The following is a 127,297-nucleotide window of genomic DNA, read 5'->3' as shown; positions in this document are numbered from 1 at the left end:
ATTCCTCTGTTGATGGACATTTTCATTGCTTCCAAGTGTTGGCTATGGTAAATATTGCTGGAGTGCAGGATTGCCAGCCTGTTTCTTTATTATTATTCTGATTTTTTGCGGTACGTGGGCCTCTCACTGCCGTGGCCCCTCCCGTTGCAGAGCACAGGCTCCGGACACACAGGCCCAGCAGCCATAGCTCATGGGACTAGCCGCTCCGCAGCATGTGGGTTCTTCCCGGACCGGGGCACGAACCCGTGTCCCCTGCATCGGCAGGCGGACTCTCAACCACTGCGCCACCAGTGAAGCCCAGCCTGTGACCTTTTGATTCACATCCTCTCAGGCGATAGGCCCAGAAGTGGGTATGCTTGATTGAATGGTAGCTCAATATTTACCTTTTCAAGGCACCTCCTTTGTGTTTTCATTACTGGCTCTTACCATGTTCCACGTTGAACCAAGGGTAGGCATTTCTCCACACCCCCTTCAGCATTTATTGTTTGCAGAATTTTTTCTGATTGCCATTCTGACTGGTGTGAGCTGATAGGTTTTTGTAATTTGGATTTGCATGTGTTTAATTATTCCTAGTGTTCAGCATTTTCCACACCGTTTTAAATTTCTGTTAAACAAACGGTGAGTACAATAGACCAGTTGAAATTGCCTTCTTGAAAGGTGGCCCTCTTTTGAATTTCTTGGTCTATTTTCGACCCCAGGGTTTTTTTTTTTTTGAGGGCAGGTGTCATGTACAGGCCCGCAATGAGTGTGAATATTTAGTGACCATTAGCACTGGGCTTAAAGCTGCTGTTGTGGGAAACGGCCACAAGGCGGCAGCATTTCTCCATTCCCAAATCTGGTTACTAGGGCAGCAGAGCCTTTCTGGAAGTCCTGTTCCTAGGTTGTAAATTACAATGGAATGTGCCAGGAAAAACCCCCATAAGTTTATGTCACTTTACTTCTTGTTTTAATTTTTTTATCGCGGTAATGATTAGAATATTGTTTGTCCTAGGTGTACACAATCTGGTTCATTTGTACATTACATACATATGTTCACGTACAGATCCACTTCCCATGTAAATTATTGCAGAGTGTTCCATAGACCTCCCTTGCTATATGTCCGGTCTTTTTGATATATGTATTTAATAGGTATCTGTACACGTATGGTAAGTGTACTCTTAATTTTTCCATTCCCCCCACCTTTCTTTTTAGATAAGCATAGTTTGTTTTCTAAGTCTGTGAGTGTCTTCCTCTGTGGAAATATGTTCATTTGTGTCAGTTCTTAGATAACGCCTCTAAGTGGTATCATAAGATATGTCTTTTGCTTTCCGACTTACCTCGTGTTCTGTGATTATCTCTAGGCTCATCTATGGTGCCTCAGAGAGAAGTGTTTCATTGTTTTCCATGGCTAATATTCCATTGTGTACATGGACTACTTCTTCTTTATCCATTCATTCGTTTATGGACATTTTGGTTGCTTCCGTGTCTTGGCTATTGTGAAAGTTCCTGCAGTGCAGCTGTTGAAGCCTGTGCCTTCTCGACTCTGGACTTCTCAGGTGAGAGGCTCATCGGTGGGCCTGCTGAATGGAATGGTGGCTCAAGTTTTACTTTTAAACGCAGCTCCTTTCTGTTCTCAGTATTGGCTGTTACCACTTTACATCTCACCAGCAGCTAGAGGGTACACAGTTCTCTAAATCCCCTTCAGCATTTATTGTTGGTAAACTTTTTGCTGATGGTAGTTGACATGGGTGAGTTGAAACCGTCTTGGAGGTTGGATTTTCATGAGTCTAATAATTCCTGATGTTGAGCTTTTATCCATTCTCCTCATTGTTGAAAAAGAGTGAGTAAAACTTTCCCCTCCATACTATCTCCTTGAAAATTTTGCCAGTTTTGAATTTTTTTTGGCCATTCCCTACCTCGGGACATTTTTTGACGGCAGGTGTCCTTTAGAGCCCTGAGTCCTTGTGAATGTTAAGTGACCATTAGCTGTGGGTTTAAAGCCGCCCTTGTGGGAAACGGCCACAAGGCGGCAGCATTTCTTCATTTCCAACTCTGGGATTTGGGGCAACAGAGCTTTCCTGGAAATCATGTTAGAACGCTGCAAATTAGAGTGGAATGTGCCAGCGCAAACCCCCAAGGGCTTACATCTCCTAAATTGTTGTTTGCTTTTGAAATTTGATTTTTATGAACGATCAGAGCAAATTTGATAAAAATGTAGATTCTCCTGGGTGTACAGTTTCTGGTTCATCCTATCAATGTATCTGTTTATTCCTCTTTGGATCCTTTCCCATGTATGTTATTATAGAGTGTTGAGTAGACCTCTCTTCGTATTCCATAGTTATTTTGTGATTATATATATATATATATATATATATATATATATATCATATGTATTAGTACATGTCTGTTAAACCCCATAACCTAATTCATACATTCCCTACACCTTTCCATTTGGTTCTACATAATTTGGTTTTCTGAATCTATGCGTGTCCTTCTCTTGGAAATTATTTCATGGGTATCAAGTTTTAGGTAACACGTATAAGTGATGTCATAGGATATCTGTCTTTCGGTTTCTTTCTTACTTCAAGTTGGGTGATTATCTCTAGATCCTTCTGTAGTGGTGGCAACGGCACTGTTCCATGCTTTTTCATGGCTAATATTCCGTTGTGTACACGGACGACTTCTTCTTGGTACATTTTTCTGTTGGTGGACATTTTGGTTTCTTCCAGGTCTTGGCTATGGTACATGTTGCTGAATTGAAGGCCTGGCAGGCTGTTTCTTTTTGATTCTGGTCTACTCAGGTGATAGGCCCATCAGTGGGCCTACCAGATCACATGGTAGCTCAATTTTTACCTTTAAACGCACCTCCGTTCTGTTCTCACTACTGGCTCTTACCAGGTTACATCCCACCAGCAGCTAAAGGGTATGCAGTTCTCTAAAACCCCTTCAGCACTTATTTTTTTGTAGAGTTTTCTTGCTGATGATCATTCTGACGGCTGTGAGGTGAACGTTTTGGTACACTGGATTTGCATGGCTTTATTAATTCCTGATGTTCAGCCTTTGTCCATTCCCGTTTTTTTAACAAAAGAAAGAAAGAAAGAAAGAAAAAGAAAGAATCATAAGACAAATGTGCATAAAATATGCCTCTTGAAACTGTCGTTTTGAAATGTGGACGTCTTTCGAATTTTTTGGTCGATATACGACCCCAGGATTTGTTTTCAGGGCAGGTGTCATTTACACGCCTGCAATTATTTTGAATATCAACTGACCATTAGCACTGGGTTAAAAGCTGCTGTTGTGTGAAACGGCCACAAGGTGGCAGCAGCTCTCCTTTACTAAATCTGGTTACTAGGGCAACAGAACGTCAATGGAAGTCGTGTTCTAGGTTGTAATTTAGAATGGAATTTGCCAGGAGAAAGCCCCTTAAGTTTATGTCCCACTACATCTTGTTCGTTGTTTTTTAATTGAATTTATATTTTTTATCACAGCAAGTTTGATTACAATGCTTTGCTTGTTCTAGGTGTGCAAGATGTGGTTCTTTTACACATATACCTATGTCTATTCTTCCTGGGATCCTTTTCCCATGTACGTTATGAGAGAATGTTGAGTAGTCTTTTCTTGGTATTCTGTAGGTTTTTGGTGATTATATATTTCACCTGTGTTTGTATATGTCTCTTAACCCCAATGACCGAATGTATCCAATCCTCACACCTTTCCATTGGTGAACCATAAGTTTGTTTAATGAATCTGTGATTGCCCTTCTCTGTGGAAACATCTTCACTGGTATCAATTTTTAGGTAACACCTATAAGTGATACCATACACTATGTGTCTTTCTCTTTCTGACTTACTACATGTTGCGTGATTACCTGTAGACTCATCTACAGTGCTGCAAATGACATTGTGTCCTTTTTTTCCTTGGCTAATATTCCGTCTGTACATGTACCAGTTCTTCTTTGTCCACACATGTGTTGATGGACTTTTTGGCTGCTTCCATGTCTTGGCTATTGCAGCAATGCACATTTGCCTGCCTGTGTCTTTCCAATTCTGTCTTCTTACGTTATAGGCCCAGGAGTGGGCCTGCTGGATCGTATGGTAGCCAAATGTTTACCTTATAACGGCACCTCCATTCGGTTCTCATTAGTGGCTCTTACCAGGTTACATCCCACTTCAAGTTGAGGGTACGCACTTCTCCACAACACCTTCAGCATTTATTGTTTGTAGTTTTTTTGCTGATGTTTATTCTGACTAGTGTGAGCTGATACCTCTTTGTGGTTGGATTTGCATGCATCTCATAATCCCTTGAAATTGAGCTTTCTGGCATGTCCTTTTTTCCTTCAAACGGTGAGTACAGCTTAGCTCTTCAAATTGTTTTCTTGAAGTATGTGTGACATTTTGAACTATTTTGGCCATTACTTCCCTCAAGACACTTTGAGGGCAGGTTTCATTTACAGCCCTCCAGTACTGGTGCATAGGAAGTGACCCTTAACGCAGGTTTTAAAGCTGCTGTTGCAGGTAACGGCCAGAGGGCGGCAGCATTTCTGCTTTTCCCAATCTGGTAACTAGGGAATCCGACCTTCCTGCCAGCGTTGGTCCTCGGTTATAAGTTAGAGGGGAATGTGCCCGGATAAACCCCCAAAACCCGACGTCTCCTTACTTATCTTTGTTTTTTTAAATGAATATATAGTTTTTTATTGGAGTCATATTCCGGTGTGTACATGGACCACCTCTTCTTTGTGAATTCCTCTGTTGATGGACATTTTCATTGCTTCCAAGTGTTGGCTATGGTAAATATTGCTGGAGTGCAGGATTGCCAGCCTGTTTCTTTATTATTATTCTGATTTTTTGCGGTACGTGGGCCTCTCACTGCCGTGGCCCCTCCCGTTGCAGAGCACAGGCTCCGGACACACAGGCCCAGCAGCCATAGCTCATGGGACTAGCCGCTCCGCAGCATGTGGGTTCTTCCCGGACCGGGGCACGAACCCGTGTCCCCTGCATCGGCAGGCGGACTCTCAACCACTGCGCCACCAGTGAAGCCCAGCCTGTGACCTTTTGATTCACATCCTCTCAGGCGATAGGCCCAGAAGTGGGTATGCTTGATTGAATGGTAGCTCAATATTTACCTTTTCAAGGCACCTCCTTTGTGTTTTCATTACTGGCTCTTACCATGTTCCACGTTGAACCAAGGGTAGGCATTTCTCCACACCCCCTTCAGCATTTATTGTTTGCAGAATTTTTTCTGATTGCCATTCTGACTGGTGTGAGCTGATAGGTTTTTGTAATTTGGATTTGCATGTGTTTAATTATTCCTAGTGTTCAGCATTTTCCACACCGTTTTAAATTTCTGTTAAACAAACGGTGAGTACAATAGACCAGTTGAAATTGCCTTCTTGAAAGGTGGCCCTCTTTTGAATTTCTTGGTCTATTTTCGACCCCAGGGTTTTTTGTTTTTTGAGGGCAGGTGTCATTTACAGGCCCGCAATGAGTGTGAATATTTAGTGACCATTAGCACTGGGCTTAAAGCTGCTGTTGTGGGAAACGGCCACAAGGCGGCAGCATTTCTCCATTCCCAAATCTGGTTACTAGGGCAGCAGAGCCTTTCTGGAAGTCCTGTTCCTAGGTTGTAAATTACAATGGAATGTGCCAGGAAAAACCCCCATAAGTTTATGTCACTTTACTTCTTGTTTTAATTTTTTTATCGCGGTAATGATTAGAATATTGTTTGTCCTAGGTGTACACAATCTGGTTCATTTGTACATTACATACATATGTTCACGTACAGATCCACTTCCCATGTAAATTATTGCAGAGTGTTCCATAGACCTCCCTTGCTATATGTCCGGTCTTTTTGATATATGTATTTAATAGGTATCTGTACACGTATGGTAAGTGTACTCTTAATTTTTCCATTCCCCCCACCTTTCTTTTTAGATAAGCATAGTTTGTTTTCTAAGTCTGTGAGTGTCTTCCTCTGTGGAAATATGTTCATTTGTGTCAGTTCTTAGATAACGCCTCTAAGTGGTATCATAAGATATGTCTTTTGCTTTCCGACTTACCTCGTGTTCTGTGATTATCTCTAGGCTCATCTATAGTGCCTCAGAGAGAAGTGTTTCATTGTTTTCCATGGCTAATATTCCATTGTGTACATGGACTACTTCTTCTTTATCCATTCATTCGTTTATGGACATTTTGGTTGCTTCCGTGTCTTGGCTATTGTGAAAGTTCCTGCAGTGCAGCTGTTGAAGCCTGTGCCTTCTCGACTCTGGACTTCTCAGGTGAGAGGCTCATCGGTGGGCCTGCTGAATGGAATGGTGGCTCAAGTTTTACTTTTAAACGCAGCTCCTTTCTGTTCTCAGTATTGGCTGTTACCACTTTACATCTCACCAGCAGCTAGAGGGTACACAGTTCTCTAAATCCCCTTCAGCATTTATTGTTGGTAAACTTTTTGCTGATGGTAGTTGACATGGGTGAGTTGAAACCGTCTTGGAGGTTGGATTTTCATGAGTCTAATAATTCCTGATGTTGAGCTTTTATCCATTCTCCTCATTGTTGAAAAAGAGTGAGTAAAACTTTCCCCTCCATACTATCTCCTTGAAAATTTTGCCAGTTTTGAATTTTTTTTGGCCATTCCCTACCTCGGGACATTTTTTGACGGCAGGTGTCCTTTAGAGCCCTGAGTCCTTGTGAATGTTAAGTGACCATTAGCTGTGGGTTTAAAGCCGCCCTTGTGGGAAACGGCCACAAGGCGGCAGCATTTCTTCATTTCCAACTCTGGGATTTGGGGCAACAGAGCTTTCCTGGAAATCATGTTAGAACGCTGCAAATTAGAGTGGAATGTGCCAGCGCAAACCCCCAAGGGCTTACATCTCCTAAATTGTTGTTTGCTTTTGAAATTTGATTTTTATGAACGATCAGAGCAAATTTGATAAAAATGTAGATTCTCCTGGGTGTACAGTTTCTGGTTCATCCTATCAATGTATCTGTTTATTCCTCTTTGGATCCTTTCCCATGTATGTTATTATAGAGTGTTGAGTAGACCTCTCTTCGTATTCCATAGTTATTTTGTGATTATATATATATATATATATATATATATATATATATATCATATGTATTAGTACATGTCTGTTAAACCCCATAACCTAATTCATACATTCCCTACACCTTTCCATTTGGTTCTACATAATTTGGTTTTCTGAATCTATGCGTGTCCTTCTCTTGGAAATTATTTCATGGGTATCAAGTTTTAGGTAACACGTATAAGTGATGTCATAGGATATCTGTCTTTCGGTTTCTTTCTTACTTCAAGTTGGGTGATTATCTCTAGATCCTTCTGTAGTGGTGGCAACGGCACTGTTCCATGCTTTTTCATGGCTAATATTCCGTTGTGTACACGGACGACTTCTTCTTGGTACATTTTTCTGTTGGTGGACATTTTGGTTTCTTCCAGGTCTTGGCTATGGTACATGTTGCTGAATTGAAGGCCTGGCAGGCTGTTTCTTTTTGATTCTGGTCTACTCAGGTGATAGGCCCATCAGTGGGCCTACCAGATCACATGGTAGCTCAATTTTTACCTTTAAACGCACCTCCGTTCTGTTCTCACTACTGGCTCTTACCAGGTTACATCCCACCAGCAGCTAAAGGGTATGCAGTTCTCTAAAACCCCTTCAGCACTTATTTTTTTGTAGAGTTTTCTTGCTGATGATCATTCTGACGGCTGTGAGGTGAACGTTTTGGTACACTGGATTTGCATGGCTTTATTAATTCCTGATGTTCAGCCTTTGTCCATTCCCGTTTTTTTAACAAAAGAAAGAAAGAAAGAAAGAAAAAGAAAGAATCATAAGACAAATGTGCATAAAATATGCCTCTTGAAACTGTCGTTTTGAAATGTGGACGTCTTTCGAATTTTTTGGTCGATATACGACCCCAGGATTTGTTTTCAGGGCAGGTGTCATTTACACGCCTGCAATTATTTTGAATATCAACTGACCATTAGCACTGGGTTAAAAGCTGCTGTTGTGTGAAACGGCCACAAGGTGGCAGCAGCTCTCCTTTACTAAATCTGGTTACTAGGGCAACAGAACGTCAATGGAAGTCGTGTTCTAGGTTGTAATTTAGAATGGAATTTGCCAGGAGAAAGCCCCTTAAGTTTATGTCCCACTACATCTTGTTCGTTGTTTTTTAATTGAATTTATATTTTTTATCACAGCAAGTTTGATTACAATGCTTTGCTTGTTCTAGGTGTGCAAGATGTGGTTCTTTTACACATATACCTATGTCTATTCTTCCTGGGATCCTTTTCCCATGTACGTTATGAGAGAATGTTGAGTAGTCTTTTCTTGGTATTCTGTAGGTTTTTGGTGATTATATATTTCACCTGTGTTTGTATATGTCTCTTAACCCCAATGACCGAATGTATCCAATCCTCACACCTTTCCATTGGTGAACCATAAGTTTGTTTAATGAATCTGTGATTGCCCTTCTCTGTGGAAACATCTTCACTGGTATCAATTTTTAGGTAACACCTATAAGTGATACCATACACTATGTGTCTTTCTCTTTCTGACTTACTACATGTTGCGTGATTACCTGTAGACTCATCTACAGTGCTGCAAATGACATTGTGTCCTTTTTTTCCTTGGCTAATATTCCGTCTGTACATGTACCAGTTCTTCTTTGTCCACACATGTGTTGATGGACTTTTTGGCTGCTTCCATGTCTTGGCTATTGCAGCAATGCACATTTGCCTGCCTGTGTCTTTCCAATTCTGTCTTCTTACGTTATAGGCCCAGGAGTGGGCCTGCTGGATCGTATGGTAGCCAAATGTTTACCTTATAACGGCACCTCCATTCGGTTCTCATTAGTGGCTCTTACCAGGTTACATCCCACTTCAAGTTGAGGGTACGCACTTCTCCACAACACCTTCAGCATTTATTGTTTGTAGTTTTTTTGCTGATGTTTATTCTGACTAGTGTGAGCTGATACCTCTTTGTGGTTGGATTTGCATGCATCTCATAATCCCTTGAAATTGAGCTTTCTGGCATGTCCTTTTTTCCTTCAAACGGTGAGTACAGCTTAGCTCTTCAAATTGTTTTCTTGAAGTATGTGTGACATTTTGAACTATTTTGGCCATTACTTCCCTCAAGACACTTTGAGGGCAGGTTTCATTTACAGCCCTCCAGTACTGGTGCATAGGAAGTGACCCTTAACGCAGGTTTTAAAGCTGCTGTTGCAGGTAACGGCCAGAGGGCGGCAGCATTTCTGCTTTTCCCAATCTGGTAACTAGGGAATCCGACCTTCCTGCCAGCGTTGGTCCTCGGTTATAAGTTAGAGGGGAATGTGCCCGGATAAACCCCCAAAACCCGACGTCTCCTTACTTATCTTTGTTTTTTTAAATGAATATATAGTTTTTTATTGGAGTCATATTCCGGTGTGTACATGGACCACCTCTTCTTTGTGAATTCCTCTGTTGATGGACATTTTCATTGCTTCCAAGTGTTGGCTATGGTAAATATTGCTGGAGTGCAGGATTGCCAGCCTGTTTCTTTATTATTATTCTGATTTTTTGCGGTACGTGGGCCTCTCACTGCCGTGGCCCCTCCCGTTGCAGAGCACAGGCTCCGGACACACAGGCCCAGCAGCCATAGCTCATGGGACTAGCCGCTCCGCAGCATGTGGGTTCTTCCCGGACCGGGGCACGAACCCGTGTCCCCTGCATCGGCAGGCGGACTCTCAACCACTGCGCCACCAGTGAAGCCCAGCCTGTGACCTTTTGATTCACATCCTCTCAGGTGATAGGCCCAGAAGTGGGTATGCTTGATTGAATGGTAGCTCAATATTTACCTTTTCAAGGCACCTCCTTTGTGTTTTCATTACTGGCTCTTACCATGTTCCACGTTGAACCAAGGGTAGGCATTTCTCCACACCCCCTTCAGCATTTATTGTTTGCAGAATTTTTTCTGATTGCCATTCTGACTGGTGTGAGCTGATAGGTTTTTGTAATTTGGATTTGCATGTGTTTAATTATTCCTAGTGTTCAGCATTTTCCACACCGTTTTAAATTTCTGTTAAACAAACGGTGAGTACAATAGACCAGTTGAAATTGCCTTCTTGAAAGGTGGCCCTCTTTTGAATTTCTTGGTCTATTTTCGACCCCAGGGTTTTTTGTTTTTTGAGGGCAGGTGTCATGTACAGGCCCGCAATGAGTGTGAATATTTAGTGACCATTAGCACTGGGCTTAAAGCTGCTGTTGTGGGAAACGGCCACAAGGCGGCAGCATTTCTCCATTCCCAAATCTGGTTACTAGGGCAGCAGAGCCTTTCTGGAAGTCCTGTTCCTAGGTTGTAAATTACAATGGAATGTGCCAGGAAAAACCCCCATAAGTTTATGTCACTTTACTTCTTGTTTTAATTTTTTTATCGCGGTAATGATTAGAATATTGTTTGTCCTAGGTGTACACAATCTGGTTCATTTGTACATTACATACATATGTTCACGTACAGATCCACTTCCCATGTAAATTATTGCAGAGTGTTCCATAGACCTCCCTTGCTATATGTCCGGTCTTTTTGATATATGTATTTAATAGGTATCTGTACACGTATGGTAAGTGTACTCTTAATTTTTCCATTCCCCCCACCTTTCTTTTTAGATAAGCATAGTTTGTTTTCTAAGTCTGTGAGTGTCTTCCTCTGTGGAAATATGTTCATTTGTGTCAGTTCTTAGATAACGCCTCTAAGTGGTATCATAAGATATGTCTTTTGCTTTCCGACTTACCTCGTGTTCTGTGATTATCTCTAGGCTCATCTATGGTGCCTCAGAGAGAAGTGTTTCATTGTTTTCCATGGCTAATATTCCATTGTGTACATGGACTACTTCTTCTTTATCCATTCATTCGTTTATGGACATTTTGGTTGCTTCCGTGTCTTGGCTATTGTGAAAGTTCCTGCAGTGCAGCTGTTGAAGCCTGTGCCTTCTCGACTCTGGACTTCTCAGGTGAGAGGCTCATCGGTGGGCCTGCTGAATGGAATGGTGGCTCAAGTTTTACTTTTAAACGCAGCTCCTTTCTGTTCTCAGTATTGGCTGTTACCACTTTACATCTCACCAGCAGCTAGAGGGTACACAGTTCTCTAAATCCCCTTCAGCATTTATTGTTGGTAAACTTTTTGCTGATGGTAGTTGACATGGGTGAGTTGAAACCGTCTTGGAGGTTGGATTTTCATGAGTCTAATAATTCCTGATGTTGAGCTTTTATCCATTCTCCTCATTGTTGAAAAAGAGTGAGTAAAACTTTCCCCTCCATACTATCTCCTTGAAAATTTTGCCAGTTTTGAATTTTTTTTGGCCATTCCCTACCTCGGGACATTTTTTGACGGCAGGTGTCCTTTAGAGCCCTGAGTCCTTGTGAATGTTAAGTGACCATTAGCTGTGGGTTTAAAGCCGCCCTTGTGGGAAACGGCCACAAGGCGGCAGCATTTCTTCATTTCCAACTCTGGGATTTGGGGCAACAGAGCTTTCCTGGAAATCATGTTAGAACGCTGCAAATTAGAGTGGAATGTGCCAGCGCAAACCCCCAAGGGCTTACATCTCCTAAATTGTTGTTTGCTTTTGAAATTTGATTTTTATGAACGATCAGAGCAAATTTGATAAAAATGTAGATTCTCCTGGGTGTACAGTTTCTGGTTCATCCTATCAATGTATCTGTTTATTCCTCTTTGGATCCTTTCCCATGTATGTTATTATAGAGTGTTGAGTAGACCTCTCTTCGTATTCCATAGTTATTTTGTGATTATATATATATATATATCATATGTATTAGTACATGTCTGTTAAACCCCATAACCTAATTCATACATTCCCTACACCTTTCCATTTGGTTCTACATAATTTGGTTTTCTGAATCTATGCGTGTCCTTCTCTTGGAAATTATTTCATGGGTATCAAGTTTTAGGTAACACGTATAAGTGATGTCATAGGATATCTGTCTTTCGGTTTCTTTCTTACTTCAAGTTGGGTGATTATCTCTAGATCCTTCTGTAGTGGTGGCAACGGCACTGTTCCATGCTTTTTCATGGCTAATATTCCGTTGTGTACACGGACGACTTCTTCTTGGTACATTTTTCTGTTGGTGGACATTTTGGTTTCTTCCAGGTCTTGGCTATGGTACATGTTGCTGAATTGAAGGCCTGGCAGGCTGTTTCTTTTTGATTCTGGTCTACTCAGGTGATAGGCCCATCAGTGGGCCTACCAGATCACATGGTAGCTCAATTTTTACCTTTAAACGCACCTCCGTTCTGTTCTCACTACTGGCTCTTACCAGGTTACATCCCACCAGCAGCTAAAGGGTATGCAGTTCTCTAAAACCCCTTCAGCACTTATTTTTTTGTAGAGTTTTCTTGCTGATGATCATTCTGACGGCTGTGAGGTGAACGTTTTGGTACACTGGATTTGCATGGCTTTATTAATTCCTGATGTTCAGCCTTTGTCCATTCCCGTTTTTTTAACAAAAGAAAGAAAGAAAGAAAGAAAAAGAAAGAATCATAAGACAAATGTGCATAAAATATGCCTCTTGAAACTGTCGTTTTGAAATGTGGACGTCTTTCGAATTTTTTGGTCGATATACGACCCCAGGATTTGTTTTCAGGGCAGGTGTCATTTACACGCCTGCAATTATTTTGAATATCAACTGACCATTAGCACTGGGTTAAAAGCTGCTGTTGTGTGAAACGGCCACAAGGTGGCAGCAGCTCTCCTTTACTAAATCTGGTTACTAGGGCAACAGAACGTCAATGGAAGTCGTGTTCTAGGTTGTAATTTAGAATGGAATTTGCCAGGAGAAAGCCCCTTAAGTTTATGTCCCACTACATCTTGTTCGTTGTTTTTTAATTGAATTTATATTTTTTATCACAGCAAGTTTGATTACAATGCTTTGCTTGTTCTAGGTGTGCAAGATGTGGTTCTTTTACACATATACCTATGTCTATTCTTCCTGGGATCCTTTTCCCATGTACGTTATGAGAGAATGTTGAGTAGTCTTTTCTTGGTATTCTGTAGGTTTTTGGTGATTATATATTTCACCTGTGTTTGTATATGTCTCTTAACCCCAATGACCGAATGTATCCAATCCTCACACCTTTCCATTGGTGAACCATAAGTTTGTTTAATGAATCTGTGATTGCCCTTCTCTGTGGAAACATCTTCACTGGTATCAATTTTTAGGTAACACCTATAAGTGATACCATACACTATGTGTCTTTCTCTTTCTGACTTACTACATGTTGCGTGATTACCTGTAGACTCATCTACAGTGCTGCAAATGACATTGTGTCCTTTTTTTCCTTGGCTAATATTCCGTCTGTACATGTACCAGTTCTTCTTTGTCCACACATGTGTTGATGGACTTTTTGGCTGCTTCCATGTCTTGGCTATTGCAGCAATGCACATTTGCCTGCCTGTGTCTTTCCAATTCTGTCTTCTTACGTTATAGGCCCAGGAGTGGGCCTGCTGGATCGTATGGTAGCCAAATGTTTACCTTATAACGGCACCTCCATTCGGTTCTCATTAGTGGCTCTTACCAGGTTACATCCCACTTCAAGTTGAGGGTACGCACTTCTCCACAACACCTTCAGCATTTATTGTTTGTAGTTTTTTTGCTGATGTTTATTCTGACTAGTGTGAGCTGATACCTCTTTGTGGTTGGATTTGCATGCATCTCATAATCCCTTGAAATTGAGCTTTCTGGCATGTCCTTTTTTCCTTCAAACGGTGAGTACAGCTTAGCTCTTCAAATTGTTTTCTTGAAGTATGTGTGACATTTTGAACTATTTTGGCCATTACTTCCCTCAAGACACTTTGAGGGCAGGTTTCATTTACAGCCCTCCAGTACTGGTGCATAGGAAGTGACCCTTAACGCAGGTTTTAAAGCTGCTGTTGCAGGTAACGGCCAGAGGGCGGCAGCATTTCTGCTTTTCCCAATCTGGTAACTAGGGAATCCGACCTTCCTGCCAGCGTTGGTCCTCGGTTATAAGTTAGAGGGGAATGTGCCCGGATAAACCCCCAAAACCCGACGTCTCCTTACTTATCTTTGTTTTTTTAAATGAATATATAGTTTTTTATTGGAGTCATATTCCGGTGTGTACATGGACCACCTCTTCTTTGTGAATTCCTCTGTTGATGGACATTTTCATTGCTTCCAAGTGTTGGCTATGGTAAATATTGCTGGAGTGCAGGATTGCCAGCCTGTTTCTTTATTATTATTCTGATTTTTTGCGGTACGTGGGCCTCTCACTGCCGTGGCCCCTCCCGTTGCAGAGCACAGGTTCCGGACACACAGGCCCAGCAGCCATAGCTCATGGGACTAGCCGCTCCGCAGCATGTGGGTTCTTCCCGGACCGGGGCACGAACCCGTGTCCCCTGCATCGGCAGGCGGACTCTCAACCACTGCGCCACCAGTGAAGCCCAGCCTGTGACCTTTTGATTCACATCCTCTCAGGCGATAGGCCCAGAAGTGGGTATGCTTGATTGAATGGTAGCTCAATATTTACCTTTTCAAGGCACCTCCTTTGTGTTTTCATTACTGGCTCTTACCATGTTCCACGTTGAACCAAGGGTAGGCATTTCTCCACACCCCCTTCAGCATTTATTGTTTGCAGAATTTTTTCTGATTGCCATTCTGACTGGTGTGAGCTGATAGGTTTTTGTAATTTGGATTTGCATGTGTTTAATTATTCCTAGTGTTCAGCATTTTCCACACCGTTTTAAATTTCTGTTAAACAAACGGTGAGTACAATAGACCAGTTGAAATTGCCTTCTTGAAAGGTGGCCCTCTTTTGAATTTCTTGGTCTATTTTCGACCCCAGGGTTTTTTGTTTTTTGAGGGCAGGTGTCATGTACAGGCCCGCAATGAGTGTGAATATTTAGTGACCATTAGCACTGGGCTTAAAGCTGCTGTTGTGGGAAACGGCCACAAGGCGGCAGCATTTCTCCATTCCCAAATCTGGTTACTAGGGCAGCAGAGCCTTTCTGGAAGTCCTGTTCCTAGGTTGTAAATTACAATGGAATGTGCCAGGAAAAACCCCCATAAGTTTATGTCACTTTACTTCTTGTTTTAATTTTTTTATCGCGGTAATGATTAGAATATTGTTTGTCCTAGGTGTACACAATCTGGTTCATTTGTACATTACATACATATGTTCACGTACAGATCCACTTCCCATGTAAATTATTGCAGAGTGTTCCATAGACCTCCCTTGCTATATGTCCGGTCTTTTTGATATATGTATTTAATAGGTATCTGTACACGTATGGTAAGTGTACTCTTAATTTTTCCATTCCCCCCACCTTTCTTTTTAGATAAGCATAGTTTGTTTTCTAAGTCTGTGAGTGTCTTCCTCTGTGGAAATATGTTCATTTGTGTCAGTTCTTAGATAACGCCTCTAAGTGGTATCATAAGATATGTCTTTTGCTTTCCGACTTACCTCGTGTTCTGTGATTATCTCTAGGCTCATCTATGGTGCCTCAGAGAGAAGTGTTTCATTGTTTTCCATGGCTAATATTCCATTGTGTACATGGACTACTTCTTCTTTATCCATTCATTCGTTTATGGACATTTTGGTTGCTTCCGTGTCTTGGCTATTGTGAAAGTTCCTGCAGTGCAGCTGTTGAAGCCTGTGCCTTCTCGACTCTGGACTTCTCAGGTGAGAGGCTCATCGGTGGGCCTGCTGAATGGAATGGTGGCTCAAGTTTTACTTTTAAACGCAGCTCCTTTCTGTTCTCAGTATTGGCTGTTACCACTTTACATCTCACCAGCAGCTAGAGGGTACACAGTTCTCTAAATCCCCTTCAGCATTTATTGTTGGTAAACTTTTTGCTGATGGTAGTTGACATGGGTGAGTTGAAACCGTCTTGGAGGTTGGATTTTCATGAGTCTAATAATTCCTGATGTTGAGCTTTTATCCATTCTCCTCATTGTTGAAAAAGAGTGAGTAAAACTTTCCCCTCCATACTATCTCCTTGAAAATTTTGCCAGTTTTGAATTTTTTTTGGCCATTCCCTACCTCGGGACATTTTTTGACGGCAGGTGTCCTTTAGAGCCCTGAGTCCTTGTGAATGTTAAGTGACCATTAGCTGTGGGTTTAAAGCCGCCCTTGTGGGAAACGGCCACAAGGCGGCAGCATTTCTTCATTTCCAACTCTGGGATTTGGGGCAACAGAGCTTTCCTGGAAATCATGTTAGAACGCTGCAAATTAGAGTGGAATGTGCCAGCGCAAACCCCCAAGGGCTTACATCTCCTAAATTGTTGTTTGCTTTTGAAATTTGATTTTTATGAACGATCAGAGCAAATTTGATAAAAATGTAGATTCTCCTGGGTGTACAGTTTCTGGTTCATCCTATCAATGTATCTGTTTATTCCTCTTTGGATCCTTTCCCATGTATGTTATTATAGAGTGTTGAGTAGACCTCTCTTCGTATTCCATAGTTATTTTGTGATTATATATATATATATATATATATATATATATCATATGTATTAGTACATGTCTGTTAAACCCCATAACCTAATTCATACATTCCCTACACCTTTCCATTTGGTTCTACATAATTTGGTTTTCTGAATCTATGCGTGTCCTTCTCTTGGAAATTATTTCATGGGTATCAAGTTTTAGGTAACACGTATAAGTGATGTCATAGGATATCTGTCTTTCGGTTTCTTTCTTACTTCAAGTTGGGTGATTATCTCTAGATCCTTCTGTAGTGGTGGCAACGGCACTGTTCCATGCTTTTTCATGGCTAATATTCCGTTGTGTACACGGACGACTTCTTCTTGGTACATTTTTCTGTTGGTGGACATTTTGGTTTCTTCCAGGTCTTGGCTATGGTACATGTTGCTGAATTGAAGGCCTGGCAGGCTGTTTCTTTTTGATTCTGGTCTACTCAGGTGATAGGCCCATCAGTGGGCCTACCAGATCACATGGTAGCTCAATTTTTACCTTTAAACGCACCTCCGTTCTGTTCTCACTACTGGCTCTTACCAGGTTACATCCCACCAGCAGCTAAAGGGTATGCAGTTCTCTAAAACCCCTTCAGCACTTATTTTTTTGTAGAGTTTTCTTGCTGATGATCATTCTGACGGCTGTGAGGTGAACGTTTTGGTACACTGGATTTGCATGGCTTTATTAATTCCTGATGTTCAGCCTTTGTCCATTCCCGTTTTTTTAACAAAAGAAAGAAAGAAAGAAAGAAAAAGAAAGAATCATAAGACAAATGTGCATAAAATATGCCTCTTGAAACTGTCGTTTTGAAATGTGGACGTCTTTCGAATTTTTTGGTCGATATACGACCCCAGGATTTGTTTTCAGGGCAGGTGTCATTTACACGCCTGCAATTATTTTGAATATCAACTGACCATTAGCACTGGGTTAAAAGCTGCTGTTGTGTGAAACGGCCACAAGGTGGCAGCAGCTCTCCTTTACTAAATCTGGTTACTAGGGCAACAGAACGTCAATGGAAGTCGTGTTCTAGGTTGTAATTTAGAATGGAATTTGCCAGGAGAAAGCCCCTTAAGTTTATGTCCCACTACATCTTGTTCGTTGTTTTTTAATTGAATTTATATTTTTTATCACAGCAAGTTTGATTACAATGCTTTGCTTGTTCTAGGTGTGCAAGATGTGGTTCTTTTACACATATACCTATGTCTATTCTTCCTGGGATCCTTTTCCCATGTACGTTATGAGAGAATGTTGAGTAGTCTTTTCTTGGTATTCTGTAGGTTTTTGGTGATTATATATTTCACCTGTGTTTGTATATGTCCCTTAACCCCAATGACCGAATGTATCCAATCCTCACACCTTTCCATTGGTGAACCATAAGTTTGTTTAATGAATCTGTGATTGCCCTTCTCTGTGGAAACATCTTCACTGGTATCAATTTTTAGGTAACACCTATAAGTGATACCATACACTATGTGTCTTTCTCTTTCTGACTTACTACATGTTGCGTGATTACCTGTAGACTCATCTACAGTGCTGCAAATGACATTGTGTCCTTTTTTTCCTTGGCTAATATTCCGTCTGTACATGTACCAGTTCTTCTTTGTCCACACATGTGTTGATGGACTTTTTGGCTGCTTCCATGTCTTGGCTATTGCAGCAATGCACATTTGCCTGCCTGTGTCTTTCCAATTCTGTCTTCTTACGTTATAGGCCCAGGAGTGGGCCTGCTGGATCGTATGGTAGCCAAATGTTTACCTTATAACGGCACCTCCATTCGGTTCTCATTAGTGGCTCTTACCAGGTTACATCCCACTTCAAGTTGAGGGTACGCACTTCTCCACAACACCTTCAGCATTTATTGTTTGTAGTTTTTTTGCTGATGTTTATTCTGACTAGTGTGAGCTGATACCTCTTTGTGGTTGGATTTGCATGCATCTCATAATCCCTTGAAATTGAGCTTTCTGGCATGTCCTTTTTTCCTTCAAACGGTGAGTACAGCTTAGCTCTTCAAATTGTTTTCTTGAAGTATGTGTGACATTTTGAACTATTTTGGCCATTACTTCCCTCAAGACACTTTGAGGGCAGGTTTCATTTACAGCCCTCCAGTACTGGTGCATAGGAAGTGACCCTTAACGCAGGTTTTAAAGCTGCTGTTGCAGGTAACGGCCAGAGGGCGGCAGCATTTCTGCTTTTCCCAATCTGGTAACTAGGGAATCCGACCTTCCTGCCAGCGTTGGTCCTCGGTTATAAGTTAGAGGGGAATGTGCCCGGATAAACCCCCAAAACCCGACGTCTCCTTACTTATCTTTGTTTTTTTAAATGAATATATAGTTTTTTATTGGAGTCATATTCCGGTGTGTACATGGACCACCTCTTCTTTGTGAATTCCTCTGTTGATGGACATTTTCATTGCTTCCAAGTGTTGGCTATGGTAAATATTGCTGGAGTGCAGGATTGCCAGCCTGTTTCTTTATTATTATTCTGATTTTTTGCGGTACGTGGGCCTCTCACTGCCGTGGCCCCTCCCGTTGCAGAGCACAGGCTCCGGACACACAGGCCCAGCAGCCATAGCTCATGGGACTAGCCGCTCCGCAGCATGTGGGTTCTTCCCGGACCGGGGCACGAACCCGTGTCCCCTGCATCGGCAGGCGGACTCTCAACCACTGCGCCACCAGTGAAGCCCAGCCTGTGACCTTTTGATTCACATCCTCTCAGGCGATAGGCCCAGAAGTGGGTATGCTTGATTGAATGGTAGCTCAATATTTACCTTTTCAAGGCACCTCCTTTGTGTTTTCATTACTGGCTCTTACCATGTTCCACGTTGAACCAAGGGTAGGCATTTCTCCACACCCCCTTCAGCATTTATTGTTTGCAGAATTTTTTCTGATTGCCATTCTGACTGGTGTGAGCTGATAGGTTTTTGTAATTTGGATTTGCATGTGTTTAATTATTCCTAGTGTTCAGCATTTTCCACACCGTTTTAAATTTCTGTTAAACAAACGGTGAGTACAATAGACCAGTTGAAATTGCCTTCTTGAAAGGTGGCCCTCTTTTGAATTTCTTGGTCTATTTTCGACCCCAGGGTTTTGTTTTTTTTTTTGAGGGCAGGTGTCATTTACAGGCCCGCAATGAGTGTGAATATTTAGTGACCATTAGCACTGGGCTTAAAGCTGCTGTTGTGGGAAACGGCCACAAGGCGGCAGCATTTCTCCATTCCCAAATCTGGTTACTAGGGCAGCAGAGCCTTTCTGGAAGTCCTGTTCCTAGGTTGTAAATTACAATGGAATGTGCCAGGAAAAACCCCCATAAGTTTATGTCACTTTACTTCTTGTTTTAATTTTTTTATCGCGGTAATGATTAGAATATTGTTTGTCCTAGGTGTACACAATCTGGTTCATTTGTACATTACATACATATGTTCACGTACAGATCCACTTCCCATGTAAATTATTGCAGAGTGTTCCATAGACCTCCCTTGCTATATGTCCGGTCTTTTTGATATATGTATTTAATAGGTATCTGTACACGTATGGTAAGTGTACTCTTAATTTTTCCATTCCCCCCACCTTTCTTTTTAGATAAGCATAGTTTGTTTTCTAAGTCTGTGAGTGTCTTCCTCTGTGGAAATATGTTCATTTGTGTCAGTTCTTAGATAACGCCTCTAAGTGGTATCATAAGATATGTCTTTTGCTTTCCGACTTACCTCGTGTTCTGTGATTATCTCTAGGCTCATCTATGGTGCCTCAGAGAGAAGTGTTTCATTGTTTTCCATGGCTAATATTCCATTGTGTACATGGACTACTTCTTCTTTATCCATTCATTCGTTTATGGACATTTTGGTTGCTTCCGTGTCTTGGCTATTGTGAAAGTTCCTGCAGTGCAGCTGTTGAAGCCTGTGCCTTCTCGACTCTGGACTTCTCAGGTGAGAGGCTCATCGGTGGGCCTGCTGAATGGAATGGTGGCTCAAGTTTTACTTTTAAACGCAGCTCCTTTCTGTTCTCAGTATTGGCTGTTACCACTTTACATCTCACCAGCAGCTAGAGGGTACACAGTTCTCTAAATCCCCTTCAGCATTTATTGTTGGTAAACTTTTTGCTGATGGTAGTTGACATGGGTGAGTTGAAACCGTCTTGGAGGTTGGATTTTCATGAGTCTAATAATTCCTGATGTTGAGCTTTTATCCATTCTCCTCATTGTTGAAAAAGAGTGAGTAAAACTTTCCCCTCCATACTATCTCCTTGAAAATTTTGCCAGTTTTGAATTTTTTTTGGCCATTCCCTACCTCGGGACATTTTTTGACGGCAGGTGTCCTTTAGAGCCCTGAGTCCTTGTGAATGTTAAGTGACCATTAGCTGTGGGTTTAAAGCCGCCCTTGTGGGAAACGGCCACAAGGCGGCAGCATTTCTTCATTTCCAACTCTGGGATTTGGGGCAACAGAGCTTTCCTGGAAATCATGTTAGAACGCTGCAAATTAGAGTGGAATGTGCCAGCGCAAACCCCCAAGGGCTTACATCTCCTAAATTGTTGTTTGCTTTTGAAATTTGATTTTTATGAACGATCAGAGCAAGTTTGATAAAAATGTAGATTCTCCTGGGTGTACAGTTTCTGGTTCATCCTATCAATGTATCTGTTTATTCCTCTTTGGATCCTTTCCCATGTATGTTATTATAGAGTGTTGAGTAGACCTCTCTTCGTATTCCATAGTTATTTTGTGATTATATATATATATATATATATATATATATATATCATATGTATTAGTACATGTCTGTTAAACCCCATAACCTAATTCATACATTCCCTACACCTTTCCATTTGGTTCTACATAATTTGGTTTTCTGAATCTATGCGTGTCCTTCTCTTGGAAATTATTTCATGGGTATCAAGTTTTAGGTAACACGTATAAGTGATGTCATAGGATATCTGTCTTTCGGTTTCTTTCTTACTTCAAGTTGGGTGATTATCTCTAGATCCTTCTGTAGTGGTGGCAACGGCACTGTTCCATGCTTTTTCATGGCTAATATTCCGTTGTGTACACGGACGACTTCTTCTTGGTACATTTTTCTGTTGGTGGACATTTTGGTTTCTTCCAGGTCTTGGCTATGGTACATGTTGCTGAATTGAAGGCCTGGCAGGCTGTTTCTTTTTGATTCTGGTCTACTCAGGTGATAGGCCCATCAGTGGGCCTACCAGATCACATGGTAGCTCAATTTTTACCTTTAAACGCACCTCCGTTCTGTTCTCACTACTGGCTCTTACCAGGTTACATCCCACCAGCAGCTAAAGGGTATGCAGTTCTCTAAAACCCCTTCAGCACTTATTTTTTTGTAGAGTTTTCTTGCTGATGATCATTCTGACGGCTGTGAGGTGAACGTTTTGGTACACTGGATTTGCATGGCTTTATTAATTCCTGATGTTCAGCCTTTGTCCATTCCCGTTTTTTTAACAAAAGAAAGAAAGAAAGAAAGAAAAAGAAAGAATCATAAGACAAATGTGCATAAAATATGCCTCTTGAAACTGTCGTTTTGAAATGTGGACGTCTTTCGAATTTTTTGGTCGATATACGACCCCAGGATTTGTTTTCAGGGCAGGTGTCATTTACACGCCTGCAATTATTTTGAATATCAACTGACCATTAGCACTGGGTTAAAAGCTGCTGTTGTGTGAAACGGCCACAAGGTGGCAGCAGCTCTCCTTTACTAAATCTGGTTACTAGGGCAACAGAACGTCAATGGAAGTCGTGTTCTAGGTTGTAATTTAGAATGGAATTTGCCAGGAGAAAGCCCCTTAAGTTTATGTCCCACTACATCTTGTTCGTTGTTTTTTAATTGAATTTATATTTTTTATCACAGCAAGTTTGATTACAATGCTTTGCTTGTTCTAGGTGTGCAAGATGTGGTTCTTTTACACATATACCTATGTCTATTCTTCCTGGGATCCTTTTCCCATGTACGTTATGAGAGAATGTTGAGTAGTCTTTTCTTGGTATTCTGTAGGTTTTTGGTGATTATATATTTCACCTGTGTTTGTATATGTCTCTTAACCCCAATGACCGAATGTATCCAATCCTCACACCTTTCCATTGGTGAACCATAAGTTTGTTTAATGAATCTGTGATTGCCCTTCTCTGTGGAAACATCTTCACTGGTATCAATTTTTAGGTAACACCTATAAGTGATACCATACACTATGTGTCTTTCTCTTTCTGACTTACTACATGTTGCGTGATTACCTGTAGACTCATCTACAGTGCTGCAAATGACATTGTGTCCTTTTTTTCCTTGGCTAATATTCCGTCTGTACATGTACCAGTTCTTCTTTGTCCACACATGTGTTGATGGACTTTTTGGCTGCTTCCATGTCTTGGCTATTGCAGCAATGCACATTTGCCTGCCTGTGTCTTTCCAATTCTGTCTTCTTACGTTATAGGCCCAGGAGTGGGCCTGCTGGATCGTATGGTAGCCAAATGTTTACCTTATAACGGCACCTCCATTCGGTTCTCATTAGTGGCTCTTACCAGGTTACATCCCACTTCAAGTTGAGGGTACGCACTTCTCCACAACACCTTCAGCATTTATTGTTTGTAGTTTTTTTGCTGATGTTTATTCTGACTAGTGTGAGCTGATACCTCTTTGTGGTTGGATTTGCATGCATCTCATAATCCCTTGAAATTGAGCTTTCTGGCATGTCCTTTTTTCCTTCAAACGGTGAGTACAGCTTAGCTCTTCAAATTGTTTTCTTGAAGTATGTGTGACATTTTGAACTATTTTGGCCATTACTTCCCTCAAGACACTTTGAGGGCAGGTTTCATTTACAGCCCTCCAGTACTGGTGCATAGGAAGTGACCCTTAACGCAGGTTTTAAAGCTGCTGTTGCAGGTAACGGCCAGAGGGCGGCAGCATTTCTGCTTTTCCCAATCTGGTAACTAGGGAATCCGACCTTCCTGCCAGCGTTGGTCCTCGGTTATAAGTTAGAGGGGAATGTGCCCGGATAAACCCCCAAAACCCGACGTCTCCTTACTTATCTTTGTTTTTTTAAATGAATATATAGTTTTTTATTGGAGTCATATTCCGGTGTGTACATGGACCACCTCTTCTTTGTGAATTCCTCTGTTGATGGACATTTTCATTGCTTCCAAGTGTTGGCTATGGTAAATATTGCTGGAGTGCAGGATTGCCAGCCTGTTTCTTTATTATTATTCTGATTTTTTGCGGTACGTGGGCCTCTCACTGCCGTGGCCCCTCCCGTTGCAGAGCACAGGCTCCGGACACACAGGCCCAGCAGCCATAGCTCATGGGACTAGCCGCTCCGCAGCATGTGGGTTCTTCCCGGACCGGGGCACGAACCCGTGTCCCCTGCATCGGCAGGCGGACTCTCAACCACTGCGCCACCAGTGAAGCCCAGCCTGTGACCTTTTGATTCACATCCTCTCAGGCGATAGGCCCAGAAGTGGGTATGCTTGATTGAATGGTAGCTCAATATTTACCTTTTCAAGGCACCTCCTTTGTGTTTTCATTACTGGCTCTTACCATGTTCCACGTTGAACCAAGGGTAGGCATTTCTCCACACCCCCTTCAGCATTTATTGTTTGCAGAATTTTTTCTGATTGCCATTCTGACTGGTGTGAGCTGATAGGTTTTTGTAATTTGGATTTGCATGTGTTTAATTATTCCTAGTGTTCAGCATTTTCCACACCGTTTTAAATTTCTGTTAAACAAACGGTGAGTACAATAGACCAGTTGAAATTGCCTTCTTGAAAGGTGGCCCTCTTTTGAATTTCTTGGTCTATTTTCGACCCCAGGGTTTTGTTTTTTTTTTTGAGGGCAGGTGTCATTTACAGGCCCGCAATGAGTGTGAATATTTAGTGACCATTAGCACTGGGCTTAAAGCTGCTGTTGTGGGAAACGGCCACAAGGCGGCAGCATTTCTCCATTCCCAAATCTGGTTACTAGGGCAGCAGAGCCTTTCTGGAAGTCCTGTTCCTAGGTTGTAAATTACAATGGAATGTGCCAGGAAAAACCCCCATAAGTTTATGTCACTTTACTTCTTGTTTTAATTTTTTTATCGCGGTAATGATTAGAATATTGTTTGTCCTAGGTGTACACAATCTGGTTCATTTGTACATTACATACATATGTTCACGTACAGATCCACTTCCCATGTAAATTATTGCAGAGTGTTCCATAGACCTCCCTTGCTATATGTCCGGTCTTTTTGATATATGTATTTAATAGGTATCTGTACACGTATGGTAAGTGTACTCTTAATTTTTCCATTCCCCCCACCTTTCTTTTTAGATAAGCATAGTTTGTTTTCTAAGTCTGTGAGTGTCTTCCTCTGTGGAAATATGTTCATTTGTGTCAGTTCTTAGATAACGCCTCTAAGTGGTATCATAAGATATGTCTTTTGCTTTCCGACTTACCTCGTGTTCTGTGATTATCTCTAGGCTCATCTATGGTGCCTCAGAGAGAAGTGTTTCATTGTTTTCCATGGCTAATATTCCATTGTGTACATGGACTACTTCTTCTTTATCCATTCATTCGTTTATGGACATTTTGGTTGCTTCCGTGTCTTGGCTATTGTGAAAGTTCCTGCAGTGCAGCTGTTGAAGCCTGTGCCTTCTCGACTCTGGACTTCTCAGGTGAGAGGCTCATCGGTGGGCCTGCTGAATGGAATGGTGGCTCAAGTTTTACTTTTAAACGCAGCTCCTTTCTGTTCTCAGTATTGGCTGTTACCACTTTACATCTCACCAGCAGCTAGAGGGTACACAGTTCTCTAAATCCCCTTCAGCATTTATTGTTGGTAAACTTTTTGCTGATGGTAGTTGACATGGGTGAGTTGAAACCGTCTTGGAGGTTGGATTTTCATGAGTCTAATAATTCCTGATGTTGAGCTTTTATCCATTCTCCTCATTGTTGAAAAAGAGTGAGTAAAACTTTCCCCTCCATACTATCTCCTTGAAAATTTTGCCAGTTTTGAATTTTTTTTGGCCATTCCCTACCTCGGGACATTTTTTGACGGCAGGTGTCCTTTAGAGCCCTGAGTCCTTGTGAATGTTAAGTGACCATTAGCTGTGGGTTTAAAGCCGCCCTTGTGGGAAACGGCCACAAGGCGGCAGCATTTCTTCATTTCCAACTCTGGGATTTGGGGCAACAGAGCTTTCCTGGAAATCATGTTAGAACGCTGCAAATTAGAGTGGAATGTGCCAGCGCAAACCCCCAAGGGCTTACATCTCCTAAATTGTTGTTTGCTTTTGAAATTTGATTTTTATGAACGATCAGAGCAAATTTGATAAAAATGTAGATTCTCCTGGGTGTACAGTTTCTGGTTCATCCTATCAATGTATCTGTTTATTCCTCTTTGGATCCTTTCCCATGTATGTTATTATAGAGTGTTGAGTAGACCTCTCTTCGTATTCCATAGTTATTTTGTGATTATATATATATATATATATATATATATATCATATGTATTAGTACATGTCTGTTAAACCCCATAACCTAATTCATACATTCCCTACACCTTTCCATTTGGTTCTACATAATTTGGTTTTCTGAATCTATGCGTGTCCTTCTCTTGGAAATTATTTCATGGGTATCAAGTTTTAGGTAACACGTATAAGTGATGTCATAGGATATCTGTCTTTCGGTTTCTTTCTTACTTCAAGTTGGGTGATTATCTCTAGATCCTTCTGTAGTGGTGGCAACGGCACTGTTCCATGCTTTTTCATGGCTAATATTCCGTTGTGTACACGGACGACTTCTTCTTGGTACATTTTTCTGTTGGTGGACATTTTGGTTTCTTCCAGGTCTTGGCTATGGTACATGTTGCTGAATTGAAGGCCTGGCAGGCTGTTTCTTTTTGATTCTGGTCTACTCAGGTGATAGGCCCATCAGTGGGCCTACCAGATCACATGGTAGCTCAATTTTTACCTTTAAACGCACCTCCGTTCTGTTCTCACTACTGGCTCTTACCAGGTTACATCCCACCAGCAGCTAAAGGGTATGCAGTTCTCTAAAACCCCTTCAGCACTTATTTTTTTGTAGAGTTTTCTTGCTGATGATCATTCTGACGGCTGTGAGGTGAACGTTTTGGTACACTGGATTTGCATGGCTTTATTAATTCCTGATGTTCAGCCTTTGTCCATTCCCGTTTTTTTAACAAAAGAAAGAAAGAAAGAAAGAAAAAGAAAGAATCATAAGACAAATGTGCATAAAATATGCCTCTTGAAACTGTCGTTTTGAAATGTGGACGTCTTTCGAATTTTTTGGTCGATATACGACCCCAGGATTTGTTTTCAGGGCAGGTGTCATTTACACGCCTGCAATTATTTTGAATATCAACTGACCATTAGCACTGGGTTAAAAGCTGCTGTTGTGTGAAACGGCCACAAGGTGGCAGCAGCTCTCCTTTACTAAATCTGGTTACTAGGGCAACAGAACGTCAATGGAAGTCGTGTTCTAGGTTGTAATTTAGAATGGAATTTGCCAGGAGAAAGCCCCTTAAGTTTATGTCCCACTACATCTTGTTCGTTGTTTTTTAATTGAATTTATATTTTTTATCACAGCAAGTTTGATTACAATGCTTTGCTTGTTCTAGGTGTGCAAGATGTGGTTCTTTTACACATATACCTATGTCTATTCTTCCTGGGATCCTTTTCCCATGTACGTTATGAGAGAATGTTGAGTAGTCTTTTCTTGGTATTCTGTAGGTTTTTGGTGATTATATATTTCACCTGTGTTTGTATATGTCTCTTAACCCCAATGACCGAATGTATCCAATCCTCACACCTTTCCATTGGTGAACCATAAGTTTGTTTAATGAATCTGTGATTGCCCTTCTCTGTGGAAACATCTTCACTGGTATCAATTTTTAGGTAACACCTATAAGTGATACCATACACTATGTGTCTTTCTCTTTCTGACTTACTACATGTTGCGTGATTACCTGTAGACTCATCTACAGTGCTGCAAATGACATTGTGTCCTTTTTTTCCTTGGCTAATATTCCGTCTGTACATGTACCAGTTCTTCTTTGTCCACACATGTGTTGATGGACTTTTTGGCTGCTTCCATGTCTTGGCTATTGCAGCAATGCACATTTGCCTGCCTGTGTCTTTCCAATTCTGTCTTCTTACGTTATAGGCCCAGGAGTGGGCCTGCTGGATCGTATGGTAGCCAAATGTTTACCTTATAACGGCACCTCCATTCGGTTCTCATTAGTGGCTCTTACCAGGTTACATCCCACTTCAAGTTGAGGGTACGCACTTCTCCACAACACCTTCAGCATTTATTGTTTGTAGTTTTTTTGCTGATGTTTATTCTGACTAGTGTGAGCTGATACCTCTTTGTGGTTGGATTTGCATGCATCTCATAATCCCTTGAAATTGAGCTTTCTGGCATGTCCTTTTTTCCTTCAAACGGTGAGTACAGCTTAGCTCTTCAAATTGTTTTCTTGAAGTATGTGTGACATTTTGAACTATTTTGGCCATTACTTCCCTCAAGACACTTTGAGGGCAGGTTTCATTTACAGCCCTCCAGTACTGGTGCATAGGAAGTGACCCTTAACGCAGGTTTTAAAGCTGCTGTTGCAGGTAACGGCCAGAGGGCGGCAGCATTTCTGCTTTTCCCAATCTGGTAACTAGGGAATCCGACCTTCCTGCCAGCGTTGGTCCTCGGTTATAAGTTAGAGGGGAATGTGCCCGGATAAACCCCCAAAACCCGACGTCTCCTTACTTATCTTTGTTTTTTTAAATGAATATATAGTTTTTTATTGGAGTCATATTCCGGTGTGTACATGGACCACCTCTTCTTTGTGAATTCCTCTGTTGATGGACATTTTCATTGCTTCCAAGTGTTGGCTATGGTAAATATTGCTGGAGTGCAGGATTGCCAGCCTGTTTCTTTATTATTATTCTGATTTTTTGCGGTACGTGGGCCTCTCACTGCCGTGGCCCCTCCCGTTGCAGAGCACAGGCTCCGGACACACAGGCCCAGCAGCCATAGCTCATGGGACTAGCCGCTCCGCAGCATGTGGGTTCTTCCCGGACCGGGGCACGAACCCGTGTCCCCTGCATCGGCAGGCGGACTCTCAACCACTGCGCCACCAGTGAAGCCCAGCCTGTGACCTTTTGATTCACATCCTCTCAGGCGATAGGCCCAGAAGTGGGTATGCTTGATTGAATGGTAGCTCAATATTTACCTTTTCAAGGCACCTCCTTTGTGTTTTCATTACTGGCTCTTACCATGTTCCACGTTGAACCAAGGGTAGGCATTTCTCCACACCCCCTTCAGCATTTATTGTTTGCAGAATTTTTTCTGATTGCCATTCTGACTGGTGTGAGCTGATAGGTTTTTGTAATTTGGATTTGCATGTGTTTAATTATTCCTAGTGTTCAGCATTTTCCACACCGTTTTAAATTTCTGTTAAACAAACGGTGAGTACAATAGACCAGTTGAAATTGCCTTCTTGAAAGGTGGCCCTCTTTTGAATTTCTTGGTCTATTTTCGACCCCAGGGTTTTTTGTTTTTTGAGGGCAGGTGTCATTTACAGGCCCGCAATGAGTGTGAATATTTAGTGACCATTAGCACTGGGCTTAAAGCTGCTGTTGTGGGAAACGGCCACAAGGCGGCAGCATTTCTCCATTCCCAAATCTGGTTACTAGGGCAGCAGAGCCTTTCTGGAAGTCCTGTTCCTAGGTTGTAAATTACAATGGAATGTGCCAGGAAAAACCCCCATAAGTTTATGTCACTTTACTTCTTGTTTTAATTTTTTTATCGCGGTAATGATTAGAATATTGTTTGTCCTAGGTGTACACAATCTGGTTCATTTGTACATTACATACATATGTTCACGTACAGATCCACTTCCCATGTAAATTATTGCAGAGTGTTCCATAGACCTCCCTTGCTATATGTCCGGTCTTTTTGATATATGTATTTAATAGGTATCTGTACACGTATGGTAAGTGTACTCTTAATTTTTCCATTCCCCCCACCTTTCTTTTTAGATAAGCATAGTTTGTTTTCTAAGTCTGTGAGTGTCTTCCTCTGTGGAAATATGTTCATTTGTGTCAGTTCTTAGATAACGCCTCTAAGTGGTATCATAAGATATGTCTTTTGCTTTCCGACTTACCTCGTGTTCTGTGATTATCTCTAGGCTCATCTATGGTGCCTCAGAGAGAAGTGTTTCATTGTTTTCCATGGCTAATATTCCATTGTGTACATGGACTACTTCTTCTTTATCCATTCATTCGTTTATGGACATTTTGGTTGCTTCCGTGTCTTGGCTATTGTGAAAGTTCCTGCAGTGCAGCTGTTGAAGCCTGTGCCTTCTCGACTCTGGACTTCTCAGGTGAGAGGCTCATCGGTGGGCCTGCTGAATGGAATGGTGGCTCAAGTTTTACTTTTAAACGCAGCTCCTTTCTGTTCTCAGTATTGGCTGTTACCACTTTACATCTCACCAGCAGCTAGAGGGTACACAGTTCTCTAAATCCCCTTCAGCATTTATTGTTGGTAAACTTTTTGCTGATGGTAGTTGACATGGGTGAGTTGAAACCGTCTTGGAGGTTGGATTTTCATGAGTCTAATAATTCCTGATGTTGAGCTTTTATCCATTCTCCTCATTGTTGAAAAAGAGTGAGTAAAACTTTCCCCTCCATACTATCTCCTTGAAAATTTTGCCAGTTTTGAATTTTTTTTGGCCATTCCCTACCTCGGGACATTTTTTGACGGCAGGTGTCCTTTAGAGCCCTGAGTCCTTGTGAATGTTAAGTGACCATTAGCTGTGGGTTTAAAGCCGCCCTTGTGGGAAACGGCCACAAGGCGGCAGCATTTCTTCATTTCCAACTCTGGGATTTGGGGCAACAGAGCTTTCCTGGACATCATGTTAGAACGCTGCAAATTAGAGTGGAATGTGCCAGCGCAAACCCCCAAGGGCTTACATCTCCTGAATTGTTGTTTGCTTTTGAAATTTGATTTTTATGAACGATCAGAGCAAATTTGATAAAAATGTAGATTCTCCTGGGTGTACAGTTTCTGGTTCATCCTATCAATGTATCTGTTTATTCCTCTTTGGATCCTTTCCCATGTATGTTATTATAGAGTGTTGAGTAGACCTCTCTTCGTATTCCATAGTTATTTTGTGATTATATATATATATATATCATATGTATTAGTACATGTCTGTTAAACCCCATAACCTAATTCATACATTCCCTACACCTTTCCATTTGGTTCTACATAATTTGGTTCTCTGAATCTATGCGTGTCCTTCTCTTGGAAATTATTTCATGGGTATCAAGTTTTAGGTAACACGTATAAGTGATGTCATAGGATATCTGTCTTTCGGTTTCTTTCTTACTTCAAGTTGGGTGATTATCTCTAGATCCTTCTGTAGTGGTGGCAACGGCACTGTTCCATGCTTTTTCATGGCTAATATTCCGTTGTGTACATGGACGACTTCTTCTTGGTACATTTTTCTGCTGGTGGACATTTTGGTTTCTTCCAGGTCTTGGCTATGGTACATGTTGCTGAATTGAAGGCCTGGCAGGCTGTTTCTTTTTGATTCTGGTCTACTCAGGTGATAGGCCCATCAGTGGGCCTACCAGATCACATGGTAGCTCAATTTTTACCTTTAAACGCACCTCCGTTCTGTTCTCACTACTGGCTCTTACCAGGTTACATCCCACCAGCAGCTAAAGGGTATGCAGTTCTCTAAAACCCCTTCAGCACTTATTTTTTTGTAGAGTTTTCTTGCTGATGATCATTCTGACGGCTGTGAGGTGAACGTTTTGGTACACTGGATTTGCATGGCTTTATTAATTCCTGATGTTCAGCCTTTGTCCATTCCCGTTTTTTTAACAAAAGAAAGAAAGAAAGAAAGAAAAAGAAAGAATCATAAGACAAATGTGCATAAAATATGCCTCTTGAAACTGTCGTTTTGAAATGTGGACGTCTTTCGAATTTTTTGGTCGATATACGACCCCAGGATTTGTTTTCAGGGCAGGTGTCATTTACACGCCTGCAATTATTTTGAATATCAACTGACCATTAGCACTGGGTTAAAAGCTGCTGTTGTGTGAAACGGCCACAAGGTGGCAGCAGCTCTCCTTTACTAAATCTGGTTACTAGGGCAACAGAACGTCAATGGAAGTCGTGTTCTAGGTTGTAATTTAGAATGGAATTTGCCAGGAGAAAGCCCCTTAAGTTTATGTCCCACTACATCTTGTTCGTTGTTTTTTAATTGAATTTATATTTTTTATCACAGCAAGTTTGATTACAATGCTTTGCTTGTTCTAGGTGTGCAAGATGTGGTTCTTTTACACATATACCTATGTCTATTCTTCCTGGGATCCTTTTCCCATGTACGTTATGAGAGAATGTTGAGTAGTCTTTTCTTGGTATTCTGTAGGTTTTTGGTGATTATATATTTCACCTGTGTTTGTATATGTCTCTTAACCCCAATGACCGAATGTATCCAATCCTCACACCTTTCCATTGGTGAACCATAAGTTTGTTTAATGAATCTGTGATTGCCCTTCTCTGTGGAAACATCTTCACTGGTATCAATTTTTAGGTAACACCTATAAGTGATACCATACACTATGTGTCTTTCTCTTTCTGACTTACTACATGTTGCGTGATTACCTGTAGACTCATCTACAGTGCTGCAAATGACATTGTGTCCTTTTTTTCCTTGGCTAATATTCCGTCTGTACATGTACCAGTTCTTCTTTGTCCACACATGTGTTGATGGACTTTTTGGCTGCTTCCATGTCTTGGCTATTGCAGCAATGCACATTTGCCTGCCTGTGTCTTTCCAATTCTGTCTTCTTACGTTATAGGCCCAGGAGTGGGCCTGCTGGATCGTATGGTAGCCAAATGTTTACCTTATAACGGCACCTCCATTCGGTTCTCATTAGTGGCTCTTACCAGGTTACATCCCACTTCAAGTTGAGGGTACGCACTTCTCCACAACACCTTCAGCATTTATTGTTTGTAGTTTTTTTGCTGATGTTTATTCTGACTAGTGTGAGCTGATACCTCTTTGTGGTTGGATTTGCATGCATCTCATAATCCCTTGAAATTGAGCTTTCTGGCATGTCCTTTTTTCCTTCAAACGGTGAGTACAGCTTAGCTCTTCAAATTGTTTTCTTGAAGTATGTGTGACATTTTGAACTATTTTGGCCATTACTTCCCTCAAGACACTTTGAGGGCAGGTTTCATTTACAGCCCTCCAGTACTGGTGCATAGGAAGTGACCCTTAACGCAGGTTTTAAAGCTGCTGTTGCAGGTAACGGCCAGAGGGCGGCAGCATTTCTGCTTTTCCCAATCTGGTAACTAGGGAATCCGACCTTCCTGCCAGCGTTGGTCCTCGGTTATAAGTTAGAGGGGAATGTGCCCGGATAAACCCCCAAAACCCGACGTCTCCTTACTTATCTTTGTTTTTTTAAATGAATATATAGTTTTTTATTGGAGTCATATTCCGGTGTGTACATGGACCACCTCTTCTTTGTGAATTCCTCTGTTGATGGACATTTTCATTGCTTCCAAGTGTTGGCTATGGTAAATATTGCTGGAGTGCAGGATTGCCAGCCTGTTTCTTTATTATTATTCTGATTTTTTGCGGTACGTGGGCCTCTCACTGCCGTGGCCCCTCCCGTTGCAGAGCACAGGCTCCGGACACACAGGCCCAGCAGCCATAGCTCATGGGACTAGCCGCTCCGCAGCATGTGGGTTCTTCCCGGACCGGGGCACGAACCCGTGTCCCCTGCATCGGCAGGCGGACTCTCAACCACTGCGCCACCAGTGAAGCCCAGCCTGTGACCTTTTGATTCACATCCTCTCAGGCGATAGGCCCAGAAGTGGGTATGCTTGATTGAATGGTAGCTCAATATTTACCTTTTCAAGGCACCTCCTTTGTGTTTTCATTACTGGCTCTTACCATGTTCCACGTTGAACCAAGGGTAGGCATTTCTCCACACCCCCTTCAGCATTTATTGTTTGCAGAATTTTTTCTGATTGCCATTCTGACTGGTGTGAGCTGATAGGTTTTTGTAATTTGGATTTGCATGTGTTTAATTATTCCTAGTGTTCAGCATTTTCCACACCGTTTTAAATTTCTGTTAAACAAACGGTGAGTACAATAGACCAGTTGAAATTGCCTTCTTGAAAGGTGGCCCTCTTTTGAATTTCTTGGTCTATTTTCGACCCCAGGGTTTTTTGTTTTTTGAGGGCAGGTGTCATGTACAGGCCCGCAATGAGTGTGAATATTTAGTGACCATTAGCACTGGGCTTAAAGCTGCTGTTGTGGGAAACGGCCACAAGGCGGCAGCATTTCTCCATTCCCAAATCTGGTTACTAGGGCAGCAGAGCCTTTCTGGAAGTCCTGTTCCTAGGTTGTAAATTACAATGGAATGTGCCAGGAAAAACCCCCATAAGTTTATGTCACTTTACTTCTTGTTTTAATTTTTTTATCGCGGTAATGATTAGAATATTGTTTGTCCTAGGTGTACACAATCTGGTTCATTTGTACATTACATACATATGTTCACGTACAGATCCACTTCCCATGTAAATTATTGCAGAGTGTTCCATAGACCTCCCTTGCTATATGTCCGGTCTTTTTGATATATGTATTTAATAGGTATCTGTACACGTATGGTAAGTGTACTCTTAATTTTTCCATTCCCCCCACCTTTCTTTTTAGATAAGCATAGTTTGTTTTCTAAGTCTGTGAGTGTCTTCCTCTGTGGAAATATGTTCATTTGTGTCAGTTCTTAGATAACGCCTCTAAGTGGTATCATAAGATATGTCTTTTGCTTTCCGACTTACCTCGTGTTCTGTGATTATCTCTAGGCTCATCTATGGTGCCTCAGAGAGAAGTGTTTCATTGTTTTCCATGGCTAATATTCCATTGTGTACATGGACTACTTCTTCTTTATCCATTCATTCGTTTATGGACATTTTGGTTGCTTCCGTGTCTTGGCTATTGTGAAAGTTCCTGCAGTGCAGCTGTTGAAGCCTGTGCCTTCTCGACTCTGGACTTCTCAGGTGAGAGGCTCATCGGTGGGCCTGCTGAATGGAATGGTGGCTCAAGTTTTACTTTTAAACGCAGCTCCTTTCTGTTCTCAGTATTGGCTGTTACCACTTTACATCTCACCAGCAGCTAGAGGGTACACAGTTCTCTAAATCCCCTTCAGCATTTATTGTTGGTAAACTTTTTGCTGATGGTAGTTGACATGGGTGAGTTGAAACCGTCTTGGAGGTTGGATTTTCATGAGTCTAATAATTCCTGATGTTGAGCTTTTATCCATTCTCCTCATTGTTGAAAAAGAGTGAGTAAAACTTTCCCCTCCATACTATCTCCTTGAAAATTTTGCCAGTTTTGAATTTTTTTTGGCCATTCCCTACCTCGGGACATTTTTTGACGGCAGGTGTCCTTTAGAGCCCTGAGTCCTTGTGAATGTTAAGTGACCATTAGCTGTGGGTTTAAAGCCGCCCTTGTGGGAAACGGCCACAAGGCGGCAGCATTTCTTCATTTCCAACTCTGGGATTTGGGGCAACAGAGCTTTCCTGGAAATCATGTTAGAACGCTGCAAATTAGAGTGGAATGTGCCAGCGCAAACCCCCAAGGGCTTACATCTCCTAAATTGTTGTTTGCTTTTGAAATTTGATTTTTATGAACGATCAGAGCAAATTTGATAAAAATGTAGATTCTCCTGGGTGTACAGTTTCTGGTTCATCCTATCAATGTATCTGTTTATTCCTCTTTGGATCCTTTCCCATGTATGTTATTATAGAGTGTTGAGTAGACCTCTCTTCGTATTCCATAGTTATTTTGTGATTATATATATATATATATATATATATATATATCATATGTATTAGTACATGTCTGTTAAACCCCATAACCTAATTCATACATTCCCTACACCTTTCCATTTGGTTCTACATAATTTGGTTTTCTGAATCTATGCGTGTCCTTCTCTTGGAAATTATTTCATGGGTATCAAGTTTTAGGTAACACGTATAAGTGATGTCATAGGATATCTGTCTTTCGGTTTCTTTCTTACTTCAAGTTGGGTGATTATCTCTAGATCCTTCTGTAGTGGTGGCAACGGCACTGTTCCATGCTTTTTCATGGCTAATATTCCGTTGTGTACACGGACGACTTCTTCTTGGTACATTTTTCTGTTGGTGGACATTTTGGTTTCTTCCAGGTCTTGGCTATGGTACATGTTGCTGAATTGAAGGCCTGGCAGGCTGTTTCTTTTTGATTCTGGTCTACTCAGGTGATAGGCCCATCAGTGGGCCTACCAGATCACATGGTAGCTCAATTTTTACCTTTAAACGCACCTCCGTTCTGTTCTCACTACTGGCTCTTACCAGGTTACATCCCACCAGCAGCTAAAGGGTATGCAGTTCTCTAAAACCCCTTCAGCACTTATTTTTTTGTAGAGTTTTCTTGCTGATGATCATTCTGACGGCTGTGAGGTGAACGTTTTGGTACACTGGATTTGCATGGCTTTATTAATTCCTGATGTTCAGCCTTTGTCCATTCCCGTTTTTTTAACAAAAGAAAGAAAGAAAGAAAGAAAAAGAAAGAATCATAAGACAAATGTGCATAAAATATGCCTCTTGAAACTGTCGTTTTGAAATGTGGACGTCTTTCGAATTTTTTGGTCGATATACGACCCCAGGATTTGTTTTCAGGGCAGGTGTCATTTACACGCCTGCAATTATTTTGAATATCAACTGACCATTAGCACTGGGTTAAAAGCTGCTGTTGTGTGAAACGGCCACAAGGTGGCAGCAGCTCTCCTTTACTAAATCTGGTTACTAGGGCAACAGAACGTCAATGGAAGTCGTGTTCTAGGTTGTAATTTAGAATGGAATTTGCCAGGAGAAAGCCCCTTAAGTTTATGTCCCACTACATCTTGTTCGTTGTTTTTTAATTGAATTTATATTTTTTATCACAGCAAGTTTGATTACAATGCTTTGCTTGTTCTAGGTGTGCAAGATGTGGTTCTTTTACACATATACCTATGTCTATTCTTCCTGGGATCCTTTTCCCATGTACGTTATGAGAGAATGTTGAGTAGTCTTTTCTTGGTATTCTGTAGGTTTTTGGTGATTATATATTTCACCTGTGTTTGTATATGTCCCTTAACCCCAATGACCGAATGTATCCAATCCTCACACCTTTCCATTGGTGAACCATAAGTTTGTTTAATGAATCTGTGATTGCCCTTCTCTGTGGAAACATCTTCACTGGTATCAATTTTTAGGTAACACCTATAAGTGATACCATACACTATGTGTCTTTCTCTTTCTGACTTACTACATGTTGCGTGATTACCTGTAGACTCATCTACAGTGCTGCAAATGACATTGTGTCCTTTTTTTCCTTGGCTAATATTCCGTCTGTACATGTACCAGTTCTTCTTTGTCCACACATGTGTTGATGGACTTTTTGGCTGCTTCCATGTCTTGGCTATTGCAGCAATGCACATTTGCCTGCCTGTGTCTTTCCAATTCTGTCTTCTTACGTTATAGGCCCAGGAGTGGGCCTGCTGGATCGTATGGTAGCCAAATGTTTACCTTATAACGGCACCTCCATTCGGTTCTCATTAGTGGCTCTTACCAGGTTACATCCCACTTCAAGTTGAGGGTACGCACTTCTCCACAACACCTTCAGCATTTATTGTTTGTAGTTTTTTTGCTGATGTTTATTCTGACTAGTGTGAGCTGATACCTCTTTGTGGTTGGATTTGCATGCATCTCATAATCCCTTGAAATTGAGCTTTCTGGCATGTCCTTTTTTCCTTCAAACGGTGAGTACAGCTTAGCTCTTCAAATTGTTTTCTTGAAGTATGTGTGACATTTTGAACTATTTTGGCCATTACTTCCCTCAAGACACTTTGAGGGCAGGTTTCATTTACAGCCCTCCAGTACTGGTGCATAGGAAGTGACCCTTAACGCAGGTTTTAAAGCTGCTGTTGCAGGTAACGGCCAGAGGGCGGCAGCATTTCTGCTTTTCCCAATCTGGTAACTAGGGAATCCGACCTTCCTGCCAGCGTTGGTCCTCGGTTATAAGTTAGAGGGGAATGTGCCCGGATAAACCCCCAAAACCCGACGTCTCCTTACTTATCTTTGTTTTTTTAAATGAATATATAGTTTTTTATTGGAGTCATATTCCGGTGTGTACATGGACCACCTCTTCTTTGTGAATTCCTCTGTTGATGGACATTTTCATTGCTTCCAAGTGTTGGCTATGGTAAATATTGCTGGAGTGCAGGATTGCCAGCCTGTTTCTTTATTATTATTCTGATTTTTTGCGGTACGTGGGCCTCTCACTGCCGTGGCCCCTCCCGTTGCAGAGCACAGGCTCCGGACACACAGGCCCAGCAGCCATAGCTCATGGGACTAGCCGCTCCGCAGCATGTGGGTTCTTCCCGGACCGGGGCACGAACCCGTGTCCCCTGCATCGGCAGGCGGACTCTCAACCACTGCGCCACCAGTGAAGCCCAGCCTGTGACCTTTTGATTCACATCCTCTCAGGCGATAGGCCCAGAAGTGGGTATGCTTGATTGAATGGTAGCTCAATATTTACCTTTTCAAGGCACCTCCTTTGTGTTTTCATTACTGGCTCTTACCATGTTCCACGTTGAACCAAGGGTAGGCATTTCTCCACACCCCCTTCAGCATTTATTGTTTGCAGAATTTTTTCTGATTGCCATTCTGACTGGTGTGAGCTGATAGGTTTTTGTAATTTGGATTTGCATGTGTTTAATTATTCCTAGTGTTCAGCATTTTCCACACCGTTTTAAATTTCTGTTAAACAAACGGTGAGTACAATAGACCAGTTGAAATTGCCTTCTTGAAAGGTGGCCCTCTTTTGAATTTCTTGGTCTATTTTCGACCCCAGGGTTTTGTTTTTTTTTTTGAGGGCAGGTGTCATTTACAGGCCCGCAATGAGTGTGAATATTTAGTGACCATTAGCACTGGGCTTAAAGCTGCTGTTGTGGGAAACGGCCACAAGGCGGCAGCATTTCTCCATTCCCAAATCTGGTTACTAGGGCAGCAGAGCCTTTCTGGAAGTCCTGTTCCTAGGTTGTAAATTACAATGGAATGTGCCAGGAAAAACCCCCATAAGTTTATGTCACTTTACTTCTTGTTTTAATTTTTTTATCGCGGTAATGATTAGAATATTGTTTGTCCTAGGTGTACACAATCTGGTTCATTTGTACATTACATACATATGTTCACGTACAGATCCACTTCCCATGTAAATTATTGCAGAGTGTTCCATAGACCTCCCTTGCTATATGTCCGGTCTTTTTGATATATGTATTTAATAGGTATCTGTACACGTATGGTAAGTGTACTCTTAATTTTTCCATTCCCCCCACCTTTCTTTTTAGATAAGCATAGTTTGTTTTCTAAGTCTGTGAGTGTCTTCCTCTGTGGAAATATGTTCATTTGTGTCAGTTCTTAGATAACGCCTCTAAGTGGTATCATAAGATATGTCTTTTGCTTTCCGACTTACCTCGTGTTCTGTGATTATCTCTAGGCTCATCTATGGTGCCTCAGAGAGAAGTGTTTCATTGTTTTCCATGGCTAATATTCCATTGTGTACATGGACTACTTCTTCTTTATCCATTCATTCGTTTATGGACATTTTGGTTGCTTCCGTGTCTTGGCTATTGTGAAAGTTCCTGCAGTGCAGCTGTTGAAGCCTGTGCCTTCTCGACTCTGGACTTCTCAGGTGAGAGGCTCATCGGTGGGCCTGCTGAATGGAATGGTGGCTCAAGTTTTACTTTTAAACGCAGCTCCTTTCTGTTCTCAGTATTGGCTGTTACCACTTTACATCTCACCAGCAGCTAGAGGGTACACAGTTCTCTAAATCCCCTTCAGCATTTATTGTTGGTAAACTTTTTGCTGATGGTAGTTGACATGGGTGAGTTGAAACCGTCTTGGAGGTTGGATTTTCATGAGTCTAATAATTCCTGATGTTGAGCTTTTATCCATTCTCCTCATTGTTGAAAAAGAGTGAGTAAAACTTTCCCCTCCATACTATCTCCTTGAAAATTTTGCCAGTTTTGAATTTTTTTTGGCCATTCCCTACCTCGGGACATTTTTTGACGGCAGGTGTCCTTTAGAGCCCTGAGTCCTTGTGAATGTTAAGTGACCATTAGCTGTGGGTTTAAAGCCGCCCTTGTGGGAAACGGCCACAAGGCGGCAGCATTTCTTCATTTCCAACTCTGGGATTTGGGGCAACAGAGCTTTCCTGGAAATCATGTTAGAACGCTGCAAATTAGAGTGGAATGTGCCAGCGCAAACCCCCAAGGGCTTACATCTCCTAAATTGTTGTTTGCTTTTGAAATTTGATTTTTATGAACGATCAGAGCAAATTTGATAAAAATGTAGATTCTCCTGGGTGTACAGTTTCTGGTTCATCCTATCAATGTATCTGTTTATTCCTCTTTGGATCCTTTCCCATGTATGTTATTATAGAGTGTTGAGTAGACCTCTCTTCGTATTCCATAGTTATTTTGTGATTATATATATATATATATATATATATATATATCATATGTATTAGTACATGTCTGTTAAACCCCATAACCTAATTCATACATTCCCTACACCTTTCCATTTGGTTCTACATAATTTGGTTTTCTGAATCTATGCGTGTCCTTCTCTTGGAAATTATTTCATGGGTATCAAGTTTTAGGTAACACGTATAAGTGATGTCATAGGATATCTGTCTTTCGGTTTCTTTCTTACTTCAAGTTGGGTGATTATCTCTAGATCCTTCTGTAGTGGTGGCAACGGCACTGTTCCATGCTTTTTCATGGCTAATATTCCGTTGTGTACACGGACGACTTCTTCTTGGTACATTTTTCTGTTGGTGGACATTTTGGTTTCTTCCAGGTCTTGGCTATGGTACATGTTGCTGAATTGAAGGCCTGGCAGGCTGTTTCTTTTTGATTCTGGTCTACTCAGGTGATAGGCCCATCAGTGGGCCTACCAGATCACATGGTAGCTCAATTTTTACCTTTAAACGCACCTCCGTTCTGTTCTCACTACTGGCTCTTACCAGGTTACATCCCACCAGCAGCTAAAGGGTATGCAGTTCTCTAAAACCCCTTCAGCACTTATTTTTTTGTAGAGTTTTCTTGCTGATGATCATTCTGACGGCTGTGAGGTGAACGTTTTGGTACACTGGATTTGCATGGCTTTATTAATTCCTGATGTTCAGCCTTTGTCCATTCCCGTTTTTTTAACAAAAGAAAGAAAGAAAGAAAGAAAAAGAAAGAATCATAAGACAAATGTGCATAAAATATGCCTCTTGAAACTGTCGTTTTGAAATGTGGACGTCTTTCGAATTTTTTGGTCGATATACGACCCCAGGATTTGTTTTCAGGGCAGGTGTCATTTACACGCCTGCAATTATTTTGAATATCAACTGACCATTAGCACTGGGTTAAAAGCTGCTGTTGTGTGAAACGGCCACAAGGTGGCAGCAGCTCTCCTTTACTAAATCTGGTTACTAGGGCAACAGAACGTCAATGGAAGTCGTGTTCTAGGTTGTAATTTAGAATGGAATTTGCCAGGAGAAAGCCCCTTAAGTTTATGTCCCACTACATCTTGTTCGTTGTTTTTTAATTGAATTTATATTTTTTATCACAGCAAGTTTGATTACAATGCTTTGCTTGTTCTAGGTGTGCAAGATGTGGTTCTTTTACACATATACCTATGTCTATTCTTCCTGGGATCCTTTTCCCATGTACGTTATGAGAGAATGTTGAGTAGTCTTTTCTTGGTATTCTGTAGGTTTTTGGTGATTATATATTTCACCTGTGTTTGTATATGTCTCTTAACCCCAATGACCGAATGTATCCAATCCTCACACCTTTCCATTGGTGAACCATAAGTTTGTTTAATGAATCTGTGATTGCCCTTCTCTGTGGAAACATCTTCACTGGTATCAATTTTTAGGTAACACCTATAAGTGATACCATACACTATGTGTCTTTCTCTTTCTGACTTACTACATGTTGCGTGATTACCTGTAGACTCATCTACAGTGCTGCAAATGACATTGTGTCCTTTTTTTCCTTGGCTAATATTCCGTCTGTACATGTACCAGTTCTTCTTTGTCCACACATGTGTTGATGGACTTTTTGGCTGCTTCCATGTCTTGGCTATTGCAGCAATGCACATTTGCCTGCCTGTGTCTTTCCAATTCTGTCTTCTTACGTTATAGGCCCAGGAGTGGGCCTGCTGGATCGTATGGTAGCCAAATGTTTACCTTATAACGGCACCTCCATTCGGTTCTCATTAGTGGCTCTTACCAGGTTACATCCCACTTCAAGTTGAGGGTACGCACTTCTCCACAACACCTTCAGCATTTATTGTTTGTAGTTTTTTTGCTGATGTTTATTCTGACTAGTGTGAGCTGATACCTCTTTGTGGTTGGATTTGCATGCATCTCATAATCCCTTGAAATTGAGCTTTCTGGCATGTCCTTTTTTCCTTCAAACGGTGAGTACAGCTTAGCTCTTCAAATTGTTTTCTTGAAGTATGTGTGACATTTTGAACTATTTTGGCCATTACTTCCCTCAAGACACTTTGAGGGCAGGTTTCATTTACAGCCCTCCAGTACTGGTGCATAGGAAGTGACCCTTAACGCAGGTTTTAAAGCTGCTGTTGCAGGTAACGGCCAGAGGGCGGCAGCATTTCTGCTTTTCCCAATCTGGTAACTAGGGAATCCGACCTTCCTGCCAGCGTTGGTCCTCGGTTATAAGTTAGAGGGGAATGTGCCCGGATAAACCCCCAAAACCCGACGTCTCCTTACTTATCTTTGTTTTTTTAAATGAATATATAGTTTTTTATTGGAGTCATATTCCGGTGTGTACATGGACCACCTCTTCTTTGTGAATTCCTCTGTTGATGGACATTTTCATTGCTTCCAAGTGTTGGCTATGGTAAATATTGCTGGAGTGCAGGATTGCCAGCCTGTTTCTTTATTATTACTCTGATTTTTTGCGGTACGTGGGCCTCTCACTGCCGTGGCCCCTCCCGTTGCAGAGCACAGGCTCCGGACACACAGGCCCAGCAGCCATAGCTCATGGGACTAGCCGCTCCGCAGCATGTGGGTTCTTCCCGGACCGGGGCACGAACCCGTGTCCCCTGCATCGGCAGGCGGACTCTCAACCACTGCGCCACCAGTGAAGCCCAGCCTGTGACCTTTTGATTCACATCCTCTCAGGCGATAGGCCCAGAAGTGGGTATGCTTGATTGAATGGTAGCTCAATATTTACCTTTTCAAGGCACCTCCTTTGTGTTTTCATTACTGGCTCTTACCATGTTCCACGTTGAACCAAGGGTAGGCATTTCTCCACACCCCCTTCAGCATTTATTGTTTGCAGAATTTTTTCTGATTGCCATTCTGACTGGTGTGAGCTGATAGGTTTTTGTAATTTGGATTTGCATGTGTTTAATTATTCCTAGTGTTCAGCATTTTCCACACCGTTTTAAATTTCTGTTAAACAAACGGTGAGTACAATAGACCAGTTGAAATTGCCTTCTTGAAAGGTGGCCCTCTTTTGAATTTCTTGGTCTATTTTCGACCCCAGGGTTTTGTTTTTTTTTTTGAGGGCAGGTGTCATTTACAGGCCCGCAATGAGTGTGAATATTTAGTGACCATTAGCACTGGGCTTAAAGCTGCTGTTGTGGGAAACGGCCACAAGGCGGCAGCATTTCTCCATTCCCAAATCTGGTTACTAGGGCAGCAGAGCCTTTCTGGAAGTCCTGTTCCTAGGTTGTAAATTACAATGGAATGTGCCAGGAAAAACCCCCATAAGTTTATGTCACTTTACTTCTTGTTTTAATTTTTTTATCGCGGTAATGATTAGAATATTGTTTGTCCTAGGTGTACACAATCTGGTTCATTTGTACATTACATACATATGTTCACGTACAGATCCACTTCCCATGTAAATTATTGCAGAGTGTTCCATAGACCTCCCTTGCTATATGTCCGGTCTTTTTGATATATGTATTTAATAGGTATCTGTACACGTATGGTAAGTGTACTCTTAATTTTTCCATTCCCCCCACCTTTCTTTTTAGATAAGCATAGTTTGTTTTCTAAGTCTGTGAGTGTCTTCCTCTGTGGAAATATGTTCATTTGTGTCAGTTCTTAGATAACGCCTCTAAGTGGTATCATAAGATATGTCTTTTGCTTTCCGACTTACCTCGTGTTCTGTGATTATCTCTAGGCTCATCTATGGTGCCTCAGAGAGAAGTGTTTCATTGTTTTCCATGGCTAATATTCCATTGTGTACATGGACTACTTCTTCTTTATCCATTCATTCGTTTATGGACATTTTGGTTGCTTCCGTGTCTTGGCTATTGTGAAAGTTCCTGCAGTGCAGCTGTTGAAGCCTGTGCCTTCTCGACTCTGGACTTCTCAGGTGAGAGGCTCATCGGTGGGCCTGCTGAATGGAATGGTGGCTCAAGTTTTACTTTTAAACGCAGCTCCTTTCTGTTCTCAGTATTGGCTGTTACCACTTTACATCTCACCAGCAGCTAGAGGGTACACAGTTCTCTAAATCCCCTTCAGCATTTATTGTTGGTAAACTTTTTGCTGATGGTAGTTGACATGGGTGAGTTGAAACCGTCTTGGAGGTTGGATTTTCATGAGTCTAATAATTCCTGATGTTGAGCTTTTATCCATTCTCCTCATTGTTGAAAAAGAGTGAGTAAAACTTTCCCCTCCATACTATCTCCTTGAAAATTTTGCCAGTTTTGAATTTTTTTTGGCCATTCCCTACCTCGGGACATTTTTTGACGGCAGGTGTCCTTTAGAGCCCTGAGTCCTTGTGAATGTTAAGTGACCATTAGCTGTGGGTTTAAAGCCGCCCTTGTGGGAAACGGCCACAAGGCGGCAGCATTTCTTCATTTCCAACTCTGGGATTTGGGGCAACAGAGCTTTCCTGGAAATCATGTTAGAACGCTGCAAATTAGAGTGGAATGTGCCAGCGCAAACCCCCAAGGGCTTACATCTCCTAAATTGTTGTTTGCTTTTGAAATTTGATTTTTATGAACGATCAGAGCAAATTTGATAAAAATGTAGATTCTCCTGGGTGTACAGTTTCTGGTTCATCCTATCAATGTATCTGTTTATTCCTCTTTGGATCCTTTCCCATGTATGTTATTATAGAGTGTTGAGTAGACCTCTCTTCGTATTCCATAGTTATTTTGTGATTATATATATATATATATATATATATATATCATATGTATTAGTACATGTCTGTTAAACCCCATAACCTAATTCATACATTCCCTACACCTTTCCATTTGGTTCTACATAATTTGGTTTTCTGAATCTATGCGTGTCCTTCTCTTGGAAATTATTTCATGGGTATCAAGTTTTAGGTAACACGTATAAGTGATGTCATAGGATATCTGTCTTTCGGTTTCTTTCTTACTTCAAGTTGGGTGATTATCTCTAGATCCTTCTGTAGTGGTGGCAACGGCACTGTTCCATGCTTTTTCATGGCTAATATTCCGTTGTGTACACGGACGACTTCTTCTTGGTACATTTTTCTGTTGGTGGACATTTTGGTTTCTTCCAGGTCTTGGCTATGGTACATGTTGCTGAATTGAAGGCCTGGCAGGCTGTTTCTTTTTGATTCTGGTCTACTCAGGTGATAGGCCCATCAGTGGGCCTACCAGATCACATGGTAGCTCAATTTTTACCTTTAAACGCACCTCCGTTCTGTTCTCACTACTGGCTCTTACCAGGTTACATCCCACCAGCAGCTAAAGGGTATGCAGTTCTCTAAAACCCCTTCAGCACTTATTTTTTTGTAGAGTTTTCTTGCTGATGATCATTCTGACGGCTGTGAGGTGAACGTTTTGGTACACTGGATTTGCATGGCTTTATTAATTCCTGATGTTCAGCCTTTGTCCATTCCCGTTTTTTTAACAAAAGAAAGAAAGAAAGAAAGAAAAAGAAAGAATCATAAGACAAATGTGCATAAAATATGCCTCTTGAAACTGTCGTTTTGAAATGTGGACGTCTTTCGAATTTTTTGGTCGATATACGACCCCAGGATTTGTTTTCAGGGCAGGTGTCATTTACACGCCTGCAATTATTTTGAATATCAACTGACCATTAGCACTGGGTTAAAAGCTGCTGTTGTGTGAAACGGCCACAAGGTGGCAGCAGCTCTCCTTTACTAAATCTGGTTACTAGGGCAACAGAACGTCAATGGAAGTCGTGTTCTAGGTTGTAATTTAGAATGGAATTTGCCAGGAGAAAGCCCCTTAAGTTTATGTCCCACTACATCTTGTTCGTTGTTTTTTAATTGAATTTATATTTTTTATCACAGCAAGTTTGATTACAATGCTTTGCTTGTTCTAGGTGTGCAAGATGTGGTTCTTTTACACATATACCTATGTCTATTCTTCCTGGGATCCTTTTCCCATGTACGTTATGAGAGAATGTTGAGTAGTCTTTTCTTGGTATTCTGTAGGTTTTTGGTGATTATATATTTCACCTGTGTTTGTATATGTCTCTTAACCCCAATGACCGAATGTATCCAATCCTCACACCTTTCCATTGGTGAACCATAAGTTTGTTTAATGAATCTGTGATTGCCCTTCTCTGTGGAAACATCTTCACTGGTATCAATTTTTAGGTAACACCTATAAGTGATACCATACACTATGTGTCTTTCTCTTTCTGACTTACTACATGTTGCGTGATTACCTGTAGACTCATCTACAGTGCTGCAAATGACATTGTGTCCTTTTTTTCCTTGGCTAATATTCCGTCTGTACATGTACCAGTTCTTCTTTGTCCACACATGTGTTGATGGACTTTTTGGCTGCTTCCATGTCTTGGCTATTGCAGCAATGCACATTTGCCTGCCTGTGTCTTTCCAATTCTGTCTTCTTACGTTATAGGCCCAGGAGTGGGCCTGCTGGATCGTATGGTAGCCAAATGTTTACCTTATAACGGCACCTCCATTCGGTTCTCATTAGTGGCTCTTACCAGGTTACATCCCACTTCAAGTTGAGGGTACGCACTTCTCCACAACACCTTCAGCATTTATTGTTTGTAGTTTTTTTGCTGATGTTTATTCTGACTAGTGTGAGCTGATACCTCTTTGTGGTTGGATTTGCATGCATCTCATAATCCCTTGAAATTGAGCTTTCTGGCATGTCCTTTTTTCCTTCAAACGGTGAGTACAGCTTAGCTCTTCAAATTGTTTTCTTGAAGTATGTGTGACATTTTGAACTATTTTGGCCATTACTTCCCTCAAGACACTTTGAGGGCAGGTTTCATTTACAGCCCTCCAGTACTGGTGCATAGGAAGTGACCCTTAACGCAGGTTTTAAAGCTGCTGTTGCAGGTAACGGCCAGAGGGCGGCAGCATTTCTGCTTTTCCCAATCTGGTAACTAGGGAATCCGACCTTCCTGCCAGCGTTGGTCCTCGGTTATAAGTTAGAGGGGAATGTGCCCGGATAAACCCCCAAAACCCGACGTCTCCTTACTTATCTTTGTTTTTTTAAATGAATATATAGTTTTTTATTGGAGTCATATTCCGGTGTGTACATGGACCACCTCTTCTTTGTGAATTCCTCTGTTGATGGACATTTTCATTGCTTCCAAGTGTTGGCTATGGTAAATATTGCTGGAGTGCAGGATTGCCAGCCTGTTTCTTTATTATTATTCTGATTTTTTGCGGTACGTGGGCCTCTCACTGCCGTGGCCCCTCCCGTTGCAGAGCACAGGCTCCGGACACACAGGCCCAGCAGCCATAGCTCATGGGACTAGCCGCTCCGCAGCATGTGGGTTCTTCCCGGACCGGGGCACGAACCCGTGTCCCCTGCATCGGCAGGCGGACTCTCAACCACTGCGCCACCAGTGAAGCCCAGCCTGTGACCTTTTGATTCACATCCTCTCAGGCGATAGGCCCAGAAGTGGGTATGCTTGATTGAATGGTAGCTCAATATTTACCTTTTCAAGGCACCTCCTTTGTGTTTTCATTACTGGCTCTTACCATGTTCCACGTTGAACCAAGGGTAGGCATTTCTCCACACCCCCTTCAGCATTTATTGTTTGCAGAATTTTTTCTGATTGCCATTCTGACTGGTGTGAGCTGATAGGTTTTTGTAATTTGGATTTGCATGTGTTTAATTATTCCTAGTGTTCAGCATTTTCCACACCGTTTTAAATTTCTGTTAAACAAACGGTGAGTACAATAGACCAGTTGAAATTGCCTTCTTGAAAGGTGGCCCTCTTTTGAATTTCTTGGTCTATTTTCGACCCCAGGGTTTTTTGTTTTTTGAGGGCAGGTGTCATTTACAGGCCCGCAATGAGTGTGAATATTTAGTGACCATTAGCACTGGGCTTAAAGCTGCTGTTGTGGGAAACGGCCACAAGGCGGCAGCATTTCTCCATTCCCAAATCTGGTTACTAGGGCAGCAGAGCCTTTCTGGAAGTCCTGTTCCTAGGTTGTAAATTACAATGGAATGTGCCAGGAAAAACCCCCATAAGTTTATGTCACTTTACTTCTTGTTTTAATTTTTTTATCGCGGTAATGATTAGAATATTGTTTGTCCTAGGTGTACACAATCTGGTTCATTTGTACATTACATACATATGTTCACGTACAGATCCACTTCCCATGTAAATTATTGCAGAGTGTTCCATAGACCTCCCTTGCTATATGTCCGGTCTTTTTGATATATGTATTTAATAGGTATCTGTACACGTATGGTAAGTGTACTCTTAATTTTTCCATTCCCCCCACCTTTCTTTTTAGATAAGCATAGTTTGTTTTCTAAGTCTGTGAGTGTCTTCCTCTGTGGAAATATGTTCATTTGTGTCAGTTCTTAGATAACGCCTCTAAGTGGTATCATAAGATATGTCTTTTGCTTTCCGACTTACCTCGTGTTCTGTGATTATCTCTAGGCTCATCTATGGTGCCTCAGAGAGAAGTGTTTCATTGTTTTCCATGGCTAATATTCCATTGTGTACATGGACTACTTCTTCTTTATCCATTCATTCGTTTATGGACATTTTGGTTGCTTCCGTGTCTTGGCTATTGTGAAAGTTCCTGCAGTGCAGCTGTTGAAGCCTGTGCCTTCTCGACTCTGGACTTCTCAGGTGAGAGGCTCATCGGTGGGCCTGCTGAATGGAATGGTGGCTCAAGTTTTACTTTTAAACGCAGCTCCTTTCTGTTCTCAGTATTGGCTGTTACCACTTTACATCTCACCAGCAGCTAGAGGGTACACAGTTCTCTAAATCGCCTTCAGCATTTATTGTTGGTAAACTTTTTGCTGATGGTAGTTGACATGGGTGAGTTGAAACCGTCTTGGAGGTTGGATTTTCATGAGTCTAATAATTCCTGATGTTGAGCTTTTATCCATTCTCCTCATTGTTGAAAAAGAGTGAGTAAAACTTTCCCCTCCATACTATCTCCTTGAAAATTTTGCCAGTTTTGAATTTTTTTTGGCCATTCCCTACCTCGGGACATTTTTTGACGGCAGGTGTCCTTTAGAGCCCTGAGTCCTTGTGAATGTTAAGTGACCATTAGCTGTGGGTTTAAAGCCGCCCTTGTGGGAAACGGCCACAAGGCGGCAGCATTTCTTCATTTCCAACTCTGGGATTTGGGGCAACAGAGCTTTCCTGGACATCATGTTAGAACGCTGCAAATTAGAGTGGAATGTGCCAGCGCAAACCCCCAAGGGCTTACATCTCCTGAATTGTTGTTTGCTTTTGAAATTTGATTTTTATGAACGATCAGAGCAAATTTGATAAAAATGTAGATTCTCCTGGGTGTACAGTTTCTGGTTCATCCTATCAATGTATCTGTTTATTCCTCTTTGGATCCTTTCCCATGTATGTTATTATAGAGTGTTGAGTAGACCTCTCTTCGTATTCCATAGTTATTTTGTGATTATATATATATATATATCATATGTATTAGTACATGTCTGTTAAACCCCATAACCTAATTCATACATTCCCTACACCTTTCCATTTGGTTCTACATAATTTGGTTCTCTGAATCTATGCGTGTCCTTCTCTTTGAAATTATTTCATGGGTATCAAGTTTTAGGTAACACGTATAAGTGATGTCATAGGATATCTGTCTTTCGGTTTCTTTCTTACTTCAAGTTGGGTGATTATCTCTAGATCCTTCTGTAGTGGTGGCAACGGCACTGTTCCATGCTTTTTCATGGCTAATATTCCGTTGTGTACATGGACGACTTCTTCTTGGTACATTTTTCTGCTGGTGGACATTTTGGTTTCTTCCAGGTCTTGGCTATGGTACATGTTGCTGAATTGAAGGCCTGGCAGGCTGTTTCTTTTTGATTCTGGTCTACTCAGGTGATAGGCCCATCAGTGGGCCTACCAGATCACATGGTAGCTCAATTTTTACCTTTAAACGCACCTCCGTTCTGTTCTCACTACTGGCTCTTACCAGGTTACATCCCACCAGCAGCTAAAGGGTATGCAGTTCTCTAAAACCCCTTCAGCACTTATTTTTTTGTAGAGTTTTCTTGCTGATGATCATTCTGACGGCTGTGAGGTGAACGTTTTGGTACACTGGATTTGCATGGCTTTATTAATTCCTGATGTTCAGCCTTTGTCCATTCCCGTTTTTTTAACAAAAGAAAGAAAGAAAGAAAGAAAAAGAAAGAATCATAAGACAAATGTGCATAAAATATGCCTCTTGAAACTGTCGTTTTGAAATGTGGACGTCTTTCGAATTTTTTGGTCGATATACGACCCCAGGATTTGTTTTCAGGGCAGGTGTCATTTACACGCCTGCAATTATTTTGAATATCAACTGACCATTAGCACTGGGTTAAAAGCTGCTGTTGTGTGAAACGGCCACAAGGTGGCAGCAGCTCTCCTTTACTAAATCTGGTTACTAGGGCAACAGAACGTCAATGGAAGTCGTGTTCTAGGTTGTAATTTAGAATGGAATTTGCCAGGAGAAAGCCCCTTAAGTTTATGTCCCACTACATCTTCTTCGTTTTTTTTTTAATTGAATTTATATTTTTTATCACAGCAAGTTTGATTACAATGCTTTGCTTGTTCTAGGTGTGCAAGATGTGGTTCTTTTACACATATACCTATGTCTATTCTTCCTGGGATCCTTTTCCCATGTACGTTATGAGAGAATGTTGAGTAGTCTTCTCTTGGTATTCTGTAGGTTTTTGGTGATTATATATTTCACCTGTGTTTGTATATGTCTCTTAACCCCAATGACCGAATGTATCCAATCCTCACACCTTTCCATTGGTGAACCATAAGTTTGTTTAATGAATCTGTGATTGCCCTTCTCTGTGGAAACATCTTCACTGGTATCAATTTTTAGGTAACACCTATAAGTGATACCATACACTATGTGTCTTTCTCTTTCTGGCTTACTACATGTTGCGTGATTACCTGTAGACTCATCTACAGTGCTGCAAATGACATTGTGTCCTTTTTTTCCTTGGCTAATATTCCGTCTGTACATGTACCAGTTCTTCTTTGTCCACACATGTGTTGATGGACTTTTTGGTTGCTTCCATGTCTTGGCTATTGCAGCAATGCACATTTGCCTGCCTGTGTCTTTCCAATTCTGTCTTCTTACGTTATAGGCCCAGGAGTGGGCCTGCTGGATCGTATGGTAGCCGAATGTTTACCTTATAACGGCACCTCCATTCTGTTCTCATTAGTGGCTCTTACCAGGTTACATCCCACTTCAAGTTGAGGGTACGCACTTCTCCACAACACCTTCAGCATTTATTGTTTGTAGTTTTTTGCTGATGTTTATTCTGACTAGTGTGAGCTGATACCTCTTTGTGGTTGGATTTGCATGCATCTCATAATCCCTTGAAATTGAGCTTTCTGGCATGTCCTTTTTTCCTTCAAACGGTGAGTACAGCTTAGCTCTTCAAATTGTTTTCTTGAAGTATGTGTGACATTTTGAACTATTTTGGCCATTACTTCCCTCAAGACACTTTGAGGGCAGGTTTCATTTACAGCCCTCCAGTACTGGTGCATAGGAAGTGACCCTTAACGCAGGTTTTAAAGCTGCTGTTGCAGGTAACGGCCAGAGGGCGGCAGCATTTCTGCTTTTCCCAATCTGGTAACTAGGGAATCCGACCTTCCTGCCAGCGTTGGTCCTCGGTTATAAGTTAGAGGGGAATGTGCCCGGATAAACCCCCAAAACCCGACGTCTCCTTACTTATCTTTGTTTTTTTAAATGAATATATAGTTTTTTATTGGAGTCATATTCCGGTGTGTACATGGACCACCTCTTCTTTGTGAATTCCTCTGTTGATGGACATTTTCATTGCTTCCAAGTGTTGGCTATGGTAAATATTGCTGGAGTGCAGGATTGCCAGCCTGTTTCTTTATTATTATTCTGATTTTTTGCGGTACGTGGGCCTCTCACTGCCGTGGCCCCTCCCGTTGCAGAGCACAGGCTCCGGACACACAGGCCCAGCAGCCATAGCTCATGGGACTAGCCGCTCCGCAGCATGTGGGTTCCTCCCGGACCGGGGCACGAACCCGTGTCCCCTGCATCGGCAGGCGGACTCTCAACCACTGCGCCACCAGTGAAGCCCAGCCTGTGACCTTTTGATTCACATCCTCTCAGGCGATAGGCCCAGAAGTGGGTATGCTTGATTGAATGGTAGCTCAATATTTACCTTTTCAAGGCACCTCCTTTGTGTTTTCATTACTGGCTCTTACCATGTTCCACGTTGAACCAAGGGTAGGCATTTCTCCACAACCCCTTCAGCATTTATTGTTTGCAGAATTTTTTCTGATTGCCATTCTGACTGGTGTGAGCTGATAGGTTTTTGTAATTTGGATTTGTATGTGTTTAATTATTCCTAATGTTCAGCATTTTCCACACCGTTTTAAATTTCTGTTAAACAAACAAAACAAACGGTGAGTACAGTAGACCGGTTGAAACTGCCTTCTTGAAAGGTGGCCCTCTTTTGAATTTCTTGGTCTATTTTCGACCCCAGGGTTTTGTTTTTTTTTTGAGGGCAGGTGTCATTTACAGGCCCGCAATGAGTGTGAATATTTAGTGACCATTAGCACTGGGCTTAAAGCTGCTGTTGTGGGAATCGGCCACAAGGCGGCAGCATTTCTCCATTCCCAAATCTGGTTACTAGGGCAGCAGAGCCTTTCTGGAAGTCCTGTTCCTAGGTTGTAAATTACAGTGGAATGTGCCAGGAAAAACCCCCATAAGTTTATGTCACATTACTTCTTGTTTTAATTTTTTTATCGCGGTAATGATTAGAATATTGTTTGTCCTAGGTGTACACAATCTGGTTCATTTGTACATTACATACATATGTTCACGTACAGATCCACTTCCCATGTAAATTATTGCAGAGTGTTCCATAGACCTCCCTTGCTATATGTTCGGTCTTTTTGATATATGTATTTAATAGGTATCTGTACACGTATGGTAAGTGTACTCTTAATCTTTCCATTCCCCCCACCTTTCTTTTTAGATAAGCATAGTTTGTTTTCTAAGTCTGTGAGTGTCTTCCTCTGTGGAAATATGTTCATTTGTGTCAGTTCTTAGATAACGCCTCTAAGTGGTATCATAAGATACGTCTTTTGCTTTCCGACTTACCTCGTGTTCTGTGATTATCTCTAGGCTCATCTATGGTGCCTCAGAGAGAAGTGTTTCATTGTTTTCCATGGCTAATATTCCATTGTGTACATGGACTACTTCTTCTTTATCCATTCATTCGTTTATGGACATTTTGGTTGCTTCCGTGTCTTGGCTATTGTGAAAGTTCCTGCAGTGCAGCTGTTGAAGCCTGTGCCTTCTCGACTCTGGACTTCTCAGGTGAGAGGCTCATCGGTGGGCCTGCTGAATGGAATGGTGGCTCAAGTTTTACTTTTAAACGCAGCTCCTTTCTGTTCTCAGTATTGGCTGTTACCACTTTACATCTCACCAGCAGCTAGAGGGTACACAGTTCTCTAAATCGCCTTCAGCATTTATTGTTGGTAAACTTTTTGCTGATGGTAGTTGACATGGGTGAGTTGAAACCGTTTTGGAGGTTAGATTTTCATGAGTCTAATAATTCCTGATGTTGAGCTTTTATCCATTTTCCTCATTGTTGAAAAAGAGTGAGTAAAACTTTCCCCTCCATACTATCTCCTTGAAAATTTTGCCAGTTTTGAATTTTTTTTGGCCATTCCCTACCTCAGGACATTTTTTGACGGCAGGTGTCCTTTAGAGCCCTGAGTCCTTGTGAATGTTAAGTGACCATTAGCTGTGGGTTTAAAGCCGCCCTTGTGGGAAACGGCCACAAGGCGGCAGCATTTCTTCATTTCCAACTCTGGGATTTGGGGCAACAGAGCTTTCCTGGACATCATGTTAGAACGCTGCAAATTAGAGTGGAATGTGCCAGCGCAAACCCCCAAGGGCTTACATCTCCTAAATTGTTGTTTGCTTTTGAAATTTAATTTTTATGAATGATCAGAGCAAATTTGATAAAAATGTAGATTCTCCTGGGTGTACAGTTTCTGGTTCATCCTATCAATGTATCTGTCTATTCCTCTTTGGATCCTTTCCCATGTATGTTATTATACAGAGTTGAGTAGACCTCTCTTGGTATTCTATAGGTATTTTGTGATTATATGTATCATATGTATTAGTACATGTCTGTTAACCCCCATATCCTAATTCATACATTCACTACACCTTTCCAATAGGTTAACCATAATTTGATTTTCTAAATCTATGCGTTTGATTCTCTTGGAAGTTATTTCATGGGTATCAAGTTTTAGGTAACACGTATAAGTGATGTCATAGGATATCTATCTTTTGGTTTCCTTCTTACTTCAACTTGTGTGATTATCTCTACATCCTTATATGGTGGTGCCAGCGGCACTGTTCCATGCTTTTCCATCACTAATATTGAATTCTGTACATGGACGACTTCTTCTTGGTGCATGTTTCTGTTGATGGACATTTTGGTTTCTTTCAGGTCTTGGCTATGGTACATGTTGCAGCAGTGCAGGATTGCCAGCCTGTGTGTTTTTGATTCTGGTCTACTCAGGTGATAGGCCCATCAGTGGGCCTACCAGATCACACGGTAGCTCAATTTTTACCTTTAAACGCACCTCCATTCTGTTCTCACTACTGGCTGTTACGACTTTACATCTCACCCGCAGCTATAGGTTATGGAAATCTCTAAAACCCCTCCAGCATTTATTCTTTGTAGACTTTTTTGCTGATGATCATTCTGACGGCTGTGTGGTGAACGTTTTTGTAGACTGGATTTGCATTGCTTTATTAGTTCCTGATGTTTTGCCTTTTTCCGTGCCCTTTGTTTTTAACAAAAAAGAAAGAAACAAAAAGAAGTAGAAGACAAAATGAGCATAAAATATGCCTCTTGAAATTGTCATTTTGAAATATGCACGTCGTTTGAGCTTTGTTGCTCGATTTATGAAACAAGGATTCGTTTCGAGGGCACGAGTCATTCACAGGCCTGCAATTATTTTGAATATCAAGTTACGATTATTGCTGGGTTTACAGCTGCTCTTGTGTGAAAACGCCCGCAACGCGGCAGCACTTATTCTTTACCAAATCTGGTTACTAGGGCAACAGAGCCTCAAAGAAAGTCGTGTTCTTGGGTGTAAATGAGAATGGAATGTGCCAGGAAAAAGCCCCTTATGTTTCTGTCTCACTACTTCTTGTTCGTATTTTTTAATTTAATTTTTCATTTTTTATCCCAGCAAGTTTGATTCCAATGTTTTGATTGTTCTAGGTGTGCAAGGTGTGGTTCTTTTACACATATACATATATCCATTCTTCTTCGGATCCTTTTCCCATGTAGGTTATGACACAAAGTTGAGTAGTCTTCTCTTGGTATTCTGTAGGTCTTTAGTGATTATATACTTCACCTGTGTTTGTATATCTCTGTTAAACCCAATATCCTAATGTATCCAATCCACACACCTTTCCATTAGTGAACCATAAGTTTGTTAAATGCATCTGTGATTGCCTTTCTCTGTGGAAATATCTTCACTGTTATCAATTTTCAGGAAACACCTATAAGTGATATAATAGGATTTGTGTCTTTCGCATTCTGACTTACTACAAGTTGCGTGATTACCTGTAGATGCATCTACGGTGCTGCAAGTGGCATTGTGTCATTTTTTTCCTTGGCTAATGTTCCATCTGTATATGTACCAATTGATCTTTGTCCACTCATCTCTTGATGGACTTTTTGGTTGCTTCCATGTCTTGGCTATTGTAATACTCCTGCAATGCATATTTGCCTGCCAGTGTCTTTCCAATTTTGGCTTCTTAGGTTATAGGCCCAGGAGTGGGCCTAGCTGGATCATATGGTAGCAAAATATTTACCTTGTAAAGGCACCTCCATTCTGTTCTCATTAGTGGCTCTTACCAGGTTACGTCCCACTTAAAGTTGAGGGGATGCACTTCTCCACAACACCTTCAGCATTTATTGTCTGTAGATTTTCTGCTGATGTTTATTCTGACAAGTGTGAGCTGATACCTCTTTGTGGTTGGATTTGCATGCGTCTCATAATCCTTTGAAATTGAGCTTTCAGGCATGTCCTGTTTTTCTTCAAACTGTGAGTACAGCTTACCTCTTCAAATTGTTTTCTTGAAGTATGTGCCACATTTTGAAATCTTTCGGCCATTACCTCCCTCAAGACATTTTGAGGGCAGGTTTCATTTTTGGCCCTCCTGTACTTGTGCATATGAAGTGACATTTAGCACAGGTTTTAAAGCTGCTGTTGAAGGTAACGGCCAGAGGGCTTCAGCATTTCCTGTATGTGTTAGGTTAAGGTTTAGGGTTAGGTTTAGGTTTAGGGTTAGAGTTAATGAACAGGTAAGGTTTAGAGTACAGGTGCGGGCACGACAAAGTCTTAGGGCATGGGTTAGTGTTCGTGTATGGGTCAGGTTTAGGGTATGTGTTAAGGTAAGGTTTAGAGTTAGGGTTAGGGTTAGGGATAGGTTGAGTTTTAGTATTAGGGTTAGCAAACGGGTAAGATTAAGGCTACAGGTGAGGGTACAAAAATGTGTTAGGGTTAGGGTAAGTGTTAGGGCATGAGTTAGTGTTCGTGTACGGTTTAGGTTTAGGGTAGGTGTTACGGTAAGTGTTAGGGTTAGCGTTAGTGAACGGGTAAGGTTTAGGGTACAGGTGAGGGTACGAAAACTTGTTAGGGTTAGGGTACGTGTTAGGGCACAGGTTAGTGTTCATGTACGGGTTTGGATTAGGGTATTTGTTAGGGTCAGGTTTAGGGTTAGAGTTAGTGAACGGGTAAGGTTTAAGGTACAGGTGAGCGTACAAAAAGGTGTTAGGGTTAGGGGACGTGTTAGGGCACGTGTTAGTGTTCCCTTATGGGTTAGGATTAGGGTATGGGCTAGGGTTAGGGTTAGCGAACGGGTAAGGTTTAGGGTACAGCTGAGAGTACAAAAACGTGTTAGGTTTAGGGTACATGTTAGGGCACAGGTTAGTGTTCGTGTACGGGTTAGGATTAGGGTATGGGCTAGGGTTAGTGTTAGCGAATGGGTAAGGTTTAGGGTTTAGGTGAGGGTACTAAAACGTGTTAGGGTATGTGTTAGGGCACACGTTAGTGTTCGTGTGCGGGTTAGGATTGGGGTATGGGATAGAGTTAGGCTTATCAAACGCGTAAGTTTTAGTGTACAGTTGACAGTACAAAAACGTGTTAGGCTTAGCGTATGTGTTAGGGCACATGTTAGTGTTTGTACACGGGTTAGGGTAAGGTTTCGGGTTAGGGCTAGGATTAGGTATAAGGTTAGGATTCGGGTTGGTGAACGGGTAAGATTTAGGGTACAGGTGAGGGTACAGAAACGTGTTAGGGCATGGGTTAGTGTTCGTGTACGGGGTAGCATTAGGGTTAGGTTTAGGGTTAGCGAACGGGTAAGGTTTAGGGTACAGTTGAGCTTACGAAAACATGGTAGGGTTGGGTACGTGTTAGGGCACGGGTGAGTGTTCATGTACGGGTTAGCATTAGGGTACAGGTTAGGGTTAGGTTCAGGGTTAGCGAACGGGTAAGGTTTGGGGTACAGGTGAGCTTATGAAAACGTGTTAGGGTAGGGTACATGTTAGGGCACGTGTTAGTGTTCGTGTATGGGTTAGGATTAGGGTATGTGTTAGGGTTAGCGAACAGGTAAGGTTTAGTGTACAGTTGAGGGTACAAAAACGTGTTAGGCTTAGGGTACATGTTATGGCACATGTTAGTGTTCGTGCATGGGTTAGGATTAGGTTACGGGTTAGGGTAAGGTATAAGGTTAGGGTTGGTGAACGGGTAAGATTTAGGGTACAGGTGAGGGTACAAAAACGTGTTAGTGTTAGAGTACATGTTAGGGCATGGGTTAGCGTTCCTGTATGGGTTAGGGTTAGGGTTGGGGTTAGGTTTAGAGTTAGCAAACGGGTAAGGTTTAGGGTACAGGTGAGGGTATGAAAACGTGTTAGGGTACATGTTAGGGCACGGGTTAATGTTCGTGTACAGGTTGGGATTAGGGTTCGGGTTAGGGTAAGGTTTAGTGTTAGGGTTAGGGTTAGAGTTATGGTTGGGGTTAGCAAACGGATAAGGTTTAGTGTACAGTTGAGGATACAAAAATGAGTTAGGGCACAGGTTAGTGTTCGTGTACAGGTTAGGATTAGGGTACGGGTTGGCGAACGGGTAAGGTTTAGGGTACAGGTGAGCATACAAAAACGTGTTAGGGTACCTATTAGGGCACGGGTTAGTGTTCGTGTATGGGTTAGGGTACGTGTCAGGGTATGGGTTAGTGTTCGTGTATGGGGTAGGATTAGGTTACAGGTTAGGGTAATGTTTAGGGTTGGGTTTAGGCTTAGGGTTAGGGGTAGCGAACCGATAAGGTTTAAGGTACAGGTGACTGTACAAAAAGGTGTTAGAGTTAGGGTACGTGTTAGGGCACGTGTTAGTGTTCATGTATGGGTTAGGGTATGGGTTAGGGTTAGCGTAAGGATTAGCGAATGGGTAAGGTTTCGTGTACAGTTGAGGATACAAAAAAGAGTTAGGGTTCGGTTTCATGTTAGGGTATGGGTTACTGTCAGTGTACGGGTTTGGATTAGGGTATGGGTTAGTGTTATGGTTAGGGTTAATGAACGGGTAAGGATTAGGGTAGAGGTGATTGTACGAAGATGTGTTAGGTTTAGGGTATGGGTTAGTGTCAGTGTACGGGTTCGGATTAGGATACGGGTTAGGGTAAGGTTTAGGGTTACGGTTAGGATAAGGTTAGGGTTAGGTTTAGTGAACGGGTAAGGTTTAGGGTACAGGTGAGGGTACAAAAACATGTTAGGGTTAGGGTACATGATAGGTTATGGGTTAGTGTCAGTGTACGGCTTAGGATTTGGGTACTGGTTAGGGTAAGGGTTAGCGTTAGGGTTAGGTTTAGTGTTAGTGAACGGGTGAGTTTTAAGGTACAAGTGAGGGTACGAAAACGTGTTAGGGTTAAGGTACAAGTTAGCTTACAGGTTAGTATCAGTGTACAGGTTAGGATTAGGGTTAGAGCTAGGGAACGGGTAAGGTTTAGGGTACAGGTTAGGGTACGAAAACGGATTAGGGTTAATGTATGTGTTAGGGAAATGTTTAGTGTATGTGTTATGCTTAGGGTACTTGTTAAGGTGAGGGTTAGGTGTCGGTTTAGCGAACGGGTAAGGTTTAGGGTACAACTTAGGGTACGAAAACTGATTAGGAACAGGGTTTTGAGATACCATTCAGTCAAGCATACCCAGCTGTGGGCCAATCACCTGAGAGGATGAGAATCAAAATATAACAGGCTGGGCTTCACTGGTGGCACAGTGGTTGAGAGTCCACTTGCTGATGCAGGGAACACGGGTTCGTGCCCCGGTCCGGGAAGAACCCACATGCTGCGGAGCGGGTAGTCCCATGAGCTATGGCTGCTGGGCCTGCGTGTCCGGAGCCTGTGCTCTGCAACGGGAGGGGCCACGGCAGTGAGAGGCCCACGTACCACAAAAAATAAGAATAATAATAAATAAACAGGCTGGCAATCCTGCACTCCAACTATATTTACCATAGCCAACACATGGAAGTAATGAAAATGTCCATCAACAGAGGAATTCACAAAGAAGAAGTGGTCCATGTACACACCGGAATATGACTCCAATAAAAAATATAAATTCATTTTAAAAAACAAAGATAAGTAAGGAGACATCAGGTTTTGGGGGTTTATCTGGGCACATTCCCCTCTAATTTATAACCGAGGACAAACGCTGGCAGGAAAGTCGGATCCCCTAGTTATCAGATTGGGAAAAGCAGAAATGCTGCCACCGTCTGGCCGTTGCCTGCAACAGCAGCTTTAAAACCTGTGTTAAGGGTCACTTCCTATGCACCAGTACTGGAGGGCTGTAAATGAAACCTGCCCTCAAAGTGTCTTGAGGGAAGTAATGGCCAAAATAGTTCAAAATGTCACACATACTTCAAGAAAACAATTTGAAGAGCTAAGCTGTACTCACCGTTTGAAGGAAAAAAAGGACATGCCAGAAAGCTCAATTTCAAGGGATTATGAGATGCATGCAAATCCAACCACAAAGAGGTATCAGCTCACACTAGTCAGAATAAACATCAGCAAAAAAACTACAAACAATAAATGCTGAAGGTGTTGTGGAGAAGTGCGTACCCTCAACTTGAAGTGGGATGTAACCTGGTAAGAGCCACTAATGAGAACAGAATGGAGGTGCCGTTATAAGGTAAACATTCGGCTACCATAAGATCCAGCAGGCCCACTCCTGGGCCTATAACGTAAGAAGACAGAATTGGAAAGACACAGGCAGGCAAATGTGCATTGCTGCAATAGCCAAGACATGGAAGCAACCAAAAAGTCCATCAACACATGTGTGGACAAAGAAGAACTGGTACATGTACAGACGGAATATTAGCCAAGGAAAAAAAGGACACAATGTCATTTGCAGCACTGTAGATGAGTCTACAGGTAATCACGCAACATGTAGTAAGTCAGAAAGAGAAAGACACATAGTGTATGGTATCACTTATAGGTGTTACCTAAAAATTGATACCAGTGAAGATGTTTCCACAGAGAAGGGCAATCACAGATTCATTAAACAAACTTTTGGTTCACCAATGGAAAGGTGTGAGGATTGGATACATTTGGTCATTGGGGTTAAGAGACATATACAAACACAGGTGAAATATATAATCACCAAAAACCTACAGAATACCAAGAAAAGACTACTCAACATTCTCTCATAACGTACATGGGAAAAGGATCCCAGGAAGAATAGACATAGGTATATGTGTAAAAGAACCACATCTTGCACACCTAGAACAAGCAAAGCATTGTAATCAAACTTGCTGTGATAAAAAATATAAATTCAATTAAAAAACAACGAACAAGATGTAGTGGGACATAAACTTAAGGGGCTTTCTCCTGGCAAATTCCATTCTAAATTACAACCTAGAACACGACTTCCATTGACGTTCTGTTGCCCTAGTAACCAGATTTAGTAAAGGAGAGCTGCTGCCACCTTGTGGCCGTTTCACACAACAGCAGCTTTTAACCCAGTGCTAATGGTCAGTTGATATTCAAAATAATTGCAGGCGTGTAAATGACACCTGCCCTGAAAACAAATCCTGGCGTCGTATATCGACCAAAAAATTCGAAAGACGTCCACATTTCAAAACGACAGTTTCAAGAGGCATTTTTATGCACATTTGTCTTATGATTCTTTCTTTTTCTTTCTTTCTTTCTTTCTTTCTTTCTTTCTTTCTTTCTTTCTTTCTTTCTTTTGTTATAAAAACGGGAATGGACAAAGGCTGAACATCAGGAATTAATAAAGCCATGCAAATCCAGTGTACCAAAACGTTCACCTCACAGCCGTCAGAATGATCATCAGCAAGAAAACTCTACAAAAAATAAGTGCTGAAGGGGTTTTAGAGAACTGCATACCCTTTAGCTGCTGGTGGGATGTAACCTGGTAAGAGCCAGTAGTGAGAACAGAACGGAGGTGCGTTTAAAGGTAAAAATTGAGCTACCATGTGATCTGGTAGGCCCACTGATGGGCCTATCACCTGAGTAGACCAGAATCAAAAAGAAACAGCCTGCCAGGCCTTCAATTCAGCAACATGTACCATAGCCAAGACCTGGAAGAAACCAAAATGTCCACCAACAGAAAAATGTACCAAGAAGAAGTCGTCCGTGTACACAACGGAATATTAGCCATGAAAAAGCATGGAACAGTGCCGTTGCCACCACTACAGAAGGATCTAGAGATAATCACCCAACTTGAAGTAAGAAAGAAACCGAAAGACAGATATCCTATGACATCACTTATACGTGTTACCTAAAACTTGATACCCATGAAATAATTTCCAAGAGAAGGACATGCATAGATTCAGAGAACCAAATTATGTAGAACCAAATGGAAAGGTGTAGGGAATGTATGAATTAGGTTATGGGGTTTAACAGACATGTACTAATACATATGATATATATATATATATATATATATATATATAATCACAAAATAACTATGGAATACGAAGAGAGGTCTACTCAACACTCTATAATAACATACATGGGAAAGGATCCAAAGAGGAATAGACAGATACATTGATAGGATGAACCAGAAACTGTACACCCAGGAGAATCTACATTTTTATCAAATTTGCTCTGATCATTCATAAAAATTAAATTTCAAAAGCAAACAACAATTTAGGAGATGTAAGCCCTTGGGGGTTTGCGCTGGCACATTCCACTCTAATTTGCAGCGTTCTAACATGATGTCCAGGAAAGCTCTGTTGCCCCAAATCCCAGAGTTGGAAATGAAGAAATGCTGCCGCCTTGTGGCCGTTTCCCACAAGGGCGGCTTTAAACCCACAGCTAATGGTCACTTAACATTCACAAGGACTCAGGGCTCTAAAGGACACCTGCCGTCAAAAAATGTCCTGAGGTAGGGAATGGCCAAAAAAAATTCAAAACTGGCAAAATTTTCAAGGAGATAGTATGGAGGGGAAAGTTTTACTCACTCTTTTTCAACAATGAGGAAAATGGATAAAAGCTCAACATCAGGAATTATTAGACTCATGAAAATCTAACCTCCAAAACGGTTTCAACTCACCCATGTCAACTACCATCAGCAAAAAGTTTACCAACAATAAATGCTGAAGGCGATTTAGAGAACTGTGTACCCTCTAGCTGCTGGTGAGATGTAAAGTGGTAACAGCCAATACTGAGAACAGAAAGGAGCTGCGTTTAAAAGTAAAACTTGAGCCACCATTCCATTCAGCAGGCCCACCGATGAGCCTCTCACCTGAGAAGTCCAGAGTCGAGAAGGCACAGGCTTCAACAGCTGCACTGCAGGAACTTTCACAATAGCCAAGACACGGAAGCAACCAAAATGTCCATAAACGAATGAATGGATAAAGAAGAAGTAGTCCATGTACACAATGGAATATTAGCCATGGAAAACAATGAAACACTTCTCTCTGAGGCACCATAGATGAGCCTAGAGATAATCACAGAACACGAGGTAAGTTGGAAAGCAAAAGACATATCTTATGATACCACTTATAGGCGTTATCTAAGAACTGACACAAATGAACATATTTCCACAGAGGAAGACACTCACAGACTTAGAAAACAAACTATGCTTATCTAAAAAGAAAGGTGGGGGGAATGGAAAGATTAAGAGTACACTTACCATACGTGTACAGATACCTATTAAATACATATATCAAAAAGACCGAACATATAGCAAGGGAGGTCTATGGAACACTCTGCAATAATTTACATGGGAAGTGGATCTGTACGTGAACATATGTATGTAATGTACAAATGAACCAGATTGTGTACACCTAGGACAAACAATATTCTAATCATTACCGCGATAAAAAAATTAAAACAAGAAGTAATGTGACATAAACTTATGGGGGTTTTTCCTGGCACATTCCACTGTAATTTACAACCTAGGAACAGGACTTCCAGAAAGGCTCTGCTGCCCTAGTAACCAGATTTGGGAATGGAGAAATGCTGCCGCCTTGTGGCCGTTTCCCACAACAGCAGCTTTAAGCCCAGTGCTAATGGTCACTAAATATTCACACTCATTGCGGGCCTGTAAATGACACCTGCCCTCAAAAAAAAACCAAAACCCTGGGGTCGAAAATAGACCAAGAAATTCAAAAGAGGGCCACCTTTCAAGAAGGCAATTTCAACTGGTCTACTGTACTCACCGTTTGTTTTGTTTGCTTAACAGAAATTTAAAACGGTGTGGAAAATGCTGAACACTAGGAATAATTAAACACATGCAAATCCAAATTACAAAAACCTATCAGCTCACACCAGTCAGAATGGCAATCAGAAAAAATTCTGCAAACAATAAATGCTGAAGGGGTTGTGGAGAAATGCCTACCCTTGGTTCAACGTGGAACATGGTAAGAGCCAGTAATGAAAACACAAAGGAGGTGCCTTGAAAAGGTAAATATTGAGCTACCATTCAATCAAGCATACCCACTTCTGGGCCTATCGCCTGAGAGGATGTGAATCAAAAGGTCACAGGCTGGGCTTCACTGGTGGCGCAGTGGTTGAGAGTCCGCCTGCCGATGCAGGGGACACGGGTTCGTGCCCCGGTCCGGGAAGAACCCACATGCTGCGGAGCGGCTAGTCCCATGAGCTATGGCTGCTGGGCCTGTGTGTCCGGAGCCTGTGCTCTGCAACGGGAGGGGCCACGGCAGTGAGAGGCCCACGTACCGCAAAAAATCAGAGTAATAATAAAGAAACAGGCTGGCAATCCTGCACTCCAGCAATATTTACCATAGCCAACACTTGGAAGCAATGAAAATGTCCATCAACAGAGGAATTCACAAAGAAGAAGTGGTCCATGTACACACCGGAATATGACTCCAATAAAAAACTATAAATTCATTTTAAAAAACAAAGATAAGTAAGGAGACGTCGGGTTTTGGGGGTTTATCCGGGCACATTCCCCTCTAATTTATAACCGAGGACCAACGCTGGCAGGAAGGTCGGATTCCCTAGTTACCAGATTGGGAAAAGCAGAAATGCTGCCGCCCTCTGGCCGTTACCTGCAACAGCAGCTTTAAAACCTGTGTTAAGGGTCACTTCCTATGCACCAGTACTGGAGGGCTGTAAATGAAACCTGCCCTCAAAGTGTCTTGAGGGAAGTAATGGCCAAAATAGTTCAAAATGTCACACATACTTCAAGAAAACAACTTGAAGAGCTAAGCTGTACTCACCGTTTGAAGGAAAAAAAGGACATGCCAGAAAGCTCAATTTCAAGGGATTATGAGATGCATGCAAATCCAACCACAAAGAGGTATCAGCTCACACTAGTCAGAATAAACATCAGCAAAAAAACTACAAACAATAAATGCTGAAGGTGTTGTGGAGAAGTGCGTACCCTCAACTTGAAGTGGGATGTAACCTGGTAAGAGCCACTAATGAGAACAGAATGGAGGTGCCGTTATAAGGTAAACATTCGGCTACCATAAGATCCAGCAGGCCCACTCCTGGGCCTATAACGTAAGAAGACAGAATTGGAAAGACACAGGCAGGCAAATGTGCATTGCTGCAATAGCCAAGACATGGAAGCAACCAAAAAGTCCATCAACACATGTGTGGACAAAGAAGAACTGGTACATGTACAGACGGAATATTAGCCAAGGAAAAAAAGGACACAATGTCATTTGCAGCACTGTAGATGAGTCTACAGGTAATCACGCAACATGTAGTAAGTCAGAAAGAGAAAGACACATAGTGTATGGTATCACTTATAGGTGTTACCTAAAAATTGATACCAGTGAAGATGTTTCCACAGAGAAGGGCAATCACAGATTCATTAAACAAACTTTTGGTTCACCAATGGAAAGGTGTGAGGATTGGATACATTTGGTCATTGGGGTTAAGAGACATATACAAACACAGGTGAAATATATAATCACCAAAAACCTACAGAATACCAAGAAAAGACTACTCAACATTCTCTCATAACGTACATGGGAAAAGGATCCCAGGAAGAATAGACATAGGTATATGTGTAAAAGAACCACATCTTGCACACCTAGAACAAGCAAAGCATTGTAATCAAACTTGCTGTGATAAAAAATATAAATTCAATTTAAAAAAAACGAACAAGATGTAGTGGGACATAAACTTAAGGGGCTTTCTCCTGGCAAATTCCATTCTAAATTACAACCTAGAACACGACTTCCATTGACGTTCTGTTGCCCTAGTAACCAGATTTAGTAAAGGAGAGCTGCTGCCACCTTGTGGCCGTTTCACACAACAGCAGCTTTTAACCCAGTGCTAATGGTCAGTTGATATTCAAAATAATTGCAGGCGTGTAAATGACACCTGCCCTGAAAACAAATCCTGGCGTCGCATATCGACCAAAAAATTCGAAAGACGTCCACATTTCAAAACGACAGTTTCAAGAGGCATTTTTATGCACATTTGTCTTATGATTCTTTCTTTTTCTTTCTTTCTTTCTTTCTTTCTTTCTTTTGTTATAAAAACGGGAATGGACAAAGGCTGAACATCAGGAATTAATAAAGCCATGCAAATCCAGTGTACCAAAACGTTCACCTCACAGCCGTCAGAATGATCATCAGCAAGAAAACTCTACAAAAAATAAGTGCTGAAGGGGTTTTAGAGAACTGCATACCCTTTAGCTGCTGGTGGGATGTAACCTGGTAAGAGCCAGTAGTGAGAACAGAACGGAGGTGCGTTTAAAGGTAAAAATTGAGCTACCATGTGATCTGGTAGGCCCACTGATGGGCCTATCACCTGAGTAGACCAGAATCAAAAAGAAACAGCCTGCCAGGCCTTCAATTCAGCAACATGTACCATAGCCAAGACCTGGAAGAAACCAAAATGTCCACCAACAGAAAAATGTACCAAGAAGAAGTCGTCCGTGTACACAACGGAATATTAGCCATGAAAAAGCATGGAACAGTGCCGTTGCCACCACTACAGAAGGATCTAGAGATAATCACCCAACTTGAAGTAAGAAAGAAACCGAAAGACAGATATCCTATGACATCACTTATACGTGTTACCTAAAACTTGATACCCATGAAATAATTTCCAAGAGAAGGACACGCATAGATTCAGAGAACCAAATTATGTAGAACCAAATGGAAAGGTGTAGGGAATGTATGAATTAGGTTATGGGGTTTAACAGACATGTACTAATACATATGATATATATATATATATATATATATATATATATATAATCACAAAATAACTATGGAATACGAAGAGAGGTCTACTCAACACTCTATAATAACATACATGGGAAAGGATCCAAAGAGGAATAGACAGATACATTGATAGGATGAACCAGAAACTGTACACCCAGGAGAATCTACATTTTTATCAAATTTGCTCTGATCATTCATAAAAATTAAATTTCAAAAGCAAACAACAATTTAGGAGATGTAAGCCCTTGGGGGTTTGCGCTGGCACATTCCACTCTAATTTGCAGCGTTCTAACATGATGTCCAGGAAAGCTCTGTTGCCCCAAATCCCAGAGTTGGAAATGAAGAAATGCTGCCGCCTTGTGGCCGTTTCCCACAAGGGCGGCTTTAAACCCACAGCTAATGGTCACTTAACATTCACAAGGACTCAGGGCTCTAAAGGACACCTGCCGTCAAAAAATGTCCTGAGGTAGGGAATGGCCAAAAAAAATTCAAAACTGGCAAAATTTTCAAGGAGATAGTATGGAGGGGAAAGTTTTACTCACTCTTTTTCAACAATGAGGAAAATGGATAAAAGCTCAACATCAGGAATTATTAGACTCATGAAAATCTAACCTCCAAAACGGTTTCAACTCACCCATGTCAACTACCATCAGCAAAAAGTTTACCAACAATAAATGCTGAAGGCGATTTAGAGAACTGTGTACCCTCTAGCTGCTGGTGAGATGTAAAGTGGTAACAGCCAATACTGAGAACAGAAAGGAGCTGCGTTTAAAAGTAAAACTTGAGCCACCATTCCATTCAGCAGGCCCACCGATGAGCCTCTCACCTGAGAAGTCCAGAGTCGAGAAGGCACAGGCTTCAACAGCTGCACTGCAGGAACTTTCACAATAGCCAAGACACGGAAGCAACCAAAATGTCCATAAACGAATGAATGGATAAAGAAGAAGTAGTCCATGTACACAATGGAATATTAGCCATGGAAAACAATGAAACACTTCTCTCTGAGGCACCATAGATGAGCCTAGAGATAATCACAGAACACGAGGTAAGTCGGAAAGCAAAAGACATATCTTATGATACCACTTAGAGGCGTTATCTAAGAACTGACACAAATGAACATATTTCCACAGAGGAAGACACTCACAGACTTAGAAAACAAACTATGCTTATCTAAAAAGAAAGGTGGGGGGAATGGAAAGATTAAGAGTACACTTACCATACGTGTACAGATACCTATTAAATACATATATCAAAAAGACCGAACATATAGCAAGGGAGGTCTATGGAACACTCTGCAATAATTTACATGGGAAGTGGATCTGTACGTGAACATATGTATGTAATGTACAAATGAACCAGATTGTGTACACCTAGGACAAACAATATTCTAATCATTACCGCGATAAAAAAATTAAAACAAGAAGTAATGTGACATAAACTTATGGGGGTTTTTCCTGGCACATTCCACTGTAATTTACAACCTAGGAACAGGACTTCCAGAAAGGCTCTGCTGCCCTAGTAACCAGATTTGGGAATGGAGAAATGCTGCCGCCTTGTGGCCGTTTCCCACAACAGCAGCTTTAAGCCCAGTGCTAATGGTCACTAAATATTCACACTCATTGCGGGCCTGTAAATGACACCTGCCCTCAAAAAAAAACCAAAACCCTGGGGTCGAAAATAGACCAAGAAATTCAAAAGAGGGCCACCTTTCAAGAAGGCAATTTCAACTGGTCTACTGTACTCACCGTTTGTTTTGTTTGCTTAACAGAAATTTAAAACGGTGTGGAAAATGCTGAACACTAGGAATAATTAAACACATGCAAATCCAAATTACAAAAACCTATCAGCTCACACCAGTCAGAATGGCAATCAGAAAAAATTCTGCAAACAATAAATGCTGAAGGGGGTGTGGAGAAATGCCTACCCTTGGTTCAACGTGGAACATGGTAAGAGCCAGTAATGAAAACACAAAGGAGGTGCCTTGAAAAGGTAAATATTGAGCTACCATTCAATCAAGCATACCCACTTCTGGGCCTATCGCCTGAGAGGATGTGAATCAAAAGGTCACAGGCTGGGCTTCACTGGTGGCGCAGTGGTTGAGAGTCCGCCTGCCGATGCAGGGGACACGGGTTCGTGCCCCGGTCCGGGAAGAACCCACATGCTGCGGAGCGGCTAGTCCCATGAGCTATGGCTGCTGGGCCTGTGTGTCCGGAGCCTGTGCTCTGCAACGGGAGGGGCCACGGCAGTGAGAGGCCCACGTACCGCAAAAAATCAGAGTAATAATAAAGAAACAGGCTGGCAATCCTGCACTCCAGCAATATTTACCATAGCCAACACTTGGAAGCAATGAAAATGTCCATCAACAGAGGAATTCACAAAGAAGAAGTGGTCCATGTACACACCGGAATATGACTCCAATAAAAAACTATAAATTCATTTTAAAAAACAAAGATAAGTAAGGAGACGTCGGGTTTTGGGGGTTTATCCGGGCACATTCCCCTCTAATTTATAACCGAGGACCAACGCTGGCAGGAAGGTCGGATTCCCTAGTTACCAGATTGGGAAAAGCAGAAATGCTGCCGCCCTCTGGCCGTTACCTGCAACAGCAGCTTTAAAACCTGTGTTAAGGGTCACTTCCTATGCACCAGTACTGGAGGGCTGTAAATGAAACCTGCCCTCAAAGTGTCTTGAGGGAAGTAATGGCCAAAATAGTTCAAAATGTCACACATACTTCAAGAAAACAACTTGAAGAGCTAAGCTGTACTCACCGTTTGAAGGAAAAAAAGGACATGCCAGAAAGCTCAATTTCAAGGGATTATGAGATGCATGCAAATCCAACCACAAAGAGGTATCAGCTCACACTAGTCAGAATAAACATCAGCAAAAAAACTACAAACAATAAATGCTGAAGGTGTTGTGGAGAAGTGCGTACCCTCAACTTGAAGTGGGATGTAACCTGGTAAGAGCCACTAATGAGAACAGAATGGAGGTGCCGTTATAAGGTAAACATTCGGCTACCATAAGATCCAGCAGGCCCACTCCTGGGCCTATAACGTAAGAAGACAGAATTGGAAAGACACAGGCAGGCAAATGTGCATTGCTGCAATAGCCAAGACATGGAAGCAACCAAAAAGTCCATCAACACATGTGTGGACAAAGAAGAACTGGTACATGTACAGACGGAATATTAGCCAAGGAAAAAAAGGACACAATGTCATTTGCAGCACTGTAGATGAGTCTACAGGTAATCACGCAACATGTAGTAAGTCAGAAAGAGAAAGACACATAGTGTATGGTATCACTTATAGGTGTTACCTAAAAATTGATACCAGTGAAGATGTTTCCACAGAGAAGGGCAATCACAGATTCATTAAACAAACTTTTGGTTCACCAATGGAAAGGTGTGAGGATTGGATACATTTGGTCATTGGGGTTAAGAGACATATACAAACACAGGTGAAATATATAATCACCAAAAACCTACAGAATACCAAGAAAAGACTACTCAACATTCTCTCATAACGTACATGGGAAAAGGATCCCAGGAAGAATAGACATAGGTATATGTGTAAAAGAACCACATCTTGCACACCTAGAACAAGCAAAGCATTGTAATCAAACTTGCTGTGATAAAAAATATAAATTCAATTAAAAAACAACGAACAAGATGTAGTGGGACATAAACTTAAGGGGCTTTCTCCTGGCAAATTCCATTCTAAATTACAACCTAGAACACGACTTCCATTGACGTTCTGTTGCCCTAGTAACCAGATTTAGTAAAGGAGAGCTGCTGCCACCTTGTGGCCGTTTCACACAACAGCAGCTTTTAACCCAGTGCTAATGGTCAGTTGATATTCAAAATAATTGCAGGCGTGTAAATGACACCTGCCCTGAAAACAAATCCTGGCGTCGTATATCGACCAAAAAATTCGAAAGACGTCCACATTTCAAAACGACAGTTTCAAGAGGCATTTTTATGCACATTTGTCTTATGATTCTTTCTTTTTCTTTCTTTCTTTCTTTCTTTCTTTCTTTCTTTCTTTCTTTCTTTCTTTCTTTCTTTCTTTTGTTATAAAAACGGGAATGGACAAAGGCTGAACATCAGGAATTAATAAAGCCATGCAAATCCAGTGTACCAAAACGTTCACCTCACAGCCGTCAGAATGATCATCAGCAAGAAAACTCTACAAAAAATAAGTGCTGAAGGGGTTTTAGAGAACTGCATACCCTTTAGCTGCTGGTGGGATGTAACCTGGTAAGAGCCAGTAGTGAGAACAGAACGGAGGTGCGTTTAAAGGTAAAAATTGAGCTACCATGTGATCTGGTAGGCCCACTGATGGGCCTATCACCTGAGTAGACCAGAATCAAAAAGAAACAGCCTGCCAGGCCTTCAATTCAGCAACATGTACCATAGCCAAGACCTGGAAGAAACCAAAATGTCCACCAACAGAAAAATGTACCAAGAAGAAGTCGTCCGTGTACACAACGGAATATTAGCCATGAAAAAGCATGGAACAGTGCCGTTGCCACCACTACAGAAGGATCTAGAGATAATCACCCAACTTGAAGTAAGAAAGAAACCGAAAGACAGATATCCTATGACATCACTTATACGTGTTACCTAAAACTTGATACCCATGAAATAATTTCCAAGAGAAGGACACGCATAGATTCAGAGAACCAAATTATGTAGAACCAAATGGAAAGGTGTAGGGAATGTATGAATTAGGTTATGGGGTTTAACAGACATGTACTAATACATATGATATATATATATATATATATATATATATATATATAATCACAAAATAACTATGGAATACGAAGAGAGGTCTACTCAACACTCTATAATAACATACATGGGAAAGGATCCAAAGAGGAATAGACAGATACATTGATAGGATGAACCAGAAACTGTACACCCAGGAGAATCTACATTTTTATCAAATTTGCTCTGATCATTCATAAAAATTAAATTTCAAAAGCAAACAACAATTTAGGAGATGTAAGCCCTTGGGGGTTTGCGCTGGCACATTCCACTCTAATTTGCAGCGTTCTAACATGATGTCCAGGAAAGCTCTGTTGCCCCAAATCCCAGAGTTGGAAATGAAGAAATGCTGCCGCCTTGTGGCCGTTTCCCACAAGGGCGGCTTTAAACCCACAGCTAATGGTCACTTAACATTCACAAGGACTCAGGGCTCTAAAGGACACCTGCCGTCAAAAAATGTCCTGAGGTAGGGAATGGCCAAAAAAAATTCAAAACTGGCAAAATTTTCAAGGAGATAGTATGGAGGGGAAAGTTTTACTCACTCTTTTTCAACAATGAGGAAAATGGATAAAAGCTCAACATCAGGAATTATTAGACTCATGAAAATCTAACCTCCAAAACGGTTTCAACTCACCCATGTCAACTACCATCAGCAAAAAGTTTACCAACAATAAATGCTGAAGGCGATTTAGAGAACTGTGTACCCTCTAGCTGCTGGTGAGATGTAAAGTGGTAACAGCCAATACTGAGAACAGAAAGGAGCTGCGTTTAAAAGTAAAACTTGAGCCACCATTCCATTCAGCAGGCCCACCGATGAGCCTCTCACCTGAGAAGTCCAGAGTCGAGAAGGCACAGGCTTCAACAGCTGCACTGCAGGAACTTTCACAATAGCCAAGACACGGAAGCAACCAAAATGTCCATAAACGAATGAATGGATAAAGAAGAAGTAGTCCATGTACACAATGGAATATTAGCCATGGAAAACAATGAAACACTTCTCTCTGAGGCACCATAGATGAGCCTAGAGATAATCACAGAACACGAGGTAAGTTGGAAAGCAAAAGACATATCTTATGATACCACTTATAGGCGTTATCTAAGAACTGACACAAATGAACATATTTCCACAGAGGAAGACACTCACAGACTTAGAAAACAAACTATGCTTATCTAAAAAGAAAGGTGGGGGGAATGGAAAGATTAAGAGTACACTTACCATACGTGTACAGATACCTATTAAATACATATATCAAAAAGACCGAACATATAGCAAGGGAGGTCTATGGAACACTCTGCAATAATTTACATGGGAAGTGGATCTGTACGTGAACATATGTATGTAATGTACAAATGAACCAGATTGTGTACACCTAGGACAAACAATATTCTAATCATTACCGCGATAAAAAAATTAAAACAAGAAGTAATGTGACATAAACTTATGGGGGTTTTTCCTGGCACATTCCACTGTAATTTACAACCTAGGAACAGGACTTCCAGAAAGGCTCTGCTGCCCTAGTAACCAGATTTGGGAATGGAGAAATGCTGCCGCCTTGTGGCCGTTTCCCACAACAGCAGCTTTAAGCCCAGTGCTAATGGTCACTAAATATTCACACTCATTGCGGGCCTGTAAATGACACCTGCCCTCAAAAAAAAACCAAAACCCTGGGGTCGAAAATAGACCAAGAAATTCAAAAGAGGGCCACCTTTCAAGAAGGCAATTTCAACTGGTCTACTGTACTCACCGTTTGTTTTGTTTGCTTAACAGAAATTTAAAACGGTGTGGAAAATGCTGAACACTAGGAATAATTAAACACATGCAAATCCAAATTACAAAAACCTATCAGCTCACACCAGTCAGAATGGCAATCAGAAAAAATTCTGCAAACAATAAATGCTGAAGGGGTTGTGGAGAAATGCCTACCCTTGGTTCAACGTGGAACATGGTAAGAGCCAGTAATGAAAACACAAAGGAGGTGCCTTGAAAAGGTAAATATTGAGCTACCATTCAATCAAGCATACCCACTTCTGGGCCTATCGCCTGAGAGGATGTGAATCAAAAGGTCACAGGCTGGGCTTCACTGGTGGCGCAGTGGTTGAGAGTCCGCCTGCCGATGCAGGGGACACGGGTTCGTGCCCCGGTCCGGGAAGAACCCACATGCTGCGGAGCGGCTAGTCCCATGAGCTATGGCTGCTGGGCCTGTGTGTCCGGAGCCTGTGCTCTGCAATGGGAGGGGCCACGGCAGTGAGAGGCCCACGTACCGCAAAAAATCAGAGTAATAATAAAGAAACAGGCTGGCAATCCTGCACTCCAGCAATATTTACCATAGCCAACACTTGGAAGCAATGAAAATGTCCATCAACAGAGGAATTCACAAAGAAGAAGTGGTCCATGTACACACCGGAATATGACTCCAATAAAAAACTATAAATTCATTTTAAAAAACAAAGATAAGTAAGGAGACGTCGGGTTTTGGGGGTTTATCCGGGCACATTCCCCTCTAATTTATAACCGAGGACCAACGCTGGCAGGAAGGTCGGATTCCCTAGTTACCAGATTGGGAAAAGCAGAAATGCTGCCGCCCTCTGGCCGTTACCTGCAACAGCAGCTTTAAAACCTGTGTTAAGGGTCACTTCCTATGCACCAGTACTGGAGGGCTGTAAATGAAACCTGCCCTCAAAGTGTCTTGAGGGAAGTAATGGCCAAAATAGTTCAAAATGTCACACATACTTCAAGAAAACAACTTGAAGAGCTAAGCTGTACTCACCGTTTGAAGGAAAAAAAGGACATGCCAGAAAGCTCAATTTCAAGGGATTATGAGATGCATGCAAATCCAACCACAAAGAGGTATCAGCTCACACTAGTCAGAATAAACATCAGCAAAAAAACTACAAACAATAAATGCTGAAGGTGTTGTGGAGAAGTGCGTACCCTCAACTTGAAGTGGGATGTAACCTGGTAAGAGCCACTAATGAGAACAGAATGGAGGTGCCGTTATAAGGTAAACATTCGGCTACCATAAGATCCAGCAGGCCCACTCCTGGGCCTATAACGTAAGAAGACAGAATTGGAAAGACACAGGCAGGCAAATGTGCATTGCTGCAATAGCCAAGACATGGAAGCAACCAAAAAGTCCATCAACACATGTGTGGACAAAGAAGAACTGGTACATGTACAGACGGAATATTAGCCAAGGAAAAAAAGGACACAATGTCATTTGCAGCACTGTAGATGAGTCTACAGGTAATCACGCAACATGTAGTAAGTCAGAAAGAGAAAGACACATAGTGTATGGTATCACTTATAGGTGTTACCTAAAAATTGATACCAGTGAAGATGTTTCCACAGAGAAGGGCAATCACAGATTCATTAAACAAACTTTTGGTTCACCAATGGAAAGGTGTGAGGATTGGATACATTTGGTCATTGGGGTTAAGAGACATATACAAACACAGGTGAAATATATAATCACCAAAAACCTACAGAATACCAAGAAAAGACTACTCAACATTCTCTCATAACGTACATGGGAAAAGGATCCCAGGAAGAATAGACATAGGTATATGTGTAAAAGAACCACATCTTGCACACCTAGAACAAGCAAAGCATTGTAATCAAACTTGCTGTGATAAAAAATATAAATTCAATTAAAAAACAACGAACAAGATGTAGTGGGACATAAACTTAAGGGGCTTTCTCCTGGCAAATTCCATTCTAAATTACAACCTAGAACACGACTTCCATTGACGTTCTGTTGCCCTAGTAACCAGATTTAGTAAAGGAGAGCTGCTGCCACCTTGTGGCCGTTTCACACAACAGCAGCTTTTAACCCAGTGCTAATGGTCAGTTGATATTCAAAATAATTGCAGGCGTGTAAATGACACCTGCCCTGAAAACAAATCCTGGCGTCGTATATCGACCAAAAAATTTGAAAGACGTCCACATTTCAAAACGACAGTTTCAAGAGGCATTTTTATGCACATTTGTCTTATGATTCTTTCTTTTTCTTTCTTTCTTTCTTTCTTTCTTTCTTTCTTTCTTTCTTTCTTTCTTTCTTTCTTTTGTTATAAAAACGGGAATGGACAAAGGCTGAACATCAGGAATTAATAAAGCCATGCAAATCCAGTGTACCAAAACGTTCACCTCACAGCCGTCAGAATGATCATCAGCAAGAAAACTCTACAAAAAATAAGTGCTGAAGGGGTTTTAGAGAACTGCATACCCTTTAGCTGCTGGTGGGATGTAACCTGGTAAGAGCCAGTAGTGAGAACAGAACGGAGGTGCGTTTAAAGGTAAAAATTGAGCTACCATGTGATCTGGTAGGCCCACTGATGGGCCTATCACCTGAGTAGACCAGAATCAAAAAGAAACAGCCTGCCAGGCCTTCAATTCAGCAACATGTACCATAGCCAAGACCTGGAAGAAACCAAAATGTCCACCAACAGAAAAATGTACCAAGAAGAAGTCGTCCGTGTACACAACGGAATATTAGCCATGAAAAAGCATGGAACAGTGCCGTTGCCACCACTACAGAAGGATCTAGAGATAATCACCCAACTTGAAGTAAGAAAGAAACCGAAAGACAGATATCCTATGACATCACTTATACGTGTTACCTAAAACTTGATACCCATGAAATAATTTCCAAGAGAAGGACATGCATAGATTCAGAGAACCAAATTATGTAGAACCAAATGGAAAGGTGTAGGGAATGTATGAATTAGGTTATGGGGTTTAACAGACATGTACTAATACATATGATATATATATATATATATATATATATATAATCACAAAATAACTATGGAATACGAAGAGAGGTCTACTCAACACTCTATAATAACATACATGGGAAAGGATCCAAAGAGGAATAGACAGATACATTGATAGGATGAACCAGAAACTGTACACCCAGGAGAATCTACATTTTTATCAAATTTGCTCTGATCATTCATAAAAATTAAATTTCAAAAGCAAACAACAATTTAGGAGATGTAAGCCCTTGGGGGTTTGCGCTGGCACATTCCACTCTAATTTGCAGCGTTCTAACATGATGTCCAGGAAAGCTCTGTTGCCCCAAATCCCAGAGTTGGAAATGAAGAAATGCTGCCGCCTTGTGGCCGTTTCCCACAAGGGCGGCTTTAAACCCACAGCTAATGGTCACTTAACATTCACAAGGACTCAGGGCTCTAAAGGACACCTGCCGTCAAAAAATGTCCTGAGGTAGGGAATGGCCAAAAAAAATTCAAAACTGGCAAAATTTTCAAGGAGATAGTATGGAGGGGAAAGTTTTACTCACTCTTTTTCAACAATGAGGAAAATGGATAAAAGCTCAACATCAGGAATTATTAGACTCATGAAAATCTAACCTCCAAAACGGTTTCAACTCACCCATGTCAACTACCATCAGCAAAAAGTTTACCAACAATAAATGCTGAAGGCGATTTAGAGAACTGTGTACCCTCTAGCTGCTGGTGAGATGTAAAGTGGTAACAGCCAATACTGAGAACAGAAAGGAGCTGCGTTTAAAAGTAAAACTTGAGCCACCATTCCATTCAGCAGGCCCACCGATGAGCCTCTCACCTGAGAAGTCCAGAGTCGAGAAGGCACAGGCTTCAACAGCTGCACTGCAGGAACTTTCACAATAGCCAAGACACGGAAGCAACCAAAATGTCCATAAACGAATGAATGGATAAAGAAGAAGTAGTCCATGTACACAATGGAATATTAGCCATGGAAAACAATGAAACACTTCTCTCTGAGGCACCATAGATGAGCCTAGAGATAATCACAGAACACGAGGTAAGTTGGAAAGCAAAAGACATATCTTATGATACCACTTATAGGCGTTATCTAAGAACTGACACAAATGAACATATTTCCACAGAGGAAGACACTCACAGACTTAGAAAACAAACTATGCTTATCTAAAAAGAAAGGTGGGGGGAATGGAAAGATTAAGAGTACACTTACCATACGTGTACAGATACCTATTAAATACATATATCAAAAAGACCGAACATATAGCAAGGGAGGTCTATGGAACACTCTGCAATAATTTACATGGGAAGTGGATCTGTACGTGAACATATGTATGTAATGTACAAATGAACCAGATTGTGTACACCTAGGACAAACAATATTCTAATCATTACCGCGATAAAAAAATTAAAACAAGAAGTAATGTGACATAAACTTATGGGGGTTTTTCCTGGCACATTCCACTGTAATTTACAACCTAGGAACAGGACTTCCAGAAAGGCTCTGCTGCCCTAGTAACCAGATTTGGGAATGGAGAAATGCTGCCGCCTTGTGGCCGTTTCCCACAACAGCAGCTTTAAGCCCAGTGCTAATGGTCACTAAATATTCACACTCATTGCGGGCCTGTAAATGACACCTGCCCTCAAAAAAAAACCAAAACCCTGGGGTCGAAAATAGACCAAGAAATTCAAAAGAGGGCCACCTTTCAAGAAGGCAATTTCAACTGGTCTACTGTACTCACCGTTTGTTTTGTTTGCTTAACAGAAATTTAAAACGGTGTGGAAAATGCTGAACACTAGGAATAATTAAACACATGCAAATCCAAATTACAAAAACCTATCAGCTCACACCAGTCAGAATGGCAATCAGAAAAAATTCTGCAAACAATAAATGCTGAAGGGGTTGTGGAGAAATGCCTACCCTTGGTTCAACGTGGAACATGGTAAGAGCCAGTAATGAAAACACAAAGGAGGTGCCTTGAAAAGGTAAATATTGAGCTACCATTCAATCAAGCATACCCACTTCTGGGCCTATCGCCTGAGAGGATGTGAATCAAAAGGTCACAGGCTGGGCTTCACTGGTGGCGCAGTGGTTGAGAGTCCGCCTGCCGATGCAGGGGACACGGGTTCGTGCCCCGGTCCGGGAAGAACCCACATGCTGCGGAGCGGCTAGTCCCATGAGCTATGGCTGCTGGGCCTGTGTGTCCGGAGCCTGTGCTCTGCAACGGGAGGGGCCACGGCAGTGAGAGGCCCACGTACCGCAAAAAATCAGAGTAATAATAAAGAAACAGGCTGGCAATCCTGCACTCCAGCAATATTTACCATAGCCAACACTTGGAAGCAATGAAAATGTCCATCAACAGAGGAATTCACAAAGAAGAAGTGGTCCATGTACACACCGGAATATGACTCCAATAAAAAACTATAAATTCATTTTAAAAAACAAAGATAAGTAAGGAGACGTCGGGTTTTGGGGGTTTATCCGGGCACATTCCCCTCTAATTTATAACCGAGGACCAACGCTGGCAGGAAGGTCGGATTCCCTAGTTACCAGATTGGGAAAAGCAGAAATGCTGCCGCCCTCTGGCCGTTACCTGCAACAGCAGCTTTAAAACCTGTGTTAAGGGTCACTTCCTATGCACCAGTACTGGAGGGCTGTAAATGAAACCTGCCCTCAAAGTGTCTTGAGGGAAGTAATGGCCAAAATAGTTCAAAATGTCACACATACTTCAAGAAAACAACTTGAAGAGCTAAGCTGTACTCACCGTTTGAAGGAAAAAAAGGACATGCCAGAAAGCTCAATTTCAAGGGATTATGAGATGCATGCAAATCCAACCACAAAGAGGTATCAGCTCACACTAGTCAGAATAAACATCAGCAAAAAAACTACAAACAATAAATGCTGAAGGTGTTGTGGAGAAGTGCGTACCCTCAACTTGAAGTGGGATGTAACCTGGTAAGAGCCACTAATGAGAACAGAATGGAGGTGCCGTTATAAGGTAAACATTCGGCTACCATAAGATCCAGCAGGCCCACTCCTGGGCCTATAACGTAAGAAGACAGAATTGGAAAGACACAGGCAGGCAAATGTGCATTGCTGCAATAGCCAAGACATGGAAGCAACCAAAAAGTCCATCAACACATGTGTGGACAAAGAAGAACTGGTACATGTACAGACGGAATATTAGCCAAGGAAAAAAAGGACACAATGTCATTTGCAGCACTGTAGATGAGTCTACAGGTAATCACGCAACATGTAGTAAGTCAGAAAGAGAAAGACACATAGTGTATGGTATCACTTATAGGTGTTACCTAAAAATTGATACCAGTGAAGATGTTTCCACAGAGAAGGGCAATCACAGATTCATTAAACAAACTTTTGGTTCACCAATGGAAAGGTGTGAGGATTGGATACATTTGGTCATTGGGGTTAAGAGACATATACAAACACAGGTGAAATATATAATCACCAAAAACCTACAGAATACCAAGAAAAGACTACTCAACATTCTCTCATAACGTACATGGGAAAAGGATCCCAGGAAGAATAGACATAGGTATATGTGTAAAAGAACCACATCTTGCACACCTAGAACAAGCAAAGCATTGTAATCAAACTTGCTGTGATAAAAAATATAAATTCAATTAAAAAACAACGAACAAGATGTAGTGGGACATAAACTTAAGGGGCTTTCTCCTGGCAAATTCCATTCTAAATTACAACCTAGAACACGACTTCCATTGACGTTCTGTTGCCCTAGTAACCAGATTTAGTAAAGGAGAGCTGCTGCCACCTTGTGGCCGTTTCACACAACAGCAGCTTTTAACCCAGTGCTAATGGTCAGTTGATATTCAAAATAATTGCAGGCGTGTAAATGACACCTGCCCTGAAAACAAATCCTGGCGTCGTATATCGACCAAAAAATTTGAAAGACGTCCACATTTCAAAACGACAGTTTCAAGAGGCATTTTTATGCACATTTGTCTTATGATTCTTTCTTTTTCTTTCTTTCTTTCTTTCTTTCTTTCTTTCTTTCTTTCTTTCTTTCTTTCTTTCTTTCTTTTGTTATAAAAACGGGAATGGACAAAGGCTGAACATCAGGAATTAATAAAGCCATGCAAATCCAGTGTACCAAAACGTTCACCTCACAGCCGTCAGAATGATCATCAGCAAGAAAACTCTACAAAAAATAAGTGCTGAAGGGGTTTTAGAGAACTGCATACCCTTTAGCTGCTGGTGGGATGTAACCTGGTAAGAGCCAGTAGTGAGAACAGAACGGAGGTGCGTTTAAAGGTAAAAATTGAGCTACCATGTGATCTGGTAGGCCCACTGATGGGCCTATCACCTGAGTAGACCAGAATCAAAAAGAAACAGCCTGCCAGGCCTTCAATTCAGCAACATGTACCATAGCCAAGACCTGGAAGAAACCAAAATGTCCACCAACAGAAAAATGTACCAAGAAGAAGTCGTCCGTGTACACAACGGAATATTAGCCATGAAAAAGCATGGAACAGTGCCGTTGCCACCACTACAGAAGGATCTAGAGATAATCACCCAACTTGAAGTAAGAAAGAAACCGAAAGACAGATATCCTATGACATCACTTATACGTGTTACCTAAAACTTGATACCCATGAAATAATTTCCAAGAGAAGGACATGCATAGATTCAGAGAACCAAATTATGTAGAACCAAATGGAAAGGTGTAGGGAATGTATGAATTAGGTTATGGGGTTTAACAGACATGTACTAATACATATGATATATATATATATATATATATATATATATATAATCACAAAATAACTATGGAATACGAAGAGAGGTCTACTCAACACTCTATAATAACATACATGGGAAAGGATCCAAAGAGGAATAGACAGATACATTGATAGGATGAACCAGAAACTGTACACCCAGGAGAATCTACATTTTTATCAAATTTGCTCTGATCATTCATAAAAATTAAATTTCAAAAGCAAACAACAATTTAGGAGATGTAAGCCCTTGGGGGTTTGCGCTGGCACATTCCACTCTAATTTGCAGCGTTCTAACATGATGTCCAGGAAAGCTCTGTTGCCCCAAATCCCAGAGTTGGAAATGAAGAAATGCTGCCGCCTTGTGGCCGTTTCCCACAAGGGCGGCTTTAAACCCACAGCTAATGGTCACTTAACATTCACAAGGACTCAGGGCTCTAAAGGACACCTACCGTCAAAAAATGTCCTGAGGTAGGGAATGGCCAAAAAAAATTCAAAACTGGCAAAATTTTCAAGGAGATAGTATGGAGGGGAAAGTTTTACTCACTCTTTTTCAACAATGAGGAAAATGGATAAAAGCTCAACATCAGGAATTATTAGACTCATGAAAATCTAACCTCCAAAACGGTTTCAACTCACCCATGTCAACTACCATCAGCAAAAAGTTTACCAACAATAAATGCTGAAGGCGATTTAGAGAACTGTGTACCCTCTAGCTGCTGGTGAGATGTAAAGTGGTAACAGCCAATACTGAGAACAGAAAGGAGCTGCGTTTAAAAGTAAAACTTGAGCCACCATTCCATTCAGCAGGCCCACCGATGAGCCTCTCACCTGAGAAGTCCAGAGTCGAGAAGGCACAGGCTTCAACAGCTGCACTGCAGGAACTTTCACAATAGCCAAGACACGGAAGCAACCAAAATGTCCATAAACGAATGAATGGATAAAGAAGAAGTAGTCCATGTACACAATGGAATATTAGCCATGGAAAACAATGAAACACTTCTCTCTGAGGCACCATAGATGAGCCTAGAGATAATCACAGAACACGAGGTAAGTTGGAAAGCAAAAGACATATCTTATGATACCACTTATAGGCGTTATCTAAGAACTGACACAAATGAACATATTTCCACAGAGGAAGACACTCACAGACTTAGAAAACAAACTATGCTTATCTAAAAAGAAAGGTGGGGGGAATGGAAAGATTAAGAGTACACTTACCATACGTGTACAGATACCTATTAAATACATATATCAAAAAGACCGAACATATAGCAAGGGAGGTCTATGGAACACTCTGCAATAATTTACATGGGAAGTGGATCTGTACGTGAACATATGTATGTAATGTACAAATGAACCAGATTGTGTACACCTAGGACAAACAATATTCTAATCATTACCGCGATAAAAAAATTAAAACAAGAAGTAATGTGACATAAACTTATGGGGGTTTTTCCTGGCACATTCCACTGTAATTTACAACCTAGGAACAGGACTTCCAGAAAGGCTCTGCTGCCCTAGTAACCAGATTTGGGAATGGAGAAATGCTGCCGCCTTGTGGCCGTTTCCCACAACAGCAGCTTTAAGCCCAGTGCTAATGGTCACTAAATATTCACACTCATTGCGGGCCTGTAAATGACACCTGCCCTCAAAAAAAAACCAAAACCCTGGGGTCGAAAATAGACCAAGAAATTCAAAAGAGGGCCACCTTTCAAGAAGGCAATTTCAACTGGTCTACTGTACTCACCGTTTGTTTTGTTTGCTTAACAGAAATTTAAAACGGTGTGGAAAATGCTGAACACTAGGAATAATTAAACACATGCAAATCCAAATTACAAAAACCTATCAGCTCACACCAGTCAGAATGGCAATCAGAAAAAATTCTGCAAACAATAAATGCTGAAGGGGTTGTGGAGAAATGCCTACCCTTGGTTCAACGTGGAACATGGTAAGAGCCAGTAATGAAAACACAAAGGAGGTGCCTTGAAAAGGTAAATATTGAGCTACCATTCAATCAAGCATACCCACTTCTGGGCCTATCGCCTGAGAGGATGTGAATCAAAAGGTCACAGGCTGGGCTTCACTGGTGGCGCAGTGGTTGAGAGTCCGCCTGCCGATGCAGGGGACACGGGTTCGTGCCCCGGTCCGGGAAGAACCCACATGCTGCGGAGCGGCTAGTCCCATGAGCTATGGCTGCTGGGCCTGTGTGTCCGGAGCCTGTGCTCTGCAACGGGAGGGGCCACGGCAGTGAGAGGCCCACGTACCGCAAAAAATCAGAGTAATAATAAAGAAACAGGCTGGCAATCCTGCACTCCAGCAATATTTACCATAGCCAACACTTGGAAGCAATGAAAATGTCCATCAACAGAGGAATTCACAAAGAAGAAGTGGTCCATGTACACACCGGAATATGACTCCAATAAAAAACTATAAATTCATTTTAAAAAACAAAGATAAGTAAGGAGACGTCGGGTTTTGGGGGTTTATCCGGGCACATTCCCCTCTAATTTATAACCGAGGACCAACGCTGGCAGGAAGGTCGGATTCCCTAGTTACCAGATTGGGAAAAGCAGAAATGCTGCCGCCCTCTGGCCGTTACCTGCAACAGCAGCTTTAAAACCTGTGTTAAGGGTCACTTCCTATGCACCAGTACTGGAGGGCTGTAAATGAAACCTGCCCTCAAAGTGTCTTGAGGGAAGTAATGGCCAAAATAGTTCAAAATGTCACACATACTTCAAGAAAACAACTTGAAGAGCTAAGCTGTACTCACCGTTTGAAGGAAAAAAAGGACATGCCAGAAAGCTCAATTTCAAGGGATTATGAGATGCATGCAAATCCAACCACAAAGAGGTATCAGCTCACACTAGTCAGAATAAACATCAGCAAAAAAACTACAAACAATAAATGCTGAAGGTGTTGTGGAGAAGTGCGTACCCTCAACTTGAAGTGGGATGTAACCTGGTAAGAGCCACTAATGAGAACAGAATGGAGGTGCCATTATAAGGTAAACATTCGGCTACCATAAGATCCAGCAGGCCCACTCCTGGGCCTATAACGTAAGAAGACAGAATTGGAAAGACACAGGCAGGCAAATGTGCATTGCTGCAATAGCCAAGACATGGAAGCAACCAAAAAGTCCATCAACACATGTGTGGACAAAGAAGAACTGGTACATGTACAGACGGAATATTAGCCAAGGAAAAAAAGGACACAATGTCATTTGCAGCACTGTAGATGAGTCTACAGGTAATCACGCAACATGTAGTAAGTCAGAAAGAGAAAGACACATAGTGTATGGTATCACTTATAGGTGTTACCTAAAAATTGATACCAGTGAAGATGTTTCCACAGAGAAGGGCAATCACAGATTCATTAAACAAACTTTTGGTTCACCAATGGAAAGGTGTGAGGATTGGATACATTTGGTCATTGGGGTTAAGAGACATATACAAACACAGGTGAAATATATAATCACCAAAAACCTACAGAATACCAAGAAAAGACTACTCAACATTCTCTCATAACGTACATGGGAAAAGGATCCCAGGAAGAATAGACATAGGTATATGTGTAAAAGAACCACATCTTGCACACCTAGAACAAGCAAAGCATTGTAATCAAACTTGCTGTGATAAAAAATATAAATTCAATTAAAAAACAACGAACAAGATGTAGTGGGACATAAACTTAAGGGGCTTTCTCCTGGCAAATTCCATTCTAAATTACAACCTAGAACACGACTTCCATTGACGTTCTGTTGCCCTAGTAACCAGATTTAGTAAAGGAGAGCTGCTGCCACCTTGTGGCCGTTTCACACAACAGCAGCTTTTAACCCAGTGCTAATGGTCAGTTGATATTCAAAATAATTGCAGGCGTGTAAATGACACCTGCCCTGAAAACAAATCCTGGCGTCGTATATCGACCAAAAAATTTGAAAGACGTCCACATTTCAAAACGACAGTTTCAAGAGGCATTTTTATGCACATTTGTCTTATGATTCTTTCTTTTTCTTTCTTTCTTTCTTTCTTTCTTTCTTTCTTTCTTTCTTTCTTTCTTTCTTTCTTTCTTTTGTTATAAAAACGGGAATGGACAAAGGCTGAACATCAGGAATTAATAAAGCCATGCAAATCCAGTGTACCAAAACGTTCACCTCACAGCCGTCAGAATGATCATCAGCAAGAAAACTCTACAAAAAATAAGTGCTGAAGGGGTTTTAGAGAACTGCATACCCTTTAGCTGCTGGTGGGATGTAACCTGGTAAGAGCCAGTAGTGAGAACAGAACGGAGGTGCGTTTAAAGGTAAAAATTGAGCTACCATCTGGTAGGCCCACTGATGGGCCTATCACCTGAGTAGACCAGAATCAAAAAGAAACAGCCTGCCAGGCCTTCAATTCAGCAACATGTACCATAGCCAAGACCTGGAAGAAACCAAAATGTCCACCAACAGAAAAATGTACCAAGAAGAAGTCGTCCGTGTACACAACGGAATATTAGCCATGAAAAAGCATGGAACAGTGCCGTTGCCACCACTACAGAAGGATCTAGAGATAATCACCCAACTTGAAGTAAGAAAGAAACCGAAAGACAGATATCCTATGACATCACTTATACGTGTTACCTAAAACTTGATACCCATGAAATAATTTCCAAGAGAAGGACATGCATAGATTCAGAGAACCAAATTATGTAGAACCAAATGGAAAGGTGTAGGGAATGTATGAATTAGGTTATGGGGTTTAACAGACATGTACTAATACATATGATATATATATATATATATATATATATATATATATATAATCACAAAATAACTATGGAATACGAAGAGAGGTCTACTCAACACTCTATAATAACATACATGGGAAAGGATCCAAAGAGGAATAGACAGATACATTGATAGGATGAACCAGAAACTGTACACCCAGGAGAATCTACATTTTTATCAAATTTGCTCTGATCATTCATAAAAATTAAATTTCAAAAGCAAACAACAATTTAGGAGATGTAAGCCCTTGGGGGTTTGCGCTGGCACATTCCACTCTAATTTGCAGCGTTCTAACATGATGTCCAGGAAAGCTCTGTTGCCCCAAATCCCAGAGTTGGAAATGAAGAAATGCTGCCGCCTTGTGGCCGTTTCCCACAAGGGCGGCTTTAAACCCACAGCTAATGGTCACTTAACATTCACAAGGACTCAGGGCTCTAAAGGACACCTGCCGTCAAAAAATGTCCTGAGGTAGGGAATGGCCAAAAAAAATTCAAAACTGGCAAAATTTTCAAGGAGATAGTATGGAGGGGAAAGTTTTACTCACTCTTTTTCAACAATGAGGAAAATGGATAAAAGCTCAACATCAGGAATTATTAGACTCATGAAAATCTAACCTCCAAAACGGTTTCAACTCACCCATGTCAACTACCATCAGCAAAAAGTTTACCAACAATAAATGCTGAAGGCGATTTAGAGAACTGTGTACCCTCTAGCTGCTGGTGAGATGTAAAGTGGTAACAGCCAATACTGAGAACAGAAAGGAGCTGCGTTTAAAAGTAAAACTTGAGCCACCATTCCATTCAGCAGGCCCACCGATGAGCCTCTCACCTGAGAAGTCCAGAGTCGAGAAGGCACAGGCTTCAACAGCTGCACTGCAGGAACTTTCACAATAGCCAAGACACGGAAGCAACCAAAATGTCCATAAACGAATGAATGGATAAAGAAGAAGTAGTCCATGTACACAATGGAATATTAGCCATGGAAAACAATGAAACACTTCTCTCTGAGGCACCATAGATGAGCCTAGAGATAATCACAGAACACGAGGTAAGTCGGAAAGCAAAAGACATATCTTATGATACCACTTATAGGCGTTATCTAAGAACTGACACAAATGAACATATTTCCACAGAGGAAGACACTCACAGACTTAGAAAACAAACTATGCTTATCTAAAAAGAAAGGTGGGGGGAATGGAAAGATTAAGAGTACACTTACCATACGTGTACAGATACCTATTAAATACATATATCAAAAAGACCGAACATATAGCAAGGGAGGTCTATGGAACACTCTGCAATAATTTACATGGGAAGTGGATCTGTACGTGAACATATGTATGTAATGTACAAATGAACCAGATTGTGTACACCTAGGACAAACAATATTCTAATCATTACCGCGATAAAAAAATTAAAACAAGAAGTAATGTGACATAAACTTATGGGGGTTTTTCCTGGCACATTCCACTGTAATTTACAACCTAGGAACAGGACTTCCAGAAAGGCTCTGCTGCCCTAGTAACCAGATTTGGGAATGGAGAAATGCTGCCGCCTTGTGGCCGTTTCCCACAACAGCAGCTTTAAGCCCAGTGCTAATGGTCACTAAATATTCACACTCATTGCGGGCCTGTAAATGACACCTGCCCTCAAAAAAAACCCAAAACCCTGGGGTCGAAAATAGACCAAGAAATTCAAAAGAGGGCCACCTTTCAAGAAGGCAATTTCAACTGGTCTACTGTACTCACCGTTTGTTTTGTTTGCTTAACAGAAATTTAAAACGGTGTGGAAAATGCTGAACACTAGGAATAATTAAACACATGCAAATCCAAATTACAAAAACCTATCAGCTCACACCAGTCAGAATGGCAATCAGAAAAAATTCTGCAAACAATAAATGCTGAAGGGGTTGTGGAGAAATGCCTACCCTTGGTTCAACGTGGAACATGGTAAGAGCCAGTAATGAAAACACAAAGGAGGTGCCTTGAAAAGGTAAATATTGAGCTACCATTCAATCAAGCATACCCACTTCTGGGCCTATCGCCTGAGAGGATGTGAATCAAAAGGTCACAGGCTGGGCTTCACTGGTGGCGCAGTGGTTGAGAGTCCGCCTGCCGATGCAGGGGACACGGGTTCGTGCCCCGGTCCGGGAAGAACCCACATGCTGCGGAGCGGCTAGTCCCATGAGCTATGGCTGCTGGGCCTGTGTGTCCGGAGCCTGTGCTCTGCAACGGGAGGGGCCACGGCAGTGAGAGGCCCACGTACCGCAAAAAATCAGAGTAATAATAAAGAAACAGGCTGGCAATCCTGCACTCCAGCAATATTTACCATAGCCAACACTTGGAAGCAATGAAAATGTCCATCAACAGAGGAATTCACAAAGAAGAAGTGGTCCATGTACACACCGGAATATGACTCCAATAAAAAACTATAAATTCATTTTAAAAAACAAAGATAAGTAAGGAGACGTCGGGTTTTGGGGGTTTATCCGGGCACATTCCCCTCTAATTTATAACCGAGGACCAACGCTGGCAGGAAGGTCGGATTCCCTAGTTACCAGATTGGGAAAAGCAGAAATGCTGCCGCCCTCTGGCCGTTACCTGCAACAGCAGCTTTAAAACCTGTGTTAAGGGTCACTTCCTATGCACCAGTACTGGAGGGCTGTAAATGAAACCTGCCCTCAAAGTGTCTTGAGGGAAGTAATGGCCAAAATAGTTCAAAATGTCACACATACTTCAAGAAAACAACTTGAAGAGCTAAGCTGTACTCACCGTTTGAAGGAAAAAAAGGACATGCCAGAAAGCTCAATTTCAAGGGATTATGAGATGCATGCAAATCCAACCACAAAGAGGTATCAGCTCACACTAGTCAGAATAAACATCAGCAAAAAAACTACAAACAATAAATGCTGAAGGTGTTGTGGAGAAGTGCGTACCCTCAACTTGAAGTGGGATGTAACCTGGTAAGAGCCACTAATGAGAACAGAATGGAGGTGCCGTTATAAGGTAAACATTCGGCTACCATAAGATCCAGCAGGCCCACTCCTGGGCCTATAACGTAAGAAGACAGAATTGGAAAGACACAGGCAGGCAAATGTGCATTGCTGCAATAGCCAAGACATGGAAGCAACCAAAAAGTCCATCAACACATGTGTGGACAAAGAAGAACTGGTACATGTACAGACGGAATATTAGCCAAGGAAAAAAAGGACACAATGTCATTTGCAGCACTGTAGATGAGTCTACAGGTAATCACGCAACATGTAGTAAGTCAGAAAGAGAAAGACACATAGTGTATGGTATCACTTATAGGTGTTACCTAAAAATTGATACCAGTGAAGATGTTTCCACAGAGAAGGGCAATCACAGATTCATTAAACAAACTTTTGGTTCACCAATGGAAAGGTGTGAGGATTGGATACATTTGGTCATTGGGGTTAAGAGACATATACAAACACAGGTGAAATATATAATCACCAAAAACCTACAGAATACCAAGAAAAGACTACTCAACATTCTCTCATAACGTACATGGGAAAAGGATCCCAGGAAGAATAGACATAGGTATATGTGTAAAAGAACCACATCTTGCACACCTAGAACAAGCAAAGCATTGTAATCAAACTTGCTGTGATAAAAAATATAAATTCAATTAAAAAACAACGAACAAGATGTAGTGGGACATAAACTTAAGGGGCTTTCTCCTGGCAAATTCCATTCTAAATTACAACCTAGAACACGACTTCCATTGACGTTCTGTTGCCCTAGTAACCAGATTTAGTAAAGGAGAGCTGCTGCCACCTTGTGGCCGTTTCACACAACAGCAGCTTTTAACCCAGTGCTAATGGTCAGTTGATATTCAAAATAATTGCAGGCGTGTAAATGACACCTGCCCTGAAAACAAATCCTGGCGTCGTATATCGACCAAAAAATTTGAAAGACGTCCACATTTCAAAACGACAGTTTCAAGAGGCATTTTTATGCACATTTGTCTTATGATTCTTTCTTTTTCTTTCTTTCTTTCTTTCTTTCTTTCTTTCTTTCTTTCTTTCTTTCTTTCTTTTGTTATAAAAACGGGAATGGACAAAGGCTGAACATCAGGAATTAATAAAGCCATGCAAATCCAGTGTACCAAAACGTTCACCTCACAGCCGTCAGAATGATCATCAGCAAGAAAACTCTACAAAAAATAAGTGCTGAAGGGGTTTTAGAGAACTGCATACCCTTTAGCTGCTGGTGGGATGTAACCTGGTAAGAGCCAGTAGTGAGAACAGAACGGAGGTGCGTTTAAAGGTAAAAATTGAGCTACCATGTGATCTGGTAGGCCCACTGATGGGCCTATCACCTGAGTAGACCAGAATCAAAAAGAAACAGCCTGCCAGGCCTTCAATTCAGCAACATGTACCATAGCCAAGACCTGGAAGAAACCAAAATGTCCACCAACAGAAAAATGTACCAAGAAGAAGTCGTCCGTGTACACAACGGAATATTAGCCATGAAAAAGCATGGAACAGTGCCGTTGCCACCACTACAGAAGGATCTAGAGATAATCACCCAACTTGAAGTAAGAAAGAAACCGAAAGACAGATATCCTATGACATCACTTATACGTGTTACCTAAAACTTGATACCCATGAAATAATTTCCAAGAGAAGGACATGCATAGATTCAGAGAACCAAATTATGTAGAACCAAATGGAAAGGTGTAGGGAATGTATGAATTAGGTTATGGGGTTTAACAGACATGTACTAATACATATGATATATATATATATATATATATATAATCACAAAATAACTATGGAATACGAAGAGAGGTCTACTCAACACTCTATAATAACATACATGGGAAAGGATCCAAAGAGGAATAGACAGATACATTGATAGGATGAACCAGAAACTGTACACCCAGGAGAATCTACATTTTTATCAAATTTGCTCTGATCATTCATAAAAATTAAATTTCAAAAGCAAACAACAATTTAGGAGATGTAAGCCCTTGGGGGTTTGCGCTGGCACATTCCACTCTAATTTGCAGCGTTCTAACATGATGTCCAGGAAAGCTCTGTTGCCCCAAATCCCAGAGTTGGAAATGAAGAAATGCTGCCGCCTTGTGGCCGTTTCCCACAAGGGCGGCTTTAAACCCACAGCTAATGGTCACTTAACATTCACAAGGACTCAGGGCTCTAAAGGACACCTGCCGTCAAAAAATGTCCTGAGGTAGGGAATGGCCAAAAAAAATTCAAAACTGGCAAAATTTTCAAGGAGATAGTATGGAGGGGAAAGTTTTACTCACTCTTTTTCAACAATGAGGAAAATGGATAAAAGCTCAACATCAGGAATTATTAGACTCATGAAAATCTAACCTCCAAAACGGTTTCAACTCACCCATGTCAACTACCATCAGCAAAAAGTTTACCAACAATAAATGCTGAAGGCGATTTAGAGAACTGTGTACCCTCTAGCTGCTGGTGAGATGTAAAGTGGTAACAGCCAATACTGAGAACAGAAAGGAGCTGCGTTTAAAAGTAAAACTTGAGCCACCATTCCATTCAGCAGGCCCACCGATGAGCCTCTCACCTGAGAAGTCCAGAGTCGAGAAGGCACAGGCTTCAACAGCTGCACTGCAGGAACTTTCACAATAGCCAAGACACGGAAGCAACCAAAATGTCCATAAACGAATGAATGGATAAAGAAGAAGTAGTCCATGTACACAATGGAATATTAGCCATGGAAAACAATGAAACACTTCTCTCTGAGGCACCATAGATGAGCCTAGAGATAATCACAGAACACGAGGTAAGTTGGAAAGCAAAAGACATATCTTATGATACCACTTATAGGCGTTATCTAAGAACTGACACAAATGAACATATTTCCACAGAGGAAGACACTCACAGACTTAGAAAACAAACTATGCTTATCTAAAAAGAAAGGTGGGGGGAATGGAAAGATTAAGAGTACACTTACCATACGTGTACAGATACCTATTAAATACATATATCAAAAAGACCGAACATATAGCAAGGGAGGTCTATGGAACACTCTGCAATAATTTACATGGGAAGTGGATCTGTACGTGAACATATGTATGTAATGTACAAATGAACCAGATTGTGTACACCTAGGACAAACAATATTCTAATCATTACCGCGATAAAAAAATTAAAACAAGAAGTAATGTGACATAAACTTATGGGGGTTTTTCCTGGCACATTCCACTGTAATTTACAACCTAGGAACAGGACTTCCAGAAAGGCTCTGCTGCCCTAGTAACCAGATTTGGGAATGGAGAAATGCTGCCGCCTTGTGGCCGTTTCCCACAACAGCAGCTTTAAGCCCAGTGCTAATGGTCACTAAATATTCACACTCATTGCGGGCCTGTAAATGACACCTGCCCTCAAAAAAAAACCAAAACCCTGGGGTCGAAAATAGACCAAGAAATTCAAAAGAGGGCCACCTTTCAAGAAGGCAATTTCAACTGGTCTACTGTACTCACCGTTTGTTTTGTTTGCTTAACAGAAATTTAAAACGGTGTGGAAAATGCTGAACACTAGGAATAATTAAACACATGCAAATCCAAATTACAAAAACCTATCAGCTCACACCAGTCAGAATGGCAATCAGAAAAAATTCTGCAAACAATAAATGCTGAAGGGGTTGTGGAGAAATGCCTACCCTTGGTTCAACGTGGAACATGGTAAGAGCCAGTAATGAAAACACAAAGGAGGTGCCTTGAAAAGGTAAATATTGAGCTACCATTCAATCAAGCATACCCACTTCTGGGCCTATCGCCTGAGAGGATGTGAATCAAAAGGTCACAGGCTGGGCTTCACTGGTGGCGCAGTGGTTGAGAGTCCGCCTGCCGATGCAGGGGACACGGGTTCGTGCCCCGGTCCGGGAAGAACCCACATGCTGCGGAGCGGCTAGTCCCATGAGCTATGGCTGCTGGGCCTGTGTGTCCGGAGCCTGTGCTCTGCAACGGGAGGGGCCACGGCAGTGAGAGGCCCACGTACCGCAAAAAATCAGAGTAATAATAAAGAAACAGGCTGGCAATCCTGCACTCCAGCAATATTTACCATAGCCAACACTTGGAAGCAATGAAAATGTCCATCAACAGAGGAATTCACAAAGAAGAAGTGGTCCATGTACACACCGGAATATGACTCCAATAAAAAACTATAAATTCATTTTAAAAAACAAAGATAAGTAAGGAGACGTCGGGTTTTGGGGGTTTATCCGGGCACATTCCCCTCTAATTTATAACCGAGGACCAACGCTGGCAGGAAGGTCGGATTCCCTAGTTACCAGATTGGGAAAAGCAGAAATGCTGCCGCCCTCTGGCCGTTACCTGCAACAGCAGCTTTAAAACCTGTGTTAAGGGTCACTTCCTATGCACCAGTACTGGAGGGCTGTAAATGAAACCTGCCCTCAAAGTGTCTTGAGGGAAGTAATGGCCAAAATAGTTCAAAATGTCACACATACTTCAAGAAAACAACTTGAAGAGCTAAGCTGTACTCACCGTTTGAAGGAAAAAAAGGACATGCCAGAAAGCTCAATTTCAAGGGATTATGAGATGCATGCAAATCCAACCACAAAGAGGTATCAGCTCACACTAGTCAGAATAAACATCAGCAAAAAAACTACAAACAATAAATGCTGAAGGTGTTGTGGAGAAGTGCGTACCCTCAACTTGAAGTGGGATGTAACCTGGTAAGAGCCACTAATGAGAACAGAATGGAGGTGCCGTTATAAGGTAAACATTCGGCTACCATAAGATCCAGCAGGCCCACTCCTGGGCCTATAACGTAAGAAGACAGAATTGGAAAGACACAGGCAGGCAAATGTGCATTGCTGCAATAGCCAAGACATGGAAGCAACCAAAAAGTCCATCAACACATGTGTGGACAAAGAAGAACTGGTACATGTACAGACGGAATATTAGCCAAGGAAAAAAAGGACACAATGTCATTTGCAGCACTGTAGATGAGTCTACAGGTAATCACGCAACATGTAGTAAGTCAGAAAGAGAAAGACACATAGTGTATGGTATCACTTATAGGTGTTACCTAAAAATTGATACCAGTGAAGATGTTTCCACAGAGAAGGGCAATCACAGATTCATTAAACAAACTTTTGGTTCACCAATGGAAAGGTGTGAGGATTGGATACATTTGGTCATTGGGGTTAAGAGACATATACAAACACAGGTGAAATATATAATCACCAAAAACCTACAGAATACCAAGAAAAGACTACTCAACATTCTCTCATAACGTACATGGGAAAAGGATCCCAGGAAGAATAGACATAGGTATATGTGTAAAAGAACCACATCTTGCACACCTAGAACAAGCAAAGCATTGTAATCAAACTTGCTGTGATAAAAAATATAAATTCAATTAAAAAACAACGAACAAGATGTAGTGGGACATAAACTTAAGGGGCTTTCTCCTGGCAAATTCCATTCTAAATTACAACCTAGAACACGACTTCCATTGACGTTCTGTTGCCCTAGTAACCAGATTTAGTAAAGGAGAGCTGCTGCCACCTTGTGGCCGTTTCACACAACAGCAGCTTTTAACCCAGTGCTAATGGTCAGTTGATATTCAAAATAATTGCAGGCGTGTAAATGACACCTGCCCTGAAAACAAATCCTGGCGTCGTATATCGACCAAAAAATTCGAAAGACGTCCACATTTCAAAACGACAGTTTCAAGAGGCATTTTTATGCACATTTGTCTTATGATTCTTTCTTTTTCTTTCTTTCTTTCTTTCTTTCTTTCTTTCTTTCTTTCTTTCTTTCTTTTGTTATAAAAACGGGAATGGACAAAGGCTGAACATCAGGAATTAATAAAGCCATGCAAATCCAGTGTACCAAAACGTTCACCTCACAGCCGTCAGAATGATCATCAGCAAGAAAACTCTACAAAAAATAAGTGCTGAAGGGGTTTTAGAGAACTGCATACCCTTTAGCTGCTGGTGGGATGTAACCTGGTAAGAGCCAGTAGTGAGAACAGAACGGAGGTGCGTTTAAAGGTAAAAATTGAGCTACCATGTGATCTGGTAGGCCCACTGATGGGCCTATCACCTGAGTAGACCAGAATCAAAAAGAAACAGCCTGCCAGGCCTTCAATTCAGCAACATGTACCATAGCCAAGACCTGGAAGAAACCAAAATGTCCACCAACAGAAAAATGTACCAAGAAGAAGTCGTCCGTGTACACAACGGAATATTAGCCATGAAAAAGCATGGAACAGTGCCGTTGCCACCACTACAGAAGGATCTAGAGATAATCACCCAACTTGAAGTAAGAAAGAAACCGAAAGACAGATATCCTATGACATCACTTATACGTGTTACCTAAAACTTGATACCCATGAAATAATTTCCAAGAGAAGGACACGCATAGATTCAGAGAACCAAATTATGTAGAACCAAATGGAAAGGTGTAGGGAATGTATGAATTAGGTTATGGGGTTTAACAGACATGTACTAATACATATGATATATATATATATATATATATATATATATATATATATAATCACAAAATAACTATGGAATACGAAGAGAGGTCTACTCAACACTCTATAATAACATACATGGGAAAGGATCCAAAGAGGAATAGACAGATACATTGATAGGATGAACCAGAAACTGTACACCCAGGAGAATCTACATTTTTATCAAATTTGCTCTGATCATTCATAAAAATTAAATTTCAAAAGCAAACAACAATTTAGGAGATGTAAGCCCTTGGGGGTTTGCGCTGGCACATTCCACTCTAATTTGCAGCGTTCTAACATGATGTCCAGGAAAGCTCTGTTGCCCCAAATCCCAGAGTTGGAAATGAAGAAATGCTGCCGCCTTGTGGCCGTTTCCCACAAGGGCGGCTTTAAACCCACAGCTAATGGTCACTTAACATTCACAAGGACTCAGGGCTCTAAAGGACACCTGCCGTCAAAAAATGTCCTGAGGTAGGGAATGGCCAAAAAAAATTCAAAACTGGCAAAATTTTCAAGGAGATAGTATGGAGGGGAAAGTTTTACTCACTCTTTTTCAACAATGAGGAAAATGGATAAAAGCTCAACATCAGGAATTATTAGACTCATGAAAATCTAACCTCCAAAACGGTTTCAACTCACCCATGTCAACTACCATCAGCAAAAAGTTTACCAACAATAAATGCTGAAGGCGATTTAGAGAACTGTGTACCCTCTAGCTGCTGGTGAGATGTAAAGTGGTAACAGCCAATACTGAGAACAGAAAGGAGCTGCGTTTAAAAGTAAAACTTGAGCCACCATTCCATTCAGCAGGCCCACCGATGAGCCTCTCACCTGAGAAGTCCAGAGTCGAGAAGGCACAGGCTTCAACAGCTGCACTGCAGGAACTTTCACAATAGCCAAGACACGGAAGCAACCAAAATGTCCATAAACGAATGAATGGATAAAGAAGAAGTAGTCCATGTACACAATGGAATATTAGCCATGGAAAACAATGAAACACTTCTCTCTGAGGCACCATAGATGAGCCTAGAGATAATCACAGAACACGAGGTAAGTTGGAAAGCAAAAGACATATCTTATGATACCACTTATAGGCGTTATCTAAGAACTGACACAAATGAACATATTTCCACAGAGGAAGACACTCACAGACTTAGAAAACAAACTATGCTTATCTAAAAAGAAAGGTGGGGGGAATGGAAAGATTAAGAGTACACTTACCATACGTGTACAGATACCTATTAAATACATATATCAAAAAGACCGAACATATAGCAAGGGAGGTCTATGGAACACTCTGCAATAATTTACATGGGAAGTGGATCTGTACGTGAACATATGTATGTAATGTACAAATGAACCAGATTGTGTACACCTAGGACAAACAATATTCTAATCATTACCGCGATAAAAAAATTAAAACAAGAAGTAATGTGACATAAACTTATGGGGGTTTTTCCTGGCACATTCCACTGTAATTTACAACCTAGGTACAGGACTTCCAGAAAGGCTCTGCTGCCCTAGTAACCAGATTTGGGAATGGAGAAATGCTGCCGCCTTGTGGCCGTTTCCCACAACAGCAGCTTTAAGCCCAGTGCTAATGGTCACTAAATATTCACACTCATTGCGGGCCTGTAAATGACACCTGCCCTCAAAAAAAAACCAAAACCCTGGGGTCGAAAATAGACCAAGAAATTCAAAAGAGGGCCACCTTTCAAGAAGGCAATTTCAACTGGTCTACTGTACTCACCGTTTGTTTTGTTTGCTTAACAGAAATTTAAAACGGTGTGGAAAATGCTGAACACTAGGAATAATTAAACACATGCAAATCCAAATTACAAAAACCTATCAGCTCACACCAGTCAGAATGGCAATCAGAAAAAATTCTGCAAACAATAAATGCTGAAGGGGTTGTGGAGAAATGCCTACCCTTGGTTCAACGTGGAACATGGTAAGAGCCAGTAATGAAAACACAAAGGAGGTGCCTTGAAAAGGTAAATATTGAGCTACCATTCAATCAAGCATACCCACTTCTGGGCCTATCGCCTGAGAGGATGTGAATCAAAAGGTCACAGGCTGGGCTTCACTGGTGGCGCAGTGGTTGAGAGTCCGCCTGCCGATGCAGGGGACACGGGTTCGTGCCCCGGTCCGGGAAGAACCCACATGCTGCGGAGCGGCTAGTCCCATGAGCTATGGCTGCTGGGCCTGTGTGTCCGGAGCCTGTGCTCTGCAACGGGAGGGGCCACGGCAGTGAGAGGCCCACGTACCGCAAAAAATCAGAGTAATAATAAAGAAACAGGCTGGCAATCCTGCACTCCAGCAATATTTACCATAGCCAACACTTGGAAGCAATGAAAATGTCCATCAACAGAGGAATTCACAAAGAAGAAGTGGTCCATGTACACACCGGAATATGACTCCAATAAAAAACTATAAATTCATTTTAAAAAACAAAGATAAGTAAGGAGACGTCGGGTTTTGGGGGTTTATCCGGGCACATTCCCCTCTAATTTATAACCGAGGACCAACGCTGGCAGGAAGGTCGGATTCCCTAGTTACCAGATTGGGAAAAGCAGAAATGCTGCCGCCCTCTGGCCGTTACCTGCAACAGCAGCTTTAAAACCTGTGTTAAGGGTCACTTCCTATGCACCAGTACTGGAGGGCTGTAAATGAAACCTGCCCTCAAAGTGTCTTGAGGGAAGTAATGGCCAAAATAGTTCAAAATGTCACACATACTTCAAGAAAACAACTTGAAGAGCTAAGCTGTACTCACCGTTTGAAGGAAAAAAAGGACATGCCAGAAAGCTCAATTTCAAGGGATTATGAGATGCATGCAAATCCAACCACAAAGAGGTATCAGCTCACACTAGTCAGAATAAACATCAGCAAAAAAACTACAAACAATAAATGCTGAAGGTGTTGTGGAGAAGTGCGTACCCTCAACTTGAAGTGGGATGTAACCTGGTAAGAGCCACTAATGAGAACAGAATGGAGGTGCCGTTATAAGGTAAACATTCGGCTACCATAAGATCCAGCAGGCCCACTCCTGGGCCTATAACGTAAGAAGACAGAATTGGAAAGACACAGGCAGGCAAATGTGCATTGCTGCAATAGCCAAGACATGGAAGCAACCAAAAAGTCCATCAACACATGTGTGGACAAAGAAGAACTGGTACATGTACAGACGGAATATTAGCCAAGGAAAAAAAGGACACAATGTCATTTGCAGCACTGTAGATGAGTCTACAGGTAATCACGCAACATGTAGTAAGTCAGAAAGAGAAAGACACATAGTGTATGGTATCACTTATAGGTGTTACCTAAAAATTGATACCAGTGAAGATGTTTCCACAGAGAAGGGCAATCACAGATTCATTAAACAAACTTTTGGTTCACCAATGGAAAGGTGTGAGGATTGGATACATTTGGTCATTGGGGTTAAGAGACATATACAAACACAGGTGAAATATATAATCACCAAAAACCTACAGAATACCAAGAAAAGACTACTCAACATTCTCTCATAACGTACATGGGAAAAGGATCCCAGGAAGAATAGACATAGGTATATGTGTAAAAGAACCACATCTTGCACACCTAGAACAAGCAAAGCATTGTAATCAAACTTGCTGTGATAAAAAATATAAATTCAATTAAAAAACAACGAACAAGATGTAGTGGGACATAAACTTAAGGGGCTTTCTCCTGGCAAATTCCATTCTAAATTACAACCTAGAACACGACTTCCATTGACGTTCTGTTGCCCTAGTAACCAGATTTAGTAAAGGAGAGCTGCTGCCACCTTGTGGCCGTTTCACACAACAGCAGCTTTTAACCCAGTGCTAATGGTCAGTTGATATTCAAAATAATTGCAGGCGTGTAAATGACACCTGCCCTGAAAACAAATCCTGGCGTCGTATATCGACCAAAAAATTTGAAAGACGTCCACATTTCAAAACGACAGTTTCAAGAGGCATTTTTATGCACATTTGTCTTATGATTCTTTCTTTTTCTTTCTTTCTTTCTTTCTTTCTTTCTTTCTTTCTTTCTTTCTTTTGTTATAAAAACGGGAATGGACAAAGGCTGAACATCAGGAATTAATAAAGCCATGCAAATCCAGTGTACCAAAACGTTCACCTCACAGCCGTCAGAATGATCATCAGCAAGAAAACTCTACAAAAAATAAGTGCTGAAGGGGTTTTAGAGAACTGCATACCCTTTAGCTGCTGGTGGGATGTAACCTGGTAAGAGCCAGTAGTGAGAACAGAACGGAGGTGCGTTTAAAGGTAAAAATTGAGCTACCATGTGATCTGGTAGGCCCACTGATGGGCCTATCACCTGAGTAGACCAGAATCAAAAAGAAACAGCCTGCCAGGCCTTCAATTCAGCAACATGTACCATAGCCAAGACCTGGAAGAAACCAAAATGTCCACCAACAGAAAAATGTACCAAGAAGAAGTCGTCCGTGTACACAACGGAATATTAGCCATGAAAAAGCATGGAACAGTGCCGTTGCCACCACTACAGAAGGATCTAGAGATAATCACCCAACTTGAAGTAAGAAAGAAACCGAAAGACAGATATCCTATGACATCACTTATACGTGTTACCTAAAACTTGATACCCATGAAATAATTTCCAAGAGAAGGACATGCATAGATTCAGAGAACCAAATTATGTAGAACCAAATGGAAAGGTGTAGGGAATGTATGAATTAGGTTATGGGGTTTAACAGACATGTACTAATACATATGATATATATATATATATATATATATATAATCACAAAATAACTATGGAATACGAAGAGAGGTCTACTCAACACTCTATAATAACATACATGGGAAAGGATCCAAAGAGGAATAGACAGATACATTGATAGGATGAACCAGAAACTGTACACCCAGGAGAATCTACATTTTTATCAAATTTGCTCTGATCATTCATAAAAATTAAATTTCAAAAGCAAACAACAATTTAGGAGATGTAAGCCCTTGGGGGTTTGCGCTGGCACATTCCACTCTAATTTGCAGCGTTCTAACATGATGTCCAGGAAAGCTCTGTTGCCCCAAATCCCAGAGTTGGAAATGAAGAAATGCTGCCGCCTTGTGGCCGTTTCCCACAAGGGCGGCTTTAAACCCACAGCTAATGGTCACTTAACATTCACAAGGACTCAGGGCTCTAAAGGACACCTGCCGTCAAAAAATGTCCTGAGGTAGGGAATGGCCAAAAAAAATTCAAAACTGGCAAAATTTTCAAGGAGATAGTATGGAGGGGAAAGTTTTACTCACTCTTTTTCAACAATGAGGAAAATGGATAAAAGCTCAACATCAGGAATTATTAGACTCATGAAAATCTAACCTCCAAAACGGTTTCAACTCACCCATGTCAACTACCATCAGCAAAAAGTTTACCAACAATAAATGCTGAAGGCGATTTAGAGAACTGTGTACCCTCTAGCTGCTGGTGAGATGTAAAGTGGTAACAGCCAATACTGAGAACAGAAAGGAGCTGCGTTTAAAAGTAAAACTTGAGCCACCATTCCATTCAGCAGGCCCACCGATGAGCCTCTCACCTGAGAAGTCCAGAGTCGAGAAGGCACAGGCTTCAACAGCTGCACTGCAGGAACTTTCACAATAGCCAAGACACGGAAGCAACCAAAATGTCCATAAACGAATGAATGGATAAAGAAGAAGTAGTCCATGTACACAATGGAATATTAGCCATGGAAAACAATGAAACACTTCTCTCTGAGGCACCATAGATGAGCCTAGAGATAATCACAGAACACGAGGTAAGTTGGAAAGCAAAAGACATATCTTATGATACCACTTATAGGCGTTATCTAAGAACTGACACAAATGAACATATTTCCACAGAGGAAGACACTCACAGACTTAGAAAACAAACTATGCTTATCTAAAAAGAAAGGTGGGGGGAATGGAAAGATTAAGAGTACACTTACCATACGTGTACAGATACCTATTAAATACATATATCAAAAAGACCGAACATATAGCAAGGGAGGTCTATGGAACACTCTGCAATAATTTACATGGGAAGTGGATCTGTACGTGAACATATGTATGTAATGTACAAATGAACCAGATTGTGTACACCTAGGACAAACAATATTCTAATCATTACCGCGATAAAAAAATTAAAACAAGAAGTAATGTGACATAAACTTATGGGGGTTTTTCCTGGCACATTCCACTGTAATTTACAACCTAGGAACAGGACTTCCAGAAAGGCTCTGCTGCCCTAGTAACCAGATTTGGGAATGGAGAAATGCTGCCGCCTTGTGGCCGTTTCCCACAACAGCAGCTTTAAGCCCAGTGCTAATGGTCACTAAATATTCACACTCATTGCGGGCCTGTAAATGACACCTGCCCTCAAAAAAAACCCAAAACCCTGGGGTCGAAAATAGACCAAGAAATTCAAAAGAGGGCCACCTTTCAAGAAGGCAATTTCAACTGGTCTACTGTACTCACCGTTTGTTTTGTTTGCTTAACAGAAATTTAAAACGGTGTGGAAAATGCTGAACACTAGGAATAATTAAACACATGCAAATCCAAATTACAAAAACCTATCAGCTCACACCAGTCAGAATGGCAATCAGAAAAAATTCTGCAAACAATAAATGCTGAAGGGGTTGTGGAGAAATGCCTACCCTTGGTTCAACGTGGAACATGGTAAGAGCCAGTAATGAAAACACAAAGGAGGTGCCTTGAAAAGGTAAATATTGAGCTACCATTCAATCAAGCATACCCACTTCTGGGCCTATCGCCTGAGAGGATGTGAATCAAAAGGTCACAGGCTGGGCTTCACTGGTGGCGCAGTGGTTGAGAGTCCGCCTGCCGATGCAGGGGACACGGGTTCGTGCCCCGGTCCGGGAAGAACCCACATGCTGCGGAGCGGCTAGTCCCATGAGCTATGGCTGCTGGGCCTGTGTGTCCGGAGCCTGTGCTCTGCAACGGGAGGGGCCACGGCAGTGAGAGGCCCACGTACCGCAAAAAATCAGAGTAATAATAAAGAAACAGGCTGGCAATCCTGCACTCCAGCAATATTTACCATAGCCAACACTTGGAAGCAATGAAAATGTCCATCAACAGAGGAATTCACAAAGAAGAAGTGGTCCATGTACACACCGGAATATGACTCCAATAAAAAACTATAAATTCATTTTAAAAAACAAAGATAAGTAAGGAGACGTCGGGTTTTGGGGGTTTATCCGGGCACATTCCCCTCTAATTTATAACCGAGGACCAACGCTGGCAGGAAGGTCGGATTCCCTAGTTACCAGATTGGGAAAAGCAGAAATGCTGCCGCCCTCTGGCCGTTACCTGCAACAGCAGCTTTAAAACCTGTGTTAAGGGTCACTTCCTATGCACCAGTACTGGAGGGCTGTAAATGAAACCTGCCCTCAAAGTGTCTTGAGGGAAGTAATGGCCAAAATAGTTCAAAATGTCACACATACTTCAAGAAAACAACTTGAAGAGCTAAGCTGTACTCACCGTTTGAAGGAAAAAAAGGACATGCCAGAAAGCTCAATTTCAAGGGATTATGAGATGCATGCAAATCCAACCACAAAGAGGTATCAGCTCACACTAGTCAGAATAAACATCAGCAAAAAAACTACAAACAATAAATGCTGAAGGTGTTGTGGAGAAGTGCGTACCCTCAACTTGAAGTGGGATGTAACCTGGTAAGAGCCACTAATGAGAACAGAATGGAGGTGCCGTTATAAGGTAAACATTCGGCTACCATAAGATCCAGCAGGCCCACTCCTGGGCCTATAACGTAAGAAGACAGAATTGGAAAGACACAGGCAGGCAAATGTGCATTGCTGCAATAGCCAAGACATGGAAGCAACCAAAAAGTCCATCAACACATGTGTGGACAAAGAAGAACTGGTACATGTACAGACGGAATATTAGCCAAGGAAAAAAAGGACACAATGTCATTTGCAGCACTGTAGATGAGTCTACAGGTAATCACGCAACATGTAGTAAGTCAGAAAGAGAAAGACACATAGTGTATGGTATCACTTATAGGTGTTACCTAAAAATTGATACCAGTGAAGATGTTTCCACAGAGAAGGGCAATCACAGATTCATTAAACAAACTTTTGGTTCACCAATGGAAAGGTGTGAGGATTGGATACATTTGGTCATTGGGGTTAAGAGACATATACAAACACAGGTGAAATATATAATCACCAAAAACCTACAGAATACCAAGAAAAGACTACTCAACATTCTCTCATAACGTACATGGGAAAAGGATCCCAGGAAGAATAGACATAGGTATATGTGTAAAAGAACCACATCTTGCACACCTAGAACAAGCAAAGCATTGTAATCAAACTTGCTGTGATAAAAAATATAAATTCAATTAAAAAAAAACGAACAAGATGTAGTGGGACATAAACTTAAGGGGCTTTCTCCTGGCAAATTCCATTCTAAATTACAACCTAGAACACGACTTCCATTGACGTTCTGTTGCCCTAGTAACCAGATTTAGTAAAGGAGAGCTGCTGCCACCTTGTGGCCGTTTCACACAACAGCAGCTTTTAACCCAGTGCTAATGGTCAGTTGATATTCAAAATAATTGCAGGCGTGTAAATGACACCTGCCCTGAAAACAAATCCTGGCGTCGTATATCGACCAAAAAATTTGAAAGACGTCCACATTTCAAAACGACAGTTTCAAGAGGCATTTTTATGCACATTTGTCTTATGATTCTTTCTTTTTCTTTCTTTCTTTCTTTCTTTCTTTCTTTCTTTCTTTCTTTCTTTCTTTCTTTCTTTTGTTATAAAAACGGGAATGGACAAAGGCTGAACATCAGGAATTAATAAAGCCATGCAAATCCAGTGTACCAAAACGTTCACCTCACAGCCGTCAGAATGATCATCAGCAAGAAAACTCTACAAAAAATAAGTGCTGAAGGGGTTTTAGAGAACTGCATACCCTTTAGCTGCTGGTGGGATGTAACCTGGTAAGAGCCAGTAGTGAGAACAGAACGGAGGTGCGTTTAAAGGTAAAAATTGAGCTACCATGTGATCTGGTAGGCCCACTGATGGGCCTATCACCTGAGTAGACCAGAATCAAAAAGAAACAGCCTGCCAGGCCTTCAATTCAGCAACATGTACCATAGCCAAGACCTGGAAGAAACCAAAATGTCCACCAACAGAAAAATGTACCAAGAAGAAGTCGTCCGTGTACACAACGGAATATTAGCCATGAAAAAGCATGGAACAGTGCCGTTGCCACCACTACAGAAGGATCTAGAGATAATCACCCAACTTGAAGTAAGAAAGAAACCGAAAGACAGATATCCTATGACATCACTTATACGTGTTACCTAAAACTTGATACCCATGAAATAATTTCCAAGAGAAGGACACGCATAGATTCAGAGAACCAAATTATGTAGAACCAAATGGAAAGGTGTAGGGAATGTATGAATTAGGTTATGGGGTTTAACAGACATGTACTAATACATATGATATATATATATATATATATATATATATATATATATATATAATCACAAAATAACTATGGAATACGAAGAGAGGTCTACTCAACACTCTATAATAACATACATGGGAAAGGATCCAAAGAGGAATAGACAGATACATTGATAGGATGAACCAGAAACTGTACACCCAGGAGAATCTACATTTTTATCAAATTTGCTCTGATCATTCATAAAAATTAAATTTCAAAAGCAAACAACAATTTAGGAGATGTAAGCCCTTGGGGGTTTGCGCTGGCACATTCCACTCTAATTTGCAGCGTTCTAACATGATGTCCAGGAAAGCTCTGTTGCCCCAAATCCCAGAGTTGGAAATGAAGAAATGCTGCCGCCTTGTGGCCGTTTCCCACAAGGGCGGCTTTAAACCCACAGCTAATGGTCACTTAACATTCACAAGGACTCAGGGCTCTAAAGGACACCTGCCGTCAAAAAATGTCCTGAGGTAGGGAATGGCCAAAAAAAATTCAAAACTGGCAAAATTTTCAAGGAGATAGTATGGAGGGGAAAGTTTTACTCACTCTTTTTCAACAATGAGGAAAATGGATAAAAGCTCAACATCAGGAATTATTAGACTCATGAAAATCTAACCTCCAAAACGGTTTCAACTCACCCATGTCAACTACCATCAGCAAAAAGTTTACCAACAATAAATGCTGAAGGCGATTTAGAGAACTGTGTACCCTCTAGCTGCTGGTGAGATGTAAAGTGGTAACAGCCAATACTGAGAACAGAAAGGAGCTGCGTTTAAAAGTAAAACTTGAGCCACCATTCCATTCAGCAGGCCCACCGATGAGCCTCTCACCTGAGAAGTCCAGAGTCGAGAAGGCACAGGCTTCAACAGCTGCACTGCAGGAACTTTCACAATAGCCAAGACACGGAAGCAACCAAAATGTCCATAAACGAATGAATGGATAAAGAAGAAGTAGTCCATGTACACAATGGAATATTAGCCATGGAAAACAATGAAACACTTCTCTCTGAGGCACCATAGATGAGCCTAGAGATAATCACAGAACACGAGGTAAGTTGGAAAGCAAAAGACATATCTTATGATACCACTTATAGGCGTTATCTAAGAACTGACACAAATGAACATATTTCCACAGAGGAAGACACTCACAGACTTAGAAAACAAACTATGCTTATCTAAAAAGAAAGGTGGGGGGAATGGAAAGATTAAGAGTACACTTACCATACGTGTACAGATACCTATTAAATACATATATCAAAAAGACCGAACATATAGCAAGGGAGGTCTATGGAACACTCTGCAATAATTTACATGGGAAGTGGATCTGTACGTGAACATATGTATGTAATGTACAAATGAACCAGATTGTGTACACCTAGGACAAACAATATTCTAATCATTACCGCGATAAAAAAATTAAAACAAGAAGTAATGTGACATAAACTTATGGGGGTTTTTCCTGGCACATTCCACTGTAATTTACAACCTAGGAACAGGACTTCCAGAAAGGCTCTGCTGCCCTAGTAACCAGATTTGGGAATGGAGAAATGCTGCCGCCTTGTGGCCGTTTCCCACAACAGCAGCTTTAAGCCCAGTGCTAATGGTCACTAAATATTCACACTCATTGCGGGCCTGTAAATGACACCTGCCCTCAAAAAAAAACCAAAACCCTGGGGTCGAAAATAGACCAAGAAATTCAAAAGAGGGCCACCTTTCAAGAAGGCAATTTCAACTGGTCTACTGTACTCACCGTTTGTTTTGTTTGCTTAACAGAAATTTAAAACGGTGTGGAAAATGCTGAACACTAGGAATAATTAAACACATGCAAATCCAAATTACAAAAACCTATCAGCTCACACCAGTCAGAATGGCAATCAGAAAAAATTCTGCAAACAATAAATGCTGAAGGGGTTGTGGAGAAATGCCTACCCTTGGTTCAACGTGGAACATGGTAAGAGCCAGTAATGAAAACACAAAGGAGGTGCCTTGAAAAGGTAAATATTGAGCTACCATTCAATCAAGCATACCCACTTCTGGGCCTATCGCCTGAGAGGATGTGAATCAAAAGGTCACAGGCTGGGCTTCACTGGTGGCGCAGTGGTTGAGAGTCCGCCTGCCGATGCAGGGGACACGGGTTCGTGCCCCGGTCCGGGAAGAACCCACATGCTGCGGAGCGGCTAGTCCCATGAGCTATGGCTGCTGGGCCTGTGTGTCCGGAGCCTGTGCTCTGCAACGGGAGGGGCCACGGCAGTGAGAGGCCCACGTACCGCAAAAAATCAGAGTAATAATAAAGAAACAGGCTGGCAATCCTGCACTCCAGCAATATTTACCATAGCCAACACTTGGAAGCAATGAAAATGTCCATCAACAGAGGAATTCACAAAGAAGAAGTGGTCCATGTACACACCGGAATATGACTCCAATAAAAAACTATAAATTCATTTTAAAAAACAAAGATAAGTAAGGAGACGTCGGGTTTTGGGGGTTTATCCGGGCACATTCCCCTCTAATTTATAACCGAGGACCAACGCTGGCAGGAAGGTCGGATTCCCTAGTTACCAGATTGGGAAAAGCAGAAATGCTGCCGCCCTCTGGCCGTTACCTGCAACAGCAGCTTTAAAACCTGTGTTAAGGGTCACTTCCTATGCACCAGTACTGGAGGGCTGTAAATGAAACCTGCCCTCAAAGTGTCTTGAGGGAAGTAATGGCCAAAATAGTTCAAAATGTCACACATACTTCAAGAAAACAACTTGAAGAGCTAAGCTGTACTCACCGTTTGAAGGAAAAAAAGGACATGCCAGAAAGCTCAATTTCAAGGGATTATGAGATGCATGCAAATCCAACCACAAAGAGGTATCAGCTCACACTAGTCAGAATAAACATCAGCAAAAAAACTACAAACAATAAATGCTGAAGGTGTTGTGGAGAAGTGCGTACCCTCAACTTGAAGTGGGATGTAACCTGGTAAGAGCCACTAATGAGAACAGAATGGAGGTGCCGTTATAAGGTAAACATTCGGCTACCATAAGATCCAGCAGGCCCACTCCTGGGCCTATAACGTAAGAAGACAGAATTGGAAAGACACAGGCAGGCAAATGTGCATTGCTGCAATAGCCAAGACATGGAAGCAACCAAAAAGTCCATCAACACATGTGTGGACAAAGAAGAACTGGTACATGTACAGACGGAATATTAGCCAAGGAAAAAAAGGACACAATGTCATTTGCAGCACTGTAGATGAGTCTACAGGTAATCACGCAACATGTAGTAAGTCAGAAAGAGAAAGACACATAGTGTATGGTATCACTTATAGGTGTTACCTAAAAATTGATACCAGTGAAGATGTTTCCACAGAGAAGGGCAATCACAGATTCATTAAACAAACTTTTGGTTCACCAATGGAAAGGTGTGAGGATTGGATACATTTGGTCATTGGGGTTAAGAGACATATACAAACACAGGTGAAATATATAATCACCAAAAACCTACAGAATACCAAGAAAAGACTACTCAACATTCTCTCATAACGTACATGGGAAAAGGATCCCAGGAAGAATAGACATAGGTATATGTGTAAAAGAACCACATCTTGCACACCTAGAACAAGCAAAGCATTGTAATCAAACTTGCTGTGATAAAAAATATAAATTCAATTAAAAAACAACGAACAAGATGTAGTGGGACATAAACTTAAGGGGCTTTCTCCTGGCAAATTCCATTCTAAATTACAACCTAGAACACGACTTCCATTGACGTTCTGTTGCCCTAGTAACCAGATTTAGTAAAGGAGAGCTGCTGCCACCTTGTGGCCGTTTCACACAACAGCAGCTTTTAACCCAGTGCTAATGGTCAGTTGATATTCAAAATAATTGCAGGCGTGTAAATGACACCTGCCCTGAAAACAAATCCTGGCGTCGTATATCGACCAAAAAATTTGAAAGACGTCCACATTTCAAAACGACAGTTTCAAGAGGCATTTTTATGCACATTTGTCTTATGATTCTTTCTTTTTCTTTCTTTCTTTCTTTCTTTCTTTCTTTCTTTCTTTCTTTCTTTCTTTCTTTCTTTCTTTTGTTATAAAAACGGGAATGGACAAAGGCTGAACATCAGGAATTAATAAAGCCATGCAAATCCAGTGTACCAAAACGTTCACCTCACAGCCGTCAGAATGATCATCAGCAAGAAAACTCTACAAAAAATAAGTGCTGAAGGGGTTTTAGAGAACTGCATACCCTTTAGCTGCTGGTGGGATGTAACCTGGTAAGAGCCAGTAGTGAGAACAGAACGGAGGTGCGTTTAAAGGTAAAAATTGAGCTACCATGTGATCTGGTAGGCCCACTGATGGGCCTATCACCTGAGTAGACCAGAATCAAAAAGAAACAGCCTGCCAGGCCTTCAATTCAGCAACATGTACCATAGCCAAGACCTGGAAGAAACCAAAATGTCCACCAACAGAAAAATGTACCAAGAAGAAGTCGTCCGTGTACACAACGGAATATTAGCCATGAAAAAGCATGGAACAGTGCCGTTGCCACCACTACAGAAGGATCTAGAGATAATCACCCAACTTGAAGTAAGAAAGAAACCGAAAGACAGATATCCTATGACATCACTTATACGTGTTACCTAAAACTTGATACCCATGAAATAATTTCCAAGAGAAGGACACGCATAGATTCAGAGAACCAAATTATGTAGAACCAAATGGAAAGGTGTAGGGAATGTATGAATTAGGTTATGGGGTTTAACAGACATGTACTAATACATATGATATATATATATATATATAATCACAAAATAACTATGGAATACGAAGAGAGGTCTACTCAACACTCTATAATAACATACATGGGAAAGGATCCAAAGAGGAATAGACAGATACATTGATAGGATGAACCAGAAACTGTACACCCAGGAGAATCTACATTTTTATCAAATTTGCTCTGATCATTCATAAAAATTAAATTTCAAAAGCAAACAACAATTTAGGAGATGTAAGCCCTTGGGGGTTTGCGCTGGCACATTCCACTCTAATTTGCAGCGTTCTAACATGATGTCCAGGAAAGCTCTGTTGCCCCAAATCCCAGAGTTGGAAATGAAGAAATGCTGCCGCCTTGTGGCCGTTTCCCACAAGGGCGGCTTTAAACCCACAGCTAATGGTCACTTAACATTCACAAGGACTCAGGGCTCTAAAGGACACCTGCCGTCAAAAAATGTCCTGAGGTAGGGAATGGCCAAAAAAAATTCAAAACTGGCAAAATTTTCAAGGAGATAGTATGGAGGGGAAAGTTTTACTCACTCTTTTTCAACAATGAGGAAAATGGATAAAAGCTCAACATCAGGAATTATTAGACTCATGAAAATCTAACCTCCAAAACGGTTTCAACTCACCCATGTCAACTACCATCAGCAAAAAGTTTACCAACAATAAATGCTGAAGGCGATTTAGAGAACTGTGTACCCTCTAGCTGCTGGTGAGATGTAAAGTGGTAACAGCCAATACTGAGAACAGAAAGGAGCTGCGTTTAAAAGTAAAACTTGAGCCACCATTCCATTCAGCAGGCCCACCGATGAGCCTCTCACCTGAGAAGTCCAGAGTCGAGAAGGCACAGGCTTCAACAGCTGCACTGCAGGAACTTTCACAATAGCCAAGACACGGAAGCAACCAAAATGTCCATAAACGAATGAATGGATAAAGAAGAAGTAGTCCATGTACACAATGGAATATTAGCCATGGAAAACAATGAAACACTTCTCTCTGAGGCACCATAGATGAGCCTAGAGATAATCACAGAACACGAGGTAAGTTGGAAAGCAAAAGACATATCTTATGATACCACTTATAGGCGTTATCTAAGAACTGACACAAATGAACATATTTCCACAGAGGAAGACACTCACAGACTTAGAAAACAAACTATGCTTATCTAAAAAGAAAGGTGGGGGGAATGGAAAGATTAAGAGTACACTTACCATACGTGTACAGATACCTATTAAATACATATATCAAAAAGACCGAACATATAGCAAGGGAGGTCTATGGAACACTCTGCAATAATTTACATGGGAAGTGGATCTGTACGTGAACATATGTATGTAATGTACAAATGAACCAGATTGTGTACACCTAGGACAAACAATATTCTAATCATTACCGCGATAAAAAAATTAAAACAAGAAGTAATGTGACATAAACTTATGGGGGTTTTTCCTGGCACATTCCACTGTAATTTACAACCTAGGAACAGGACTTCCAGAAAGGCTCTGCTGCCCTAGTAACCAGATTTGGGAATGGAGAAATGCTGCCGCCTTGTGGCCGTTTCCCACAACAGCAGCTTTAAGCCCAGTGCTAATGGTCACTAAATATTCACACTCATTGCGGGCCTGTAAATGACACCTGCCCTCAAAAAAAAACCAAAACCCTGGGGTCGAAAATAGACCAAGAAATTCAAAAGAGGGCCACCTTTCAAGAAGGCAATTTCAACTGGTCTATTGTACTCACCGTTTGTTTTGTTTGCTTAACAGAAATTTAAAACGGTGTGGAAAATGCTGAACACTAGGAATAATTAAACACATGCAAATCCAAATTACAAAAACCTATCAGCTCACACCAGTCAGAATGGCAATCAGAAAAAATTCTGCAAACAATAAATGCTGAAGGGGTTGTGGAGAAATGCCTACCCTTGGTTCAACGTGGAACATGGTAAGAGCCAGTAATGAAAACACAAAGGAGGTGCCTTGAAAAGGTAAATATTGAGCTACCATTCAATCAAGCATACCCACTTCTGGGCCTATCGCCTGAGAGGATGTGAATCAAAAGGTCACAGGCTGGGCTTCACTGGTGGCGCAGTGGTTGAGAGTCCGCCTGCCGATGCAGGGGACACGGGTTCGTGCCCCGGTCCGGGAAGAACCCACATGCTGCGGAGCGGCTAGTCCCATGAGCTATGGCTGCTGGGCCTGTGTGTCCGGAGCCTGTGCTCTGCAACGGGAGGGGCCACGGCAGTGAGAGGCCCACGTACCGCAAAAAATCAGAGTAATAATAAAGAAACAGGCTGGCAATCCTGCACTCCAGCAATATTTACCATAGCCAACACTTGGAAGCAATGAAAATGTCCATCAACAGAGGAATTCACAAAGAAGAAGTGGTCCATGTACACACCGGAATATGACTCCAATAAAAAACTATAAATTCATTTTAAAAAACAAAGATAAGTAAGGAGACGTCGGGTTTTGGGGGTTTATCCGGGCACATTCCCCTCTAATTTATAACCGAGGACCAACGCTGGCAGGAAGGTCGGATTCCCTAGTTACCAGATTGGGAAAAGCAGAAATGCTGCCGCCCTCTGGCCGTTACCTGCAACAGCAGCTTTAAAACCTGTGTTAAGGGTCACTTCCTATGCACCAGTACTGGAGGGCTGTAAATGAAACCTGCCCTCAAAGTGTCTTGAGGGAAGTAATGGCCAAAATAGTTCAAAATGTCACACATACTTCAAGAAAACAACTTGAAGAGCTAAGCTGTACTCACCGTTTGAAGGAAAAAAAGGACATGCCAGAAAGCTCAATTTCAAGGGATTATGAGATGCATGCAAATCCAACCACAAAGAGGTATCAGCTCACACTAGTCAGAATAAACATCAGCAAAAAAACTACAAACAATAAATGCTGAAGGTGTTGTGGAGAAGTGCGTACCCTCAACTTGAAGTGGGATGTAACCTGGTAAGAGCCACTAATGAGAACAGAATGGAGGTGCCGTTATAAGGTAAACATTCGGCTACCATAAGATCCAGCAGGCCCACTCCTGGGCCTATAACGTAAGAAGACAGAATTGGAAAGACACAGGCAGGCAAATGTGCATTGCTGCAATAGCCAAGACATGGAAGCAACCAAAAAGTCCATCAACACATGTGTGGACAAAGAAGAACTGGTACATGTACAGACGGAATATTAGCCAAGGAAAAAAAGGACACAATGTCATTTGCAGCACTGTAGATGAGTCTACAGGTAATCACGCAACATGTAGTAAGTCAGAAAGAGAAAGACACATAGTGTATGGTATCACTTATAGGTGTTACCTAAAAATTGATACCAGTGAAGATGTTTCCACAGAGAAGGGCAATCACAGATTCATTAAACAAACTTTTGGTTCACCAATGGAAAGGTGTGAGGATTGGATACATTTGGTCATTGGGGTTAAGAGACATATACAAACACAGGTGAAATATATAATCACCAAAAACCTACAGAATACCAAGAAAAGACTACTCAACATTCTCTCATAACGTACATGGGAAAAGGATCCCAGGAAGAATAGACATAGGTATATGTGTAAAAGAACCACATCTTGCACACCTAGAACAAGCAAAGCATTGTAATCAAACTTGCTGTGATAAAAAATATAAATTCAATTAAAAAAAAACGAACAAGATGTAGTGGGACATAAACTTAAGGGGCTTTCTCCTGGCAAATTCCATTCTAAATTACAACCTAGAACACGACTTCCATTGACGTTCTGTTGCCCTAGTAACCAGATTTAGTAAAGGAGAGCTGCTGCCACCTTGTGGCCGTTTCACACAACAGCAGCTTTTAACCCAGTGCTAATGGTCAGTTGATATTCAAAATAATTGCAGGCGTGTAAATGACACCTGCCCTGAAAACAAATCCTGGCGTCGTATATCGACCAAAAAATTCGAAAGACGTCCACATTTCAAAACGACAGTTTCAAGAGGCATTTTTATGCACATTTGTCTTATGATTCTTTCTTTTTCTTTCTTTCTTTCTTTCTTTCTTTCTTTCTTTCTTTCTTTTGTTATAAAAACGGGAATGGACAAAGGCTGAACATCAGGAATTAATAAAGCCATGCAAATCCAGTGTACCAAAACGTTCACCTCACAGCCGTCAGAATGATCATCAGCAAGAAAACTCTACAAAAAATAAGTGCTGAAGGGGTTTTAGAGAACTGCATACCCTTTAGCTGCTGGTGGGATGTAACCTGGTAAGAGCCAGTAGTGAGAACAGAACGGAGGTGCGTTTAAAGGTAAAAATTGAGCTACCATGTGATCTGGTAGGCCCACTGATGGGCCTATCACCTGAGTAGACCAGAATCAAAAAGAAACAGCCTGCCAGGCCTTCAATTCAGCAACATGTACCATAGCCAAGACCTGGAAGAAACCAAAATGTCCACCAACAGAAAAATGTACCAAGAAGAAGTCGTCCGTGTACACAACGGAATATTAGCCATGAAAAAGCATGGAACAGTGCCGTTGCCACCACTACAGAAGGATCTAGAGATAATCACCCAACTTGAAGTAAGAAAGAAACCGAAAGACAGATATCCTATGACATCACTTATACGTGTTACCTAAAACTTGATACCCATGAAATAATTTCCAAGAGAAGGACACGCATAGATTCAGAGAACCAAATTATGTAGAACCAAATGGAAAGGTGTAGGGAATGTATGAATTAGGTTATGGGGTTTAACAGACATGTACTAATACATATGATATATATATATATATATATATATATATATATATATATATATATATATATAATCACAAAATAACTATGGAATACGAAGAGAGGTCTACTCAACACTCTATAATAACATACATGGGAAAGGATCCAAAGAGGAATAGACAGATACATTGATAGGATGAACCAGAAACTGTACACCCAGGAGAATCTACATTTTTATCAAATTTGCTCTGATCATTCATAAAAATTAAATTTCAAAAGCAAACAACAATTTAGGAGATGTAAGCCCTTGGGGGTTTGCGCTGGCACATTCCACTCTAATTTGCAGCGTTCTAACATGATGTCCAGGAAAGCTCTGTTGCCCCAAATCCCAGAGTTGGAAATGAAGAAATGCTGCCGCCTTGTGGCCGTTTCCCACAAGGGCGGCTTTAAACCCACAGCTAATGGTCACTTAACATTCACAAGGACTCAGGGCTCTAAAGGACACCTGCCGTCAAAAAATGTCCTGAGGTAGGGAATGGCCAAAAAAAATTCAAAACTGGCAAAATTTTCAAGGAGATAGTATGGAGGGGAAAGTTTTACTCACTCTTTTTCAACAATGAGGAAAATGGATAAAAGCTCAACATCAGGAATTATTAGACTCATGAAAATCTAACCTCCAAAACGGTTTCAACTCACCCATGTCAACTACCATCAGCAAAAAGTTTACCAACAATAAATGCTGAAGGCGATTTAGAGAACTGTGTACCCTCTAGCTGCTGGTGAGATGTAAAGTGGTAACAGCCAATACTGAGAACAGAAAGGAGCTGCGTTTAAAAGTAAAACTTGAGCCACCATTCCATTCAGCAGGCCCACCGATGAGCCTCTCACCTGAGAAGTCCAGAGTCGAGAAGGCACAGGCTTCAACAGCTGCACTGCAGGAACTTTCACAATAGCCAAGACACGGAAGCAACCAAAATGTCCATAAACGAATGAATGGATAAAGAAGAAGTAGTCCATGTACACAATGGAATATTAGCCATGGAAAACAATGAAACACTTCTCTCTGAGGCACCATAGATGAGCCTAGAGATAATCACAGAACACGAGGTAAGTCGGAAAGCAAAAGACATATCTTATGATACCACTTAGAGGCGTTATCTAAGAACTGACACAAATGAACATATTTCCACAGAGGAAGACACTCACAGACTTAGAAAACAAACTATGCTTATCTAAAAAGAAAGGTGGGGGGAATGGAAAGATTAAGAGTACACTTACCATACGTGTACAGATACCTATTAAATACATATATCAAAAAGACCGAACATATAGCAAGGGAGGTCTATGGAACACTCTGCAATAATTTACATGGGAAGTGGATCTGTACGTGAACATATGTATGTAATGTACAAATGAACCAGATTGTGTACACCTAGGACAAACAATATTCTAATCATTACCGCGATAAAAAAATTAAAACAAGAAGTAATGTGACATAAACTTATGGGGGTTTTTCCTGGCACATTCCACTGTAATTTACAACCTAGGAACAGGACTTCCAGAAAGGCTCTGCTGCCCTAGTAACCAGATTTGGGAATGGAGAAATGCTGCCGCCTTGTGGCCGTTTCCCACAACAGCAGCTTTAAGCCCAGTGCTAATGGTCACTAAATATTCACACTCATTGCGGGCCTGTAAATGACACCTGCCCTCAAAAAAAAACCAAAACCCTGGGGTCGAAAATAGACCAAGAAATTCAAAAGAGGGCCACCTTTCAAGAAGGCAATTTCAACTGGTCTACTGTACTCACCGTTTGTTTTGTTTGCTTAACAGAAATTTAAAACGGTGTGGAAAATGCTGAACACTAGGAATAATTAAACACATGCAAATCCAAATTACAAAAACCTATCAGCTCACACCAGTCAGAATGGCAATCAGAAAAAATTCTGCAAACAATAAATGCTGAAGGGGTTGTGGAGAAATGCCTACCCTTGGTTCAACGTGGAACATGGTAAGAGCCAGTAATGAAAACACAAAGGAGGTGCCTTGAAAAGGTAAATATTGAGCTACCATTCAATCAAGCATACCCACTTCTGGGCCTATCGCCTGAGAGGATGTGAATCAAAAGGTCACAGGCTGGGCTTCACTGGTGGCGCAGTGGTTGAGAGTCCGCCTGCCGATGCAGGGGACACGGGTTCGTGCCCCGGTCCGGGAAGAACCCACATGCTGCGGAGCGGCTAGTCCCATGAGCTATGGCTGCTGGGCCTGTGTGTCCGGAGCCTGTGCTCTGCAACGGGAGGGGCCACGGCAGTGAGAGGCCCACGTACCGCAAAAAATCAGAGTAATAATAAAGAAACAGGCTGGCAATCCTGCACTCCAGCAATATTTACCATAGCCAACACTTGGAAGCAATGAAAATGTCCATCAACAGAGGAATTCACAAAGAAGAAGTGGTCCATGTACACACCGGAATATGACTCCAATAAAAAACTATAAATTCATTTTAAAAAACAAAGATAAGTAAGGAGACGTCGGGTTTTGGGGGTTTATCCGGGCACATTCCCCTCTAATTTATAACCGAGGACCAACGCTGGCAGGAAGGTCGGATTCCCTAGTTACCAGATTGGGAAAAGCAGAAATGCTGCCGCCCTCTGGCCGTTACCTGCAACAGCAGCTTTAAAACCTGTGTTAAGGGTCACTTCCTATGCACCAGTACTGGAGGGCTGTAAATGAAACCTGCCCTCAAAGTGTCTTGAGGGAAGTAATGGCCAAAATAGTTCAAAATGTCACACATACTTCAAGAAAACAACTTGAAGAGCTAAGCTGTACTCACCGTTTGAAGGAAAAAAAGGACATGCCAGAAAGCTCAATTTCAAGGGATTATGAGATGCATGCAAATCCAACCACAAAGAGGTATCAGCTCACACTAGTCAGAATAAACATCAGCAAAAAAACTACAAACAATAAATGCTGAAGGTGTTGTGGAGAAGTGCGTACCCTCAACTTGAAGTGGGATGTAACCTGGTAAGAGCCACTAATGAGAACAGAATGGAGGTGCCGTTATAAGGTAAACATTCGGCTACCATAAGATCCAGCAGGCCCACTCCTGGGCCTATAACGTAAGAAGACAGAATTGGAAAGACACAGGCAGGCAAATGTGCATTGCTGCAATAGCCAAGACATGGAAGCAACCAAAAAGTCCATCAACACATGTGTGGACAAAGAAGAACTGGTACATGTACAGACGGAATATTAGCCAAGGAAAAAAAGGACACAATGTCATTTGCAGCACTGTAGATGAGTCTACAGGTAATCACGCAACATGTAGTAAGTCAGAAAGAGAAAGACACATAGTGTATGGTATCACTTATAGGTGTTACCTAAAAATTGATACCAGTGAAGATGTTTCCACAGAGAAGGGCAATCACAGATTCATTAAACAAACTTTTGGTTCACCAATGGAAAGGTGTGAGGATTGGATACATTTGGTCATTGGGGTTAAGAGACATATACAAACACAGGTGAAATATATAATCACCAAAAACCTACAGAATACCAAGAAAAGACTACTCAACATTCTCTCATAACGTACATGGGAAAAGGATCCCAGGAAGAATAGACATAGGTATATGTGTAAAAGAACCACATCTTGCACACCTAGAACAAGCAAAGCATTGTAATCAAACTTGCTGTGATAAAAAATATAAATTCAATTAAAAAAAAACGAACAAGATGTAGTGGGACATAAACTTAAGGGGCTTTCTCCTGGCAAATTCCATTCTAAATTACAACCTAGAACACGACTTCCATTGACGTTCTGTTGCCCTAGTAACCAGATTTAGTAAAGGAGAGCTGCTGCCACCTTGTGGCCGTTTCACACAACAGCAGCTTTTAACCCAGTGCTAATGGTCAGTTGATATTCAAAATAATTGCAGGCGTGTAAATGACACCTGCCCTGAAAACAAATCCTGGCGTCGTATATCGACCAAAAAATTCGAAAGACGTCCACATTTCAAAACGACAGTTTCAAGAGGCATTTTTATGCACATTTGTCTTATGATTCTTTCTTTTTCTTTCTTTCTTTCTTTCTTTCTTTCTTTCTTTCTTTCTTTCTTTCTTTTGTTATAAAAACGGGAATGGACAAAGGCTGAACATCAGGAATTAATAAAGCCATGCAAATCCAGTGTACCAAAACGTTCACCTCACAGCCGTCAGAATGATCATCAGCAAGAAAACTCTACAAAAAATAAGTGCTGAAGGGGTTTTAGAGAACTGCATACCCTTTAGCTGCTGGTGGGATGTAACCTGGTAAGAGCCAGTAGTGAGAACAGAACGGAGGTGCGTTTAAAGGTAAAAATTGAGCTACCATGTGATCTGGTAGGCCCACTGATGGGCCTATCACCTGAGTAGACCAGAATCAAAAAGAAACAGCCTGCCAGGCCTTCAATTCAGCAACATGTACCATAGCCAAGACCTGGAAGAAACCAAAATGTCCACCAACAGAAAAATGTACCAAGAAGAAGTCGTCCGTGTACACAACGGAATATTAGCCATGAAAAAGCATGGAACAGTGCCGTTGCCACCACTACAGAAGGATCTAGAGATAATCACCCAACTTGAAGTAAGAAAGAAACCGAAAGACAGATATCCTATGACATCACTTATACGTGTTACCTAAAACTTGATACCCATGAAATAATTTCCAAGAGAAGGACACGCATAGATTCAGAGAACCAAATTATGTAGAACCAAATGGAAAGGTGTAGGGAATGTATGAATTAGGTTATGGGGTTTAACAGACATGTACTAATACATATGATATATATATATATATATATATATATATATATATATATATATATATATATAATCACAAAATAACTATGGAATACGAAGAGAGGTCTACTCAACACTCTATAATAACATACATGGGAAAGGATCCAAAGAGGAATAGACAGATACATTGATAGGATGAACCAGAAACTGTACACCCAGGAGAATCTACATTTTTATCAAATTTGCTCTGATCATTCATAAAAATTAAATTTCAAAAGCAAACAACAATTTAGGAGATGTAAGCCCTTGGGGGTTTGCGCTGGCACATTCCACTCTAATTTGCAGCGTTCTAACATGATGTCCAGGAAAGCTCTGTTGCCCCAAATCCCAGAGTTGGAAATGAAGAAATGCTGCCGCCTTGTGGCCGTTTCCCACAAGGGCGGCTTTAAACCCACAGCTAATGGTCACTTAACATTCACAAGGACTCAGGGCTCTAAAGGACACCTGCCGTCAAAAAATGTCCTGAGGTAGGGAATGGCCAAAAAAAATTCAAAACTGGCAAAATTTTCAAGGAGATAGTATGGAGGGGAAAGTTTTACTCACTCTTTTTCAACAATGAGGAAAATGGATAAAAGCTCAACATCAGGAATTATTAGACTCATGAAAATCTAACCTCCAAAACGGTTTCAACTCACCCATGTCAACTACCATCAGCAAAAAGTTTACCAACAATAAATGCTGAAGGCGATTTAGAGAACTGTGTACCCTCTAGCTGCTGGTGAGATGTAAAGTGGTAACAGCCAATACTGAGAACAGAAAGGAGCTGCGTTTAAAAGTAAAACTTGAGCCACCATTCCATTCAGCAGGCCCACCGATGAGCCTCTCACCTGAGAAGTCCAGAGTCGAGAAGGCACAGGCTTCAACAGCTGCACTGCAGGAACTTTCACAATAGCCAAGACACGGAAGCAACCAAAATGTCCATAAACGAATGAATGGATAAAGAAGAAGTAGTCCATGTACACAATGGAATATTAGCCATGGAAAACAATGAAACACTTCTCTCTGAGGCACCATAGATGAGCCTAGAGATAATCACAGAACACGAGGTAAGTCGGAAAGCAAAAGACATATCTTATGATACCACTTAGAGGCGTTATCTAAGAACTGACACAAATGAACATATTTCCACAGAGGAAGACACTCACAGACTTAGAAAACAAACTATGCTTATCTAAAAAGAAAGGTGGGGGGAATGGAAAGATTAAGAGTACACTTACCATACGTGTACAGATACCTATTAAATACATATATCAAAAAGACCGAACATATAGCAAGGGAGGTCTATGGAACACTCTGCAATAATTTACATGGGAAGTGGATCTGTACGTGAACATATGTATGTAATGTACAAATGAACCAGATTGTGTACACCTAGGACAAACAATATTCTAATCATTACCGCGATAAAAAAATTAAAACAAGAAGTAATGTGACATAAACTTATGGGGGTTTTTCCTGGCACATTCCACTGTAATTTACAACCTAGGAACAGGACTTCCAGAAAGGCTCTGCTGCCCTAGTAACCAGATTTGGGAATGGAGAAATGCTGCCGCCTTGTGGCCGTTTCCCACAACAGCAGCTTTAAGCCCAGTGCTAATGGTCACTAAATATTCACACTCATTGCGGGCCTGTAAATGACACCTGCCCTCAAAAAAAAACCAAAACCCTGGGGTCGAAAATAGACCAAGAAATTCAAAAGAGGGCCACCTTTCAAGAAGGCAATTTCAACTGGTCTACTGTACTCACCGTTTGTTTTGTTTGCTTAACAGAAATTTAAAACGGTGTGGAAAATGCTGAACACTAGGAATAATTAAACACATGCAAATCCAAATTACAAAAACCTATCAGCTCACACCAGTCAGAATGGCAATCAGAAAAAATTCTGCAAACAATAAATGCTGAAGGGGTTGTGGAGAAATGCCTACCCTTGGTTCAACGTGGAACATGGTAAGAGCCAGTAATGAAAACACAAAGGAGGTGCCTTGAAAAGGTAAATATTGAGCTACCATTCAATCAAGCATACCCACTTCTGGGCCTATCGCCTGAGAGGATGTGAATCAAAAGGTCACAGGCTGGGCTTCACTGGTGGCGCAGTGGTTGAGAGTCCGCCTGCCGATGCAGGGGACACGGGTTCGTGCCCCGGTCCGGGAAGAACCCACATGCTGCGGAGCGGCTAGTCCCATGAGCTATGGCTGCTGGGCCTGTGTGTCCGGAGCCTGTGCTCTGCAACGGGAGGGGCCACGGCAGTGAGAGGCCCACGTACCGCAAAAAATCAGAGTAATAATAAAGAAACAGGCTGGCAATCCTGCACTCCAGCAATATTTACCATAGCCAACACTTGGAAGCAATGAAAATGTCCATCAACAGAGGAATTCACAAAGAAGAAGTGGTCCATGTACACACCGGAATATGACTCCAATAAAAAACTATAAATTCATTTTAAAAAACAAAGATAAGTAAGGAGACGTCGGGTTTTGGGGGTTTATCCGGGCACATTCCCCTCTAATTTATAACCGAGGACCAACGCTGGCAGGAAGGTCGGATTCCCTAGTTACCAGATTGGGAAAAGCAGAAATGCTGCCGCCCTCTGGCCGTTACCTGCAACAGCAGCTTTAAAACCTGTGTTAAGGGTCACTTCCTATGCACCAGTACTGGAGGGCTGTAAATGAAACCTGCCCTCAAAGTGTCTTGAGGGAAGTAATGGCCAAAATAGTTCAAAATGTCACACATACTTCAAGAAAACAACTTGAAGAGCTAAGCTGTACTCACCGTTTGAAGGAAAAAAAGGACATGCCAGAAAGCTCAATTTCAAGGGATTATGAGATGCATGCAAATCCAACCACAAAGAGGTATCAGCTCACACTAGTCAGAATAAACATCAGCAAAAAAACTACAAACAATAAATGCTGAAGGTGTTGTGGAGAAGTGCGTACCCTCAACTTGAAGTGGGATGTAACCTGGTAAGAGCCACTAATGAGAACAGAATGGAGGTGCCGTTATAAGGTAAACATTCGGCTACCATAAGATCCAGCAGGCCCACTCCTGGGCCTATAACGTAAGAAGACAGAATTGGAAAGACACAGGCAGGCAAATGTGCATTGCTGCAATAGCCAAGACATGGAAGCAACCAAAAAGTCCATCAACACATGTGTGGACAAAGAAGAACTGGTACATGTACAGACGGAATATTAGCCAAGGAAAAAAAGGACACAATGTCATTTGCAGCACTGTAGATGAGTCTACAGGTAATCACGCAACATGTAGTAAGTCAGAAAGAGAAAGACACATAGTGTATGGTATCACTTATAGGTGTTACCTAAAAATTGATACCAGTGAAGATGTTTCCACAGAGAAGGGCAATCACAGATTCATTAAACAAACTTTTGGTTCACCAATGGAAAGGTGTGAGGATTGGATACATTTGGTCATTGGGGTTAAGAGACATATACAAACACAGGTGAAATATATAATCACCAAAAACCTACAGAATACCAAGAAAAGACTACTCAACATTCTCTCATAACGTACATGGGAAAAGGATCCCAGGAAGAATAGACATAGGTATATGTGTAAAAGAACCACATCTTGCACACCTAGAACAAGCAAAGCATTGTAATCAAACTTGCTGTGATAAAAAATATAAATTCAATTAAAAAACAACGAACAAGATGTAGTGGGACATAAACTTAAGGGGCTTTCTCCTGGCAAATTCCATTCTAAATTACAACCTAGAACACGACTTCCATTGACGTTCTGTTGCCCTAGTAACCAGATTTAGTAAAGGAGAGCTGCTGCCACCTTGTGGCCGTTTCACACAACAGCAGCTTTTAACCCAGTGCTAATGGTCAGTTGATATTCAAAATAATTGCAGGCGTGTAAATGACACCTGCCCTGAAAACAAATCCTGGCGTCGTATATCGACCAAAAAATTTGAAAGACGTCCACATTTCAAAACGACAGTTTCAAGAGGCATTTTTATGCACATTTGTCTTATGATTCTTTCTTTTTCTTTCTTTCTTTCTTTCTTTCTTTCTTTCTTTCTTTCTTTCTTTCTTTCTTTTGTTATAAAAACGGGAATGGACAAAGGCTGAACATCAGGAATTAATAAAGCCATGCAAATCCAGTGTACCAAAACGTTCACCTCACAGCCGTCAGAATGATCATCAGCAAGAAAACTCTACAAAAAATAAGTGCTGAAGGGGTTTTAGAGAACTGCATACCCTTTAGCTGCTGGTGGGATGTAACCTGGTAAGAGCCAGTAGTGAGAACAGAACGGAGGTGCGTTTAAAGGTAAAAATTGAGCTACCATGTGATCTGGTAGGCCCACTGATGGGCCTATCACCTGAGTAGACCAGAATCAAAAAGAAACAGCCTGCCAGGCCTTCAATTCAGCAACATGTACCATAGCCAAGACCTGGAAGAAACCAAAATGTCCACCAACAGAAAAATGTACCAAGAAGAAGTCGTCCGTGTACACAACGGAATATTAGCCATGAAAAAGCATGGAACAGTGCCGTTGCCACCACTACAGAAGGATCTAGAGATAATCACCCAACTTGAAGTAAGAAAGAAACCGAAAGACAGATATCCTATGACATCACTTATACGTGTTACCTAAAACTTGATACCCATGAAATAATTTCCAAGAGAAGGACACGCATAGATTCAGAGAACCAAATTATGTAGAACCAAATGGAAAGGTGTAGGGAATGTATGAATTAGGTTATGGGGTTTAACAGACATGTACTAATACATATGATATATATATATATATATATATATATATATATATATATATAATCACAAAATAACTATGGAATACGAAGAGAGGTCTACTCAACACTCTATAATAACATACATGGGAAAGGATCCAAAGAGGAATAGACAGATACATTGATAGGATGAACCAGAAACTGTACACCCAGGAGAATCTACATTTTTATCAAATTTGCTCTGATCATTCATAAAAATTAAATTTCAAAAGCAAACAACAATTTAGGAGATGTAAGCCCTTGGGGGTTTGCGCTGGCACATTCCACTCTAATTTGCAGCGTTCTAACATGATGTCCAGGAAAGCTCTGTTGCCCCAAATCCCAGAGTTGGAAATGAAGAAATGCTGCCGCCTTGTGGCCGTTTCCCACAAGGGCGGCTTTAAACCCACAGCTAATGGTCACTTAACATTCACAAGGACTCAGGGCTCTAAAGGACACCTGCCGTCAAAAAATGTCCTGAGGTAGGGAATGGCCAAAAAAAATTCAAAACTGGCAAAATTTTCAAGGAGATAGTATGGAGGGGAAAGTTTTACTCACTCTTTTTCAACAATGAGGAAAATGGATAAAAGCTCAACATCAGGAATTATTAGACTCATGAAAATCTAACCTCCAAAACGGTTTCAACTCACCCATGTCAACTACCATCAGCAAAAAGTTTACCAACAATAAATGCTGAAGGCGATTTAGAGAACTGTGTACCCTCTAGCTGCTGGTGAGATGTAAAGTGGTAACAGCCAATACTGAGAACAGAAAGGAGCTGCGTTTAAAAGTAAAACTTGAGCCACCATTCCATTCAGCAGGCCCACCGATGAGCCTCTCACCTGAGAAGTCCAGAGTCGAGAAGGCACAGGCTTCAACAGCTGCACTGCAGGAACTTTCACAATAGCCAAGACACGGAAGCAACCAAAATGTCCATAAACGAATGAATGGATAAAGAAGAAGTAGTCCATGTACACAATGGAATATTAGCCATGGAAAACAATGAAACACTTCTCTCTGAGGCACCATAGATGAGCCTAGAGATAATCACAGAACACGAGGTAAGTTGGAAAGCAAAAGACATATCTTATGATACCACTTATAGGCGTTATCTAAGAACTGACACAAATGAACATATTTCCACAGAGGAAGACACTCACAGACTTAGAAAACAAACTATGCTTATCTAAAAAGAAAGGTGGGGGGAATGGAAAGATTAAGAGTACACTTACCATACGTGTACAGATACCTATTAAATACATATATCAAAAAGACCGAACATATAGCAAGGGAGGTCTATGGAACACTCTGCAATAATTTACATGGGAAGTGGATCTGTACGTGAACATATGTATGTAATGTACAAATGAACCAGATTGTGTACACCTAGGACAAACAATATTCTAATCATTACCGCGATAAAAAAATTAAAACAAGAAGTAATGTGACATAAACTTATGGGGGTTTTTCCTGGCACATTCCACTGTAATTTACAACCTAGGAACAGGACTTCCAGAAAGGCTCTGCTGCCCTAGTAACCAGATTTGGGAATGGAGAAATGCTGCCGCCTTGTGGCCGTTTCCCACAACAGCAGCTTTAAGCCCAGTGCTAATGGTCACTAAATATTCACACTCATTGCGGGCCTGTAAATGACACCTGCCCTCAAAAAAAAACCAAAACCCTGGGGTCGAAAATAGACCAAGAAATTCAAAAGAGGGCCACCTTTCAAGAAGGCAATTTCAACTGGTCTATTGTACTCACCGTTTGTTTTGTTTGCTTAACAGAAATTTAAAACGGTGTGGAAAATGCTGAACACTAGGAATAATTAAACACATGCAAATCCAAATTACAAAAACCTATCAGCTCACACCAGTCAGAATGGCAATCAGAAAAAATTCTGCAAACAATAAATGCTGAAGGGGTTGTGGAGAAATGCCTACCCTTGGTTCAACGTGGAACATGGTAAGAGCCAGTAATGAAAACACAAAGGAGGTGCCTTGAAAAGGTAAATATTGAGCTACCATTCAATCAAGCATACCCACTTCTGGGCCTATCGCCTGAGAGGATGTGAATCAAAAGGTCACAGGCTGGGCTTCACTGGTGGCGCAGTGGTTGAGAGTCCGCCTGCCGATGCAGGGGACACGGGTTCGTGCCCCGGTCCGGGAAGAACCCACATGCTGCGGAGCGGCTAGTCCCATGAGCTATGGCTGCTGGGCCTGTGTGTCCGGAGCCTGTGCTCTGCAACGGGAGGGGCCACGGCAGTGAGAGGCCCACGTACCGCAAAAAATCAGAGTAATAATAAAGAAACAGGCTGGCAATCCTGCACTCCAGCAATATTTACCATAGCCAACACTTGGAAGCAATGAAAATGTCCATCAACAGAGGAATTCACAAAGAAGAAGTGGTCCGGGCCTCCCTGGTGGCGCAGTGGTTGAGAGTCCGCCTGCCGATGCAGGGGATACGGGTTCGTGCCCCGGTCTGGGAGGATCCCATATGCCGCGGAGCGGCTGGGCCCGTGAGCCATGGCCGCTGGGCCTGCGCGTCCGGAGCCTGTGCTCCGCGACGGGAGAGGCCACAGCAGTGAGAGGCCCGCATACCGCAAAAAGAAAAAAAAAAAAAAAAAAAAAAAAAAAAGAAGAAGTGGTCCATGTACACACCGGAATATGACTCCAATAAAAAACTATAAATTCATTTTAAAAAACAAAGATAAGTAAGGAGACGTCGGGTTTTGGGGGTTTATCCGGGCACATTCCCCTCTAATTTATAACCGAGGACCAACGCTGGCAGGAAGGTCGGATTCCCTAGTTACCAGATTGGGAAAAGCAGAAATGCTGCCGCCCTCTGGCCGTTACCTGCAACAGCAGCTTTAAAACCTGTGTTAAGGGTCACTTCCTATGCACCAGTACTGGAGGGCTGTAAATGAAACCTGCCCTCAAAGTGTCTTGAGGGAAGTAATGGCCAAAATAGTTCAAAATGTCACACATACTTCAAGAAAACAACTTGAAGAGCTAAGCTGTACTCACCGTTTGAAGGAAAAAAAGGACATGCCAGAAAGCTCAATTTCAAGGGATTATGAGATGCATGCAAATCCAACCACAAAGAGGTATCAGCTCACACTAGTCAGAATAAACATCAGCAAAAAAACTACAAACAATAAATGCTGAAGGTGTTGTGGAGAAGTGCGTACCCTCAACTTGAAGTGGGATGTAACCTGGTAAGAGCCACTAATGAGAACAGAATGGAGGTGCCGTTATAAGGTAAACATTCAGCTACCATAAGATCCAGCAGGCCCACTCCTGGGCCTATAACGTAAGAAGACAGAATTGGAAAGACACAGGCAGGCAAATGTGCATTGCTGCAATAGCCAAGACATGGAAGCAACCAAAAAGTCCATCAACACATGTGTGGACAAAGA

General features: G+C 41.5%; 1 long non-coding RNA gene across 1 annotated transcript; it reads left to right on the top strand.

Moving 5' to 3' along the window:
* Positions 1-6,181: 6,181 nt before the first annotated feature.
* On the top strand, positions 6,182-53,585 carry LOC309800262. Its single transcript, XR_014293429.1, has 11 exons — positions 6,182-6,253; positions 10,779-10,973; positions 15,479-15,673; positions 20,196-20,390; positions 24,915-25,109; positions 29,627-29,821; positions 34,327-34,521; positions 39,044-39,238; positions 43,761-43,955; positions 48,473-48,667; positions 53,184-53,585. It is a non-coding gene; the product is annotated as an uncharacterized lncRNA (long non-coding RNA).
* The last annotated feature ends 73,712 nt before the right edge of the window (positions 53,586-127,297 follow it).

This window comes from Mesoplodon mirus (genome assembly GCF_964341445.2).
Source record: "Mesoplodon mirus genome assembly, chromosome: 1".
Lineage (NCBI taxonomy): Eukaryota > Metazoa > Chordata > Mammalia > Artiodactyla > Ziphiidae > Mesoplodon > Mesoplodon mirus.
The sequence above is the reverse complement of the archived record's forward strand: the minus strand, read 5'-3'. Positions and strand labels throughout refer to the sequence as shown.